Here is a 135,164-nt window from a genome sequence, read left to right as displayed (position 1 = left end):
CTGTCGGACGCCTGCGCAGTATGCTCTCTGTTCGGCGAAGATTGCCGAACGTACTGCGCATGCGCGAAAGTGCGGTGCCCGCAGTACGTTCGGCAATCTTCGTCGAACAGAGCGTACTGCGCAGGCGTCCGACAGTACGCTGAAGAAGCAAGGGGAGGATACCGAAGACCGGAGAGGCGGCGCTGCGGTGAGTTTTCGAGCTGCAATGGGGACGCCCCCATCGCTGCTCCTGCGATGGGGACGCCCCCATCGCTGCGAGAGAACTCATTAGCATACCGGTACAAACCGGTATTTTGAACGAACGGCGCGGCGGAGAGCACTTCCACAGGTAAGAGACGAATAGCCTTTTTAAAGGCTATTCCGACGTGGTAACTAGAAAAAAAAGTGTTTTAGTGGTACAATCCCTTTAAAATGGACATCAATAAAACTAAAGAAGAACTTAGTAAATATACAATGTCCCAAGAACAAGAAAATATGTATCAGAACATCAAAACTCGTATTAATAAATTGGAAGAAAATATAACATCCATAAAAAAGAAAAAGTTCCAGAGGGATAAATCAGATTATGAAGATAATAAGGTTTATAGATGGCAACCCAATTTATTCTCAACACCTAAATCTATTTTAAGAAAGGATCGTTCTTACAGAAACCTCAGAAGGAATGTGTCTTTCAGTTCAACGGACAGGGAGTCAGATGGATCGGAATTATGCACGTCTCCACCACAAAAAAGTTTTTTAGGAGAGGAAGTGGGTCACAAAAACAATCGGAATTTCAACCGCAAAGAGAAAGCTTCACATACCGCACGAATAAAAAAACCCGCAAATCTCACAGAGCGGGACGCAAACACAAACAGAAGAAAAACTCGGTATCAATCCGGGAGAAGCTAGTATCCACGGACGAACTATGCTCTATAAGTTCACAATCCTTTGCCCCTATCCCTTCTCAGTTGTCAGTTTGTAACAGCGAAAATACTTTTGGGGTATTGAATTTATCTTCATATCCACTGTCAGAATCATGTGTTAAATTATTGGCCAAAGGGTTGAATTTTGTTCCTTCAGAACATTTCAACTTATTTGATACATTATTAGATATCAATAAGTTCGTACGGCTGTTAACATTAAAACGACACTTTTTTTCAGAGGGAGATAAGAATGAATTAGGGGAGGAGGAGATGGTAAGATCTAACGAATTTAATGAGTTATTTTTCAAAGAGCAATGTTGTCTATTAGAATTACATGGTCTGAATGAAGGGGAACAACTTAGACTAACAGGTTGTGATCCTAAAATTAAGGTAAAAAATCCATTATACTACCCCACCAAATCTAGAGTAGCAGCATTGGAAGCATTTCACACCGCTGTAGAAAATGACATCATGGAGTTATATCAAACATATGGAGCAACATCTATCAGAGATAACTTAGATAGTGAGGAAAGAAAACAGCTAAAAGAGTTAAAAGAGAATGATAATTTGACTATAAAAACTGCGGATAAAGGTGGTAGTGTAGTTGTTCTCAATCGTAAAGACTATTTAGACTCAGCTTATGCCATACTAAACGATTTAGAAACCTACAGACCTCTAAATGGAGATCCAACTCCAATGTGTTCTATGAGAAACTTAATAGCCTATTTTTGGAAGGCTTGAATCAGGGGATATTTACTGAAAAAGAGTATAAGTATTTATTGGTGCAGCATCCTGTTACTCCTATTTTTTATGGGCTGCCCAAAGTGCATAAAGGGCTGATCCCCCCTCCACTGAGACCCATCATCTCTGGGGTTAACTCTTTAAATGAACATTTGTGCATATGGGTCGACCAACTTTTACAACCCTTGGTGTCTAGTGCACCAGGTTATCTCAGGGACACTAAAGATGTCCTAAAAACTTTTGATGGGTTCCAGTGGAGGGGGGATCTTTCATGGGTCAGCTGCGACGTAGTGGCCCTATATTCATCTATTCCCCATACAATTGCGCTTGATGCTGTAGCATATTTTTTGTATACTTATTCAGACTATAACCCCGATTTCAATGAGTATGTCATCAAGGTAGTAGAGTATTTACTCAGACATAATTATTTTATGTTCATGGGACAATATTATGTGCAGGTTAGAGGAGCGCCGATGGGGGCTCGCTTCTCCCCATCGCTTGCGAACATCACAATGGCGTGGTGGGAGGAGAAACACTTATATCATCATTGTAACCCTTATAGAGAGCGTATATACTGGTATGGCAGATATATAGACGATTGCTTGTTGATTTGGATTGGAGACACGAGTGATGTCCTAAAATTTATAGATTATATTAATAGCAATACATATAATCTAAAGTTTACTTATAATATAGCTAAAAATACGATAAATTTTTTGGACATCACATTGGAAGGAAATTGTGACAAGGGTAAGGTTATTTGCAGTAACTATAGAAAACCGCAAGCAGGCAATTCTCTCTTGCATGCCTGCAGTATGCATCCTAGCCATACAAAAAAAGCCTTACCAGTTGGCGAGTTTCTCAGGATGAGGAGGAATTGTACGACTCAGGATAAGTTCACACAAGAAGCAGAGATTGTTACAAAAAGATTAAAACAGAGACAATATCCTAGTTGGTCTATTAAGAGAGCGCATAAAATAGCCAGTAATACCAAAAGAGAGGAATTACTGTATAGTGATTGTGGTAATAGACAGGACAAAGGCAACCTACACTTTACCACCAGGTACAGTTTAGAATATGACCAGATAGTCAAAATTATAAAAAACAATCTATCAATTTTAAATCAGGATCCTATCCTGAGAAAAATAGTCAAAGAGGGCTGCAGTTTCGCCTCATCACGAGGCAGGACTATAGGAAATCAGATATCTCCCAGTCTTATGGTGGATAAACAGAAAGGTAAATCTAAAACATGGCTCCAACTTTTTGGATTCCACAGGTGTGGTTTCATTCGTTGTGGAGTCTGTCATTTGGTACACAAAACTTCGAAATTTATGAATTCTGATGAAACACGCTGTTACAACATTAAAAGTTTTATTAATTGCAATATTGACCATGTCATATACATGATTACTTGTACATTGTGTCAGCTACATTACATTGGTAGTACAATTAGGCCTTTAAAAACCAGAATTGCCGAACACTTGCAAGATATTACCAATGTAAATAGTACTAGAAACACGGGGGTATCCAGACACTTCAAAAGTGTACATGATGGTAACATCACGAGTTTCACCTTTAAAGGCATAGAAGTAGTAACTAAGCCCATCAGAGGAGGCAACTGGGAACATCAGTTAAGATTACGCGAAGTGTTTTGGATCTTTAATATAGACACTCGGTTCCTAGTAGGCCTAAATCAAAGAAACGATGTATCATATGTGTACCGTGTATAGTGTCCTATGCAATCCCTTTTGCTTCAGGAGAATCACGATATAGATTATTATACTATTCACAATCATATTCTGTAAATAACTTTAAATATATTTAAAACTATATATCAATTGATTATTTTCTTGTAAGAGCCTTTTTTATAGTGACATCTCACAAGGATACTTATTTCTTATGTGTCATTTTCTCTAATTTTCGTGTTTCTACTTACCTTTTGTAGTTCCATAAAGATTGCATTCATGTTCGTGTTCAACGTTCATACTGAATGGGTTGATGTCGCTGGTTCATTCATATATACAGCATGCAGCTCTAAAGGGAGAATCATTGCCGTTCGCTTCATAAACAGTTAATCATCTTACGTCCAATGATCGGCTCAAATTCGAGTCACGTGATCGGCTTTCTTCCTGAGCATGCGTAGTAGAGAATTCCGTCACAACTTCCTCCATCTTTGTTGAGGGCAGAGAGGATGTGAATCTCGTCTATCAAGAGTCTTTTCTGACATCATGTGATCAATTTATACAGTGACATTTTTATGAATGGATAATTTACTCATGGATTTATTATAAATGTTTAATAGGTGGTTATGTTCAGGATAATCAATATGCGACCATTTCTATTTCTGTCATGTATCATTATTAAATTTCATATATAGGGAAGTTTACAATTACCCTTGTAGTTTACTAATGCAGTAAGCTTTAATGTTTTGACAATGGAGTTAGGTACGGCGTACACAACATATTTTTCTGTATTGTGAAGAAGTCTTTTGTAGTTTGACATGTATGATAGCTCTTTACTTCCATAGTAACAAAATGCAATGTATTTATTGTCTGCCTCAATTTAGTAACTGTGTTGTTTGTTTTTTACTTGCCAGTGATGTCACTGAGGAAAGTTTGGACCTTAGGTGTTCACCTGTTAATAGTTTGCATAATTAGTCCATCGTATGCAGGTGGTTGTAGATATATAAGGACCTTCTTTCCTCAGTAGTGTACAGACTATGAGGAAGGATTAATAAATCCGAAACGCGTCAGTCTGACGCTTCCCCTCCCTTTTACCTGTGACTCGTGTGTATTGCTGACTTTTATTTAAGTTTTCTACAAATAAAGGAGAAGTTTTTTATTCAACATGCTCCATTGCCGCTGGATTTCTTTTACTTGGATTTCTTCAGTGTGGCTCTGAACCGAGAGAGTCTTTTTTCCGAGCGGGATCCTCCAAGGAGGCATTAAGGAAATAGAGAACATTTGGAATACGGACAGGCTGAGTATATACTTTTCCTTACCCCTTTTCCTACAAGATTTGAATGTCTGATAGATGCAGATCCCAGCTCTAGGATCAGCTCCTGTCTCTAACACGGGGTCCTTTACTCTGCTAGGTGAGGCTACCATTGTAAATAGACTCCTATAGAATCACTTCTATAGGAGTTCTGAAAATAGCTGATCAAGGTGTAAAAAGATAATGGGAAGTCAAAAAGCATATGATATGTTGTGTGAACACTGATTTACGTATGGGGACCCACTGGCCCCTTTTCTTTCCAAGTTTCATATTTAAAAAGCTCAGGCAAAGTCTGCTGCCATTCAAACTCATTAAGCTCACCCTCTAATGATTGAATGAGTTACTGTGCCAGATCATAAAGAGAACTATGCAGTTTTTACAGAATTTTCACTATCCTGCACTGCACTCATCTCTATAATCAGTATGGGGAGTAAACGGCAAAATGGGAAAATGTAAATCCCTCTGCAACAGGCCAATGAGCAGCCTATGTAATCAAAGGAGGGAACTGTAGGCAGTAGTGTGTGTGTGTGTGTAATATATATATATATATATATATATATATATATATATATATACATACTTTATACACACACACTTTATACACACACACACTACTTCCACAATAAGGTGCCCATGCTGAGATCACTCACCCCTCACTTCATAGCAAAAAAAAAAAAAAACAACTGCAATCTATAATGCAAGTGGGTATTGTGGGGTGATTACTCAACAATTGCATCACTTATTAGCTATAAATTGTTATATGCCACTAAAATTAGGGATCTGAGCATAATAGGGTCAGAAATTATATTTATTCTATGCTGCGGTAAAACTAAGCTAAATGATGTGGAAATTAAACAAATCAGCTGGTAATACCTATTTGATAAAGGGATCTATTAATAGTAAAGGTGATGTCACACAGCCATATACATGAGCCATAGCCATACATACTGATAGAAGTGCTGATACTTTCTTTTATAAAGTAAGTGAAACATCAATTAATTACAGCTCACAGTTATAGTCCTGGTTCTATGGAGATTAGAAGAATGGGGGTGGACAGCACCCAGCTCATTCGGCTGCAACAGTGTTAAAGGGGCTCTATCATTGGAAAAAGTTATTTTTAACTAATCACATCCTTGCATAGCCTGTAGAAAGGCTATTCCACACCTACCTTTTGTATGTAAATTGCCTCAGTAGTTTTTGATTAAGTCTGTTTTTATTCATATGTTAATGAGCCTTCTCTGTGCACCCGAAAGTCTCTTTGTGCACTGTCTTCTGTATATACAGCACAGGCTGCTGCTGCTGACTCATCCTCCCTGCTCTCCTACACAGCACACAGCAGGGAGAGGAGAGCTGGCTGACAACCTCATGTGCATGGAGAAGCTAATTAGCATATGAATAAAAATGTACTTACTCAAACATGCAAGTATGTAATTAGTTAAAAATGACTTTTGCCAATGATAAGTCCCTTTAACTAAGCACATTTTTTGCATACCCTTTAGAAAGACTATTCCACGCATACCTTTTGTATATAAAGTGCCTCAGTAGTTTTTGAATAAGCCTATTTTTTATTAATATGCTAATTAGCCTCCAGCAAGCACAGGGAGTTCTGTGAGTACACTTTAATGTGTGCTGTGTGTGAGAGCAGAGAGATGAGTGAGCAGCAGCATCCTGTGCTGTATACACACATAAGAGAGGATAGCAGAGGGTGGAGGCTAATTAGCATATGAATAAAAACAGGCTCATTCAAAAACTACTGAGGCGGTTTACATACAAAAGGTATGTGTGGAATAGCCTTTCTAAAGGCTATACAAGTATGTGCTTAGTTAAAAATGACTTCCCAATGATAGAGCCCCTTTAACTCTCAGTCGTGGCAACATTGCACAGGTTAATATGTTGGCTCAATGGTTAACAGCCTTGCAGTGCTAGAGTCCTGTGTTCAAGTGCTGCCAAGTATAACATCTGCAAGGACTTTGTATGGTCTCCTCATCTTACCGTGGGTTTCCTCCCACACTCCAAAGACATACTAATAGCATACCTCCCAACCGTCCCGATTTCCGCGGGACATTCACGATTTGGGTGACATGTCCCGCGGTCCCAGTTGGAGGGAGGTACAGTTAGGGCCAGAAATATTTGGACAGTGACACAAGTTTTGTTATTTTAGCTGTTTACTAAAACATGTTCAGAAATACAATTATATATATAATATGGGCTGAAAGTGCACACTCCCAGCTGCAGTATGAGAGTTTCCACATCCAAATCGGAGAAAGGGTTTAGGAATCATAGCTCTGTAATGCATAGCCTCCTCTTTTTCAAGGGACCAAAAGTAATTGGACAATGGACTCTAAGGGCTGCAATTAACTCTGAAGGCGTCTCCCTCGTAAACCTGTAATCAATGAAGTAGTTAAAAGGTCTGGGGTTGATTCCAGGTGTGTGGTTTTGCATTTGGAAGCTGTTGCTGTGACCAGACAACATGCGGTCAAAGGAACTCTCAATTGAGGTGAAGCAGAACATCCTGAGGCTGAAAAAAAAGAAAAAATCCATCAGAGAGATAGCAGACATACTTGGAGTAGCAAAATCAACAGTCGGGTACATTCTAAGAAAAAAGGAATTGACTGGTGAGCTTGGGAACTCAAAAAGGCCCGGGCGTCCACGAATGACAACAGTGGTGGATGATCGCCGCATACTTTCTTTGGTCAAGAAGAACCCGTTCACAACATCAACTGAAGTCCAGAACACTCTCAGTGAAGTAGGTGTATCTGTCTCTAAGTCAACAGTAAAGAGAAGACTCCATGAAAGTAAATACAAAGGGTTCACATCTAGATGCAAACCATTCATCAATTCCAAAAATAGACAGGCCAGAGTTAAATTTGCTGAAAAACACCTCAAGAAGCCAGCTCAGTTCTGGAAAAGTATTCTATGGACAGATGAGACAAAGATCAACCTGTACCAGAATGATGGGAAGAAAAAAGTTTGGAGAAGAAAGGGAACGGCACATGATCCAAGGCACACCACATCCTCTGTAAAACATGGTGGAGGCAACGTGATGGCATGGGCATGCATGGCTTTCAATGGCACTGGGTCACTTGTGTTTATTGATGACATAACAGCAGACAAGAGTAGCCGGATGAATTCTGAAGTGTACCGGGATATACTTTCAGCCCAGATTCAGCCAAATGCTGCCAAGTTGATCGGACGGCGCTTCATAGTACAGATGGACAATGACCCCAAGCATACAGCCAAAGCTACACAGGAGTTCATGAGTGCAAAAAAGTGGAACATTCTGCAATGGCCAAGTCAATCACCAGATCTTAACCCAATTGAGCATGCATTTCACTTGCTCAAATCCAGACTTAAGGCGGAAAGACCCACAAACAAGCAAGACCTGAAGGCTGCGGCTGTAAAGGCCTGGCAAAGCATTAAGAAGGAGGAAACCCAGCGTTTGGTGTTGTCCATGGGTTCCAGATTTAAGGCAGTGATTGCCTCCAAAGGATTCGCAACAAAATATTGAAAATAAAAATATTTTGTTTGGGTTATGTTTATTTGTCCAATTACTTTTGAGCTCCTAAAATGTGGAGTGTTTGTAAAATGTGAAATGTGTACAATTCCTACATTTTCTATCAGATATTTTTGTTCAACCCTTCAAATTAAACGTTACAATCTGCACTTGAATTCTGTTGTAGAGGTTTCATTTCAAAACCAATGTGGTGGCATGCAGAGCCCAACTCGCGAAAATTGTGTCACTGTCCAAATATTTCTGGCCCTAACTGTATGTCCCGACTTCAACTCAGATCTGCGTCCAGAGGATGCAGATATGAGTTGAACACATATGCGGCTGAAGCAAGGAGCTGACACAGGTCAGCTCCTCGCTTCGCCGCTCTCTGCGTGCCTCTCTCGCTGAAACATGCGGCTGAAGGAAGGAGCTGACACAGGTCAGCTCCTCGCTTCGCCGCTGCGTGTCTCTCTCACTGACACATATGCAGCTGAAGCGAGGAGCTGACCTGTGTCAGCTCCTCGCTTTGCCGCTGGCTTGTAGACGCGATGTGACACATCGATGTGACACATCGCGTCTACAAGCCAGGAGCCGGCGGCAGCGGCGAAGCGAGGAGCTGACACAGGTCAGCTCCTCGCTTCAGCCACATATGTGTCAGTGAGAGAGACGCAGCGGCGAAGCGAGGAGCTGAACTGTGTCAGCTCCTTCCTTCAGCCGCATGTGTCAGTGAGAGAGGCACGCAGAGAGCGGCAAGGGAGTGGAGGCGAAGGTAAGTTTAATGTGGAGGTGGAGCGTGAATCTGGGGGCAGATGAAGGAGAGGACGGCATGACACTGGGGGCAGAGATGGAGAGGATCGCATGACACTGGGGGCAGAGATGTGGGGACATGAATCTGGGGGCAGAGATGGAGAGGACATGAATCTGGGGGCAGAGATGGAGAGGACATGAATCTGGGGGCAGAGATGGGGGACATGAATCTGGGGGCAGAGATGGAGAGGACATGAATCTGGGGGCAGAGATGGGGGACATGAATCTGGGGGCAGAGATGGAGGGACATGAATCTCGGGGCAAAGATGGAGGGGACATGAATCTGGGGGCAGAGATGTGGGGACATGAATCTGGGGGCAGAGATGTGGAGACATGAATCTGGGGGCAGAGATGGGGGACATGAATCTGGAGGCAGAGATGGGGGACATGAATCTGGAGGCAGAGATGGGGGGACATGAATCTGAGGGCAGAGATGGGGGGACATGAATCTGGGGGCAGAGATGGGGGGACATGAATCTGGGGGCAGAGATGGAGAGGACATGAATCTGGGGGCAGAGATGTGGAGACATGAATCTAGAGGCAGAGATGGGGGACATGAATCTGGGGGAAGAGATGGAGAGGACATGAATCTCGGGGCAAAGATGGAGGGGACATGAATCTGGGGGCAGAGATGTGGAGACATGAATCTGGGGGCAGAGATGGGGGACATGAATCTGGAGGCAGAGATGGGGGGACATGAATCTGAGGGCAGAGATGGGGGACATGAATCTGGGGGCAGAGATGGAGGGGGGACATATGCGGAGTCAACACAAAAGTGGGCGGGGCTAAATTTGCCACGGCGTGCTACGCATATTTTGTCCCTCTTTCGGTTCTTCAAAAGTTGGGAGGTATGACTAATAGGACATATAGATTGTGAGCTGTATATGTAACCGTGACTGACGATGTCTGTAAAGCGCTGTGGAATATAATGGCACTATACAAGTATGCATAATAAATAAATAATAAAAAGGTTCGTAGAAAAGGTGGAAATTTATAAATGGATGTTTCGGTTACTGTATTTTTCAACAGATATCTAAGACATAAACAGACATGTTAAAAAGTTACCAACAGAACAACCACAACATAGAATTAAGTCAAAATATGCCATTTGTATATTACAAATAAAGTGTGAATAATACAGTAACAACCTACACAAACAATGTAAATAAACAAGAAGGAGCATCATTGCACATTACATATCATCATATATAATAGAATCTATCATTATAGTAAAAGGTAGTATATGAATATGTCCCAAAGCTATCGTCAAATACTCCAAAGGGGATACATGACCATAGAATACAAAGCAGTGTGACCCCTGTATTTTATTTTCCCCTGGGATACCCAATTTCCAATTGTAGCATCCACTGATTCCTTATTATCCCCCCTTGCTATTTACCTGATTAGAATTGTCACCCGTCATCTGGTACTCTGGTTTATATACATGCATAGAAATCAGAAGGGGATTCAGGCTACTGCCCATCTTTTCGGGAATAAGTCCAATTTATATTAGGATCAACATGGATTTTTGTTTAGAACTACTTCAATTAATATTGGAAAATACAGTAATTATTTTCTTATGTTCAGCAGTGGAACTGCCATGGGGTCATGTGTGGTTCTCCCCAAATCCAAATGCCTATATGGCAGCGTTTGAAGAGGATCATATTTACACAAATAGCTTGTTCTATTCTCACATTGTGAGGTGCTACCGCTACATCAATAATATTTTTTGCATAGCTGGTGTCCGAAACCTCCCTTGTGGATTTTTTTTTAGACTTCCTGAACATGGTCACTCCTAAGTTTTCTTTCACATTACAATTCATTGATATTCAAGTGAGTTTTTTGGACACACTCGTTAAATTGGATAGTGAGGGTCATATCGTTTTTAATTTATATCAGAAACCTACACACTATAATGGTCTTCTTCATTATTCCACGCCCTACAAAAAATTATTTTCCTAAATCACAGTTCCGCCAGGTCAAACAAATTGTCTCAGATCCAGATACTTTAGCTCTAAGAACTTTAGAGACCTTTCGGAAATTCAAATAACAAGGATATGCTCCACACATTCTGAAGAAAGAGATCACTTTATTGTTAGACCCTCTGACTCAGGACCCTTGACTGACTTGTATTAACACATATCTAGTTTTACCAAAGATTCACAATGTTTTAAGGAAACACTGATCATAGTTAGACCGTTCTTAACCGACTGTCCAGGAGTTTAAAAATCGTTTCTTGTTTTAAAAGGTGTCCAAATATTGCAGGTAAACTTGTTGATGCAGACGTTATAAGCTTTAGTAAGGTTCCCAGACAACAATTTTTACAAACTCCGTGTAATTTTACATTTCTTGCCTGCAATGTGGCTAATGCTCTAATATTATAGGAGACTCAGTTAGTTATAACCCAACATGTGCAAGACTGAATCTCTAAACACAAATCTAATAAGCAAGAATACCCCCCTCCTGGTAGCAGAATATTTTATTAGCATCACTGTTACGGAATTGCTAGATGAGCAATTTCCCAGTAACTGCTGCTGGAGCCTGGAAGGAATGGGAATGACAGAGACAGTGAGTCCTAATACTGAACCTACCCCAGTCCCTGCCTATTTGCGACAGTCCCTTCCTATGATGCGAGTGAAAACAGAATGCAGACAAGACAAACAACAACAAACGGGTGGTCAGGCTAGCCAAGGGGATCGGAACCAGTCAAGCTGTGAAGTGCAGAATCAGAATCCAAGAGAGTAGTCACAAGAAAAAGCCAAGGGTCAGCAATATAAATATGCATGGATTACAAGCCGATTTGGACAAACTGGGCATTAATTTGGTATACATGGTTCAACGTGGATAAATAAAGTTATGCATCTGGGTGTCTACTAATCTGTATACAACAAACTTTCTGAAAGCTGCACTCACATTTTGGTGAAATATTTGTTCGGGACCCCACCCTACCATACTCGTTCCAATTTGAAAAAAAAAAGTTAGCTATACTCAGCCTCTATTCTGCTTTCAGGTGTTTACTGCCCCTTATCTGCTTCTTTATCCATAAACACATACCTTTTACACACACAGCTCTCCTACCTCCATATTGTCCCATAAACACACAAAGACAGATCTGCTACATCCACTTCCCTACACACACAGCTCTGCTGTCTCCATTCTCTCCACACTCACAGTTTTGCTGCCTCCATGTTTTCCCTCTAAGCTCTCCCACAACACTACTACTCCTATCTATTCCTTCCTGTACACACAACTCTGCTACCACCATGCTCTCCACCTACAGCCAAAACAATGCTCTGCTACCTTTATGGCCCCCATGTATTCCTGGCCTTAGACAGAACTAATAAATCTGTCCCTAGGTTCTATACTGGGCCTTTGTTTTGCTGCTGTGCCAGTAAGATGTTCCCAAATTAAGAGATCATACGTTTAACGGTATCCAAGGCCCAATATAGGGGTGAACAATGTGCAATTTCAGACTACTTCACTCCTCTGAATCTAAGGGGCAGGTGTATACAGATATATTTTAGCTGTTATAACTGACGTGTCACTTTTTGTGTCAATAACTTTCAGATGCTTTAACACAGGGGTCCTCAAACTATGGCCCACGGGCCACATGCGGCCCGCCAAGCACACTTGTCCAGCCCACTGGCACTGTTGGCAGGCGGGCATTTATAATGAAGCTCTTAGGGGCTCGGGCCAGGCCACGGAGCGCGCTTCACTTTACATATTGGAGGGCACCGCTCCTGATGTCTGTGCGACCTGCTCTGCCTCCGGTGTCCGCTTGTGTCCTCCTGTCACATCACATGTATGTGATGTACGGAGGATACAGGAGGACACCGGAGGCAGATCAGGCCACGCAGACATCAGGAGCAGTGCCCTCTAATAAGTAAAGTGAAACGCGCTGTCTCCATGGCCTGGCCTGATATAGTCAATTGCACCCCTCCTCGTCACTTCGTCAGTCATATCACCACAGCAACGTGACCTGACGCAGCCCAAATTACAATGGGTAAAGCCACTGCTACAGTTTGCTGTGCTGCTCAGCAGTGGTCTCACTGGTTAGGTTTAGTGCCTGCTGCCTTCCCTGTGCCCCTGAAGTAAGCAGTATAATCTGTTACTGGAGTATAAATAACACCTCAGGGGGCGTTCACACTTGTGTCCGGTGTCTACATTCCGCCAGGTTTCTGTCTTCAGCTCAGACGAAACTGGAGAGGGGACGGAAACCTGGCGGTCAGCTTTAAGACCCATTCAATTGAATGGGTTTGTAAAGGTGACCGCTGGTGTCTACCTGTGGCCTGTCCGCAGGGAAACCGTTTTTTTAGCCGGACACAAAGCCAGCTAAAAAAAACCAAAATCTACAGTGCCGCCTCCATCTTCGTTAGGAACAGCCTCTCTGTGAATCTTCTTCCAGAGCTAGGTTCAAACTTCTAGACTTCAGGCACAGCAGACGGCGCATGCCCACGGCCATAAGAAAAATGCCCGCTTACATTGTAAGTAAACGGCCATTTTCTTGTGACCTGTGGGCATGTGCAGTCAGCTCTGTCCGAGGCCTAGAAGTTTGACCGCCCACGCCGGAAGAAGACGCATGAAGAGGCCGATGCTGAAGAAGATAGAGGCAGCACTGAAAATTTCACTCGAAGTGTTGGGGATGCCCCCAGTGCTGTTTGAGCGCTGAGGACGGCCACAGTGCTGTGAGAGAACTCATTTGCATACAAACAAAAACTGGGATTTCTACCGAATGGCGGCACGGAGAAGACATCTAAAGGTAGGAGAAGAATACCCTTTCTTAAGGCTATTCCTACGTTTTATCAAGAAAAAATTTGATTTTAATGGTAGAATCCCGTTAAAATATATTTCGGCCCTCCAGTGGTCCGAGGGACAGTGAACTGGCCCCCTGTATAAAAAGTTTGAGGACCCCTGCTTTAACATAATGAAGTGATTTTGAGATTATTTTTGGTGAGACATTGTACTTCATGCTAGTGGTAAACTTTGACCAATATTTTTTCCACTTCTTTATAAAAAAAAAAAAAAAACTGAAAATTTACACCCCTTACACCAACCCACAAGCACGACACCACAAATGCCACAACACACCACACAAACACCAGACCACTCTAGACAAAAACAACACAAACGCCACCCCATAAATACCACATGCACACCACACACATGCACGTAGGGACTACACACGCAAGCAAACACACTCAGATGGATGCACACTACGCACATGGACGAACAGAGCACATGCACTCACACACAACTACCGCACGCATGGACACTTGCACTGCACACGTACATGGATCACATGCACGCATACATATACATGGACCACACACGTGCATGCACACACGCATACATACGGATGACACACGTGCACACACACATACACGCACGCACTGACAAAACACCTCTGGTATCCTTAGTGGCTGCTTCCTCAATACAGTACTTTTCACGGGCCTCCAGGCCATGGACTTGGCAGTTCCATAGACTTCTTTGTCAGTGGTGATCCTAGCCTTTCTGCAGCCTGAGGCGGATGACAGAAAGCCCCCCCCCCCCCCGCCGGACTGAATACCAGGGGGGGGAGGGGAGGAGTTTGCTAGTGGTTACATTACAGTGAATACAGCGATACAGTGCTTAACATTTTGTGGTGACTTACTGGAGACGTCCCTGACTAATCGCTCACATTTCCCGTCTCTTCCCTCTGGATCGCCATGACCACTTCTTCCAGCTGTGATTTGTCTCTGTAAAGTTTGCAACACAGACATCTTTGACTCCTCACTTCTCCACGCACTTGACCCATATTGTCCTCACCTACACAAAGCCCCTTAAAGAGGACCTTTCATGAGTTGCGGCACATGCGGTTTTATGTAGTGCTCCTCCATGCCGCTGCCTCCTGATAATGCCGCCTGAGGTGCAGCCCTGTTCTTTGTGCACAAAGATGTGAATTTTGCAGGCTCCATAGAAGTCTATGGATTTGAATGATAGAATCCCTTTAACATATTTTTCGTGAGCGAAGCCGCGGGTATTCTACTAGTTATATATAAATGACGTTGTATGAGCCATTACCAGTCAGTGTCCTGTAATGTGCAGATGGTGCCTGGACATATAAAATTATAGTCCAATACAGCATCATATCCTGTGGGGTAATGTGGAATTAGGGGTTTACATTAGGAATTGTGATAAGCCTCTCTGAAAAGATGCGTCTTGAGTTGAATTTATTTTGGACATTAGAAGGCTTAAAAGTCTAACAACGATTTAACTCATTTACAAGAAAATTTCCCAAACCCATTTGTAGGGACCACTTCAAAGAGGGATTTTAAAATCCTATATATAATCATCCAATTTTCAAAAATGTTCCCCCAAATAATTCAAAACATCATTTGGGAACTTTTTTTTTTAACCATTTCGGCATCTCAAAGGTATTAAAGCAATATGGAGGTAAAATTTAGTTAATTAATTTTTTTTTTCCAAAATACTTTCATTTATCCCTAAAATGTATATATTAACAAGGGGTTAAAGAAGGAAATGCATTCCACAATTTGCTATGCAATTTTTCCCGAGCATGGAAATAATCCACATGTGTATGTAAACTGCTGTCTGAGGACACAGCAGCACCAAATGGAAGAACCGCCATGGATGTTTAAACTGTCATTTTGTAAAATATTCTGTATTACGGTGAAACTTGTGACCACATGTTGTGAGGCCTTATCATGATCGGAGGAGTCAGCTTGTTATGAAAACATGTAGAATTTAAAGGGGTATTCCCACCTCACATACTCACCAGTCTTTACTGCTGTAAACTCTTCTTTCTTCCTCTTTTCTTGCATCATTTGGTGGGCGGGGTTTCACATGCAACCTGCCATTTAGCTCCGCCCCCAAATTCATGTGTAGCCCCGCCCACCCATATTGGACTATGAAGTACAGGCAGCAGCAACTCCATTCTGTGTTACATATAGACACTGCCTGTCTCTGCCATAATGAACACAATTGAATTAGCTAGCCTGATAACTGGGAGAACAGAAGAAATGAAAGCAGCTCCTCTCCCCTATCTGATAGCAGGACCTAGGTCACGTGGTGTAGACACAGGAATAGCTAGAAACACAGGCTCTCTCCCTGCACTTAGCCCCTCCTCCCTCCCCCCTGAGAGCAGCAGACACATCACTTGACTCATGAGCAGCTAAGTCAGGGCTGTGGCCACAAAAAATTAAATAAAGTAATATAGTGGACAAACAAAGCAGTTTTGCTGAAGCAATGTATTTAGGAAAAGTCTTACATCCACATTAACAAGCAGTATAGATAGGGTCCTTGTGATGGGACAACCCCTTTAATTAATATCATGAAGGAAAACACAGGAACAGGGAAAATGTCCAAAATAACATAAATATCAGTCAATGTCTCAATAGCTTACATCTTCAGAGAAGTTAGATTTCTTCATCTGGATATCCTGTAGTTAAAGCTTGGTTCATGCTTGTCATCTGGTTGGTGAACTTGGGCTGGTCACGACGTCCTCCATGAATGACCACCTGCCAGGACCACCCACTCTGGTCTTCCCAAAGACCCCTGACATCTGTATTTCTTACTCATTTATATTCATGAGAGGGGGTGTTACCTTCCATATTGTTGCTATGTAAGGAGATTTCTAAAATGGTGTACTCTAACCGCACCCTTGTTCCCAAAATATAGAAGTGTGATGTCAGTAGAGTTTAATCCTTTCTATGCTGAAGAATATTGTAAATTTCATATTATTTAACACATTTTAGCACCAAATTTTATATTTTCACAAGGGGTTAAATGAGAAAAAGCACCCTAAAGTTTGTTTCACAATTTCTTTTGGACACAGCAGTACCCCATAGGTGTCCATAAACTACTATATGGGAACATGGCAGGGTTCAGAATGGAAAGAGAACTTTTTGGCTTTTGAAAGGCAGATTTTGCTGGAATAGTTTGTGGGTGCCATGTCGCATTTGCAGAGCCCCTAAAGGATGACTACAATGGAAGCCCCCAAAAAAGTGACCCCATTTTGGAAACTACACTCCTCACAGAATTTATCGAGTATTATAATGAGCATTTTGACCCAAGAGATAGTTTCCAACTTGAAATGTGCATTGGATGATGCAAAATGAAAATTGAAATGTTCCCAGATATTTCCTATTTCAGTACTCAACATATCATGCCCAGCTTGTGACACTGTGAAATGTCAGCTCTCCAGTTATTATGCTCTGTTTCCTCATTTTGGGAACAGCCTACATGTGGCCCTAATTTTCGCCTGGACAGGGCTCAGAAGTGAAAGAGCACCATATGCCTAATTTGGACATTTGTACTGCGTTGGCCAATGGCAGGCATTTGCAGAAGCCCCTGAGTTAATGTAAATAGTTCACCCCCAAACTATGACCTCATTTTAGAAACTACACCCCTCAAGGAATTTGTCAAGAGTTATTATTATCATCTTGAGCCCAAGACTGCTTCCCAAAAATTAATGTGCAAACTGAAAATAATTTTTCTAGAAATATGCCATTTCAGTCCCCAATGTGTTGTGCCTACGTTGTGTCAACAGACATGCTTTCCTAAATCTTTTAAGTATGTTATCCAAGGTACAAAAATGTATATGTGGGTGCAAACTGCTGGTTGGGCACATATCACAGCTCAAAGAGTGCTGTGCTTTTTAAGCTTTTGGAGTATAGATTTAGAAGGACTGGTTTTTGGACACCATATTGTTTTTGCAGAGGCCCAGAGGTGCTAGTAAAGTGGAATTTCCCAAGAAATGTCCCCATTTTGTTGGGGCCATTTTAGGCTCTTTGTAGGCTTCACATCTGCACCCTGCTATATGCCCAAACAACAGTTTAAGTCCACATGTAGGACACTATTGTACGAAGGATACTGCATGTAGCAGTGTCATATAGGTATGAACATCTGTTTGGGCATACAACTGGGCACAGAAGGGAAGAACTGTTTGGTTTTTGGAGCACAGTTTGGTTTTTGCAGAGCTCCTGAATTGCCTGTAGAGTGGAATCTGCAGATACGTGACTCCTTTTGAAAATTATACCCCTTAACCGATTTATAAAGTGGCACAGTGAATATTTTTAACTCTCGAGTATTGCATTAATTAATGTATCCAGTAATGAATGTGTAGTGGTAATTTACATTATTTACGCCATTTCAGTTATGTTACACCCAGCTTCTATTAGCAAAGACACAAACTACAAAAACTGTTCAGCAATTATACCAGGCACAACAGCTTTTTGAGTGTTCATCTTTGACAGAAGCTGGGAACAACATATTGCGCATTGAAATTTCGTATTTATGGAAAAATTGCAATGTTCACTCTGAATTCTCCTCATTAGACTGTCTCCCATCACCATCTCCACCAAGGCAAGCTGTTGCTTCCACTCCTCTACTCCTTTCGTATATGGGTGTAAGGTGAAGCACTGCCATGTGGTTTTATAATTACTGAGCCTGGATAAAAGGAGTCACCCTGGAGGAGCTGCTTCGCTTTTTCCTTCAGCAAGTATCCTACTGGATGGCTCCTCAACCACTTCAACTGGACAGCATTGCCAGCAACAATGGCACCAATATTGTTGTTGTGCTGCAGTTAGGACGAATAACACATTGTCCCTCTACAGCTCCTGTACTTAATCTGGAGGTTCACCATTTTATGAACTTGTACAGCAAGAGGTACTCCTCATGGACAGAAAAAAAAACTGAAATAAAACACCCTGCTCGATTTGCAGTAACAAAATGGTCTCCCTTTGCACTACCATATCTGCAATGTTCCAACTTGGTTGAACTCTATCTTAAAAACTATGTAATGTCTATTTGAACAGCAGAAGTCACAAGCAGAGGACCCACAAAACTGTGAACTTAAAGGGGTTGTCTGGGATATTTTGAAATCCCTACACTAATCTAAACACCCTCCCTCCCCCTTCTACTTTCTAAATAACATTATTAATAAAAAAAAAAAAATGTATATTCACCCATATTCCTGGGGCGGGCATATGACAGTCCCAGGGACATTTTCTGATAATCCGGTGACGATCCATTTCTGATAATAGATCGTCACTACAAGCGATGAGCGAACGGCATTCGATCGAATTGATATTGGATCGAATATCAGGCTGCTCGAGATATTCGATTCCAATCAAATACCACGAGGCAAACGCACTAAAAATTCGTATCCCCTCCCACCTTCCCTGCCACTTTTTTTGCACCAATAACTGTGCAGGGGAGGTGGGACAGGAACTACAACAATGGAGACATCGAAAAAAAATCGGAAAAAGTAATTGGCTGGCTAAATGAGGTGACTTCCACTTTATATGAATGGTCGATTTCAGATTCGGGTCATATGAGGGATAGATGTACAGGCAGGATTAGCTAGGGATTACCTTTATTTAGGTGGGAATGTTACTCACACAGCTCTTTGGGGCTCTATCTCGTTGGGATCCCTGTCAGCTTACGATATGCGGGAGCTGACTTTTTCTCATAGGAATGCATTGACCAACGTTGATTGGCCGAATGCAATGTACAGCATTCAGCCAATCAAGGCTGGTTCTGCTGGAGGAGGCGGAGTCGGTCCACAGCAGTCTCCATTGTAGTCCAATCTCAGATGTAGCAGAGCTGGCCGTGAACTGAGCTCTGCTACACTGGAGATGTAGCAGAGCTGGCCATGTGCTGAGCTCTGCTACGCCCGAGATGTAGCAGAGCTGGCCGTGTTAGGATACTTGCTGAAGGAAAAAGCGAAGCAGCTCCTCCAGGGTGACTCCTTTTATCCAGGCTCAGTAATTATAAAACCACATGGCAGTGCTTCACCTTACACCCATATACGAAAGGAGTAGAGGAGTGGAAGCAACAGCTTGCCTTGGTACATCTCGGGTGTAGCAGAGCTGTGCACTCAACACTGCTACATCTGAGATCGGACCACAATGGAGACTGCTGTGGACCGATCTTAGACTCCGCCTCCTCACAAACGAGCCTCCGGCAGAACCAGCGTTGATTGGCCGAATGCTGTACTCTGTATGGCATTCGGCTAATCAACGCTGGTCAATGCATTCCTATGGGAAAAAGTCAGCTCCCACATATCGCAAGCTGACAGGGATCCCAAAGTAATACAGTGACTTGGGCTTGTTAGATGCCCCAGGCATGGTTCCCCTGCTGTCCCAGTTGCATTCCAGGGTGTTGGCATCATTTCCTGGGGTGTCATAGTGGACTTGGTGACTCTCCTGAGTCGAAGAGTGGGTTCCCCTGAAATGAAGCATTTTTCCCCTGTGAGAGAGTGAAGGGTGTGGTCTGGGACGACAGGTATGTCCCAGCCAGGCAGCTAATGGGTGTTAGGGAGGTCAGCTGACTAATCAGGCCCTAATAACATTCTGTGTGTGAGGACTAGGAGTGTGGCACCACACTGACAGAGTTGAACTGTCCAGACCGGACCTCCAAAGCAGGTACTGTGCCACCCGTTGTTATTGCCAAGGTGGGAGACTGGTAGCCAGTCTCCTGTATAGTCAGGGAAAAGTTTCCTTACGTTTAAGTTAGTCTCTCAGCCGAGAAGAGTTTTGTTTTGTTTATCCTGTGGCTTTGCAAAAGCAGTGTATGCGTTACATGTGAATAAAGCCTGAACTTATGTGCAATCCAGTCTGTGTCCCTGTTTCCTGCACTGCTACAAGCATCTATCTGAGCGATTCCCCACACCCCATGGACTATAATGGTGTTCGATATTCGTTCAAATAGTCGAATATTGAGGGGCTATTCGAAACAAATATCGAATCTCGAATATTTCACTGTTCGCTCATCTCTAGTCACTACTACTCCCCCCATCCACTTCACTCATACTTACCCATCCACAGCTTCTTCCGGCGAGACGGGTCCTCCTCTTGTACTGGCAGGGTGCACATTCTTCTCCTAGCAGTGTGCGTGCACTGCTGCCGGTAAATCTTGTCTACGCATGCGCAGTAGAGGTGACGGTGGAGAAGGACATAGACATAGTACAGGAGTAGGAGGGGCCATCCCACAGGAAGAAGCCATGTAGGGTAAGTATGTAATAATGGGTCGGGGGTTGGGTTGAGTAGGTAGGGTAGGACATATAGGATAGTTAGGATAGGAAGGATAGCTAGAGGGGGGTCGGGGGTGTATGGGGGGAGTGAGGAAGGAGGGGGGAGAGAGAGGTGAGAGGGGTTAGGAAGATACAGTCATGGCCAAAAGTTTTGAGAATGACACAAATCTTATATTTTCACATGATCTGCTGCCCTCTGGTTTTTATGTGTGTTTGTCAGATGTTTTTATCACATACAGAAATATAATTGCAATCATATTATGAGTAACAAAAGCTTACATTGACAGTTAGAATGAGTTAATGCAGCAAGTCAATATTTGCAGTGTTGACCCTTCTTCTTCAGGACCTCTGCAATTCTCCCTGGCATGCTCTCAATCAACTTCTGGATCAAATCCTGACGGATAGCAGTCCATTCTTGCACAATCAATGCTTGCATTTTGTCAGAATATGTAGGTTTTTGTTTGTCCACCCGTCTCTTGATGATTGACCACAAGTTCTCAATGGAATTAAGATCTGGGGAGTTTCCAGGCCATGGACCCAAAATCTCTATGTTTTTTTCCCTGAGCCATTTAGTTATCACCTTTGCTTTATGGCAAGGTGCTCCATCATGCTGGAAAAGGCATTGTTGATCGCCAAACTGCTCTTGGACGGTTGGGAGAAGTTGATCTTGGAGGACATTCTGGTACCATTCTTTATTCCTGGCTGTGTTTTTAGGCAAGACTGTGAGAGAGCCGATTCCCTTGGCTGAGAAGCAACCCCACACATGAATGGTTTCAGGATGCTTTACAGTTGGCATGAGACAAGACTGGTGGTAGCGCTCACCTCGTCTTCTCCGAATAAGCTGTTTTCCAGATGTCCCAAACAATCGAAAAGGGGATTCATCAGAGAAAATGACTTTACCCCAGTCCTCAGCAGTCCACTCCCTGTACCTTTTGCAGAATATAAGTCTGTCCCTGATGTTTTTTCTGGAGAGAAGTGGCTTCTTTGCTGCCCTCCTTGAGACCAGGCCTTGCTCCAAGAGTCTCCGCCTCACAGTGCGTGCAGATGCACTCACACCTGCCTGCTGCCATTCCTGAGCAAGCTCTGCACTGCTGGGAGCCCGATCCCGCAGCTGAAACACTTTTAAGAGACAGTCCTGGCACTTGCTGGTCTTTCTTGGGCGCCCTGGAGCCTTTTTGCCAACAATGGAACCTCTCTCCTTGAAGTTCTTGATGATGCGATAGATTGTTGACTGAGGTGCAATCTTTTTAGCTGCGATACTCTTCCCTGTTAGGCCATTTTTGTGCAGTGCAATGATGACGGCATGTGTTTCTTTAGAGATAACCATGGTTAACAGAAGAGAAACAATGATGCCAAGCACCAGCCTCCTTTTAAAGTGTCCAGTGGTGTCATTCTTACTTAATCATGACAGATTCATCTCCAGCCCTGTCCTCATCAACACCCACACCTGTGTTAATGGAGCAATCACTGAAACAATGTTAGCTGGTCCTTTTAAGGCAGGGCTGCAATGATGTTGAAATGTGTTTTGGGAGATAAAGTTCATTTTCTAGGCAAATATTGACTTTGCAAGTAATTGCTGTTCAGCTGATCACTCTTTATAACATTCTGGAGTATATGCAAATTGCCATTAGAAAAACTGAAGCAGTAGACATTGTAAAAATTAATATTTGTATCATTCTCAAAACTTTTGGCCATGACTGTACATAGCAGGAAGCAGTAGGATGTAAATAAAAGTAGGAGACACTAAGAGCCCCCAGAGACACCCAGTCAAAACAGTATAAGGTATATAGGTACATTTATTTATTTATGTAGATTGTGAGCCCCACATAGAGCTCACAATGTACATTTTTCCCTATCAGTATGTCTTTGGAATATGGGATGGAAATCCATGCAAACACGGGGAGAACATACAAACTCCTTGCAGATGGTTTTTTGCCCTTGGTGGGATTTGAACACCAAGGCTCCAGCACTGCAAGGCTGCAGTGCTAACCACTGAGCCACTGTGTGGCCCAGTATATAGGTACGTTTATTAACCCATTCACAGCACTAATAGACTTTAAAAAAAAAAACAAAAAAAAACAAAACATTTTTTGCCTTGATAACCCCTTTAACTTTTAATATAAATTATTATGATAAATATTTAAGACAGTCAAAGAATATCACCAATTTAAGTGCACACAACAAATTGTGCTCTAGATAAAAGAGTAACAGTCTTACCCAGGCCTACTACGAGATACTGGGGACTCAACGGGATTTGCAGATGAACGGCTGGTGTAATTATACCCTATCTCTCACCTACCCACATGGACAAAATTGTCGGTACCCTTCATTTAATGAAAGAAAAACCCACATTGCTCACAGAAATAACTTGAATCTGAAAAAAGTAATAATAAATAAAAATTCTATGAAAATGAACCAATCAAAGTCAGACATTGCTTTTCGCTTCAACAGAAGTAAAAAAAAACAAAAAAAACAAAACTCATGAAACAGGCCTGGACAGAAATGATGGTTCCCTTAACTTAATATTTTGTTGCACAACCTTTTGAGGCAATCAAACGATTCCTGTAACTGTCAATGAGACTTCTGCACCTCTCAGCAGGTATTTTGGCCCACTCCTCATGAGCAAACTCCTCCAGTTATCTCGGGTTTGAAGGGTGCCTATTCCAGACGGAATGTTTCAGCTCCTTCCAAAGATGCTCAATAGGATTTAGGTCAGGGTTCATAGAAGGACACTTTAGAACAGTCCAATGTTTTCCTCTTAGCCATTCTTGGGTGTTTTTAGCTGTGTGTTTTGGGTCATTATCCTGTTGCAAGACCCATGACCTGCGACTGAGACCAAGCTTTCTGACACTGGGCAGCACCTTTCTCTCTAGAATCCCTTGATAGTCTTGAGATTTCATTGTACCCTGCACAGATTCAAGACACCCTGTGCCAGATGCAGCAAAGCCGCCCCAGAACATAACAGAGCCTCCTCCATGTTTCACAGTAGGGACAGTGTTCTTGTCAAAATATGTTTCATTTTTCCATCTGTGAACATAGAGCTGATGTGTCTTGCCAAAAAAGTTTGATTTTTGTTTCATCTGTCCATAGGACATTCTCCCAGAAGTTTTGTAGCTTGGCATGTAGTTTGGCAAATTCCAGTCTGGCTTTTTTTCCCATGAAGTCCATTTTGGCTCAAACAACGATGGATGGATCTGACACTGATGTTCCTTGAGCTTGAAGTTCACCTTCAATCTCTTTAGAAGTTTTTTTCAGGGCTCTTTTGCTACCATTCGTATTATCCATATCTTTGATTAGTCATCAATTTTCCTCCTGCGACCATGTCCAGGGAGGTTGGCTACAGTCCCATTAATCTTAAATTTCTGAATAATATGTGCAACTGTTGTCACAGAAACATCAAGCTGCTTGGAGATGGTCTTGTAACCTGTTCCTTTAACAGACTTGTCTATAATTTTCTTTCTAATCTCCTGACAACTCTTTCCTTCACTTCCTCTGGTCCATGTATCTGTAGCCCTATATACAGGCCCACTGACTGATTACAAGATTGTAGTCATAATATAATAGATTTTAATAGATTTTATTTATATAGCACCAACATATTCCGCAGCGCTGTACAATTTGTAGGGTTCAAATGCAGACAGATAGATACATTACAAAGAAAGTAATTTCACACAATGGGACTGAGGGCCCTGCTCGCAAGAGCTTACAATCTATGAGGTAGAGGGTGACACAAGAGGTAGTAGGGGCAGCATTGCTTATACAGGGGTCAGGCAATTTTGTAATAGAGGTTACTGTCATTACACAAACATAAAACTGTATGAGCCATCACTAGTGGTGTACTGTAACATGTGGATGGAGCTTGGACAGATAAAGTTAGCCTGAAATGGCATCATATCATGTGGGGTGATGTGGGAGCGGGGACAGAGGAGGGTTAGATTTGGGGGATTCTAATTGGGTAGCTGTGATCTACCGCCCACCTGGCTCACCCTACCAATTTTTAGACCACTTTGCTTCTTGGCTTCCCCACTTTTTATCCAGTGACATTCCTACCCTCATCATGGTTGACTTTAACATCCCTATTGACACCCCTCACTCCCCAGCTGCCTCACAGTTTCTCTCATTAACCACTTCTCTTGGTCTTTCACAATGTTCTTCTTCTGCCACACATGTAGGTGGAAACACGATTGATCTTGTCTTCCATCGACTCCTCACAGTTTCTAAATTTACTAACTCTGCTCTGCCCCTCTCTGATCATAACCTTCTGTCTCTCACCATCAGTGCCCTCTCCCCTTCACAAGATACACCTACCCAACACACATATAGGAACTTACGTACTATCAACACCCAGCACCTCTCAGATACTCTACAGTCCTCACTGTCCCCCATCTCCTCAATCTCCTGTCCCAATCTGGCCACCAGTCACTATAATGACACCTTTAAAAATGTATTGGATGAGGTGGCTCCCCCCTCCACTCGTAAAGTCCCACGTAGGAGGCAGCAGCCCTGGCACACGCCACAGACACGATTTCTTCAGCGGTGCTCTAGGTCTACCGAACGTCTCTGGAGAAAATCACACTCACCTGCAGATTTCCTCCACTTCAAATTTATGCTTAAAACATATAGTTCTGCCCTTTACTTCGCCAAGCAAGACTATTTCACCGCCCTCATCTCTTCTCTCTCCAGCAACTCTAAAAGGCTTTTTGAAACTTTTAACTCCTTACTCACACCCAAGGTGCAGACGCCATTCACAGACCTCAGTGCTGATGACCTGGCCACGTATTTCCATGATAAAATTGATAAGCTCCGTCAGGAAATTACTGCCCAAGCCCCAGGTGGCATTGATCCCACCACCTACCATAGCAATGATCCCCTCACCAACCGTACTACAGACTGTCCATTCTCATCTTTTGAACCTGTTACAGAAGAGGAAGTCTCCCAACTACTTTCCTCATCTCGTCCTACAACCTGCAGCAGTGACCCCTTCCCCTCACACCTTCTCCAATCTCTGTCGCCTGCTGTCACTACTTACCTTACTAAAATATTTAACCTCTCTCTATCTTCTGGAATCTTCCCATCCTCCTTCAAGCATGCTGTTATAACACCGCTATTGAAAAAACCCTCCCCGGACCCATCCTGTGCTGCTAACTATCGACCCGTCTCTAACCTCCCCTTCATCTCTAAACTTTTGGAATGCCTGGTCTATTCTCGTTTAATCCGCTATCTCTCTGCTAACTCTCTGCTTGACCCCTTACAATCTGGTTTCCGCGCTCTGCACTCTACTGAAACGCCTCTCACAAAAGTCTCCAATGATCTCCTGACGGCTAAATCCAATGGTGACTTCTCTCTTCTTATTCTTCTGGACCTCTCTGCAGCTTTTGACACTGTTGACCATCAACTTCTCCTCACTATGCTCCGCTCAGTTGGCCTCAACGACACTGTGCTCTCCTGGTTCTCCTCTTATCTCTCAGACCGCACTTTCAGTGTATCATTTGCGGGCTCTGTTTCCTCCCCTCTTTCCCTTGCTGTTGGGGTTCCTCAGGGCTCGGTCCTAAGCCCCCTCCTCTTTTCTCTCTACACAGCCCCCATTGGACAAACCATTTCCAGATTTGGCTTCAGGTACCATCTTTATGCTGATGACACCCAATTATACACATCTTCCCGTGACATCACCCCTGCACTCATACAGAACACCAGCAACTGTCTCTCTGCTGTCTCTAATATCATGTCCTCACTCTATCTGAAACTAAATCTCTCCAAGACTGAACTACTACTGTTTCCACCATCTAATAGATCTGTCCCTGATATATCCATTGCAGTCTTAGGCCTTACTATAACTCCTAGGCAGCAGACCCGCTGCCTCGGGGTCATGTTTAACGCAGACCTTTCCTTCACCCCTCATGTTGAATCACTCGCACGTTCATGTCACCTCCACCTCAAAAACATCTCCAGAATACGCCCTTTCCTTACCAGAGATACACTAAAGACACTTATTGTCTCTCTGATTCATTCTCGCCTTGACTACTGTAGCTCCTTACTAATCGGTCTTCCCCTCACTAAACTCTCCCCTCTACAATCTATTCTTAATGCAGCGGCCAGCGGTCATCTATCAGTCTAGACGCTACAGCGATGCTTCTGGTCTGTGCCAGTCTCTACATTGGCTGCTTATTCATTATAGAATAAAATATAAAGTTATCACTCTCATCCACAAGGCTCTCCATAATGCTGCACCTCCCTACATTTCCTCCCTCATCTCTGTCTACCGCCCAACCCGTGCTCTCCGTTCACGCAATGACCTAACACTTACATCCTCTATTATCAGAACCTCCCACGCTCGTATACAAGACTTCTCCCGAGCTGCACCACTTCTCTGGAATGCTCTACCCTAGACAATCAGATTAACTCCCAATTTCTACAGCTTCAAACGCAAACTAAAGACACATCTTTTCAGATAGGCCTATTACAATTTCTAACGTAAACCCTTAACCTTCCTCTGTCCCCGCTCCCACATTTCCCCACATGATACGATGTCATCTCAGGATAACTTTATCTGTCCAAGCTCCATCCACATGTTAAAGGACATGACTGTTGACGGCTCAAAGTTTTATGTTTGTGTAATGACAGTCACCTCTATTACAAAAGTGTCTGACCTCTGCATAAGCAATGCCGCCCCTGCTACCTCTTGTGTCACCCCCTCTACCTTATAGATTGTAAGCTCTTGCGAGCAGGGCCCTCAGTCCCATTGTGTGAAATGACTTTCTTTGTAATTTATCTTTCTGTCCGTATTTGAACCCTACAAATTGTACAGCGCTGTGGAATATGTTGGCGCTATAGAAATAAAATTTATTATTATTATTATTATTATAGTACGGAAGGGTTTACGTTAGAAATTGTGACAGGCTTGTCTGAATAGAGGTGTCTTTAGTTTGTGCTTGAAGCTGTAGAAATTGGGAGTTAATCTGATTGTCCGGCGTAGAGTATTCCAGAGAAGTGGTGCAGCTCGGGAGAAGTCTTGTATACGAGCGTGAGAGGTTCTGATATTAGAGGATGTAGGTCTTAGGTCATTGAGTGAGCGGAGAGCACGGGCTGGGCGGTAGACAGAGATGAGGGAGGAAACGTAGGGAGGTGCAGCATTATGGAGAGCCTTGTGGAGGAGGGGGATAGATAGATAGATAGAAAATAATAATAATAATTACAAGATTGTAGTCACCTGTGATGGTAATTAGTGGACACACCTTGATTTAAAGGGGCTCTATCATTGGAAAATATCATTTTTAACTAAGCACATACTTGCATAGCCTTTAGAAAGTCTATTCCACACATACCTTTTGTATATAAATTGCCTCAGTAGATTTTGAATAAGTCTGTTTTTATTCATATGCTAATTAGCTTCTCAGTGTACCCCGGAAGTCTCTTTGTGCACTGTCTTCTGTATATACAGCACAGGCTGCTGCTGCTGACTCCTCCTCCCTGCTCTCCTACATAGTACACAGTAGGGAGAGGAGAGCTGGCTGAGAACTCCCTGTGCACCGAGGAGGCTAATTAGCATATGAATAAAAACGGGCTCATTCAAAAACTGCTGAGGCAATTTACATACAAAAGGTAGGTGTGGAATAGCCTTTCTAAAGACTATGCAAGTATGTGCTTAGTTATGGTAGAGCCCCTTTAACATGTCCCTTTGGTCACATTATTTTCAGGGTTTCATCATTTATGTCCTGGCCCATTTCATGAGTTTTTTTTTTTTTAAATTCTGTTGAAGCATGGTTGAAAAGCAATCTCTTTATCTTTCATTTGTTCATTTTCATAGAATTTTTTTATTATTACTTTTGTCAGATTCAAGTTATTTCTGTGACCATTGTGGGTTTTTCTTTTATTAAACAAGGGATACCAACAATTTTGTCCATGTGCATGTCCCACAATGACTCTTGTCCTAACAAGTTCCTGTGGCTGTGCCACCTGCTAGGCCGAGCACTCTCAACTTGCACCCCAATCCTACTCCAGGGCCGGATACAGTCGAGGGGGTCCTGCAGCACTACTGGATGGTGGTAGTAGTAGTAGTATTTAGCATGGGGCACTTCCAATTGGAGAAGGGACGACTCAGGAGTCTAGGTGTGCAGTGAAAAACAGGTAACTGTTTATTAATTTCAGATAAACGACAAACCAGCAGCTTGCAGATAGCGGTAGTAGTACACAGTCCAATCCCACTGCGTTGCTTATAGGAGGCTGCCAAAAGGTGTTACAGGCTCGGTGATAAAAGTCCATGGCTACTTCTTCTCTCATGCCACTCCCTACCTGGGATGTTGGGGGTTGTATTGGAGCAAGGAGTCCTGACAGGGATCTGGTTACCTGGAGACTAGACCCGAATGAGTTTCTCCTGTCTGGATCCTTTTTTTGCTCCTCCTGGCACGGCTGACAAATGTTCCAATAGAGATGCATAGAATTTTAAAACCGCCAAACAGAGTGGTATACTGTATATTACAAAAATTACATTAGATATAGAGAAAAAAGCGCACATGTTCACAGACACCAACTTTTGATTTTTTTCTGTCATTCTATGTTTTAAAAAAAACCATATACATCACTATTACTTATTTTTGGAGAACAAAATTATGTCGTAGGCAACAATACAACATTTATAATACGTTTTTCTTACAATAGACATAGACTACACTAAATTGTTTAGCAAAAATGCATTTATTGACATACATGGAGTTTAAGGTCTGCAGTTTTGCTTTGTCTCATGGAACATAATGGGTACACTGATTAATGCGTTTGGATGAGTTTTTTGCCATTCAAATGTATATGCTCAATCTAGAGCAAAAATGTGACGTGGACCCAGCCTCTCGCTGCTGCCGCTTATCAGCCTGGAATCCTTTCTGTTGATCTCACAGACGGTTATCTAGCCTGGATACAATAGCAAGTGAGGGGAAGCTTGTTTCCCACCAGGCACAAAATTTCATATATATATGCCGCAGAATTAGTCGCCATTGCTAAGCGCTAAACCACCGTGTAGTTAAGGCAAGTACACTGATTTATTTTTTTGTCATGACACTTACATAGAAAAAGATCAGTGTGTCATTATCTGACATTATCTACACATAAATGGGAAATCTTTACCTGCGGCTACTTATATCAGTGTGATATTAGGATAATTGGCAAGCTACAAGGGGTTAATAAAGGTGCAGCCATTGTACTGTAAGCGAATGGAGGAGACAGAATGAGCTAGACAATCCACCAGCAGACCAAGCCCCTTGTTACTTGTCAGACTGGAAGACGAAAGGAGAAAGCAGGAAACTGAGGGAGAGACTAGAACACAGGCTCCACCTTCCTCCAGCAGCTCCTACATTCCCAGCAACACCCACAGCCTTACAGCAGCCAAGATGACGGATAATATTCCCCTGCAACCTGTCAGGCAGAAAAAGAGAATGGACGGCAAACACAAGCGAGGGTAAGTGGGCCCCACAATCCCGTACACCCCAGAAGCTGAGTGGCCCCCTCTCCATTTTCCAGGGCTCTGTCAAGCTGGGAGCAGACCTGGCCAATCTGCAGGTGTGGTGTCTAAGGCCACAATGACAGCAGGATCCAAATGAAAGCAAACTGAGATTGTATTTTAGTGTTCTGTTCAATTTGTCCTTTCCTTTTTGTTGTCCGTGACTGTCAGAGCTTTTGCTATTGTGTTCACCCTGTTTATGTAACAGAGGAAACACCTTGTGCTTTTATGTGGTAGGTGTCTATAATACTACACACCGTTCCTGCCGTCCGTCACTAAACATGCCTGTACACTACAGGTGAGGAAAATGGCCCGCCTTATCACAACTAACAGTGGGGAAAATGTAACAATTGTTATGGCCCACTATTGCCACAATGTCTGTACTTGGTTGTGTTTAGAATTTACATCCAACAATGAAATAGGAGATCTTCTGCTCTAATGGGGGGGGGTTCTTTCCTCTATGAACAATCATTCCCTAAAAGATTGGGCGTCCTTTATCCGGTATCATCTGCCAGTTTTTGTCCAATGTAGACTAAAATTTGTACATCGGCGTAATGATTATTCATTCAATGGTTATTCAGCCATCTACCTATTTCTATCGCATGCGTCTGTTTTGTACACATAGATGGAAACTAATTGTTATTATGTAATCTAATGTATAGATATAGAAGTAATTTCTAGGTAATGTTGGGTGTGACTCCCATTGTGTAAACAAACATTGCCATGTTGCTTTGTGACCCATTTACCAATGTAAATGAAAGTAGTCACATTGCAAGCCCAAGGTTGCTGGACTGTGTCAAGCAAGAGGCCCTCAGGGTCACAATGTGACTTCATTCACTTACATTAGCAGAGGAGTCGCAGGGTGACTCACCATGTAGCCCTAGACATAATCTGCAGAGCGAGAGGCCTATTGTGTCGCCATAAAGTTTATGATTATTTTGCTGCTCAACACAGAGATTTTCTTTGGATAGAACTAAGGCTGCAATGGAGTCTCCACTGGAGATCCCGTCACAGTGATCACCTCAAAATCGGCGAGGGAAAAAGTCCTGAACGGAAGTTTCAATTTTGAAATGACAGACCCCATGTGTTAACGCTGTTTTCTCATCTTACTCATCTGTTATGATCTTCCTACAAAATATCCTTCTTATTCCTTATAATACAGTTGTCTTTCAGATGTGGTTTATATGCTACTATCATTATGATTTATATAGTCCTATCATATGATTCATAACATTTTTATGTACAACAGAAGTCTGTTAGATCAATTCACCATTTAAGACCCTATTGAATTGTTTTTCAGGGTTCCAGATAGTAGCCCTGTCTAAGGCTCCACTCCCACGGAGTAACGCACTGCTCATTTAGACATGTAAACACGTGTCAGAACGAGTCAAAACAGATCCCATTGACTTCAATGGGTGCCGGCTTACACGCACTAAACATTGAAATCAATGGGTTATAAAGCATCCCATTGATTTCAATGTGTAGCGCGCATAAGCTGGCACCGATTGAAATCAATGGGATCTGTTTTGAAGCGCCTCACTCTGACACATGTTTACATGTCTAAATGAGCAGCGCGTTACTCTGTGGGAACGGAGCCTTATAGAGCTGCCAGCGTTTCCGTAGGTATAATTGACATGCTGAGCTTTCCAAGCGTGTCTGCAGCGTGTATTGTAACGTAGAGTGGGGATGAATTTCGATAGAATCCCATCCACTTTGCAGTGACTGTAAAACATTGCAGAGTTTCCGCTACATGGGCCCTGGCCTAAAAGACCAGTGATAGGGCTGTTCAATAGGATGTTTGCTCCTGATCATGGCCTGCTCTTCTGCATTTACATGTAGGGGTTCACCACTGCTTTATAGGGATAAACAAATAATTCATCCTCATACACTTTACAGTACATTGTCCTATGTCAAATCAAATCAAATCAAAAAATGCTTTATTGGCACGTCCAAATAGGTATTTGGCATTGCCAAAGCTAGTAAAGTGGGTGGGGGGGGGGAGTTGGGTTATAACAGTCCATGGAGTCTCATCTTCCTCTTCGTTGGTGACTGCTGTATGGGGGGGGGTTGGAGGTGGGGTGGGGCAGGGCGGTTGGTTTGGGGTATAACAGTCCGTGGAGTCTCATCTTCCTCTTCGTTGGTGGCTGCTATATGGGGAGGTGGGGGTGGGGGTGGGGGTGTGGGTGGGGCGGGTGTTTTGGGATAAATATAACAGTCCATGGAGTCTCATCTTCCTCTTGTTTGGTGACAGCTGGACACGTATTGGGCAGCGATCTCCACAGTGGCCTCTTCTTCTCCCAGTAGGATGTAGAGTTTCCTCTTCTCGTCTGCAGATATGAAGTCTGGGATGTGGGCAGAGAGTCTTTGGTAGTAGACGGCCCTCATAGCTGAGTATTTGGTGCAGTGTAGCAGGAAGTGGGTCTCGTCTTCTAGGGCCCCCTGGTCACAGTGCTGGCACAGTCTCTTCTCCCGTGGCTTGTACGTCTGCCTGTATCGCCCCGTCTCTATCTCTAGGTTGTGGGCGCTCAGTCTGTACCGGCTCAGGGTCTGTCTGTGCTTGGGGTGGCGTATTCTCTCCAGGTAGGTGGCCATGGTGTAGTCCCTTTGTAGGGATTGGTACACGGTGAGTTTCTTGGAGTTATTTATTTCATTTCTCCATTCTTCAATGTACCGCTCTCTGTTTGCCTCTGTGGTCGCCTTTATTTCGGCCTTGGTTATCATCTGTTGGTGTTTTTGGTTTGGTGGTTGGCTGCTGTTTGGTTGTTGAATGTCTGGTTTGCTCAGGTGGCTTAGCAAGGCTTGGTGGTTGTAGGAGTTAGGCTTGCTCACCTGGATGTGTGCCTGGAAAGCTAGCGCCCTCTTCTGTATGGTGAGCCATAGGGGGAGTCTGCCTAGCTCTGCCCTGCAGGCTATGTTGGTGGTGTTGCGATGGACATGGAGCAGGTATTTGCAGGTATTTTGCAGGTATTTGTACACAATGTGATATGCTGCCGATAATTTTTAGGATTTTTAAACTATGCAATCACTATTCCAGCAAGCATTTTACCCAATTGTTTACTCATTGACTTGCGGGTTCTGCTTAAGGCTTATGTTGGCCACTGAGTAATGTATTCTCAGTGGGTAATTTTGTGGTGCATTCAAATACATAGGAGACCTATACTGCAGTCAGACACCCTGAACACATAGCACATGGACCACTCACAAACACTGTGTACACAGCATGTGTACCACTTACACTTGCAGGGGTTTATTAAGAGTAGTATGGACTTTGGGCTATATTAAAAAAAAAAAAAAAAAAAAAAAAAAAATTGTGAGCCGTGGGATCAAATGAGTGTATTGGACACAAATACTTCCCAACTTTTGAAAAGTAGAAAGAGGGACAAAATGTGCAGTGCGCGCAGCGGCAAATCTGGCTCCGCCCACTTTTATGTTGACTCCGCCCATTCTCATTCATTTTTCATGTGCTCCCACACAGTATAATCCTCCTACAGTAACCCATAAATTATGTCCCCCCCCTCCATCTCTCCCCCAGTTTCATATACACCCTTCATCTGTCCCTAGTTTCATGTCCCCCCATCTCTGTCCCCCGTTTCATGTCCCCCCAGTTTCATGTCCCCCCCGTCTCTGCCTCAGTGTCTTGCCGTTCTTCCCCCCATCATCTGCCCGTGTCATGCCGTTCCTTCCCCCTTCATTTACCCCAGTGTCATGCCGTTCCCCCCCCGCCCTTCATCTACCCCAGTGTCATGCTGTTCTCCCCCCTTCATCTGCCTCAGTGTCATGCTGTTTTTTTCCCCCCCGCCCACAAACAAACACTTACACTCACCTTCTATCACCCCTCCCCCCCCCTCCCCCGCTGCTCTCTCCCTCATACACATAGTTGTAGGCGTGATGTGACGTCATCGCATCGCGGCTACAAATGCCGGAGCGCAGTGTTAAAGCAGGAGCAGCTCCTGCTTTAAAGAGGACCTTTCATGGTCCGGGGCACAGGCAGTTCTATATACTGCTGGAAAGCCGACAGTGCACTGAATTCAGCGCACTGTCGGCTTTCCCGATCTGTGCCCCATGTAAAGAGCTAGCGGTCCCGGTACTGTAGCTCTTTACAGTCAGAAGGGCGTTTCTGACAGTCTGTCAGGAACATCCTTCTCCACAGCAGCGCCTATCGTGCTGTGCTGTGTGAGCGGGGAGGAACGCCCCCTCCCCTCCTGATAGTACTAGTCTATGGGCGAGCACTGTGAGCAGTATATAGAACTGCCTGTGCCCCGGACCATGAAAGGTCCTCTTTGCCTATGCATTCAGCTCATCAGCGTCCGTAGGAGTTGAAATCGGTACATACCTCCCGCTGACCGGGACTGCGGGACAGGACACCGAAATCGTGAGTGTCCCGCGGAAATTGGGACGGTTGGAAGGTATGGACACTGGGTAAGGGAGATTTAACTGTAAAAGAGCTGCAAGCTGTGTCACTATGCTAGGAGTAGGCACATACTGCCAACACTGCTTACTTATGGGAAAACTAGTTGCAGCTCTGTATATTTACAGGTACTTGTAAAATTCTACTGCCAAAGCAACCACTTCTAAATGGCATACATTTGTTAAAGCTGGTGAGAGATTTGGGTGGACATAAACCCCCCTGGAGCCTCGAGCCCCGGCTGACCACCAATAAAGGCCATAATATAATCCACTACTGTCTGCTTCTATCAATGCCAATAGAGACAAAAACAACCAAACAAGAGTAAAACAGACACTCAGCATAAATGTCACTGATACTATGACACAAATTCAGTTTAAAATAGTAATATTTATTAATGAACAATAAGTAAAATCACATACAAAAGGGAAAAGGGGTCGGCACAGCAATTTTTTTTTTTCATAAACACTCTATTTTATTCACTTTATTTGTATTGTAAATTTTGGTATAGGGTATATGATAATCTTTTATATAGCAATACAATTTGTATAGGCCGGCGCTTACACCTGTGTCCTCTACTCTCCCTTTACCTGTGTATACTATTATGGGTAAGGCAGTACATCTTCTATATGGACTTTGATGATTTGTAGGACTTTATGTATACATGCATATGTACCCTTTGGCATGGTTATTGTGCTACTCTGCTAGTACAATTTCTATGTATACGTATATTTCGTGTTGTTTATGGACCATAGTATGGTACCACATGTATACTACTTTACTAAGAGTTGAATCCCCATGCTATATACCTATGAGATTGTTATAGGGAGTTATGTGGACACGGCTGTGCCGACTCCATTATCGTGTATGAGTACTGCATCCTCCTTTCCCTTTTGTATGAACTTATTGTTCATTAATAAATATTACTATTTTAAACTGAATTTGTGTCATAGTATCAGTGACATTTATGCTGAGTGTCTGTTGTACTCTTGATTGGTTGTTTTTGTCTCTATAGTGCTTTGAGTACAGACACCCCTTCCCCTTTTGAGGACCGAATATTGATGTGGGATTTCACTATGTAGTTATTATTTCTATATCCCTCTGTTGCTATGTTGTTTGTATTGTTTTCTATCAATGCCAAGTAGGACCACTTATACAGCTGTTTAACTGTACTTTCAATCCAATCATTGGTGGCTAGTACTAGAGGGGCTCTTATGATTTGCACCATAGATTGGGGAAGGAACAATCATTGGGTTGATCATTCTTCTCCATGTTCTTTGCATTGGCCTGTGTAATTGGCAGATGCAATCAATTGCCAGTTAATGAGTTAACTTGTATCTTTATTTATTTTGCTTACTTGTATAGCACCAACATATTCCGTAGTGCTTTAACAGACACTGTTAATTACAGCTCATAATCTAAGTTCCCAATCAATACGTCTTTGGAGTGTGGGAAGAAATCCATGCAAACAAGGAGAAAACATACAAACTCCTTGCAGATGTTGTTCTTGGCTGGATTTGAACCTAGGACTCCAGCGCTGCAAGACTACATTGCTAACAACTGAGCTACCATGCTGCCCATCATCAATCGGCATTAACAGCCTGGCAGTCAGTCCATGTAAACAGGATCTGAAAATTTACGTACAGTCATTCAATAGGTGTTGGGTGATACATGGCTAACCCTAAACCCTCTGTGATACATGCCCACTACTGCCTTCATTGTTGTGGTTACATTGAGGGTATGTATACAGTATGTTGAAATACCACTGTCATTGAGTGGAGTTCCCTATATCCATAATAATAATATTAATAATAATACATTTTATTTATATAGCGCCGACATGTTCCACAGCACTGTACAATTTGTAGGGTTCAAATACAGACAGAAAGTTAGCCTGAAATGGCATCATATCATGTGGGGTAATGTGGGAGCGGGGACAGAGGAGGGTTAAATTTTGGGGATTCTAATTATAGTACGGAAGGGTTTACATTAGAAAATGTGATCGGCCTGTCTGAAAAATGCGTCTTTAGTTTGCGTTTGAAGCTGTAGAAATTGGGAGTTAATCTGATTGTCTGGGGTAGAGCATTCCAGAGAAGTGGAGCAACTCGGGAGAAGTCTTGTATACGAGCGTGGGAGGTTCTGATAATAGAGGATGTAAGTGTAAGATCATTGAGTGAACGGAGATTACAGGTTGGACGGTAGACAGAGATGAGGGAGAATATGTAGGGAGGTGCTGCATTGTGGAGAGCCTTGTGGATGAGAGTGATAACTTTATATTTTATTCTATAATGAATAGGCAGCCAATGTAGCGACTGGCACAAACCCGAGGCATCGCTGTAGCGTCTAGCCTGATAGATGAGCCTGGACACTGCATTCAGAATAGATTGTAGAGGGGAGACTTTAGTGAGGGGAAGACCGATTAATAAGGAGTTACAATAGTCAAGGCGAGAATGAATCAGAGAGACAATAAGTGTCTTTAGTGTATCTCTGGTAAAGGGCGTATTCCTGAGATGTTTTTGAGGTGAAGGGGACATGAGCGTGCGAGTGATTCAATATGAGGGGTGAAGGAAAGGTCTGAGTCAAACATAACCCCAAGGCAACGGGCATGCTGCTAAGGAGTTATAGTAAGGCCTGAGACTGCAATGGATATATGAGGGACAGATCTATTAGTTGGTGGAAACAGTAGTAGTTCAGTCTTAGAGAGATTTAGTTTCAGATAGAGTGAGGACATGATATTTGAGACAGCAGAGAGACAGTTGCTTGTATTCTGTATGAGTGCAGGGGTGATGTCATGGGAAGATGTATATAATTAGGTGTCAACAGCATAAAGATGGTACCGGAAGCCAAATCTGGTGATGGTTTTTCCAATGGGGGCTGTGTAGAGAGAGAAGAGCAGGGGGCCTAGGATTGAGCCCTGAGGAACCCTAACAGCAAGGGAAAGAGGGGAGGAAACAGAGCCCACAAATGATACACTGAAAGTGCGGTCTGAGAGATAAGAGGAGAACCAGGAGACCACAGTGTCGTTGAGGCCGACTGAGCGGAGCATAGTGAGGAGAAGTTGATGGTCAACAGTGTCAAAAGCTGCAGAGAGGTCCAGAAGAATAAGGAGAGAGAAGTCACCATTATATTTAACTATTAGGAGATCATTGGAGACTTTTGTGAGGGCTGTATACCCTATCAGGGTATACTGAGTTAACAGGAAAGGGTCCCCTGTTTAGATCCCCCTTTTATCATCAAAGCAAAGGGTCTCTGACAATTCTCACTGTCAATTTCAGGCGGAGTATATCAATAGCCAGTCCACTTCATGATAACGTATGCCATTAACATTGAGGGAGATTTATTTTGCTGTTTTAGAGCACAGTATAATTTTGTTCAGCAATTGTTTGAATATTTTTTTTTTATTTAAGCCTAAATAAAGGAAACTTTTTTTATTTCTTATTTGTATCTGCTTCTGATTTTTACATAAAAATGGATGCAAAATAATGAAGGGATCTGCATACCTTCCAACTGTCCTGGTTTGAGTGGGACAATCCCAGATTCCAGGTCCTGTCCTGCAGTCCCAGTCGGCAGGAGGTATGTCCCGGATTCAACTAATTTGCGTCTGGATGGGAGCATTAAACTGTGAGTGCACGAGGAGATAGACTTTATACTGTGGGGTCAATTTGAGGAGAACATTATCATTTGGGGGCAAGTAATATTAGGGTGACAGTAGGAGCATTGTACTGTGTGTGGAGCACAAAGAGAAATGGATGGGATTGGTCAGAGTCCATTGAGAAGTGGGTGGAGTTAAATATGATGCATTGGGCTACGCACGTCACACATTTTTTCCCTCTTTCTGTCCTTTGAAAGTTGGTAGGTATGGATCTGCACTCTGTCTAGAAGGACTTTTACAAAAGACAGGACTACATGGATTAAGGTGCAGCTTTCTCTGAGCATAGCTATATTACATGAGCAGTATGTGTTGTACATTTGACCTACATGGGTGCTGTGAAGGACATTTCTGTACTGTTGAGGTACTGTGGACACTCGTATGGATGGTTGCATAAAATGGAAACTGGTATGGCTTCGTTTGTTATATAGTGTCAGGGTCTGCCCGGCTAGGCTCTAACTAAACATAGAATAGGTTACCTCACCTAGAATAACATAAATCAAATAGCCAGTAGAATCATTCAGGACACAGCTCCAAAAATATGACCTCTCTGTTGGTTCTCCAGCCAAGCTCTGCCCCCAGTCTGCTGCTGGAGCTGACTTCTTAAGCCTCCCTTGATGAGCAGACTATCTGTAGCTGAGTCGCTGCCGGAACATCTCCAAAGTGTGGACTGGAGGGGAGTGGAATGACAGGTCCCAATACCAACCTACCTGCCATACCTAAAAATCCAGCCCAGTAACCGGAACTGTGAAATAACCCTCAGCAGACAATAGTTATCTGCTGAGAAATGTTCTTTCTGGAGTTTTCTCCTTTCACCCACCTTAGTAGTCTGGGTGAGATGTACACCCCATCCATTACCTGACCAGCCATCGGCTTACAATAGTTACCTCAATATTGTGGTTTTTTTTTTTCTTAAAGGGTTTACTATTGTTGGCCTATTCATTGCATAGTTTATCAATAGAAGTTGGAGGGGGCTGATTCCCATTACTGTCAGAAAACAGCTTGGGTCTCTTGCATCGGAACCTAGTGTGAATGTAAGAGAAGCTGAGATAACAGAGCATATGGCACTGTGATTACCTAAATCTCTTGTTCTCAGTTGTGTATATATATAAAGCAAATGGATCTACGCGTACTCAAAAGTATTTTGATCGCGTTTCTTTGTAACAGAAATTTCAACAAAGAACAAGCACTGATACAACTAAAACATAACATTTAATGAATATACCTTAAAATCATGCTATAGACATGAAATAAATATAAAAAAGATCACAATATCCTATGTAGGTATACCGTGAACAGCACCAAACCCTTATCCAGGGCATACATAAGCTGTCTAGTACCAATGTATTATACTTCCACTATGCCTAGCAAAAGACAAACAATTTTGCCCAGCACAAAACAAGTAGTATAGATAAAAGGTAAACAAGAACGGTCTTACCAAACTTGAAGGGTGGGAGACATTCATCTGGTGCAGGGTGTACCACAGGAGGATAGCTTATCCCTGGTCTTAACCTGCCGATACAACCTCACACCCGTAAGACTCCCGCCCTAACAAGGGCAGTCCCAAGCTAACCCTCGGATGGCCCTAAGTATCCCTACGCGTTTCCTGGTACAGTTATGCACCATTCATCAGGGGACCTTAACTACAACTGACTATTGACTTATAGATAGACCGTATTCCATCCACTTTGAGTGTGCCCACAGTGGTTGAGCACCATCTAGATGGAGTGACCTACTCCTCTTGCTGACTACAGGTAGTGACACCTGTAGTGACACCTTGTTAGGGCGGGAGTCTTACGGGTGTAAGGTTGTATCGGCAGGTTAAGACCAGGGATAAGCTATCCTCCTGTGGTACACCCTGCACCAGATGAATGTCTCCCACCCTTCAAGTTTGGTAAGACCGTTCTTGTTTACCTTTTATCTATACTACTTGTTTTGTGCTGGGCAAAATTGTTTGTCTTTTGCTAGGCATAGTGGAAGTATAATACATTGGTACTAGACAGCTTATGTATGCCCTGGATAAGGGTTTGGTGCTGTTCACGGTATACCTACATAGGATATTGTGATCTTTTTTATATTTATTTCATGTCTATAGCATGATTTTAAGGTATATTCATTAAATGTTATGTTTTAGTTGTATCAGTGCTTGTTCTTTGTTCTCAGTTGTCCTATCGTTAATGATAACTGTGAATTTATAGTGAAGAGCAGTTGAAGAGCTGTATAAAAACAGTGGACACCTGATGGACCCCATTATAGTCTACGGGGTCCACCGATATCCACAGGTAACAGCTTTCCGGAGAGCTGTACGCAGGTGTGAATCTAGCATTAGTGTGTATCCTGATGAGAAACATTTAAGGTAGTGAAGATCAGATATGTTGGATTCCAACATGCTGTATTGTTTTATTCTGGCAGGAGATGAGCAGTTACCAGAGGAATCTGCATATGGGTTGTCTCCTCCATAAAACATGCCTACTTTGTCGGCATTTTTGGGACCATTTTAAATTTCAGGAAATGGGCTCTACCATTGCATACTCTCTAGTATATACTTTTTTTTTTTTTTTTATTTCATGTCATCAGCTGTTGTTTGTTTAAGGCGTCCTTACATCGTGTCGCTTACTTAATAACAAAGGTGTGTCTATAGCCAACTCTGCAGGTACGGAAACTTCCTCAGTGCTTTATTGTATCCTACATTTCCACGTATCACCACTTATAACTGACAGCCGGGATCCTGCTACAACAGAGAGGGACAGTGATAAAATGCACCTGGCTGTTTAACCCCTGCGATGCTATGGTCAATAGCGACTATGGTACATTGCAGTGCAGTGTGTCTTGCACTATGAGTTTTGAGCATATAACATTTCAATTACTACTGCATTTTCAACCTAACCGCACAGGAAACCACCAATGAAACCTGCAGCGCAAGCCACGCTTTTTCAGCTGGTCTTTTGTTGTGGGCAAACCCCCTAAGACCATGGAAAAAACAGCCATTGCACAGCCTTTATCATAACAATGCAAGGGCTATTCACATGTCCTGTTAATGTCTGTTCTCATGGATTCCGCAATAGACTCAAGTCTATCCAGTGGGTTAATTACTGCAGGATACAGTGGAAGAGCTGCTCCGCTGTTTCCCTACTCTTGATTAAGGCTCATTAACTGTAAAACCACATAGCATTCCTTCACCTTACACCCTTTATACGAGGGGTGAGGAAGAAAAGTGGCAACAATGCCATGCTCTGGTCAAGATAGGGCCAGGAAAATTTCCTGGCCCTATCTTGAGAAAGCAGATGGGCCTTGCATGGAGTTGGAATGGGCCTAAAAAAACTGGGTGGAATTGGCACCTGAATTTTTGCGTTTCAGGACTGTGGCCACTGCCATTCAAAACATTGACTCAGTGGGTTGTGAGTTATTTATGGTCTTTGTCCATAATTGCTTGTCCATTTTTCCCTACCTGGGATCTCCATATCAAGGCTATGGATAAATCTGCAACTCCACATGTTTCTACAGGCTCTGGACTTACCCCCGATGCAACTTACTGGCTGGAAGACCCTCTTCAGAGATTCATCTCAAGTTGGCCACCAGTTGCCTTTGTGGGAAGTGGATAACTGCACAAAGGCAATGAACAGAGCAATAGACCGCCTCATACTCCAAGTAGACACTGGGAATGTTGAGGACTTATTCAGGGGGTGGGTTAATCTAAGCTTATACCACAAGTCTGACCTAATAATATCATCCTCCTTAGCCAACCATAAAAGAGGTACCAAATCTTTAAGCCCACAAATGCTAAATACTTCTGCTTCGATTATAAGAGACACATTTTTAGACTGGTCATATTCCGACTTTCAAAAGCTGTTATTAGTTCCAGTAATAAGAAGGTATATTATTCCATGCCATACTGCTACTCAAGTTGCCATTCTGAGCAACTTGAGTAGCAGTATGGCATGGAATAATATGACAGATCAGGCTAAAGGACCCCGGCTGAGGGTACTTGCAATGCCACCAAATTCAGAAGTAGTGTTGCCACCTACATTCTTGTTGTTAAAAGTTACGCAAGAGTTTCCGCCTCCCTTTCGTTTTGCCTTTTCCCCGTCTCGACATATTCATTTTACTACACACTGCTTAAATTTAATAGTGGTTGAAAATGATTTTGACAATTTGTGTAATTGTGTTTGCTTGTCTTCGCTTTTGTAATAAAAAAATTCAAGTTGCAAAACTGGCTTAGAAAAAAAGATTGGCAATGAAATGGTTAACTGTCCGTTGTTTGCCTTACTGCAGCAGTCTGGCTTGCACAGCACAGATATTCTTCTTGACTCCTATCTATAATATCTATCACTAATCTGCCTGGAATTGATTAAATCTGACTAAACTGTATTCTAATTCTCCTACTCCTAACCTAAGATTCTCTGGCTGTATTGCTAGCTTTACTGCACTCCATGCTCTGTATCATGCAGTGATGAATAACTCCTCCATCACCATCATGCCTCATGTTCCAGCCCACTGTACCTAATATACTGTAAATGGCATCAGCCTTGTAAGGTGCCCACCTACCACTGACTACTGGCTGAGATGCTCTCAGGTGATGTCAGTGTCTCTCAAACTCCTGTGTTCACAACTTAAAAAGAGGCAAACTTCAGACTGCATACCCTACTAACAAGATTTGACACTTTTAAGATTCAATACAAATATCACTGTTCCGAGAATTGACACTCAAAATGAATTTCACCTCTTAATTGAGCAAAAACATCAGTATGGCCTAGTTCTAGAACCATTTTGCTCTAGGCACAACTTTTGGCAAACAGACTGTACAAACTCTGTAGGAAGCTCATCCTCCTGGATCAAATGGAATTAGACCAACTTTGATTTACTTGGGACAACAACCTTGTCTGGACACTGTTACCATGGGCGGTGACAGCAGATACCAATTATGTTACTCTCCTTGCATGCAGAGAAAGCTTTTGACCAGGTGGATGGGATTTTTCAGATTGGGTTGGATTATGCAACGCTTGCCCAGATTAGAATTAGCTACACTGTTTCAGACCATGTCATTTGTCAGACAAGCCAGGGCTGCTATTCTGCTATCCATTTAAAAAGACCCAAGTATTCCTTGGTTCCAGTTGGCAAACTTCTTAAATGTTTTGCCTTTGCCAGGGACATCCTTTTACACATCACACAGTCACTTACTACTTTTTTTTTAATGTCAACAATGAACACATAGCTATTTCGGCAGATGCAGATTGGCTATGTATATCACTGGGACAATTCCCGGTGGGCCAACTAGAACATGTAACCCCAAGTGGACCCGAAGTACAGAAACCCGAATGCTAGTGTCAATCTAGCATAACAAAAATGTCTGCTGTACATTGAGTGAGAGCCAGAATGGGCATGGAGGGGAGGATGCTACTAAGTATCAGTGCATTTATTTATTTTATAACCCTCCCCTGTTGGTTTCAGCCAGATTTCAGATCTGGGACAACCTCTTAAGCTTTTGCTTGCAGTTTAATAGAGGAGCGTTTTGGTAGTTTATTCAACCATCCAGTAAACCATTGTTCTCACTCATTTTATTGCATTTTTGTCTTGCATTTTTAATGTGCTTTTAAGGCCTAAGTGCTTCCGCTCCCTGCACCTTATGTGCTTATTAGAAGTAAAAATGCTTTCATTTATTATTGTACGCATATCTTTGGTGTAGTGCAGTTTATCTCCACTCATTCAACTGCATTTGGGAAACTGCATAAAACAGAATACAATGTTAAATGGAAACTAAGAGTAAGCTTACTGCACCGGAGTCTCCATTGGAGGCTCTATCACAATGTCCACCAAAAATCGGTGGATGAAAAAGTCCTGCACAGAGGACTTTTTTCTTTACCAGTTTCAGTTTTAAAATGACGAACACCCGACAGACCCCATTATAGTCCATGGTGTCTTCTGGGCTCAGTTTGTAACCACTATTCACTATGCAGTGGCTGTGCCTTGACGTGAATGGAAGTTGAGCTGCAATAACTCCCCTCTGCCACTGCACAATGTATGGAGATGCCTTCTTCCAGCTTTGTACACAGTGCCAAAAAGAGCTGATCAGTGCCAAGTGTTAGACTCCTAACAATCCAATATTAATATCAATACTGGGAGAACTTCTTTTGGCTTAGGCCCCATGTTGTAGAAAAAGCTGCTTTTTGGGGGTTTTTGCAGATTTTGCTGTGTGTTCTGTAGAACAAAAATGGGAGTAGATTTAGAAGAAAAGAGAAGTATAAGTGCTTCCTATATACTTCCCAATCCTCATGGCTATGGATAAAAATAAAATGCAGCAAAATGTACCACGAAAAAACAGCTTTTTGGTAATGTAGGACCTAAAGCCTTATACAGGTTTTCCAGTCTGAAGTTGATTTTTCATACTGATGACCTATCCACAGGATAGGTTATCTGTTTGTGATCTTATGGGGTTTGACACCTAGACCCCACACAGATCAGATGTTCTAGCGGCCTCTGGGTGCCACAGAAGACCTATCCACTGTAAAACAGTGGTTCCAGGGAATTGCAGCACCACTATTACCACTTCACTAGCGAAGGTATTGAATGTGCTCCCCTGTCTACTGGCAACTTTTGGCACCCAGGGCCTTCTAGATCAGCTCATTTGTGTGGGGTTCGGGTATCGGACTCCAACAGATAATATACTGATGGATAGTTCATCAGTATGAAAAATCAATTTGGCAATGGAAAATCCAATTTAACTGTGTTCATGTTTAACTCTTTGCATTTTACTGTATTTGAATATATAAAGCAGCGTAGAGTATAAGCTAAAAATACAGATTTTATTTACATAGTGATATACTTCCTCATATGAGGATCTCAAAGACAGAGTCTCTTTCATCCAGCTTCTGGCTGGTTAATGTTCACTACACTGTGACGTCACCTCAGTGCAGTGAATACTACTGAGAAGGTTGCTTAGAGATCCCTCCATCAACTTAAAATTTACTTGATTGGGAGTAAGGTTGGTATTCAGCTCACAACAAGGTACATAGGAACAAACAAAGCTGTCGCCCTACTGACTGAACCACGAGCTCCATTGGTTTAAATAGGAGGATGGTTTCATTTAACTCTTCTTTTATTTCTTCCCCTAAAATAATGTATTGGTATATCGAGAAATATCTCAATATGCCAGTACATTTATTTGTTTAAAAAAAATATACAATGTAGAAATTTCTCTATATTGCAATACGAAGGAAAAAGAGAAGAGGTAAGAGAAAATATACTTTCATTCTAGCTAATGGAGCTTGTGGCTCAGTCAGTAGGGAAACAGCTTTGTGTGTACTGAGTTGTGGTTCTAAGCCCTGCCTTAAATTTAAAGATTTCAGTAATTTATTGCTGAAAACGTTAGTATTTTTTTTAAAAAAAGGGCCTCTATCACTGGGAAAAGTCATGGGGAGGGGGTGTTTTGGTTGTCTGTCTGCCCCTTTCCTGAGCTTGAGGACTGGGGTTTTTCACCCCCACTTGGAATTCAGCCTGGCTGAATATAGGGTATCTGCAGAGCTCCTATTAACCCCTTCCCGATGGAATAGAAGCACTGCAGATCCCCTATATTCAGTAGACCGGGCACTTTCAGACACAGGGATACCTAATGTGTATGTGTTTCACAGTAATTTTCTAGTTTGCAGGCAGGTTCACACCAGCGCCCGATCTCCGTTATGCAGGTTTCCGTTTCCTGCCCAAGAAACTGGGCAGGAAACTGAAACCGGCAGGCAGTTTTCAAACCCATTCATGGGTTTGAAAAGTGTCCGCCGGTGAGCATCTTCTGCTCTCCGCAGCGAAATCGGGTTTTTTTTTAGTCGGACATGCAGGACTTTGTGTCCGGTAAAAAAAAAAAAAAAAAAAAAAAGGGTTTCGCCATGGACAGCAGAAGACGGACAACCGACAGACACTGAATGTCGGTTTCCATCTTCTGCTGACAGAAAACAGAAACCTGCATAACTGAGATCGGGTGCTGTGAACCCGCCCTTATATGTATTCTAGGGAAAGGAGTGATTTAGAACTTTTATTTATTTTATTATTATTATTTTTTTTTTTGTGCTATTTTTTTTGCCCCCCTTAGCGGAGATGCCAAAGCTAATGCCTGCAATCACAGAGGTAGGGGGGTCTACTATCCTGGCCTGCTAGCAGAAAATTACTGTATTGACTCTAGTATAAGCCGAGGAGCACTTTTTCAGCACAAAAACTGTGCTAAAAAAACTCGGCTTATTCTCGAGTATGTACGGTAATCACATCCTTGCATAGCCTTTAGAAAGGCTATTTCACACCTACCTTTAGTATGTAAATTGCCTCAGTGGTTTCTGAATAAGTCTGTTTTATTCACATGCTAATGAGCTTCCAGCCAGCACAGGAAATTCCCAGCAGCACTTGTCCCTGCTATTATCTCCTATGTGTGGGTGTGCAAACAGGAAGCTGAGTCATCAGCAGCAGCAACAGCCTGTTGTCTACAGTCTAATTAGCATATGAATAAAAACAGACTTATTCAGAAACCACTGAGGCAATTTACATACTAAAGGTAGGTGTGAAATAGCCTTTCTAAAGGCTATGCAAGGATGTGATTAGTTAAAAATGACTTTTCCCAATGATAAAGCCCCTTTAAATAACGTGTGTATAATGTTTAAAATTACATTAATAATATACAATGTGTATATGTATTTTATTAAGTGATAAATAATAATAGACCTATTAGGTATTACAATAATTGTTACGAACCACACAATGAAATTAACACAATATTTTACATGGTGACTAAATGACTTGAATAAAAATTGGCCTAAATGTTTTTTATTTAACTAGCAACCATCTGGGATCTATTATTATTATTATTATTATTATATGGGCTCCTCCCACTTTTACCACTAACTTACAGCTCCTGTGTACCTGTGCGCAAAATCTGCAACATAGCCCCACCTATAATGTGTCTTTTATAATAGTGGTGTCTTTTTAAATAGGACAAGAGTCCAGGTGTGACTGCTACCTGTGTACCTCTTAGATCTACACCCCTGATCAAAATTACATCTCAGTGTCAGACAGGGATGTCAGTGTCAGTGGAATTGATTCCAGGGGTCCACCCTACTTCTACAAGAGTACTTTGGTCCCATCACATTTATCATTTTATAATCTTTTTTTTTTTTTTTTTACTGATCCGCTAGACTTCATTAGGCAAAGTCTTCAGTGAAAAACCATCAAAAACAAACTGTATAAAACATTTCTTTAGGCTAGGTTCACATCTGCACTGGAGTCTACTGTTGGATATTCAGCTGCAGAAACCACTGAAAATTGTCAGAGAAATGTCCTGCACGGAGGACTTTTTCTACACCAGTTTCAGTATAAATATGGCGGAAACCCGATGAACACTTACAATCAATCGTGTCCACACCGAACCCGAATGACTGATAGCCCAGCGCAGGTATTAACCTATCCTAAAAGGAACAATACATGCAAGGTCAGAGTCCCCACCCAGACTTTACTTATGGTTTTTTTTTTTTTTGCAAGGAATACTGAAGCTCTTCTACTCTCACTCGTACTTGCCTTACCTAGTATCCCCAGGACCTTCCAATCCTAAGCATAAATGTACTTGCAGTGAACATCTAGGCATGTTCTAGAGATATGACACTCATGTACTTTGGCATTGTGCAGTAGTCTTAATAACTAGCCCTTCTTGTATATAATATAGACAACATTGTAATATTGTCCCTTGTGCTGTAGTTTTATCCTTAATAATAATAATAATAATAATAATAATAATAATAATAATAATACATTTTATTTATATAGCGCCAACATATTCCGCTGCACTGTACAATTTGTAGGGTTCAAGTACAGACATAAAGATACATTAGAAAGAAATAGTCACTATACACAATGGGACTGAGGGACTTGCTCACAAGAACTTACAATCTATGAGGTAGAGGGGGTGACAGAAGAGGTAGCAGGGGCGGCATCGGAGGTAGCATTACTTATACAGTGGTCAGACAATTTTGTAATAGAGGTGACTGTCATTACACAAACATAAAACTGTATGAACCGTCACCAGTCATGTCTTTTAACATGCAGATGGTGCCTGGACATATAATGTTAGTCTGAAACGGCATCATAACATGTGGGGAAATGTGGGAGCTGGAACAGAGAAGGGTTTATTTTAGGGATTCTAATTACGGTACGGAAGAGTTTACATTAGGAATTGTGATAGGCCTGTCTGAAAAGTTGTGTCTTTAGTTTGCTCTTAAAGCTGTAGAAATTGGGAGTTAATCTGTGATGTCTGGGATAAAACATTCCAGAGAAGTGGTGCAACCCAGGATAAGTCTTGTATACGAGTGTGGGAGGTTCTGATAACAGAGAATGTAAGTCTTAGGCTGTATTCACACAGAGTAACGCCAGGCGGTTTTTGTGTGTTTTTTGCACATAGCGTCGCGTTAACGCCGCGCTATTTTGCGGTGGCGTTGCCCGGCGTTAACGCGGCGTATACGCGGCGTTAACGCGGCGCTATGTGCAAAAAGCACACAAAAAACGCCTGGCGTTACTCTGTGTGAATACAGCCTAAGGTCCTTCTTTTCTCACTATTCTTGGTATAATTTTGGTCTTGTATTCAGTCTTAAGTCATCTTCAGGCCTGTTCTCAGTTGTGAGAGAACTGCTACTGCCCTTGCTGGCTTTGACAGGCGGCCAGGTAGGACCAGCCATTGTGAGCGAGGTTCATATTCACAGTCCCTGAGGAGCTTCTGTTCATTTCATTTCATTTATCTGATAGCGTAATTCAGCTATTTTCCCAGCCTGGCTGAATCTGAGGGATGACATCTGAACTTTTATTATGAGGATTATAGCTGATGTCAGAAAATAAGCATTGGAAAAAGCTGAAGCAAGAAAAAATAAGATCATTAGCTATCTATTGGAACAATGACTATATGGTACAGTAAATTATTATTTTTTTTTTTTAATGTAGATTGTGAGCCCCACATAGAGCTCACAATGTACTTTTTTTTTTTCCCTATCAGTATGTCTTTGGAATATGGGATAGAAATCTACGCAAACACGGGGAGAACATACAAACTCCTTGCAGATGTTTTTTTTGCCCTTGGTGGGATTTGAACACCAGGACTCCAGCGCTGCAAGGCTGCAGTGCTAACTACTGAGCCACTGTGTGGCCCCCAGTAAATTAACATTTTTTATGGTACAGTAAATAAAAAATTTTTTTTTATTGTATTTCTTTATTTTTGCTTATATGTATGGGGTCATCATATTCCACAGTGCTTTACAGATATTGTATATATTCTAGCATTTAACAGATTTTTCCACTATATACACTTATTCTCTACCCAAGGGATGATATTAAGTATCTGTTTGCTCCAGTTCTGATCCCTGTGACTCTCAGTAGTCCGGACAATATGTGCTCCAAGGGAATGAAGTCTGGCTGAACTGTAGCGGTGAACTGAGTTTTCACTGCTCCCTACTCTCCCTCTATTCACATAAAGCACTCATGGAAACATGTGGTTCCCTGCTCTCGAGATCCTGTGGATAAGAGATAGACGTTTTAGTGGGACAACCCATTTAAGGGCCCGTTCACATGGAGAAAATGCGCGTGTATTTTGGCAAAATACACATGTAAAAATAAGACTCCCATTGACTTCAATGACAAATGTCATTGAAGTCAGTGGGAGTCTTATTTTTACACGTGTATTTTTTACACATGTATTTTGCCAAAATACACACGCATTTACTCCGTGTGAACGGGCCCTAAAGGGTCTGCCAAGTTGTGTGTAAGTCCAGCTTTGTCAACATATAAAGAAAAGTTCTACAACTATCTTAAAGATGTTTGTTTGCCCTATTCACCATTTTACCAATGAATGGACACTTAATATAAACAACTAAGTGTGAGAGCAGCTAAAATACTTCAGTAATACATATAGAAGAAAAAAAGAGCAGAAAACTGGTTAAAGAATCGTATCCAGAGAGTTGTGGTCAATGACTGCAGCTCAGACTGGTCTTCTATTATAAGTGTACCCCAGGGTTCAGTGCTGGGTCCGTTGCTATAAGTGATGTACTCCAGGGTTCAGAGCGGGGTTTGCTATTATTTAACTTATTTATTAATGATATAGAAGATGGGATTAATAAAACCATCTACATTTTTGCAGATGACACCAAGCTATGTAGTACAGTACAGTGTATGGAGGATGTACGTAGGTTAAAAGCTGACATAGACAGACAGTGTATGGGCATCCGCTTGGCCAGTGAGGTTCAATGCGGATAAATGTAAAGCTGGGTGAAAATAATTTACATGCAATTGTTAGAGAAGGGTCTGGGGTGCAATCAGCTTGTTCTAAATCCTCTAGGTTATTGTCATTTATTGAAAGGGGTATGAATTTGTAGGACCAGGATGTAATATTACCACTTTATAAAACATTGGTGCGGCCTCATCTGAAATATGCAGTTCAGTTCTTGATACCAGTTCATAGAGTGGATGTCCTAGAGTTGGAAAAGGTACAAGGGAGGGTTGCAAAGCTTATAAAGGGCAGAGAGGAATTAAATTTGTTTAGTCTAGAAAAGAGGCATTTAAGGGGAGATATCATAAACCTGTATAAATATATAAATGGCCATACAAGAAATATGGGGAAAAGCTGTTCCATGTAAAATCCCCTTAAATGACAAGAAGGCAAACTCTCTGCCTGGAGAAAAGAAATGGGTTTCATCTCCAGAGGCAACAAAGCTACTTCACTGAAAGGCTATACCATAGATTCACAGTCCTATCTCAACAACAGCTGAAGCTTCAAAAACGACTTTTCAAGAAAATATAATTGATGCTTATGGAAACTTATAGAATGCTTATTTCCTTTACTCATCCTTTACTCATGCCCTTTACCATCCTTTGGTTGAACTTGATGTCCATGTGACTTTTTACCAGCCGTACTAGTTATGTATGTTATGTTCACACTGGAAATACGTAGATGCAAACTAAAAAACAAAACCGCACAGTGAGAAACACAAATTCAACCTCCCGTACTAACACACTTCATTTTCACATCTTAAAATGTGGAAGTGCCAATTTTTTACAGTGTTCTGCTTGGCATAATTTTTCCTGACAGGTTAGACAAGAATGACTGGTTTGTAACGATTCATTGTAATAAAACTTGATTTGTAACATTCAGAACTGCAGTATGGCTAAAGCCACAGAAACGCCTGTGTCACAAGAATTCCAGAATAGGACATAGCTCACTAAAGTCTATATGGGAGCAGATCCCTTTGAAAAAAGAAAATAACTAAAAAGATTCGCTCGCTAGAAGTGTTCATTCCCATTGATTTATTACAAATTGTGCTATCTGCATTCAAAATACAGGGACAATATCTGAAAAGGCAGGTGGTGCCCTAAAGTCACTAGCATTTACTACATGAGCGCCTGCAAAGGGGGTACTCACTGTATGGGGGCCAATAATGAGGTAGTATACTGTGTGAGGTCAATAAAGGAGGGAGAAAATTATATGGGGGCAATATATAGTGTGTGTGTGGGGGGGAGTAATGGGGCTTTATATCATGAGGGGGCTAATTAAGGGAATGTTTACCATGTGGATGTCAGGAAAGGGGCTGTGCTATGCTGTGAGGGGGCCAAGGGTCCATGTCAAAAGTTTGCTATGGCACCCAGTCTTTGCTAGTTTGCAGAGATGGGTGAAACTCTCAAGATTAGTTTGGCTCAAAACATAGTGAAAAGCATTGGGGCAACACGATGGCTTAGCGGTTAGCACTGCAGCCTTGCAGCGCTGGAGTCCTGGGTTCAAATCCCACCAGGATCATCTGCAAGGAGTTTGTATGTTCTCCCCATGTTTGTGTGAATTTCCTCCCATTCTACAAAGACATACTGATTGGAAAGAAAAAAAAATGTGCATTGGGGCTCAAAATCTACATAAGAAAAAAAAAACACTCTTAGACAGAGGAGAACCTGCCCCTTTTGCCGCCCGAGGCGAACTACAGAAAGCCCCCCCCCCTACCCGGAGAAGGGGGCAGGGCAAAGCAAATGGGCGGGGCTTAGCGGCGTTCGCAGGCAGAGAGCAGGCAGGGAGATGAGCTGCTCTCTGCCTGAGCGTGAGGGGAGGCTGCTAGAGCAGCGCTGCTTCAACGGCCTCCCCAATCCACCGCTCAGTGCCAAGCCAGTCCAGGACAGCTTGTCCTGGACTGGCTTAGGTAATCAAAAATGCCGCCCTCCCTGGGGCCCTGAAATAGCGCCGCACCTCATAGGAGGTGCGTCGCTGCTCTTAGAGCTCCTAGAAATCTATTCATTCAATATTCCACACGAACCATCGCCACCCCACGAAAAAAAGAAAAAAAAAAAAGAAATCTATGTATTCAATTTCTAGTAAATTCAAATAGCAAAATCTAAGGCAAATACAGCTGAAGTTATGTCAAAATGAAAATGACCTATTATTAGAGATGAGCGAACAGTGTTCTATCGAACTCATGTTCGATCGGATATTAGGCTGTTCGGCATGTTCGAATCGAATCGAACACCGCGTGGTAAAGTGCGCCATTACTCGATTCCCCTCCCACCTTCCCTGGCGCCTTTTTTGCTCCAATAACAGCGCAGGGTAGGTGGGACAGGAACTACGACACCGGTGACGTTGAAAAAAGTAGGAAAAACCCATTGGCTGCCGAAAACATGTGACCTCTAATTTAAAAGAACAGCGCCGCCCAGGTTCGCGTCATTCTGAGCTTGCAATTCACCTGGGACGAAGGCTTCAGTCCACTTAGCTAGGGATCAGATTCTGGGTAGGCAGGGACAGGCTAGGATAGGAAGGAGAAGACAACCAACAGCTCTTATAAGAGCTAAATTCCAAGCTTGTCAGTGTAACGTGGCACTGACGGGCTCAATCGCCGCAACCCAGCTTTCCCCGGATCCTGAATGGAATACACTGACAGTGTATTCCCGTATACCCTATATTTACACCCCCGATCCCCGTTCCAACGGTGTGCCCCCCCCACCTTCACCCCAGAAATACCCTGCAAGTCCCCTAGCAATAGAATTGGGGCTATATACACCCACTATTTTTGCTACTGCCATATAGTGCCATTGTCTGACTGGGAATTCCAAGAATATATTGGGGTTACAAATACCCTCATTTCTTGCTACTGCCATATAGTGCCAGTTTCTGACTGGGAATTCAAAGAATATATTGGGGTTACAAATACCCTCATTTCTTGCTACTGCCATATAGTGCCATTGTCTGACTGGGAATTCCAAGAATATATTGGGGTTACAAATACCCTAATTTCTTGCTACTGCCATATAGTGCCAGTTTCTGACTGGGAATTCAAAGACTATATTGGGGTTACAAATACCCTCATTTCTTGCTACTGCCATATAGTGCCATTGTCTGACTGGGAATTCAAAGAATATATTGAGGTTACAAATACCCTCATTTCTTGCTACTGCTATATAGTGCCAGTTTCTGACTGGGAATTCAAAGAATATATTGGGGTTACAAATACCCTCATTTCTTGCTACTGCCATATAGTGCCATTGTCTGACTGGGAATTCCAAAAATATATTGGGGTTACAAATACCTTCAAGTCCTGCCACTGCCATATAGTGCCAGTTTCTGACTGGGAATTCAAAGAATATATTGGGGTTACAAATACCTTCAAGTCCTGCCACTGCCATATAGTGCCAGTTTCTGACTGGGAATTCCAAGAATATATTGGGGTTACAAATACCCTCATTTCCTGCCACTGACATATAGTGCCAGTTTCTGACTGGGAATTCAAAGAATATATTGGGGTTACAAATACCTTCAAGTCCTGCCACTGCCATATAGTGCCAGTTTCTGACTAGGAATTCCAAGAATATATTGGGGTTACAAATACCTTCAAGTCCTGCCACTGCCATATAGTGCCAGTTTCTGACTGGGAATTCCAAGAATATATTGGGGTTACAAATACCCTCATTTCTTGCTACTGCCATATAGTGCCAGTTTCTGACTGGGAATTCAAAGAATATATTGGGGTTACAAATACCCTCATTTCTTGCTACTGCCATATAGTGCCAGTTTCTGACTGGGAATTCAAAGAATATATTGGGGTTACAAATACCTTCAAGTTCTGCCACTGACATATAGTGCCAGTTTCTGACTGGGAATTCAAAGAATATATTGGGGTTACAAATACCCTCATTTCTTGCTACTGCCATATAGTGCCATTGTCTGACTGGGAATTCCAATAATATATTGGGGTTACAAATACCTTCAAGTCCTGCCACTGACATATAGTGCCAGTTTCTGACTGGGAATTCAAAGAATATATTGAGGTTACAAATACCCTCATTTCTTGCTACTGCCATATAGTGCCATTGTCTGACTGGGAATTCCAAGAATATATTGGGGTTACAAATACCCTCATTTCTTGCTACTGCCATATAGTGCCATTGTCTGACTGGGAATTCCAAGAATATATTGGGGTTACAAATACCCTCATTTCTTGCTACTGCCATATAGTGCCATTGTCTGACTGGGAATTCAAAGAATATATTGGGGTTACAAATACCCTCATTTCTTGCTACTGCTATATAGTGCCAGTTTCTGACTGGGAATTCAAAGAATATATTGGGGTTACAAATACCCTCATTTCTTGCTACTGCCATATAGTGCCATTGTCTGACTGGGAATTCCAAGAATATATTGGGGTTACAAATACCTTCAAGTCCTGTCACTGCCATATAGTGCCAGTTTCTGACTGGGAATTCCAAGAATATATTGGGGTTACAAATACCCTCATTTCCTGCCACTGACATATAGTGCCAGTTTCTGACTGGGAATTCAAAGAATATATTGGGGTTACAAATACCTTCAAGTCCTGCCACTGCCATATAGTGCCAGTTTCTGACTAGGAATTCCAAGAATATATTGGGGTTACAAATACCTTCAAGTCCTGCCACTGCCATATAGTGCCAGTTTCTGACTGGGAATTCAAAGAATATATTGGGGTTACAAATACCCTCATTTCTTGCTACTGCCATATAGTGCCAGTTTCTGACTGGGAATTCCAAGAATATATTGGGGTTACAAATACCCTCATTTCTTGCTACTGCCATATAGTGCCAGTTTCTGACTGGGAATTCAAAGAATATATTGGGGTTACAAATACCTTCAAGTTCTGCCACTGACATATAGTGCCAGTTTCTGACTGGGAATTCAAAGAATATATTGGGGTTACAAATACCCTCATTTCTTGCTACTGCCATATAGTGCCATTGTCTGACTGGGAATTCCAATAATATATTGGGGTTACAAATACCTTCAAGTCCTGCCACTGACATATAGTGCCAGTTTCTGACTGGGAATTCAAAGAATATATTGGGGTTACAAATACCCTCATTTCTTGCTACTGCCATATAGTGCCATTGTCTGACTGGGAATTCCAAGAATATATTGGGGTTACAAATACCCTCATTTCTTGCTACTGCCATATAGTGCCATTGTCTGACTGGGAATTCCAAGAATATATTGGGGTTACAAATACCCTCATTTCTTGCTACTGCCATATAGTGCCAGTTTCTGACTGGGAATTCAAAATGCGCAAGGCTCCCGGAAAGGGACGAGGCCGTGGGCGAGGTCGGGGGAATGGTTCTGGGGAGCAGGGGAGCAGTGAAGCCACAGGGCGTCCCGTGCCTACTCCTGTGGGGCAGCAAGCATTGCGCCACTCCACAGTGCCAGGGTTGCTTGCCACATTAACTAAACTGCAGGGTACAAACCTTAGTAGGCCCGAGAACCAGGAACAGGTCTTGCAATGGCTGTCGGATAACGCTTACAGCACATTGTCCAGCAGCCAGTCAGGCTCTGCCTCCTCTCCTCCTATTATCCAACAGTCTTGTCCTCCTTCCTCCCAAAATTCCCAAGCTTCACAGAACAATAACCCCAACTGTCCCTGCTCCCCAGAGCTGTTCTCCGCTCCTTTCATTGTCCCTCAACCTGCCCCTCCATGTCGCAATTCCATGGACCTAACAGAGGAGCATCTGTGTCCAGATGCTCAAACACTAGAGTCTCCTCCATCTCCGTTCGATTTGGTGGTGGATGACCAGCAACCCACCCTCATCGACGACGATGTGACGCAGTTGCCGTCAGGGCATCCAGTTGACCTGCGCATTGTGCGGGAGGAGGAGATGAGACAGGAGTTGGAAGAGGAAGTGGTGGATGATGAGGACACTGACCCGACCTGGACAGGGGGGATGTCAAGTGGGGAAAGTAGTGTGGATGTTGAGGCAGGTGCAGCACCAAAAAGGGTAGCTAGAGGCAGAGGTCAGCAGCTTAGGCGAAGCCAGGCCACACCCGGAATCTCCCAAGATGTTCCAGTTCGTACCCAGCCCCGAAAAACTCCCACCTCGAGGGCACGTTTCTCGAAGGTGTGGAGTTTTTTCAAGGAATGCGTCGAGGACAGATATAGTGTTACGAGAACAATAAAATGTAGCCAGCTGATCCAGATGTATGAAAAGTCCGCGATAAATAAAATCTAACTTTTATTTTAAATAAAATAAAACAAGTTACATAGTAACTTTGGTGTCATATCTCTGTACAAAAAAGCTACGCGTTTCGGGACGCTAGTCCCTTCCTCATGGCTCCATGGCTCATGGCTCATTGGAGCCATGAGGAAGGGACTAGCGTCCCGAAACGCGTAGCTTTTTTGTACAGAGATATGACACCAAAGTTACTATGTAACTTGTTTTATTTTATTTAAAATAAAAGTTATATTTTATTTATCGCGGACTTTTCATACATCTGGATCAGCTGGCTACATTTTATTGTTCTCGTACTTGTATCCAAACGGGTTGGGTCCTCCCGTGTGCCGTGCTTCCAGGACTATATCTGAGGGGAAAGAACTTTTATATGGTGAGCCAAACTATTTTTGCATTTTTTTCGTTACAGATATAGTGTTGTCTGCACAATTTGCCTCTCGAAATTGATTAGGGGCTCTGAGAAGAGCAACCTGTCCACCACTTCAATGCGCCGTCATTTGGAATCCAAGCACTGGAATCAGTGGCAGGCAGCAACGGCAGGACAAAGGCCGCCTGCCGTTCACGCCACTGCCTCTGCCTCTGCCACTGCCACTGCTGACTGTGCTGGCGATGCACTCCAGAGGACGAGCCAGGACACCACTTCATCTGCCTCCGCCACTTTGTTGACTTCTTCCTCATCCTCCCCTGTTCCTGTCTTATCTCCTTCTCCTGCACCATCAAAGGCACCATCAGGCGCTTCTTTACAACAACCCACCATCTCTCAGACATTGGAGCGGCGGCAGAAATACACCGCTAACGACCCACACGCGCAAGCCTTGAACGCCAACATCGCTAAACTGCTGGCCCAGGAGATGTTGGCGTTCCGGCTTGTTGAAACTCCCGCCTTCCTGGACCTGATGGCAACTGCGGCACCTCGCTATGCCGTCCCTAGCCGTCACTACTTCTCCCGGTGTGCCGTCCCCGCCTTGCACCAGCACGTGTCACTCAACATCAGGCGGGCCCTTAGTTCCGCGCTTTGCACAAAGGTCCACTTGACCACCGACGCGTGGACAAGTGCATGCGGACAGGGACGCTACATTTCACTGACGGCACACTGGGTGAATGTAGTTGAGGCTGGGACTGCTTCCCAAACTGGCCCGGTGTACCTCGTCTCCCCGCCTAACATTCCTGGCAGGGACACGAGAAGAACACCCCCCTCCTCCTCCTCCTCCTCCTCCTCCTCCGCCTCCTCCTCCGCTGTTAGATTGACTCCAGCTACGAGTTGGAAACGTTGCAGCACTGGCGTTGGTAGACGTCAGCAGGCCGTGCTGAAGCTGATCAGCTTGGGGGACAGACAGCACATTGCCTCCGAGGTGAGGGATGCCCTCCTCGATGAGACGGCAATATGGTTTGAGCCACTGCACCTGGGCCCAGGCATGGTCGTTTGTGATAACGGCCGGAACCTGGTAGCAGCTCTGGAGCTTGCCGGACTCCAACATGTTCCATGCCTGGCCCACGTCTTCAACCTAGTGGTGCAACGTTTCCTAAAGAGTTACCCCAATGTTCCAGAGCTACTGGTGAAAGTGCGGCGCATGTGCGCCCACTTTCGCAAGTCGACAGTAGCCGCTGCTAGCTTAAAATCTCTCCAGCAACGCCTGCATGTGCCACAACACCGGCTTTTGTGCGACATCCCCACACACTGGAACTCAACGTTTCAGATGTTGAATAGAGTGGTTGAGCAGCAGAGACCTTTGATGGAATACCAGCTACAAAACCCTAGGGTGCCACAAAGTCAGCTGCCTCAGTTTCTCATCCATGGGTGGCCATGGATGAGAGACCTTTGTGACATCCTACAGGTGTTTGAGGAGTCCACAAGGAGGGTGAGCTCTGAGGATGCGATGGTGAGCCTTACAATCCCGCTCTTGTGTGTTCTGAGAGAATCCCTGATTGACATCAGGGATAACTCAGATCACACAGAGGAGTCAGGGATAGCATCCGATCCGTCACAGCTGGAGAGTAGGTCCACACATCTGTCCGCTTCATCGCGTTTAATGGAGGAGGAGGAGGAAGAAGAGTTGTCCGATGATGTGATGTTGATACAGAAGGCTTCCGGGCAACTTCGAATCGTCCCATTGTTGCAGCGCGGATGGGTAGACATGGACGATGAGGAGGAAATGGAGATTGAACTTTCCGGTGGGGCCAGAGGAGTCATGCCAACTAACACTGTGGCAGACATGGCTGAGTTCATATTGGGGTGCTTTACAACCGACAAGCGTATTGTCAAAATCATGGAGGACAACCAGTACTGGATCTTTGCTATCCTTGACCCCCGGTATAAAAACAATGTCACGGAGCAAAGGTATACGTCTTCCTCCGGATGGTATTTAGAATCAACACGGACGCAAGAGGTCGGGAGACAACAGCAATTTATTGTAATCCACAAAGTTAGTAGCCGGCGGCGGTCACATCAACCGTAACAACAATAAGTCCACAGAAGTCACAATCCAATGATAGCTTTGGCTCCTTGGTCCTGTAACTAAATCCTGGCTCTCTGCAGAGCTGTGCACAGGCCGGCTAACACATACTAACTGCTAGCTACAACTATATACTAAGACTGTTACACCTATATCTGTGGGTGGGAAGGGCTGAGTCACAGATCCTTCCCCCCCTCACCTATACCAAGGAGAGCAGACTCCCTGTCTACTATGGACAATGCACCATCCAACATCTTCTTGGAGACACTGATCAGATTATCTCCACCCATTGTCCTCACTAGTTAGAGGTATTTGCATACAATGTGCTAACACACTAGACCCTAATCAGCCAACTACACATTGATGTATATAACAGGTTAGAGAATACATTCCACATGAAATATATATTACACATTGCCTATAGTATAGACTCTAACCATCCTGTGACAACCAACATCTCCTCTTTTATTCCGGTAGAGGGGAGGGCCAATCGCATCAATGCTTGCCACAAGCAATTGGTGTAGAATATGATGGAGATGTTTCCAGCATGTGACGTTGGCGGCAGGGAGGGCAGTTCCTCCAGTAGGCGACCAAGTTCTCACCGGTCCACACAAACGAGGGGCACACTGTCTAAGGTCTGGGACACCTTGATGGCACCCCCTCGCCAAAGTGCCGCCACGGAGGGTCCTAGTGTCACCAGGCGTGAGAAGTATAGGCGCATGTTGCGGGAATACCTTTCCGAACACAGCCCTGTCCTCTCTGACCCCTCTGCGCCCTACACGTATTGGGTGTCGAAGTTGGACCTGTGGCTTGAACTTGCCCTATATGCCTTGGAGGTGCTGTCCTGTCCTGCCGCCAGCGTCCTATCTGAGAGGGTGTTCAGTGCAGCCGGTGGCATCATCACTGACAAGCGCACCCGTCTGTCAGCTGAGAGTGCCGACCGGCTCACTTTGATAAAAATGAACCACCACTGGATAGAGCCTTCATTTTCGTGCCCACCTGTGTAAAGCACCCCAACATGAAACTCCATGTCTGTGCTCAACCTCTCCAATTCCTCCGCATCCTCATACTCATCCACCATAAGCGTTGCACAATTCTGCTAATACTAGGCTCCCTCCACCCTGATTTCCCCCAACTCTGCTGGTTAGAGGCTCCCTCCACCCTGATTTCCCACAACTCTGCTGGTTAGAGGCTCCCTCCACCCTGATTTCCCACAACTCTGCTGGTTAGAGGCTCCCTCCACCATGAATTGGTCCAAACTGGGGTTTTTAGAGGCTCTCTCCACCATGAATTTCCCAAAACTTGGCTGTTTAGAGGCTCCCTCCACCATGCATTTCCCAAAACTTGGCTGTTTAGAGGCTCCCTCCACCATGAATTGGTCCAAACTGGGCTGGTTAGAGGCTCCCTCCACCATGAACTTCCCATAGCTTGGCTGTTTAGAGGCTCCCTCCACCATGAATTGGTCCAAACTGGGCTGGTTAGAGGCTCCCTCCACCATGAATTGGTCCAAACTGGGCTGGTTAGAGGCTCCCTCCACCATGAATTTCCCAAAACTTGGCTGTTTAGAGGCTCCCTCCACCATGAATTGGTCCAAACTGGGGTTTTTAGAGGCTCCCTCCACCATGAATTGGTCCAAACTGGGCTGGTTAGAGGCTCCCTCCACCATGAATTGGTCCAAACTGGGCTGGTTAGAGGCTCCCTCCATCATGAACTTCCCATAGCTTGGCTGTTTAGAGGCTCCCTCCACCATGAATTGGTCCAAACTGGGGTTTTTAGAGGCTCCCTCCACCATGAATTTCCCAAAACTTGGCTGTTTAGAGGCTCCCTCCACCATGAATTGGTCCAAACTGGGGTTTTTAGAGGCTCCCTCCACCATGAATTGGTCCAAACTGGGGTTTTTAGAGGCTCCCTCCACCATGAACTTCCCATAGCTTGGCTGTTTAGAGGCTCCCTCCACCATGAATTTCCCAAGACTTGGCTGTTTAGAGGCTCCCTCCACCATGAATTGGTCCAAACTGGGCTGTTTAGAGGCTCCTTCCACCATGAATTGGTCCAAACTCTGCTGGTTAGAGGCTCAATCCACCCTGATTTTCAAAACAAATGTTGGTGCCAACCTCAACTTACTACAAGGGCCAAATTCACTGCTGGTGACAAGCTCTCCTCACTGCAAGTGCCAAATACACATGTTTCAAGGTGTTTTCCTACTGTCAGAGAGGTGGTATTGAGTGTGTAAAGTGTGTAGTTGTTAGGCTGTGATGTTGGGGTAATAGAGGGTCTTTGGTGTGTTAGATGCCCCCAGACATGCTTCCCCTGCTGTCCCAGTGTCATTCCAGAGGTGTTGGCATCATTTCCTGGGGTGTCATAGTGGACTTGGTGACCCTCCAGACACGGATTTGGGTTTCCCCCTTAACGAGTATATGTTCCCCATAGACTATAATGGGGTTCGAAACCCGTTCGAACACACGAACAGTGAGCGGCTGTTCGAATCGAATTTCGAACCTCGAACATTTTAGTGTTCGCCCATCTCTACCTATTATATGTGTCTGTGGAAGAACAAATGGTAAGCAGTGGATACAAACTCCGACTTAAACAATACACTGCTCTGATGTACACTTTTACGCATTTTAACATTTAAAACTCCAAAAATTACCCTTTTATTGAGGATAGGTGCTTGTCTGTAGTTTTTTTTATTTATTTTTTTAAGACTTATTTATTTATTTATTTTGAAGGCTTATAAGTGCTAGAGGCGTGTTATTATTTGGGAGACAAATTTGCAGCTGTGTGCCACTTGAACAGGATGAAGAATTGTCTTTGTCAATAAAAAAAATATATATATATATATATTATTTACACACACATATATCTTTTTTTTTTTTTTTTTTTTTTTCCCCTTCCTCCTAATGAATACCGTATATACTCGAGTATAAGCTGAATTTTTCAGCCCAGTTTTTGTGCTGAAAAAGCCCCCCTCGGCTTATACTCGAGTCAGCAAAAAAAAAAAAAAAAAAAAATATTTTTATTTTTTTTAGGAGGGTGAGGGGGTTTATGACCAGCCACAATGTCAATGTATAGAATCTCCCATAAAATAGTGCAAAATTTTAAAAAAAATAAATAAATAAAAGTTCTTAATCCCTCCTTTCCCTAGAATACATACAAAAGTAGAAAATGACTGTGAAACACATACACATTAGGTATCCCTGTGTCTGACAGTGCCCTGTCTACTGAATATAGGGTATCTGCAGTGCTCCTGTTCCATCAGGAAGGGGTTAATAGGAGCACTGCAGATCCCCTATATTCAGCCAGGCTGAATTCCAAGTGGGGGAAAAAAAACAGTCCTCAAGCTCAGGGAAGGGGCAGACAGACAGACAACCAAAACACCCCCTCCCCTTCCCCAGCAACTGCTGCACCCAAAAACTACGACCATTTTAATTTTTGAAATTTTCCAGTAGCTGCTGCATTTCCCACTCGGCTTATACTCGAGTCAATAAGTTTTCCCAGTTTTTTGTGGTAAAATTAGGGGGGTCGGCTTATACTCGAGTATATACGGTAAATAAAATTTTAGCCTGGACAACCCATTTAAATAAGGAGACCTGGCAGCAGAAATCCTCACTGCTTCTAACTGAGTATGAGGAAGTACAGGTGTGATACAGAGACTATAGGGCTGGGGAGGGGGACACTTCAAACACTTTTTTTTTTCCCTTCAAACAGGCAATATAATAATATGGAACCATGGATCTGGTGTCATATTAAAGATGGGATTTAAAAATTTTGTTTCTTGTATGATGCCAAAACAATGGTTCTACTTGTAAAGTGCCTGAGATATACATGTTTGAAATGCTCCCCCATTTCAAGCCGAAGGAAGGAGAGGTGATTCTTTGGTTTGGAGCCTCACAAAAGAGGTGAAAGGAATGACCAGATGGATTATAAATGACTGCTGAGTAAGCCCCTTAAAGCATAATACCCACTAGTTAGTGTCTGTTAGGCTTAAACAGTCTGTGAGACATAATTATACAACTGGGTGGATTTGAAAATTAGAATTTTGAAAAATCTAGATGATGACGCTTATAGTAGTTTTAATGTCTATTATGTTAGTTGGTTGGTTCATCCATATGTCCCAGTAGTCATTTGACATGGCGGAGTTTTTGTTTCCTGGTTGCAGTTGATCCTGGAACAAATTTTCTAATGTGGGCTGAAGGTACTATCACTTGAAACTATAGCATGACGTGTGTTGTTTCAATTGTCTTGAGCCGTGACTGCCAGCTCACTGAATCAACATCCCAGGACACTTTCTGGCAAGCGTTGCACTGCTTGTAGCTGCTCCATTCTTCTGGTAGAGCCCAACATGAAAAGTAAACTTCTGTACCATCTGGTTGGTAAAATGTAAAAAAAAAAAAAAAAAAAAATTCTATATGACAGGCTGGGTTCACCACTTGAACTCTGTTTGGGGTTTCTATCCCCAAACCTGCTTAAAAAATGCGGAATGAAAAGATTTGCAAGCAGGACTTTCTTCCCGCATTTTCAGGCGGAAACCTGGTGGACCCCATTATAGTCTTCTTTTTTTTTTTTTTTTTAGGCTGAGGCCCCACGTTACGGAAACACTGCTTTTTTTTGTTGCTGATTTTGCTGTGTTTTTTTGTTTTTTTTATGCAACCAAAGCCAAGAATGGATACAAAAGGAATGGGAATTATATAGGAAGTTTTTATGCTTTCCCCTTCTACTTAAACCGCTCCTGGCTTTGGCTCAACAAAACGCAGTAAAATCTGCAACCAAAGAAGCTGCATTTCCGCAATGTGGGGCGTTAACCTTAAACGGGTTTCAGTTTTTTGGGTCTCCAAGCTAGTGTGAACCTAACATCACTATTATGTGCTCATCCGTCCTGTGAACCAAAGATGTAAATGAAAATCCTTTCCTCTGGCATCCATAGGATTTCTGAGGTTCTAAATTAGAAAATGTTTTAGATTATGAAATGTTTATATGAAAGTCAATGTTTATGGCAGCCAAAAAACATCATAAGGACGCTGTCCCATTTTTCAAAATGGAAATTTTTCATTATATGTTATAATAACACTGAAATGCTTTAACTTACCAAAGTGATTGTGAAAAAATCGGTAGTTTAGTGAAAATTTGGAAAGATTTGCTATTTTTAAAATGTGAATGCTCTGATTTTCAGATAAATAGCCATGCCACCCAAATTAGTCAATATTATCCACCACATCTCTGCATAATCTTTTAATCATCATTAAATTATTCTGGAGATTAGAAGGATTACTAGTCTTACAACAGCAATTTTTCAAATTTACAACTAAATATTCCAAATCCAATTTTTAGGGACTATTTTAGTTCTGAAGGGGATTTTAAAGGCCTAAATATTAAAAACCCCATAAAGCACAACTTTTTCAAAACTTCACCCTTCAAATAATTCATACCCACAATTTGCAAGTTTTTTTTAACCCTTTAATCTTTCCACATGAATTTAAAGAGTATGTAGGTGAAATTTAGACTTTGTTTCTTTTTTTTTTCAATAATATGTTAATTTATATCTAAATTGTACACATTTATGAGGGGTTAAAGAAGAAAGTTAGTCACACAATTTGATATGTGATTTCTCCCAAATATGGAGAAGCCCATGTTTGGTTGTAAACTACTGTTTGGGCACACGGCAGTACGCCAAAGGGAAGAAGCGTCACTAGGCCTCTGAACAACAAATTTTTTTTTTTTTTTTATGTAGATTGTGAGCTCCACATAGAGCTCACAATGTACATTTTTCCCTATCAGTATGTCTTTTGGAATATGGGATGGAAATCCATGCAAACACGGGGAGAACATACAAACTCCTTGCAGATGGTTTTATGCCCTTGGCGGGATTTGAACACCAGGACTCCAGCGCTGCAAAGGTGCAGTGCTAGCACTGTGTGGCCCTGAACAACAAATTTTGTCTGAATAGTTTCTGGTGGCATGTCTCTCTTGCAGAGTCTCTAAATTTCCAGTGCAATTGAAACCCCTCAAAAAGTGACCCAATTTTAGAAAGCAAATACCCCTCCAGGAATTTATGAAAGGGTATTGGGATCATTTTAACTCCACAGTTGTTTCACAGATTTTATTAACATTGGGATGAGATGGAAGGTTTTTGTTCCAAAATCTATTCACAGAAAAGTGATCTAGTCACTATAGTAAATTACTACTGACCCTAAAATCTAGCTCATGTGGCCTTTTACTATAGAATGTGAAATAAAGTAACCGGCAAGCTACTGATAAAAAGCTCATACTGTGTACTCACATTGATGAACACTAAATGTCCTGAATATGCAACACAGGCTGTATCTTTGTATGTATTATAGTAATAGGGCTCTCTCTTTGTTCTAATTTTTAAGGTGCTGTGATTGTTTGGGGTGTTGCGGTCGTCGGGAACTAAGGCCACGGACTGTCTGGCTTGGACACCCTGAAAAAAGAGAACAACGGTATCCAAGAAATGTTATCAACAATCAGAAATACAACTTCTTCACATTTCTTCCAGGGGTAAGACACTCCTTTTCCCAGAAACATTTACATTTAGTACACTATATGCCATTACTTCAACAAGCTGCTGTATTTTATCTTTGAGCAACTATCTTTAATGTTTAGGATTTCACCAGCCTCCAGGTCAGAAACCACACAGAGTGCCCAATAAATCAGACAATACATATTAAGTCGTGTATGGCATATCCACAGGTGGGGATATCCACATGTGGGACTTGCAGCTATGTTAAAAATAGGGACAGAGGCATAACTAGCAAAAACTGGGCCCCAATGTTTGGGGCCCCCACACAGTATATTGCCCCCTTTCCTGGCACCGACATGGTAAAAGGCCCTCTATGTAGTAAAACACTATCTTTACAGGCCCCCTCATGGTATAACTCCTCATTTACCTCTTCACCAACTACAGGGCTGGCGTCAGCACACGGCAAAGTCGGGTAAGTGCCGGGGCCCACAGAGCCTCTGGGGGCCCCCCCCGGCACTTGCCCGCCCCAGCACTTGCCTGTCCCAGCACTTGCCTGTCCCATTTTCAGCTCATCGGTGTCCGTCGGACGCCGATGAGCTGAATACATAGGCAATTAAAGCAGGAGCTGTCAGCTCAGCTCCTGCTTTAATGCTGCGGTTCGGCTTCTGCATTTGTAGGCGTGATGTGATGACGTCACATCGGGCCTACAACTATGTGAGTGGAGTGAGAGTGGAGAAATCAGCGGGGGAGCGTTGGAAGGTGAGTGTGTTTGTTTTGTGTTAAGCATTAAGGTGGAACATAATGAAGGGGCCCATGAAACTGGGGGCAAATGAAGGGGGGGAGAACGGCATGACACTGGGGCAGATGAAGGGGGGGATAACTGCATGACACTGGGGCAGATGAAGGGGGGAGAACGGCATGACACTAGGGCAGATGAAGGGGGGGAGGGAATGGCATGACACTGGGGGGTAGAACGGCATAAGACTGGGGCAGATGAAGGGGGGGACATGAAACTAGGGGCAGAGGAAGGGTGTATATGAAACTGGGGGAGAGATGGAGGGGGGGGGCATATAATTTACGGCTGACTGTAGGAGGATTATACTGTGTGGGAGCACATGAAAAATGAATGAGAACGGGCGGAGTCAACATAAAAGCGGGCGGAGTTAAATTTGTCACACATTTTGTCCCTCTTTCTACTCTTCAAAAGTTGGGAGGTATGCCGTAGGTGACGCCGTGCTCCTGCGTGACATCACTCGCTTCATCCGACTGCAGCGGCGCGCAGTGTCCCGCCTCCTCCACAAGGGGGCCCTCTGAGGCTCTGTCATCCTAGGGCCCATAAAAACCTGGAGTCGGCCCTGACCAAGTATATTGTCACCGCCAGCGTGGGTCTTTGGGCCTGTTTAATCATGTCACAGACCATTGAGGTCTGTAATTGGGCCTCCCTGGTCACAGAAGTCACCCTGCTGTGACGATAATACCCCAAAGTACCATTTGTGACATCATTGAAGAGGCCCAGAGCCCAGTAGAGGTGAGTAGCACTGTTTTTTTTATTTATTTGTAATTTTTTTGTTTGTTTTCTTTTTTTATGTTTGATCACCTCTTCTGGGCCTCCGGTCATTATACTCTGGGGTCTGAAAAAATAGCAGGGGGCCCACCGTCCCCCATAAGGTTGTGGGTCCTATAGTGGCAACTATGGAGGTAGTTCCGCCACTAACTAGTGATCCCTTCACGTGCCTTGCGATGTGGCTTCTGGCTGCCTCACCTGTGAATATGATCTAAAAGTCAGATATTAGAATAAACCTTTTAAGGTCCACGAGCACGGCATTATCCAGCACACCATATAAGGCAACACAATGGTTTCACACTTTGTGCTCTGCCTCTGCGAAGCATAATATACACATAAGATAATTAATGGCTACATGTCCATGTTCATAAAAACAATCCCACCAGCAACACCAGTGACAAGATGGGCCAACCAGGTTTTCAGTTTAAAAATGAAAATTAACTCTGATTTGTAAAGTGCTGCGGAATATGTTGGCGCTATATAAATAACGTTATTATTTCTCCCTGGGGCTGGGCAAACTGGTAAATGATAGACTAAGTATATACTGAATAGTACTTAATATGTATTAGGGATATTTTTCTTTAACTCTACAAGATGAACAACATAGTGATCAACTGTTTAGCAATAACCACAGACCCTACACGCTTCATAGCTGAACTCTGACCTCACAGCAGGCTCTTGTGTGATATAATTGCCCCCCCAGGGGTAGAGAGCCCATCTGTGGCTGCAGTAGTATATATTATCCTGTAGGTCTACAAATGGCTGTATGAGTTCTGACACTTTCTTGCATTTCTTTGTCTGTAGATACATCAGCCACTTTATTTCAAAGGAAAACATATAGTTTGCTTGATGTAAATAACATCCTGCTGTTTCCCCAATCATGGCAAGAAGCTGAGCCGTCTCCTGGGGGCAGATTGGCCTTAATTAACACCTTGCTGGGGGAAGGGAAGTGTTGACAGCTGTTGGTACAATTGACCATTTTTACACTCTTAGCTTTTATACTTCCAGCTGTATAAGAAGGAGCCATCTATAAGAATGGACATATACAGTGGGAGGAAATTGTCAGATACATGACTGTAGTGTTATATGAATAACCACGTGTAAAAACCATCTGCAATGAGGGTATATATACGGATGTTGTTTTTGAGAAAATTTTTTAAATTGGGACAAAAATGTAACAAGAGCAACTAATGTAAGTGCACCCTTATATAGCATCCCATCAGCTGCAGATAGACTGTTTGCAACTAGCTACTAAGAATTCAGTGGGGTAGATTATTGGTGGTTGAGCGTCACCACTTGGACAAGGGTCCCTTCACGCTGGCAGATTTCCTGCTCAATAACAAGTGGCATTTAATTAATTATATGCAGGGTGAACCTAGGCCCCAAAAAATGCCCAAGCCAGTTATCTTTGGCTACGTGATAGGGCCCTCCTAATTAAAATGGTAGGACGCACATTTGCAGATCAAAAAATCCCCCACATAGCAAAATGCTTTTTTTTTTTCTTTTTTTTTTTTTTTTGTTTGCCTCAACTCAATATAAACCCCCCTTTTTTGCCCTACCAACAGTATATGATCCCCCTTTATGTCCCCTCCCCTTTTATTTTCTTGGTTGCCACACAGAGATATGTTAGGCTTCTGCCTATTGTATTAGTGCAATAGGTTGCAGCCAATAATTTACTCCCCCATCCATGCTCCTGTCCAGAGAATCCTCTGCTGCCACCTCCAGGGCATTCTGTACCTGACGCTGAAGAGCACCAAGACACTATGTCCAGCATCCTGGCATGCTTCAGCATTGTGACGTAAGTGCACCGCTGCCTAAAAGCAGCAACAGAGGCCGGCCTGGACAGGAATGTAAATAGGTGAGTAATTTATTGGCTGCTGCCTATTGCAATAATACAATAAATAGTGGCTGATTAAAAAAAGAATGTCTCCCCCCTGTTTATGCCATGAGATACCAGCTAAGGTCATCGCCTCTGGTCGCTTCATGGAAGATGCGCCACTGATTATATGGACATGGTGTCTTGGCGTTTTTCAGTGTCAGGTACATGACCTAGAGGTGACAGCAGAGGCCACACTGGACAGGAGTGTGGATGAGTAAATTATGGCCTGCTACTTATTGCAATAAGTAGTAGCCAATTTAAAAAAAAAAAAAAGAATATCTTCCCCCCTGTTTATTCCATGAGATACCACCTGAGCCCATCATCTCTGGTCGCTTCATGGAAGATGTGCCCCTAATTATATGGCATCTGTCATTTGTCCCCATGGAGTGTATTTGTTGTCATCATCCTATCGCCTATTTACACAGAGAGATGCCCTGCCATGTTTTCCCTCCATAAAGCATGCGCTCAGCCAGCAGACATGCATTTGCCTGCCTGTTTATTAGCTGATCATTGATTTAACAGTTTCCTTCAAGCTGTCTTCTGAATGTTAAGACCAAATTGGCCTAAATATAAAAATGTCACATGCAAGAATTTGTTCTTCATCTTTACGGTTTTGCATTCATGACTTCTTTTTGGTTACGTGATCCCTTCTGTTTTTTTCTTTTAGATCCTTTTTAACCAGTTCAAATATTTCTTCAACTTATATTTCCTGCTTTTGGCCTGTTCACAATTTGTGCCTGAGATGCGCCTGGGACCTCTGTACACATTCTGGGTTCCTCTGGTACGTAGATGAAGGACTTTAGGTTTTCGAGTCATATCTTCATTTTACAGTATCCTATATCTTAATGTATAATATACTGATTCATGTACGGTATTATAATTCAGAGTTATCACTATTCTGCTGCTTATTAATGGAGCAGTGTGCAAACCTGCAGTCAGCTTAGATGAGCAAGCCTGTGTGGGCTCAAGTAATGCCTGGGGGGGGGGATGACCGATGGCTTGTATAAAGACAGCACTTCCCATCTTAGTAAGTGTTATATGCAGTACATTAGGAGATATACTAAGAAATACCTATGTCTGATGCTTATCTGCTATTTTTACTCTACAGCGCTGGCTACATTTTAGATCTGTTCTATTAGTGCTTAGCTATGAGCGGGAACTCCAGTTTATGTACTATTGGGGGAAGTTATTAAAACTGACAGTCTGTGCTTCAGTCTTTATCAAGTTCCCATCTGGCTCCGACCTCTTAATAACACTTGTACACTTCTGTATCTCAGACTGACACAGTAGTCTGACTGACATGAGAGCATAACATTACATGCACCGGTGAGATTTTCTTCATTTCAGAACCTGCATAGCTTCTGAATTTCATCTGTGGAGCACTGAGACTTTAATAAATTAAAATATTTACCTCTACAGGGATTCGTCCTAGCTGTCACCATCATCCGTGAGGCTGTGGAAGAAATTCGATGTTTTATGCGGGATAAAGAAGTTAACTCCCAGATTTACAGCAAGCTCACTAACAGAGGTCAGATTTCAGAGCACTTATATTGGAGTATTTATAGGGACAGTGTATAGTAATATTTACCATCATCTAAGACAGACTGATGGACTATGTGGATAACGTATGAATTAGTTACCTATATATTCCATTCCCTGACAATTATCAGTGTTGTGTATAAGTTATGGGTTTACTATATGAGCCGCTCTTACAATCTGAACTTTATTACTATAAAATTGCAACTGTATTGCAAACTGTGGGAGATTCACTAAATAGCTATGGTGGCCGATCACAGACCAACCTCAATGGCTATAATGCAATGATAAGTGTGGAAACCTTCAGTAGGCTTTCAGAAGAACAGGTTGGCTCCCGTAATCTAGCCACATGGGAGCCCGCCTGTAACGATAAAGGTATGGAGCCATTTTTTTTTCTTGGGTGGGTGTCATGGACTGCGATGCTTGCAATCAGCAATAGCAGCCGAGCTACAGCAGAGTGGCTTCCATCTTTAAAGACACGATATCTACTATAATATAATAATACAGCGGATGTTGGGAAGGGGTTAGAGGGGTTGGCCACTTTCAAACCAATATTGAGCCTTTAATATTGTTGTTTGTATAATTAAAAACGTACAATTTTCCATTGTATTTTCTGTATCTTTCTCATGGTTTTGAAGATCTTTGCTTGTTGTCTTTCATTCCAATTAATTTGTATGGTTAAGGTCGTGTGATGAGCACACAGGAGCACAGCTTGTTATAGCCTCAGCACAGTAATCCGACATCTGCCTGGTACCAAGCTGTGGGCCTGTGTGTCCATCACATGACCATGGAAAATACATATGTCAATTGACCATGGATTATACCAGAGAATTGAAAAAGAAATTCAGTTTTCAAAATCTTTCCCAGTCTCAGTAAAGCTAAAGTGCTGAATAAGACTAGGTTCACACCTGCACCCTGTCTCCACTCGAGAATTCAGTTTCCCCTTTTTGGGGTGGGAACTCAGCAGACCCCATTATAGTCTGTTGGGTCTGTGAATAAATAAGGTGTCCCTTCCATTTCCTCCTGCGGAATTTGTGAGTTCTAGCGTGTTATGTTGCATATAGTCACTATGAGCTTAATCCTTTGCATGCTGATTTTGTTGAGCATGAAATCCATGCTGTCATGGATTTCACCTGGCAAACGTGGATTTTATCACAAATACAACAGTAAATTGTCATTGGATATTGTTACATATTATTTCCCACGTGGACATATCTTTATGGTATTCAACTTTTCAAATATTTGTGTATGTTCTGAATAATTTGCCTGTAACACATGGGACAGACTGACAATTTTAGTTGCCTTGTTCTTTACCACAGGCACTGTAAAAGTCCGCAGCTCGAGCATACAAGTTGGAGATCTCATTATTGTAGAAAAGGTAGGTTTTTTGACTGTATGTAAGTATGCATGTATTTATTTCTTATTTCTATGGCTTTCTTCTGCCATCATATTCCACAGCACTTTATAGACATTGTCAGTCACTATCCCATATACGGCTCACAATATACATTCCTTATCAGAATGTCTTTGGAGTGTGGGAGGAAACCCACACAAACACGGGGAGAACATACAAACTCCTTATAGATGTTGTCTTTAGATTTGCAGCGCTGGAGTCCAAGGTTCACTCCAACCTGCAAGGCTGCAGTGCTAACCACTGAGCCACCGAACATTTACAATATTTTGCATCACCATAAATAAATTTTTGATAGCAGAATCTTTCTAAGAGCACTTTCCAGCTTGTATTAAAAAGATACCTGCACTGAGCAATGACAATATGCAAATTGTTTACAAAACCAAAAATGTAATGTAAACATGTAACAAAACCTCTTTTTTTCCCTTTTTTTAAAAAAATGCAGAATCAAAGAATTCCTGCCGACATGATATTTCTAAGGACGTCAGAAAAAAACGGTAACCCATTATACCTGTGCTATTTTTTTCATGACACAAAAAGGTTTGTAGTTATTTTTATAAATCGTAGTAGTAGCAGCAGCAGCTGCAGCCGTAGCCTTCATAAAATCACAGGGGTGGAGTACAAGACAAGCAGTATTTTATCTAGGAGTTCTTGTATTCACGAGCAGTATGCTCTCCCTTCCCTAATATCATTGATTAACCACTTTTTTTCCCCATCACTCTACTTAAAGGGGTATTCCCATGTACATAATCATATCTATATTTGTAGATAAATAAAAGTTAATCATTTTTGCAAATATAAGTACAGATAGTCCTCGGGTTACGGCGTTTCATGGTTACGACTAGAGATGAGCGAGTAGGTCCTTGCTAGTCAGGAGAGCTGGCAGCCTGCATTTATGCGGGAGCTGACTTTTTCTCATAGGAATGCGTTGATTGGCCAGTGTACAGCATTCCTTGTAAGTCAAGGACTACCTGTAATTAAAAATTCTGCAAAGTTTTAAAGATTTTCTCTAACTTTCTTAGTGATGACAGTATGTTGTCTTGATCGGTTGCCAATGGTTACGACCACTAATGCAGAAACATTCTGTGGTCTGGGACTTGTCAGGAACCCAGCCATGATTTTCTTATTCTAACTGGTTATCATGCAGGGACATTACATGTATGAGAAGATATCCCGGCCACAATAAGGAAATCATGGCTGATTTTCTGACCTTAGAAAGTTCCTGCATTAGTGGTCGTATCCACTGGCAACCGATAAAGACAACAAGACTGTGACCACAAGATATTTAGAGAAAATCTTTAAATTTCTGCAAAATGTTAAATTACTTATGTTTGAAAAAATGTTTAACTTTTAAATATCTACAAATTTAAAAATAATTGTATACATGGGAATACCCCTTTAAGTAGAAGACTATCAGTGACACGTAGGTCAGGGAATCCTGCAGCTCATGTCACACAGTGTGGTTACAGTGGTTAAAACTAGCATGTATGTCACGTGTTTATCAAATATAGAAAAAATAAAAATATGACTGCATGTAAATTATTGTTAAATGTGGCACAGGCAGGAGCTATCTATTCTCCCAAGAGTAACTAATATACTCTAAAATTTCATTTTATTTATTTAAAATTTCTTTTATTGATATACAAAATAAAAAAGTGCAACACATACATCACAAAGGGTTAAAAATACAGCGATCAGTTACTGGACCTCTGCTTGTAGGCAACTAGATGATTGTTAAATGTTATTGTGTTTTACAAATGTTTGGATGTAGTTTTGTCCTGATTTTTTTTTTTGTCCTATGGAATAGATCAGGGTATGTACTGTACATCAAAATTCTTTGTATTGCTGTAGCTTAACTGAGAATAAGGTTGCCCATGATTTATCTTACATAGGAGCAGAATGTATGTTAAAGTAATTTCATCCAAATTTGTAAATAACTTCTGTCTTTTTTCCTCAGGATCTTGCTTTCTGCGTACTGATCAGTTGGATGGTGAGACTGATTGGAAGCTGCGGCTACCTGTATCCTGCACACACAGACTGCCCACAGCAGCTGTAAGTGATCCATGTACTCACTGTATGGTCTTACTGTACGTTACCCAGGTACTTATTTCAGGGTGTTGTGGATCCTCTGCCCTCTGCCACAGCACCATGATAGCGGTCGGAAAAAGACTGATTTCATGACCGCAATCTCCACTGTACATCTCAGGAAGCAGAGATTGGCACTCATTTCTGCTGCTTGTGGACAGCACGGTAATGGAAAGGAGCCTGGCCTCATGTGAAGTATGCACATGCCGTTGGGCCCCGTTCCAATAGAAGCCTACCCAGGGCAATGAGTAAAAAAAAAAAAAACGCCTGTACTCATCTTTCCTGAGCCTCCAGCGATTCCCGGCTTTTTTCTGGCCTCTTCCGGCCTGTGATTGGGTCTCGGTGGTCACGTGAGGTATGCAGCCATCATGACATCATCACGCCTCATGTGAGCACTAAGGTGCAATCACAGGCCTCAAAGGTGACCTCTGCATTGCTTCATCTGTTTGTGGCCACACTGATATGTTTCTGCTCCTATTAACCGCTTCCCGACATCCACCATATTAATATGGTGAATGTCTGGTATTTGAATATTTCAGTTGATCAGGAGCTAAGCAGCCACTATAATCGCCAGGCATTTGTTGTATTATACAACAAAGATCCTACACTGATTGCGTGCATTAAGGCTCACGGCACCTTATTCAAGGCTGACCAAGGTGCCATTTTGGGGAGGATCGCTAGTGCGCCCCAGGCAGGCTTGTCTGGTATATACTCTATTACAGGCTGCTCTATGCAGTCTGTAAAAGTGTCAGTATTTTGCAATGCATTGCATTTGTTATTAGACCCCCAGTGTGGGCACTGATTGTGGGCGTTAAAGCGCAACGTGCTTTGGTCAGCTTTGACCATTTTTGAGAGGATCCCCACCACCCATAATGAGAAGAACAATTTGTTCCGCAAACATTAAGACCTCATATGGCACGGTAAATGGAAAAATAAACTTATGGAGTTTGGAAAACAGGGAGTCAAAAATGATAATTGAAAAATGACTGTGGTGGGAAGGGAATAAAGACCCCTACACCACACTAATATTGGTCTAGGGGGCATTTTGAACATGACACTCGCCATTTAAGGAGACTGCCTTTGTAGGACACCATTCAGTATGCAGAATGCAGAACCTCACAGACCATGCATGCTCTGTTACGAACTCTAGGGAAACAATATGCAAAGAAGTTCTCCTTCAAGCAAAAGGGAACATTTGTCTCTGGTATAACCTCATAATAGCCCATGTGCATACTTCTCCAATAAGACCAGCAGAATACTGGTCACTCCACCAGTAGACTAGTGAGGCCCGCTATGGTGTGTAATGCAGCCTGTAACTCAGAATCTATATAATACAAGAGGGTAAGGGATTTCCATAGTGACATGGCTGTTTATGCAGATTTGTTTTGTATGTAACTACTAAAGTAGTGACCAGGAATAAACATGTATTATTATTTGCAGCTGTTTTCTGTGCCTTTAATGATAAGTGATCGATGCTTAGGATTGTTGTTTACATTAAACATCCCCTGATTTATTTAGTCATGAAATAACCCATTGATTGCATATTATGGTATCCAAGGCTGCAGCAGTTGTCCACTTCATCTGACAGTCATCAATCCATGTCCTTAGGGCATCCAGATGTTTCACCTATACAGCTTTACTTTAGGCACATAGACCGAAAAATCCATCAATACATTGTCTATGGACAGCATTGCGGCTCAGTGATTAGTACTGCTGTGTGGCATGGGGGTCCGTCCATGGAGTTTGTATGTTCTTCCCTTGTCTACTTGGGCTTTCTCCCAGATGCCAAAGATAGATCTGGAAAATTGTCATCACTTACTGTCCCAAGTAGGGTGCACAATATGTTGGCGCTGTATAAGTAAGAGAAATGGATATGTAGAACATCTACAGTTGTGACCAAAAGTTTTGAAATTGGTACAAATTTTGGTTTTCACAAAGTTTTCTGTTTTCATTGTTTTTAGAACTTTTAGTCAGAAGTTTCTATTATATCTTGAAGTACAATTATACAGAGAATTGTCTCCCCTGTGTTCCTTCAATAAGGTGTTCCATTATGTAGTTGTGTTTGCACCATGTCTATATTTTCTGGAATTTCTTTGTAGCATTTTATAAGTTTTTAAACATTTATGAACAAATGCACAATATGGCCAGTGTCGATGCTTATTTTTCAAGATTTCTGCAATTTGCCTGGTATGTTTAGATATCAACTTCTAGGACAAATCCTGAATGGGAACCCATTCTAATCCGTGCTTGGAGTTAAATCACAATTTCTGTATTTTTATTATCTTCCCACTTTTTGGGGATTGACCTCAAGTGGCTTTGAGATATGTTTCTTGGCCATCGACTCAAAATGTCAATGGTTTGTTCACAGAGCCACTTAGTCCGATGACTCCCCATGTCAAAAGGCAAAAGTGATAACTAAGTGGTTCAGTGAACAAAACATTGAAAGTTTGGTTTCCTGGCCAAGAAACTTCCCAGATCTCAATCCCATTGAGAACCTGTTGTGAATCCTCAAAAGCAGAATTGTTGATAAACTCCAAACACAGATCAGGCAAGAATAGGTTGTCCTCAGTCAGGATTTGGCCCAAAGCTGAAATCCAGCAAGTTAGGCAAGTTGCAGAAGTCTAGAAAATAAATGGTCAACACTGGAAATATTGAATCTTTGCATAATCTTGATGTCTTTGTCAATGACGTTGTAAAATCTTATGAATTGCTTATAATAGTATTTCAACATATAATAGAAATATTTGACTAAAATATTTAAAAATGCTGAAAAAGCAAACTTTGTCTCAGTCTCAAACTCTCGGCTATGACTGTTAACATCCATTATACACTCACCGGCCACTTTATTAGGTACACCATGCTAGTAACGGGTTGGACCCCCTTTTGCCTTCAGAACTGCCTCAATTCTTCGTGGCATAGATTCAACAAGGTGCTGGAAGCATTCCTCAGAGATTTTGGTCCATATTGACATGATGGCATCACACAGTTGCCGCAGATTTGTCGGCTGCACATCCATGATGCGAATCTCCCATTCCACCACATCCCAAAGATGCTCTATTGGATTGAGATCTGGTGACTGTGGAGGCCATTGGAGTACAGTGAACTCATTGTCATGTTCAAGAAACCAGTCTGAGATGATTCCAGCTTTATGACATGGCGCATTATCCTGCTGAAAGTAGCCATCAGATGTTGGGTACATTGTGGTCATAAAGGGATGGACATGGTCAGCAACAATACTCAGGTAGGCTTTGGCGTTGCAACGATGCTCAATTGGTACCAAGGGGCCCAAAGAGTGCCAAGAAAATATTCCCCACACCATGACACCACCACCACCAGCCTGAACCGTTGATACAAGGCAGGATGGATCCATGCTTTCATGTTGTTGACGCCAAATTCTGACCCTACCATCCGAATGTCGCAGCAGAAATCGAGACTCATCAGACCAGGCAACGTTTTTCCAATCTTCAATTGTCCAATTTCGATGAGCTTGTGCAAATTGTAGCCTCAGTTTCCTGTTCTTAGCTGAAAGGAGTGGCATCCGGTGTGGTCTTCTGCTGCTGTAGCCCATCTGCCTCAAAGTTCGACGTACTGTGCGTTCAGAGATGCTCTTCTGGTTACCTTGGTTGTAACGGGTGGCTATTTGAGTCACTGTTGCCTTTCTATCAGCTCGAACCAGTCTGGCCATTCTCCTCTGACCTCTGGCATCAACAACGCATTTCCGCCCACAGAACTGCCGCTCACTGGATGTTTTTTCTTTTTCGGACCATTCTCTGTAAACCCTAGAGATGGTTGTGCATGAAAATACCAATAGATCAGCAGTTTCTGAAATACTCAGACCAGCCCTTCTGGCACCAACAACCATGCCACGTTCAAAGGCATTCAAATCACCTTTCTTCCCCATACTGATGCTCGGTTTGAACTGCAGGAGATTGTCCTGACCATGTCTACATGCCTAAATGCACTGAGTTGCCGCCATGTGATTGGCTGATTAGAAAATAAGTGTTAACGAGCAGTTGGACAGGTGTACCTAATAAAGTGGCCGGTGAGTGTATATCCTCACTTTATTCTGATCCTGCATCATCTCTATACAACTTACCATCATATATATATATATATATATATATATATATACTCAAAATCTGTAGTAGACTGCTTTATATAAATCCACAGTTCTCGCCCGATTTGGGTGAAATTTGTCACGCCCCCCTAGCCACCCACAGGAGCAGAATACTGCGCACGTTACATCTCACTAGCGTTTCCCCCCCCAGACCCCCCCCCGTCATGAGATTGGGGCCCCTGAAGTTAGGCCCTATACATATAATGGGGAAAAGTGAAAGCGCTGAGGGGAAAACAACAGTTGTGACTGACAGGGATGGATTATAGCAATGGCACCAAAGAGTCACTACTAGAGATGAGCGAGTAGTAGTCGATTGAATACTACGGTATTCGAAATACTCATACTCGATCGAATACCGCTCGCTATTCGCAGTAAAAATTTGTAAAAATGCCCGCTTACAGTCAAAGCGGCCATTTTCTTGTAGCGCGGGCATGCGCAGTCGGCTCTGCCCAGGCCCGATGCCTGGCAGAGTGGGAAGACGCCGCAGGGAAGCTGCACGGAGAAGACTTCTAAAGGTAGGAAAAGAACCAGCATTGATTGGCCGACTGTATAGCATTCGGCCAATCAATGCTGGTTCTGCATCGAACTTTTCTATTTGAATAGCGAGTGGTACTCGATCGAGTACGAGTATTTTGAATACCGTAGTATTCGATCGAATACCTACTCGATCAAATACTACTTGCTCATCTCTATTATTTAACTGTAAACCAATTTTACTCTTTTGTCCGTGAACTACTTATAGAGTACACTGGAGAGAAGGGTTGCAAAGGCGAAACTGTTTTTTTTTAACCGGACACAAAGACTTGCATGTCCGACTTTGTGTCCGGTTAAAAAAAACAGTTTTGCCGCAGAGAGGCAGAAGACGCTTATGGGCGGTCACTTTGCAAACCCATTCAAGTGAAGGGATTTATAAACTGACCGGGTTTCTATCTCCTGTCCAGTTTCTCTCAGCAGAAGACGGAAACCTGAAAACGGAGACTGCGCGCAGGTGTGAACCCACCCTAATATGTATGGAATATGTAAAATCAATAAAAATGTTGAAATTTAAAAAAAATTGTTGTTCACATCAATGTTACGATAAATTAGTAAAATGCCAAAATAATAAAAATTTAAAGTGAGAAAAAAAGTTACTGTAGCACTCTGAAAATGTCAATTTCAGTGTGACACTGAAAATTTTACTTTAGCATAACCAACAATGTAACATATTTTCCGCAAGCGAAGCCACAGGTATTCTACTAGTAAAGAATATTTCTCACCCGAGCCTTAAAAATGGCTACAGATGAGTAAATAAGACAGAGTTCATTATTAAATGCTTTTATTTAGTTACTGAAGTATTGTCAGATTTACTTTCATTTTGGGTTGGCCTCCATATTGGTTGTTATTGCAGCAACCAGTAGAGAACGGCTTCATTGTTAGTAACAGTACAATTTTTTTTTTCTTACCATCTCTTAGGACTTGCTTCAGATTAGAGCTTATGTATATGCAGAGGAACCAAATATCGATATCCATAATTTTGCAGGAACTTTTACCCGGGTAAGTGATGGCTAATCATGGTATTTCTCTTCAGTCCTCAGCAGATAATACACCATATGAATGAACATGTATATGTGTGTGTATGTTTGTAGTTAATATGTATGTGTGTGTGTAAATATCCCCAAAATACTATATCTAATTTTTTGGTGTGTGTGTACATATATGCCATGTGAACTGTGCCCAATAAATGTGTATTGAACCGCTATTTATGCCAATATGTGCCTGTATTGTTGGAGACCAGACTAACCAGAAGGTCCCATATTTACATATGGTAGAGAATGTGGGCATAAACCATTGCTAGGGACAACAGTGTGCATGATGTAAAGCTTCTAAGTGGTGACGGCTGCTACAACAATAAGAAAAGACACTCGTCCATGGACGAGCTGGTTAAACAGTTGGTAGAGACCAATTTGCCACAGTCAAGAGACAAATCACTTACTAATGGAGCAAATAGCAGTGCTTAGAGGAGTGATGACAATGCAGCAAGTTGTGCCTGTAACTACTCCAAGCTTGGAGAGTGATGTCCGGAAAAAAATACAGACTGCGCTACAGATAAAAATGGTAACATAAACTGCCCTTAGTTCCAGATACACAAAAAATAGTTGAAGGTTTGGTGCAGTCCTAGTTTGTCCTCTAGTTAGCTTTTGTGTCCCTGTGGCCTCTAGAGGCTTAGCAGCTCGTGGTGTTGTACCAGCACATACCTCTCTCTGGGTGTTTCCACTCTTAATAAAGGCTGTGCACACCTGGGGGTATCAGGAGACCAGGACTGGAGTACAGGAGTGGACCTGTAGTAACTCTGAAGTCCCAGATCCATAATCCAGCCACTTACCTCACCGAGACTAGCAAGCTCAGGAAGGAAGGAAACTCCTAAATTCAATGTGTCCCAATTTATTTTTCTGTGTGTGTTATAAACATACATTGACCATTCCAATGGGGTATGACTGCTTCATGCCAAGGGCATCTGTGTCCTAAGTTGCTGAGATGATAGGTGTGTTAGTCTTATTATCTCTGTGATGACCTCTCAGTATGCAAAGGCCAAAAACAAATCTGCAGACAGATGAAGATATGGTAGAAAGTGAAAGCTTTACTTTTACTTGGGTATCACAGCAGTGCCCCTCTAGTTGCTGTAGAGATAAATGAAAGTCTAAGGGCACAATGTCAAGTATACAATCCACAAACTAAAGTCAAGTTTTGACTTTTAACCACAAATATTTCTGTCTTTTGTTCCATTTGACCATGTAAAAAGTCCTTGTTGTACAATCTCCGTGAGGAGAAGTTGGCACAGTGGGTAGTCAATAATGTGGCTGACTGAAGCAGCCTAGTTCTCTAGAGTGTGAATGTGCCCTGATGAATAACATTGTACTCAGGACCAAAGTGATCAGAGGGATCCCAGCAGTGAGGTCTCCCGTGATCTCACATTTATGGCCTACCCTGTGGATAAGTGATAAATGTCATTTCTGGTAAGTCTCTATAAAGGAAACACTAGCATTTTCCTATGACATTCATTGTTCTAATGCGGCTGGCAGGCTTGGTCAGCTACTCATCTAAAAGTGAAAGTCAGCCATTCATTGCAGTATCCCACTGGGGGAAATGAATTAATACTACCCCTCAGGCCCCCAGTCTCTTCTCTAGTATTACTGGACACCCTGATGAAGGCTATGGCACTGTCTTGGACCTGGCAATGTTTTCAAACTCTCTTCCATTGACGTTTTTCCTACTTTTCTTTTTCTAATACATGAGCTCAACTTTATTATTATTAACGTTGAATCTCCACCCACATGACACATTTGCATATGTCATAAAGTCATTCAGGGATTTTACAAATATAACAATTCAAAAGACTGGCATAAATATAAATACATTGATAAATTCCCCGGTATACTCACTATTTTTTCTTTGCTTTGTCACACAGGAGGACAGTGACCCCCCAATAAACGAAAGTTTAAGTATCGAGAACACGTTGTGGGCCAGCACAGTCATTGCTTCTGGTAAAGATAAACATTCTCGACTTCAGAAATGCATGTTAACAATTTAATCCCTCATTAATTTGTCTGTAATTGATAATAATTGAGTCTGTCATTGAGAAAATTACTCCTCAAATTAGTCATTTTTGGTATTTTTCTCTTCCGTTTGTGACACCACAAGAGCAGAACTGACATGCAGTCACCCCGGGGCGTTGTATAAATGATGCTAATGTCATCTGTGACATGGAGACACTTCATTTTTCATGTGCCAGGAAACAAAGCTTAGGACATCAGACAATTCTAATGACTCTTTCTGTGCGTGTGCCAGGGAAGTCGCACAGTATAACTCAAGCGCTGGAGCTCAGTGTAGGAAAACAGTTTGGGGTATCTTAAATAGCAGACTCATTGGGGCACATTTATCAATACTGTTGAATTGTCGATTCTCACTCGTAGTTTTAGACATATTTATGAAGTTGATGTACTGACCTTCATAAATATGTTGTGTTTCTAGAAGCTACAAAATTCCAACTCGCCATGAGACAAATATTTGGCGCAAAACATATAGACAAAATCTGTAGACAAAAATCTTTTAACTTGCAGGCTGTAAGGGACAAATATTTGGCGCACTCATCAAAGACCCTACAATTCTTGGCATAACTTAAGCAGACTCAAATAATCTCTTGCTTTTTGAGAGGACAAATATGTGGCGCACGACTGGAATTTATGGCGCAAGTAAATAGTCATTCATTACACCATTTTTAACCTTAGTCTATTTTGCACAGGAAATCTGCGTCATATTCGTTCTTTTCTGTTTCATAAGGGCTAGTTCACATGGGGCCAAAGGGGTGGATTTTGACAGCGGAATCCACGTCATGATCCGCCCCTTTACAATGGTGGTCTATGGAGACCACTAGCGTTCTTTTTTCCGCTATCGGCAAGTGCCGATAGCGGGAAAAAAAGAAGCGAGCTGCCCCTTCTTCAGGCAGATTCTGCGGCTCGCTAAGCCACGGCTTCCGCCTGGCAGCCGCGACCTCCGGCGTCGGCCCATTCATTTGAGTCGACCCCGGGTTGGGGGAAGCCGCGACCGCGACATCTTGGCAGGCAGGTTTTGACCATATTTTGACTTGGCTCCCCAAGTCAATATATGGTCAAAATCCGCCCCCCCCCACTTGTGAACGAGCCCTAAACATGTCGTAAATTATTTTATTTTCTTTCTGGTGCACAATTTTTACAAGTATCTAGCTTGTTGTATTTTTACTTTCTTTCTGGTGCGCACTGTTCAGAAATATGCCATAAATACTGTGCACTATGAATTTTGGCTCAAATGTAGAAAGAAAAGTGTCGAACTTGGATTGATAAATGTACCGCAATTTTCTTTCTACGTTAATTTCTTTCTACAACTCTGCTTGCTATTTCTTCTTGCTTTATATTAAGAGTCTGGAAACCCCTCCTAATAGATTTCTTTTCACATAACTGAACTATGGGAAGAATATGCAAATCTGCCTTCCATGATGTAATTAGGAAGACAGTTTGCTGCCTCAGTATTGCAAACCAATAGAGGGCACTCACTGGAATGTGCAAGCTTGTCTTATGACAGGATTCCAGTGAAATAACCCAATAATGGCTGCTCCCTTTAGCATCATGCCCGACCTTGCAAGAGGCCTTGGAAGTTAATGTCTATCAATGTCTATCAATGTAGGCAAGCTTCTGTGTGTTTACAAATGTGATCAGTGTCACTGTGATAGACATATTTAACAGCTTGCACACTGACCTTGTATGTCCTAAGGCCCCATACACACGTCCATGTTTTACCATGGATCCATGTAGGGGGCCAGGAGCAGCAAAAATTCTTTCCATGCAGGTAGCCAAGCTCTTGCCTACACTGAGACACTGTAACAAGTCATCTGCTGTTTTCCAGCAAAAAACCTGTCCTATATTGCTCACAGCTTCAAGGTGTGTTATCCCGACTCTTAATAAAGCAAGTGCATACATGTGCGCTAGAATGAAATTTATGGCAGTCAGGGAGTGGCATATGTTTCCTGTATAACTCGCGACAGAAAACTGGTGTGAGTTATAATAAATATGTCGGGCCAAGGTATCCCCTTCCCACTCTGCCCATATTCGCAGAAAATGGCAATCGATGAACAGGGGAATGTGGCACATCTTTGACAAAAGAGAAGCCCTTGCACCAAAAATGCAACACATCAGCACACATTAACGCCATAAAAAAGTTTCTTCCTTTTTTTTCTGCTTTGTCCTGCTTTGTAAATGCTTTGTCCTCTGCTCCAGGTACGGTGGTCGGAGTGGTTATTTATACTGGTCGGGAACAGCGCAGTGTGATGAATGCCTCAAATCCACGTAGTAAGGTACAGATTTAGGGGGAAAAAATAAAGTAAAGAGGTTATTTATTAATATGAAATATATTGTGTTTGGGCTCTGTGTGTTCATGGGAAATTTGTAGGTGTAGTCAGCAGTTGCATTGTGCTCTCACCATTAAATCACTTTTCTTGCTTATTTCACTGGGGACACAGCATTGTGGGTGTAGATCCAACCACTAGGAGAATAGAAAGATGTTTGCTCTGCCTCTGGTCTATAACTCTCACAGACACTGTGCTTATTCAGTTTTAACCTAGTATCCACAGGAGGCAGACACGACCTGACTCAGGTCTTTCTGTTTTACATAGTTTTTATTTTTCTTTTCCTTCAGGTACAGGGTAGTCTTCAGTATGTACGCCACACTAGCAGCACCCCCTGTGGGCACAATGCTCTGCTCCCCACTCACTGTATAGGCGGACAGATTGCTAGTGACCTCACACCAATGTGTGAGGTCCATAGTGTGGGTAACCCTGTGCACCTGAAGATGCCAGACAGGTGAGCATGAAGCTCCTGCAGGCGGTGGTGGCTTCCTTGAAGACCAGTGTCTTATTCCCCATCATCAACTTGCACAATGCTCACTTCCCCAAGTTTTTTTTCAGGTGATGGCATCTCTTCTGGCCATCCTTTGTTCCAGAGGATTGCCATGATTTTATACTTGGATATCTTCTGGGTGCAAGCTCCCTGCAGGATGTACATTCTGACCAGCTTGAGAATCACCTTAGAACCCTTCACTGATTTCACTGGCTTATTAGCTAATAAAAGCCCTGCCTTGTGCTTTTTAGGCACATAGAAATCCTGGGCATGATCCTTTATATGTACCAGGTCAAATCTTTTCTCCTGGAATCTGAGATTCTGGCCCCCCTACCTGAACAACAAGGTCCCCTGCTATGTGATCGGGTCCCTGACCCTTGAATCATCACTGCTGACGCTCTTGTGATTCCCTTGTTGGCCTTCTGCCTTTTGTACCTGTTCCCTCATCTTCCTCTTCTCCCTCAGTTTCTCAAGAAGCTCTAGACCAAGGGGTCCCAGCCATCCTGGTGGCTCCAGATTGGATCCACCAGGCCTGGTATGCGGCTTTCATGTTTCTGCTGGCGGACACTCCTTGGCTTCTTCTTCTGCAGGTTGACCTTCTGTCTCAAGGAACGTTGTTCCACCCCACATTACTTAAGCTGCGCTTATCAGTGTGTTATTGAAGCAGAGGTTCTGAGGTGTTGTGGGTTTTTGGAGCCTGTTATCTAGATGATGCTGAAGGTCCGGAAACTCCAGTCAGCCGAGATCTACCATTGCACATGGTAGATCCTCTTCCCAGGCTCATCCTGGCTTTTCTCCAGTTCGCTCTGGATCAAGGTCTTAGTCTTTCTTCTCTTAAAGGACAGGTCTCTGCCCTCCCTTCTTTTTCAGAAGGCCCTGGACTGGCCTCAGGTGTAGACTTTCCTAAGGGGAGTGGCACACTGTGCTACCCCCTACTGTGGAACCATGGGATCTTAACTTTTTTCCTTGTGGTACTTTAGGCTCACCCTTGGAGCCTTTGCGGAATATCCCTCTTCGCCTTCTGTCCTGGAAGGTCGCCATCCTGATGGCCATTGCCTCCATTCGCATGGTCTCTGAGTTGGCTGCCCTGTCCCAGCAGCCTCTCTGGTTCTCCACCAGGAAAAGGTCGTCCTTCATCCACCACCATCCTTTCTGCTTATGGTACTTGCCCTCTTACTGACCAGACCCCCTAGCAATCCAGTGTTCTCTTCACTGTCTGCATGTCGTCCGGGTGCTTTGGGTCTATTTGTCTCACACTGACCCTTTCCATCCTTTTAGATGCTTTATTCGTCTTCCCAGAGGGCCCTCACAAGCACCTGCCTGCTTCCAAGGCTTCTATCTCCTGAGGGCTCAGGCCTGCAATCAAGGAGGCCTATCGGCTTAAGTGTAGGGCTCTGCCCTTCTGCATGACTGCTCACTGCACGAGAGCTGTCGGAGCCTCCTGTGCTGTTCGGCATCAGACTTCTGCTGCCCAGGTCTGCTAGGCTATCACCTGGGCCTCTATCCACACTTTCTCTAAGCTTTATTAGATCCATTGTGTGGCCTCTGCCGTTGCCAGGTTGAGTCGTAAGGTTCTGTGAGCAGCTGTGAACTAGGTTGTTCGCATGGCCATGTAATTCCCATCCTGTTGGACTACTTTAGGACATCCATGGCGGGACATATAGTGCTGTGTCCCCCTCCCCAGTGAAATAAGTGAGAAAATGGGATTTTTGTACTCTGTAAAATACTTTTTCTCATTTTATTCACTGGGGGACATAGATATCACACTTGTTTTTACTGTTGTTCCTGCCCGAGCTGTTTTCATTCTTTTTCAGCTTCAGGACATGTTGGTGATTGTTGGTTCCGTGTTCTTTTTTTGTTTTTTATTCTCTCTCCTACTGCTGCAGTACAAACTGACTAAGCACAGTGTCATAGTGTGAGAGGGTATAGCGCAGAATCAGAGTCGGCAGCTTTTCATTCTCTTACTGTCAGCCTCCTACTGTTTTCCTGTCATTGAAATGAAGAACTAATAATAATAATAATAATAATAATCCAGCCATAATAAAATTGTGACTGTGTTTCTGACAAGTGCCAGACCAAAGAAAGTTCCTTTTTCCTGTGCCCCTGTATCTTTTGGCAATCAATAAAAACAAAAACAGCTATCACTAATATGGATAGAAAAAAAATCTTTGAAATCTGAAAATATTCATATTTGCAAAAATGTTCAGAATGTTTATTTACCTTTCTAAAATTGATGGCCTATTATTAGAGTAGATGAACAAAATAGGGAAAGGGGAAAAGAAGAGGAAAGAGCAGCAGTTTGTATAATGTGGTAACTTAAAACTTCGCTTTCACTGTACAATTAATTTCTGTCCCACTGGTAGTCTATGAGCTCCTGCTGCAGTACCTAAACCAGCCACTACACTCTAAATGTATGGCCTATCGGGTGAATTCCCTGTAGGGCATCTGCAGCAGATGGGCCCCCAGCTCACCCTGGCATGACTTAGTACACTATTATATTGCATCTCAAACATACAAGGATTCAGTATAATATATTGGGCAGATAATCTAAAAAAATTACTCAGTTTATTTTTATATACTGTAGACACACTGGGTGGTTGAGATGACTTCAAAGTAAAAAGTAACACTAGGTTCACAGTAAGAGAGGCAGACCACTAAATCAGCTGGTATACACTGGGCCCTGTGGACCCCATTTTTTAAATTGAAACCGATGGAGTCTCTGACTCCATCCTCAGTTTTTTAGTCAAACTGCAGAGGACCCAATCATCTTGTAGAATTTTTCTGCTGCTGTTTGGACTCACAGAGATAAGAGGGCCCTAGTTCAAGGCAAAAGTCAGCTAGTGGACTACTGACAGGACCCTAGAAAAAAAACAGTCAGAGGAAGCACTAGACTGCAAGATACTACTGAAAAATACATTTCTACTGGTGACTTTTTAGGAATTTGCAAATGAGTGTCAATTAATATTTGCATGTAGCTGTATAGTGTGCACCATTATTAGGAATGGCTGGGCCCTAAGGTGAACATTTGACATGGGGGGACCCCCCTTGTCCCTGACTGACCCATCCTCCTCTCCCCACCCCAGAGTATAATGATCGGAGACCCAGGGCAGGATACATACATAAACACAAATGTTACTTACCTCTCCTGGGCTTCGGCACACTCTCCACTGATTTTGGCCATGTTCAATGATGGATAAGACATCACATGAGCCTGGCCTGTGTTGCGACGCATAATGACGCAGGCCCGGTCCACATGATGTCTGGCACATCATCAAATAGGCCTGAAGCCTGCCAGAGCGCAGGACAGGTAAATAACAGTGTCTTTTATGTTACTTCACATTCCCTGGGCTTCCAATCATTATACTTTGGTATAATGATAGCAGTATCTCACTTACCGATCCCTGCTCCTGATCACAGCCGCCTCCACTTCCTGTGAGCAGGAGAGGTGATTGGTAAGTAAATAGGGCCCGTTACCTGCTGGGGTTACTCCAGCAGGTAGCAACCTGTTTAAAAAAACAAAAACAAACAAAAAAAACATAGGGGGCCCGCCAAGCCCCACTAATGTCCTGGGCCTTGTGACCGCAGCTATCCTGGTAGTTATATCACTGGGTACCATAATGAATTCTATCGGTGGGCCATACGCATTCCAGTCCAATACTATGGATAACTCTTTGAACTTTTAGTTGTTCACAGAATCAAATATGGTTGTTACAGTCTTTCCATTCTGTCCTGCAGATTGGCCTCTTTGACCTGGAAGTGAACTGTCTGACAAAGATCTTATTCAGTGCCCTGGTGGTTGTTTCTCTGGTCATGGTGACTCTACAGCATTTTGCTGGTCGCTGGTATCTGCAGATCCTCCGCTTTCTGCTCCTCTTTTCTAATATCATTCCCATAAGGTAAGTGGTTACAGTTATGAAGAATGTCATTTGCTGTCCTCTTATATTTTACAACACATGTGAAATGCTCAAAATACACAGAACAGTATACACAGTAAAGAGTTATCTCATTGTGATGTACTTTTTAGACTAATGTCGTCCTGACATTAATTAGCTGTCCAATGGCTTTTTGGGGTATATATAATGTTGCAATTACTTAAAGTAAGCCCCTACCCCAACCGTACATCTGTTTGATAATTTAGGCCTAAATGACCGAAAACATTCCAACCACATTTAATTCCCCTATCAGTTTATTCCTGTATATATGGCGGTATTTCTACAGGCAAATAGTCCAGCAAGATTCAGTCACTGACAGCAAGCAACGATCTTGATCTTTTGTGTGAAATTAGAAAGCTAAATATATTCGAAAGCTGACGAACTAGCAATATGCTGTGATTCAGCTAGACCTACATACAACTAGAAAAAGCCTATAATTTATCGGTGTGTCCATATCTGTGTTGGAACCTTCATTAACAGTGTCCATCATAGATCTGGCCAAAAATGCTTGGCCCCATAAAAAAAGCCCAATGGACCACTTTATAGTCTATTTGGGCACCATTGGTGTTTAGCAATAGGTGATGTATGGTATCTTGCACTTCTATGATTCATTGGCACAAATGTGAACAGAACCTAAAGGATCATTTTAGGGTAGCAGGGTATTAGGTTATTGAATGATATAGGAAATGCCAAAGTGAAATGAGGTTCCTTATCGAAACAGTGGTCTTTGCCATGCAACTGCTAAAACAAGATGTTGTAGTTCTGTAACTGCTAGAAAGCCACAGGTTGAAGAGCACTGATACAGAGACTGCAGTGTCCATTAACTCTTCAAATTCTCCATCATGCAGCTTGCGGGTGAATCTGGACATGGGGAAAATTGTATACAGTTGGATGATCCGCAGAGACCCCAAGATCCCAGGAACAGTAGTCCGATCTAGTACAATCCCGGAGCAGCTTGGACGAATCTCCTACTTATTGACTGATAAAACGGGTGAGAGCCAGTATCATCGGGGAGATTTCTACAAATGGGTGGAGAAAGAGAAATGTAAGCTAGACTGTAAATGAAAGTATTACTGTACTACAGGTAACAGAGGGCAGTAATGGTGCAGGAGAGAAGCGAGAGATGTTATATTTTACTTAGAATTCCCTGTCTAGCCTATGAACCGTGATATTATTGTAATGCTGTATTTTGTAGGGACCCTGACCCAGAATGAGATGGTCTTTAAACGTCTTCACCTGGGTACTGTGGCCTATGGAGTGGATTCAATGGATGAAGTGCAGAGTCACATATTCAGTGTATACACACAGGTATGTCGTATTGAAGAATGTCATTATAATATACAGCAATGTAGACCTGAGCCAGCTTTGTACCCACTGCTTGCGTTGCCTGGTGTAAGAATTCAGGTTATCAACACATGAGATTGTGTTACGAATTGGGAGCTCTTGTGGTCTGAAAGCTTGTGGTGTGTGCACACCATAAATGTGAGAAGCTTTGTGTCAAGTGCTGCGATATGACTTTTCTGTGTTATATATGGTTTCAATGGCGTCAGCACATGAGCCGCAGTTAAGCCGTGTGGCCTGCCTGTGAGTGCACTGTATGATAAATGCTGTAATCGTTCACATGAAAGGTAGTGGATAACAGGACACAAAGAGAATGAGATTTATGAGTAACCTGGGAGAGAAGTGCTGCTTATTACACATGCGCCATCTTGGACCCCCCAATTTTGTTCAGCTGTTGACAAGTGAATTAAGAGGCTGATTCTGTTATGTGTAATGAGAAGCATTTCCTTCCACTGTAGATCTGATTCATAGCTTCCATTACTATTTCCATTCAGTCACCTTTTGACCTGGAAGTGAAACTTTTTTGTGCTCCTCCTGACACCAGAGGTTAACAGATCAGGAAGCACAGCCCTGTGTCCGCTGCATGACCAGCCTAATTAAGTAATTGTCTAATTACTCCAGGAGTTTGGAGGCAAAAACTAAAAATAGTCAAACATATCTCACAGAAACGCGTTGGATAGTTCAACATTCAACATCTGCTTTACATTTCCATTAATCATATCCATAAAGGGCTGCTTGGCTCCTGACTGGAGGGTCACTCGCTCACACAATGTGTTTCTAATGCAGCGTATAACCTGACAGCTTTATTATGAACATTTGATCCAGCTCCTGCCGCCACAGAGTCATTTCTTTCATAGTCATGTGAATTTGTGTTTTATTCCTGAATATCAACCAAACAATTTACAAACCATTGGTTAATAGCGGCACATGTATCAACAGTGTCAAAGACGTTGTTTGCAAGTCTGTATACTGTAGCAAATTCTACGTAATTTACTATAAAACACTAATTTTAGTATTTTTATTTTATGATACAATAAATAAAAGGCAAGAAACCATATAGATTGGTGCAGATATCTTTGTATTGTTTGGCCCTTTAACAACCAGTGTTGTGAGAAAAATGTTTGGTTCAGGGATTAATCTGTATAGGAGGCCAGTCTAAAGGGAGAAATCAGATACCCACTTGCTGTTGTGGGTATCATCAAATCAGTTACTGATAATATTAGGGAGGTGCCACACCGAATACCGAACGCAGATATATCATGTACAGTCACTACTAATAAGTGAGACAGTGAATAATTCCAGGTTATTTTTCATTACTAATGGGGTTTATCAATACTGAGAGAGTGACACATTATGTACCTGGGTGTAGTTATAAGGGTGGTGACAATATTTAGAACTTTTGACTTTCAGACCCCATATCTCACCATTCACTACAGCTTGGAACGTGAGACTACCATCATTTTATAGACAATCATCTTGGCTATCTCATACATAAATTTGACTTGTAACTATTTAGCTTAGGATTAGTTATGAAGATTCTTTTCATGTAACTGCATTGTAAGGCTGGGTTCACGCTACCGTGTGCGTTTACAATTTCCATAAATTTAAATGGGATATTATGTTGTTATATTATGTTATGCTGCATGTAGGATTTTTCTGTCCACTTGAAAAATCAGACATTGTTGTAAACGGACACTTAAGGACACACACGGACACTAAAGAACACAACATAATATCCCATTTAAATTAATGGAAATTGTAAACGGACACAGCTAGTGTCCATTGCTAAAATCTTGCGTGGACATTAGCTACAGACATTCGCTGTTGGACACCTACGGTAGAGTGAACCCACCCTTACTGTTTTGCTCCTGATACTGGAAAAATCTTTTTCTTCTTGTATATTACAAATTACAACCTGTTCTCATATTCCTTAATAGTTCAGTATGTTATTAGGTTGGTTCCCAAGTTAAAGATCACTGGTTCATATTGAGGATCAGCCATGAAAAAGATTTCCAAAGAAAAGAGTAACAGCATCAACGAGCTCATCCATAGCGGTCTTTCTGCTTAGAAAATTTCCAAACTGCATCATGTGAGTGCCAAGACAGTTGGAAGAATACAAAATGGAGACTGTGCATCCATTCGAAAGCCAAGAGGTGGATGTCCAGGCAAAATATCAGAGTCAACAAGTTGACTCCTCACAAGGTCTATACGTTCTGAAGGGACAAACAAGGCAGTGGAGGTGGATTGTATGCCTCATAATAGTGAATGGGGATAATGTCACTACCTAAGGAGAGACCACCTTCTCAGGCGTGTGGAGTCTTACAAAAAACTATTTTAGTTACACTGTGGAGATTATGAGAAAAATATGCAAATCTGTTTCCCAAGATGTGTATAGGGAGGCAGTGCCTCTGTTTGCTGCCCTTTAGGGGTAGCTCCCTTGAACATCATGCCCGACTTTCCAACAAGCCTTTACTGCAATGATGCGGGATTTTGCCAAGTCATTATCCCAGCTGTGGACAGCGCTGTTTTGATCTGGTTAGATCTCTTCAGCACAGTGTAGGGAAAACTGACTTGGAAGAGGTGAGAGACTTCTAGACCAGGTTATGGGGATAATGTCACTCCCTAAGGAGAGACCACCCTCTCAGGCTTGTGGAGTCTTACAAAAAGCCATTTTAGCTCCACTGGGGGGGGGGGGATTATGGGAAAATTATGCAAATCTGTTTCCCAAGATGTAAATAGGGAAACAGTGCCTCTGTCTGCTGACCTCTAAGCCTTTCTTGTTGGAAAGTCGGGCATGATGTTAAAGGGAGCTACCCCTAGAGGGCAGCAAACAGAGTCACTGTTTCCCTATTTACATTTTGGGAAACAGATTTGCACATTTTTCTCATAATAGTGAAATCACTGATGTCCATGCAAGCACCATGCATGCACGTTACACAAGTCTGGAATGGTTGCCTGAAAATAGGTGAAGAAGCCTCGACTTCAATGTCAATTGCTCGACTTTGCAAAAAGTACGAAAAATTAACAGTAGAAGATTGGACACGGGTTATTTGGAGTGATGAGATGAAAGACAATAAGCTGGGCTCTGATGTGTTCAAATGATTCTGGAAGAAACAAGGGAAAGGGGGCTAACGTATTGAAAAGCTGAAGGAACTGTCACGTTCGGTCGAGGAAACCTGATAACATGGGGTTGTTTCACAGCCAAACATTAGATACTTAACGAGGAACAATAGTGGTCTCAGTGCTGAGCTATATGCAAGTATCCTACAAGATGAGTTATTTCATACATTCGAATACTATGGGTATGAAAAGGATGACCTAGTTTTCCAGCAGGACACGACGCATACATCGAGATTAGCAAAGAAATGGTTCAATGACAATAAAGTAGAGGTGCTACCTAGACCTCAAGCCAATCGAACACTTGTGGGTAGAGTTAAAGAAAAAGCTCTATTCATACTCAGGTGAGTCGACCAGTATGCACCAACTTTGGGAACGTGTAGAAGAGACCTGGCCTTAGATTTTGGTCGAAACATGCTTGAATATGATCGAGACCATTCCCAGAAGGATTCAGGCAGTGTTGAAAGCCGAAAATGAATTTATAAAATGCTAACAAAATGATAAAAAATAAAATTTAGATTTTTAGGAGCAAAACAGTAAGAATATATGACAAGAATCTGCATAACTAATCATATGCTAAATAGTTACAAGTAAAATTTATGTATGAGATAGCCAAGATGATCGTCTATAAAATGATGGTAGTCTCATGTAGTGTATGTAACTATGTAGCTGTAGTGGATGGTGAGATATGGAGCCTGAGAGTCAAAAGTTCAAAACATTGTTACCCTTTTTCTAATCATGGCATGTACTTTGGAGTAGTCACAGTCATGGCTGTATTTGTTCCCTTGAAATTTTTCCAGAAAATGAAGTATTTTTCCCCAGAGAATTATTCCAATTATACATATTTTGTTATACACATGTTTAATTTTTGTGTGTATTGGAACAACACAAAAAAAAAAAAAATAAAAATAAAAATGGGACATAACTTCACACAAAATTATTTCCAGGCTATTAAAATTCTTTCCAGGCTATTTCTCATTACTGGCCATGTTACCAGCAAAATTTTGTACTCTAGCACTGCAGGGCATCTTTATATTAAAGGCTTTTCAAAAGCGGATTGACTTTTTTCAAGCTTTCTTTTTTTCTTTTTAACTAGGCAGTTACCTGCCGGCAGGGGTGAACCTACCCCTTTCGCCGCCCGAGGCGAACTACAGAAAGCCGCGCCCCCCCACCCCGGTGGAGGGGGCGGAGCAAAGGGGGCGTGGCGGATCGAGGGGCGGGGCTTAGCGCCATTCGCAGGCAGAGAGCAGGCACAGAGAAGACCTGCTCTCTGCCTGAGCGTGAGGGGAGGCTGCTGGAGGAGCGCTGCTCCAGTGGGCTCCCCAAACCACCGCTCGGTGCTAATCCAGTCCAGGACAGCTTGTCCTGGACTGGCTTAGATAATCAAAAATGCCGCCCTCCCTGGGGTCCTGACATAGCGCCGCCTGAAGCGCTCGCTTCAGGTCGCCTCATGGGAGGTGCGGCGCTGGCTACATGTTATTGTAGAGTAATTTTGTGGCACTCATGGCTTTCTGAATTGCTGGTTAATTTTAGGTGTGTATCCTTTATACTGGCCTACCCTGTCATAACTGTTTTTATATTGACCTCTCTTCAGCCATCTCAGGATCCTCCACCGCAGAAAGGCACCACTACAAAAGTAAGGAAGACAATGAGCAGCCGTGTTTATGAAGCTGTGAAAGGGATTGCCCTTTGCCATAATGTCACCCCCTCCTATGAGTCTAATGGTGTGACAGACCAGGCCGAGGCAGAGCGGCAATTCGAAGATTCCTGTCGGGTTTACCAGGCGTCCAGCCCTGATGAGGTAAAGTCTCTTTTCTGTTTCAATGATTTTTATTAAAGTATTTAAAGAAAGACAGAACAGACTATTGTATTGTAGACAAGACACACAATAAGCATCTGCGTTGTTACCCAAAAGCTGTATAACATCTCAGATGGGAAAGTCATTTTTCATAATTGTGAAGAACCTTTGATCAGTGGTCCTGAACTTCACCTTCAGTCTAATCCTGCATCTGCCATTTGTTATTAGCTATAGATAAATATACCCATAAAAAGGTGGAATGTCTTTTAAAAATTTGACAGATTACTTGCCTGAATTTGTTACCTTTGCAGATTTTGAAACCTGGCTTTAAAGATGACTTATCACGTTGCCTGAGATGTCTATTTTGGTAAAATTTGTATTCCTCATGAAGTACATTTCTATAGCACCTTTTTTAAGGCTACATTCACATTTGTGGTGGAGACGCTGTTGCAATGCCTAGCTGAAATGGGTAGACGAAAAAAGTTGTGCATGCATGACTTTTTAAGCCACCCTTATAGTCAGTGGTGTCTTTTGGGTTATGTAATCACTATTTTAGTGGTCCAGTTCTCTGGTCCTGTGATGGACCAGAACAACGGACAGGTTACACTAGTATAAGCCTAGCGTTAGAGTTTTGTGGAACATCTTTTTTCCTTAAAGCTCTGTGCTGTGCCATTTCTTTGTTATTTGTGCTGGAAATGTATGGATCAGTTGTAAACTGGGTGTTACTATTTGTCTTGTTAAAGGGGTATGTCCCTGCAGTTTAACACTTTTAGCTTTTATTGGACCGTGTCAGACTATGTATCACCCAGCTGTCACTGGAATATATTTCTTGAAGCAATAACAGAGGGATAACATAATGAAGTGTTATAAAATAAGATGAAACTGAGTTGTTATACTATGAAGTATTTACTAAAATATATATGTATTCAGTGGAAGGGGGGTGATAGGTGGTCTTCCAAGGAAAACCTATTAAAAGCGGTAACATTCGGGCCCAGGACCCCGAGGGGGCCCCAAAGGTTCCTCTGCCACATAAAATTCATCATTATTTTAAATGGCGCAAGGTAGGTAGGGGCCCATTTACAGATTTTGCACTGGGGTCCATGAGTTGTAAGATAGACCTCCGCACCTGTAGCTTTCATTGTTTCCTACGCGGACTGTTTATGTTCTGCATTATAAATTCTCCTGGAAGTCGCCTTGTAGCATTACTTATCTGTAAGTATCTGTCTGAAGTCTGCCACTGCTTGTCTATTACCATATCCAGGAAGGTGAGATTCTGAATTAAGTACAAAATTGTTTATTCTGTATCTCCTTACCCTCAAATTTTTACCAGTTGGCATAAAATTCATTTCCTGAGACAGAAGGCAGGATTTCCTAAATTTGTTTCCTCTGAGAAGCCCCTGTCCTGGGCTATCTGTTACAGCCCCCTGGGCAGAGCAGTCGCTGCTACAGTAAACGGATACAAATAGATGGAAGATAAGGAACTCAAGTACTCAGTTAACCAGCTGCTGTGTTATTCCACCCAAGGAATCTCATTTACTCTGGGATTTCATCTTAGCCCTTCTTATGGACATTGCTTGTCTCTGGCAGGAAGAGAATTATCAAACTTCATTATTAATAACCCTCTGTTTATATATTAATGACATATTCAGAAAGTTTCTGTGGGTTTCCTGTAAATTAAAGTAAAAGGGAATCCATGGGTGGATTAGTGTCCTAAAACTGCTTACAGCCAGGTCTGTTCACCCAGGGGTTCCTAAAAAATAAAGTAAAATGAAATTAAAATCAGACCTCAAAGGGTTAACTATATTTAAATTTGTTGACCATTAAAGTTCTTGCAGAAATAATTACAAGTTTAGGAGCGTTTTAAAAATTTTCTCTAACCATCTTAGGGTCTTGATTTGTTGCCAGTGGATACAACCATCAACGCAGGCACTTTCTACGGTCTGGTGTTTGTCATTTCCTTTTTGTGGCCGGGTTGTGAGGCATCAATACTACATACATGAGAAGATAACCTGTGCTCAATAAGAAAGTCAGGACTGAGTCCCTGACCGTATAAATATTTCTGCATCCATGGATATATCTAATGACAAGCCAATCGAGACAAAAGATTATCACCTCTGAGATGGCCAGGAAAAATCTTTAAAACTCTGCAAAATTCTTTATACTTGCAAAAATATTTAACTTTAGATTATCTACAAATTTAAATCTGGTTCTATTCACAGGAAACCCCCTGGACAGCTGGTCACACACATTAGATTTTAGACTGCTGTAGTGTCTGATATTGGACTGTCTGCTAATGGTTGGTTGTACATAAACCTACAAAGCTTCATCCCACACAGCCAACTATCAACTAACTAAATCTGTTGTGTTGGACTTTTTTCAGCTGTGATCTGTTGTGTATGGACTAGACTGACAGACCTGTATTCTTGTATTGTGGGCATGTATCTGTTCTATAATACATACCCACAAACTCCACACCATTTCGTGTTTTCAGCTTTTTATTAACATCGACTTACTGTCATCTATGAATTTTCAGTGTCTGGGGTGGTCGAAGGTTTCTTGAAAGGTTCACAATTGTTTGTTTTTGGTCAGTCGGCTGTACGTACGACTAACCAACCAACCACAGTTCATTTCAGATGAGGGATGGGAGTCTAATCTAATGAGCATCACCAGCTTTAGGGTGGGCTCACATGTTCAGGTTTTCACCTACAATTTTTGAAGCCAAAACCAGGAGCAGAGTGAAAGAAAGAGGAAAGGAAGCATCAAATGTCAACCATGTCAACCTATCCTAAATTTGTACTCCTTTTATGATCCTCACTTGGTTCAGGTTTCAGAAATTGCATCTGAAAACTTGAGCACAGCCTCGGCTCTCATTGCCCTCCCCTCTGGTGCCCCTGGGCATGTGTAGTACGTTTCGTTAGTGAAATGAAGGTCAGTACAATATGGCTGTGCAGGTGCTCATGTCGGGCAGGTTGGTTTAAGATGCTAAAACACTGATGCATAAGCTTGTGTTGACAAGATCCCGTTCATGGTTGTTGTAATTGTATATTTGTGTGCTAATGTCCAGAACTATATTTTAGCACACATAATATATCTTTTATATTTGTGGCTATAGCTATATCTGCTTCATATCCTTATCAACAGCCATATTCTAATATGATTATACATGTTCATGTTATGTTATTTGATTAGTGTATGATCTTGACAGCCACAGAATTACAAGCCATCTTTAATATTCTCATTACAAAGACATTTAAACAGTGATAGACTTATGTGTGAGCCCCCTCTAGTGGCAGTTCTGTGTATCTGCAGCAGGTATACTCTCCAAAGGTTAAATGTCAACCATCATTAAATTAAACACAGGTTATCAGTTTAGTGGAACAAAATAGAAGTTTTGGACTCTGGCCTCCCTACAGTTCACAATATAAAGATATGGCTTCAATCATAAGGCAAATGATTAATCAAATATTATTCCCCACATTTGTGACTTGGGGGAGCGTGCAATAAGAATGAGGTGAGAAATTTATTGGGACATGTGAAGCGTTTCCTGGATTTCTCAGAATGTATTTACTTGAAACATGTGGCATTAATTGCCTTTCTCTATCCTGTATACACATCTGCATTGTTTTCAGGCTCAGGAAGGAAGTGGAGAATATAAACTATTCTTTAATTGAACTCCATCCTTTTAATCTAAAGGAATTATGTTGAGATGGCATTAAACAAATGGAGGGTGTAATAAATTGTTAGGACACTAAAGGAGGAATAAAATAATAGGTTACAAATAACTATGTAACGGGTGGAGGATCATAAATAGATTTGGGATTGTCATTATTACAGTTTTCACAAATGGTAGTTTTATCGTTTTACATGAATAAGCTGTAAACATTGCCAAGTGCTATTAAATATTGACATTGGGAAGCAAGAATTATAAGCCAGAGCCACTTAAACAAGGGGTCTCACTATGACCCAGTTGAAGGTGTAATACATGGCAGACCCTCCATATAATGTTACATTTTCCTTGCAGCCGCTGATCACTGTAGCCAGATCCATGGTGATCTGCTTCAAGTTAAGTTAAAGAGGTTGTCTTCACGAAACCTTTCCAATAGATTTTCTTATGAGATCATGTATTTCACTAGGAGGACATTGAAGAAAAAGCTAATTATTCTTCCTGTGAAATTAGCCTCATTATGTGGATACAAAGTTATATGTAGCTTGTATGAAATCTGGTGCAAAAAAATGTTACCATGTGTAGATAGCAGCTGCTTATCAACAAGAACAGTCAGTCATTGTTGTGGTCATAAAGCTGCATTGTCTCTTGCTGTGTATCACCTTGCTGACTCCATAGTTTTGACCTTTCACCTTTCCTGCTCATAGGTGGCCCTGGTACAATGGACTGAGAGTGTTGGGCTGACACTGGTTGGAAGAGATCAGTCTTCAATGCAGCTGAGGACACCTGGTGGCCAAATCATGAACTTCACCATTCTGCAAATCTTCCCATTTACCTATGAAAGCAAAAGAATGGGCATCATTGTACGGGTGGGTACTCTGTTATGGAGGGACTGTACTTCACTACAGTATATACAGTTTATTTATAGGAGATCTTCTGTAAATATGGGTTGATAATTGCAGGAAGAATGATTTGCAACGCCCTTACATAATTTTGTTCTGTTTCTTTAACTTTTTTCCAATCTTTGTTTTCTGTTTGCTGTTAGCAAATAGGAACATTGTGCAGATTTCTAAGCAAAATGCATCAAACTTCCTGTGTAATTCGTTCTGAAACAGTCTAATGCCTTGCACCACATTTATCACGTTTATTTAAGCGCTTTTTACAACTTGTATAAATTAAAAGGTATGGTCAACGCCTCAACACTATGTACCAAACATGCCTATCAGTTTGTCTGCCCCATTGTTTAGAGGCTGAAAAAAAGTACTAAATTTATTATATTCACAGTTAAGGATTTTATATTTGTTTCCAGTCTAATTCCCTGTATCATTGCTTTCAGTGGTAACCTGTGCCATGGATTTCACAAACCAGTTAAGGAGAAAGTTAAACCCGTTAAGGACAGAGAGCACAGATCATCCCCAGAAAGCTGTGGCTCACCCTTTACTGTCTGTTATTGTCTGTTTGAAGTTACCCTTAGGATTGGTTATAGGCAGCACCAAAGCAAACCCGCGGATAACCACATTTACTGAGCAAATGTTTGTGTGACCGTTTGTTCCTGATGGTTGCCCCAGGGAAACATGAATATTACTGCAGGAAGTTCCTGTGTATTAGACACAAATCACTGACATATAAATATATTATTATAATAATAATTATAATATATTAGCAGGTGGACCCGGCTTCGTACGGGTATATTTAATTTTTTATTTGTGTAGTGGTCCCATATGAATTGTCCAGTTTTGCAATGGTGTATTTTGTATATCGTTTGTATGTTTCCATAAGCATCTCAATTCGGATATCAGTGAAAAACCTGCGATCGGTTGTTGGAGACCTGGAGTAAAGCTGTGTGTATGTGACCTTGTGTAACAGTGTCATCCACAGCGCCCTGCCCCTTTAAAGCTGACATAAGGCAGTGAAGAAAAATGGCTGGGTTGCTATGGAAACCTGGAGTAAAACTCTAATATGTGTTACTCTGTGCAGAGCTGTGTATCTAATCCTCTGGCGTGTAGTATTGTGTGCAGTGGTGCGTATCTAACCCTCTGGCGTGTGGAATTGTGTAAAAACGCGTGTATCTAATCTTTGGGCGTGTGCTATTGTGTGCAGTGACGCGTATCCTCCATCGTGTGGTATTGTGTAAAGACATACGTATCTAATCCCTCGGTATGTGGAAGTGTGTACAGACGTACATATCTAATCCTTTGGCATGTGTAACTGTGTATAGACGCACGTATCTAATTCTGCAACATGTGGTATTGTGTAAAGACGTGTGTATCTAATCCTGTGACTTGTGTAACTGTGTATAGATGCACGTATCTAATCCTCTGGCGTGTAAAACTGTGTGAAGAAGCGCATAGCTAATCCTCCGTCATGTGGAATTGTGTGTAGATACACGTATCTAATCCTGTGGCATGTGTAAATGTGTGCATTGGTGCGTACCCAATCCTCCAGCATGTGGTATTGTGTGCACTTGTGCATAGCTAATCCTGTGGCATGTGGAACTGTGTGCAGTGGTGCGTATCTAATCCTCTAGCATGTGGTACTGTGTGCAGATGTACATATCTAATCCCTCGAACGGCGTGCGGTATTGTGTGAAAACGCAAAATCTATTCCTCTGGCGTGTGATACTGTGTGCAGATGCTCGTATTTAATCCTTTGGCATGTGGAACTGTGGGCAGATGCATGTATCTAATCCTCCGGCATGTGGAACTGTGTGCAGACGCACATATCTAATCTTACAGCATGTGTTACTGTGTGCTGACTTGTGTATATAATCCTCCAGCGTGTGTACTATGTAAAGATGCGCGTATCTAATCCTCCCACATGGGGTACTGTGTCCTGACATGCGTATTTAATCCTCTGGCATGTGGTACTGTGTGCAGACGCGTATATGTAACCCTCCCCGTGTGGTATTGTGTGCAGACGTGCGTATTTAATCTTCCATTGTGTGCAGATGCACGTATCTAATCCTCCAGCATGTGGTATTGTGTGTAGTGGCGTGTATCTAATCCTCCGGCGTGTGATATTGTGTGCAGTGGCGCGTATCCATTCATCTGGCATGTGATATTTGTGCGAAGGCATGCATATCTAATCCTTCGGCTTGTGGTACTGTGTGCATATGCACATATCTAATCCTCCAGCCAGCATGTGGTACTGTGTGAAGATGCGCGTATCTATATCTAATCCTCTGGCATGTAGAACTGTGTGCAGATGTGCGTATCTAATCCTCCAGCGTATGGTACTTTGTGCAGATGCATGTATCTAATCCTCTGGCATGTGAAACTTTGTGCAGACGCGCATATCTAATCTGTTGGCGTGTGTTACTTTGTGCAAACGCACACATCTATTCCTCTAGTGTGTAGAACTGTGTGCAGACACGTGTATCTAATCCTCTGGCATGTGGAACTGTGTGCAGACGCGCGTATCTAATCCTTTGCCTTTTGGAAATGTGTGCAGACGCGCGTATCTAATCTTTCGGCTTGGATATCAGTGTTGGATTGTACATGTGGAGTGACCGTGTGTATGGCAGTTGAAATATGAGTGAAATACCGGTACTTGCAGGTTTGTTTTGGCTAATGTGGGGTCAGGGTTTTGGGAAAGCTGTATCTCTGGAACAGTACATTCGAGTGAGTTGGGTTCTCGTCTTAAACCTTCCGGGACACCTGAAGTATCTGTGTGCCAAATTTGTTAAAGATTGGTCCAGTCGTTTGGTCGCGCATAAAGAACAGACAGACAGACAGAAATTCATTTCTATAAGATAGAGATATATATAAAGACATTCCAAATAATAAAATCTTTAATATGCATCAAAGTACACTATAGCATCCAAAATAAAATACATCTAGCAGTTCTGAGACCAATCGCCATGACTCGTCACAGAAACAGACAAATATCAGCAGAGAAAAATCCTGAATTAAGGACTTTTCTCCCCACTGCTTTCAGTTTGAGATAGGCAAACAACCAACAAACCCCATTATAGTCAAACGACAGAGAGACAAGCGCAACAAGTTTTTTGGTCCCCCTCCCCCCCCCCCCGCTGCCCTGAGTACCTTGCCTAAGCTACACGACAGTCTGTGTAATGTAATGAGGGGAATACCTTGTCCTCTTCCTAAGGCTGACTGACACAGTCCTGGAGGTCAAATGCCCTCCAATAGATGATATTTTTGCTCAAAGTTGTGATACTGAATATCGGTCTTATATGTCTGAACAACGTTGTTTCTAATCTATTTGCTGCCTGCAAATAGATTGCTGCACACCCGACTCAAATAGAGTTATAGAACAATCCATCAACAGCGAACATTGCACAGCAGTTACATAGGAATATTCCAGAGCCATAGTAGCCGATAACACCCACTATTTACTGTAATGACAACTATGGTTATTATTATTGTCATTCTTTGTATGCATGTAAATTTGTTAGTGCAGGGAAAATTACATGGTTGTAGAAAAAATATATTTATCCCCAGTAAATGGAAGTGTGAACAGACCCTTGTTTTTATTTTGGCAAAAGTCAAGGCATGTGAAGGTCGTGGACTGCACTAGTAGAGGTTGTGAAAGATGGTAGATGTTCTGCAACTTTGCCGTCAATGGATAAAAATATTGTTTTCAGAAAACCCAGTGGACCTGAAGAACAGAAACCTGAACGGAGGTTTCTACCTAGTGTGAGCAAAAAGTGCCAGACATTGGCACACTTGTCCTACACCACATTTATGGGTTTAGACACTTTTTGCACCATACATGAAAGGGAGGCATGGCTTAGCAGGAAAAAGATGGAACTTAAAATGTGCCAATATGCACCATAATTTGTGTGCAAAATAAACCAACCAATAAGTGGTTACTGTGGTCAGTCTGTCACCTCTTTAGGTGTCTAGATAATGGACAAGACTAGTAAGTATGGCACGCTGGCCCACAAGGGAGCAGGTGAATCCACCAGCTGTCCATTATACCTATTGGCTGGCCTACATGATGTTTAGGCACAGAGGCAGGCTGGCTACTATCTCTCATCTTATTACTGTCAGTGTGGGACCCCCAGTACCAATTATCTTTCTCCCACAGTTAAGGAAGTAAGAATGAGTCAACAAGCTACTGGGAGGTCCACAGGATAGAAACTGCCCAAGGTGAAGGTTACATATCAGGCTAATATTGAGGATAATGTATGGCAGTTTGTCAATGGGAGGCAGATAATATCTTCATTCAGCTGTAGTGGGCCCCAGGAATGAATTCTACTGGTGGATACCCTAGTCCAACACTTTACAAGATCCAAGTTTGGACCTCTCCCCAGGAGACATGGCTGGTTTAGAAGCAGTCCTCCCAACAACTTAGTGACTGCCATCCAATGCTGTGATCCATTGTAAACATGAGAAAGTTCTAACCTCCCTCTGAACCTCTGCAGAGGAAGTGACTCACATGAGGGTCCGCTGACATACTATTTATGTTGGAGCAACTAGTAAGGCTTTCTACGGCAGCATTAGTGCGCAGGAAGCCGGACTCCACACCATTTCCTACATATATGTCATTAAACACCTTCAATAATAACAGCTTCTCTATGGCTGACTACACCAGCTCTAACCTTTTGTCACCTTTTATCGCTTGTTTAGTGCTCGGCGCAGCCACAAGTACAACACTGTTTATATGCAGCCTGTACAATGTGCTCAGGAATTGTCCTGTATTTAGAATAGAAAGTGCCAGGGTGGTCCTGGTGTATATGAAGACACAAGCACCCTGAAGAATATTTCCTTCTAAAGTATAATCTCTCTCTTTTGTGGCTGTTATGTCCATGTATGTCTCACAGAACAGATAGTTCAAGGTTTCATGAGCTAGGTGACTCAGGTACTTGTAAGACGCTTTCAGTGATATTGTTGGGGGGAGCATTTGTGGTGGGTTATATTTACCATCTTATGATTGTTGGTTGGAAATAACGTGGCATCTGTGACTGTAGTCCTCTACCAGATGTGAACTAAGGTTAGTTTTATATTTGGGCTGATCTACTATAGAATGAGGCCATCAAGTGACATCACTGCCCGGTAAATATGGTTTCCAGCAGTGACCTTAAGCTATATGCAGCTATACAGGAGTATGTCACAACTACGTAGTATATGGAAGATATTTCATGAGCTGCTGTTTGTACATTATAACTGTGGTGTATTATGTTGGTACCAGGTATTCTTGCTCACATTTTTAACCCTTTCTGTACAGGAGGACTCTACCGGAGAGATCACTTTCTACATGAAGGGAGCAGACGTTGTGATGGCGGGTATTGTGCAATATAATGACTGGCTAGAGGAGGAGGTATGTGTCCTGGTGAAGGTGATGTATTTTAAGGCCTCATTCCTGTATTTTAGTCTTGTGAGTGACTCTGTACATGACATTATGTAACACATTACGGGAGTCCCCTTATTCTTAGAACTGAAGTTTCTTTTCAGCAAGTGTGAAAATTTCCTTGAGGCTTCTTAGGTCTCATTCACACAACTTAAATAATGGACAGGAGTCAATGGGTACATACACATGTCTGTTTTTTAATGGACTGTTAAAAAATAGGACAGGACATGTTCTATATTTGTGTTTTCACTGATGGACTCATCTTCAAGTATTAGTGTGTGGCGCAGCAGCCCCATCCACTGTATGTTAGTAATTTTGGGGAACTGCAACTCCACTCATATTAGTTGAATAGGAACAGAGCTGCACATGCTTCCAGTCCACTTACTGATGACTTATACTGTGGATGGACAGCCAGCCAGAAAACATCTGAAAAATAAGTGACACACTAATGGAAAATTACCATTACAAACTGATGGTTTCATCCGTTTTAATGTCTTAATATTTCTAGTTGTAAATCAGTAAATTTTACTTTCTGAATAATGAAGAATTCAGTAAATTTTTAGTATTGTAATATTATCTATTATATTAAAAATACTGCTATATTACGTGTTTCAGTTCTGCCCCACTTTCTGCTTGCTAATAGAAACATTGCAAGTAGAAGCCACACCAAATATGCCAACACATTCAGTAGGCACTGCCCAAATGATTCCAGAGTTCCCACCATTCCTGAGTTATCGCAGTCATTGGTTTCAGCACAGTTATGCTCTCTATTGTTAGGTGGGTGCTCTCAGACTATCTGCTCAAGGACTGCCCACTTGACAGTATAGAGATGAAATAGTGTCCTAAGAGCTGAAATTAACAGAAATGATAGTTCAGGAATGCTGTGGGCCAGAGAAAAAATTCCAGCTGTACCAGAATCAGAGGAGCAGCGCCTATTGAAGGATGATAAGGATTGGAGTCGGTGGAGATAGTAAAAACTATACTGTAAAGAAAAGTGATCAACTGTTGGTCAAAGTACATTCAGGACGTTGTACACCACTTTGAATTATCATTTGTTCCATCAGAAGAATCCCTTTCCTACTGCAGCCCCTTTATTAATAAAATGATCATGGCCAGACTCTTAGGGTGCATTCACACGGAGTAAAATGGAGCGTATTTTGGAGTGCAATTTTACACGTGTAAAAAATTTACGCGCGTATTTTGGAGCGTCTTTTTTTTATACGTGGTGTTTCAGTAGCATTTACAGAGCGGTTTTTGGAGCGTTTACGCGTAAACGCTACTGAAACGCCACGTGTAAAATTACACTGCAAAATACACTCCATTTTACTCCGTGTGAATGCACCCTTAATGTCCTCAGTGACAAGAAATTATCATCAGACAAAGCCGGTGGTTCACCGATTGTCCACATCTGTAGCATTTGCCACTGGTTAAAAAAAAAAATGAAAATTAGAATATCCATGTAATATTTCATTGCAGTATTTCTCCGCCATAGAGGGAGAGTTCTAGTACTGCGCTCTATGATGTTCCCTTGCCCTAATAGTACTTTACTGTGAAGATTGGGACCCCAATAATCCGTTTCCTGCATCTTCAGCAGACTGTAAAATACCCTTTATAGTGATCAGACGAGTAAATTTCTCTTTGTTCTACTGGGAAGCTTTTTTTGGAGGCGGATTCCTGACCAAAAAACTCTGTGTGAACTCAGCCTTAAGGTGTTCATACTGCTCTGACTGGACATTTCTTTTTTCCCAGTGTGGTAATATGGCAAGAGAGGGGCTTAGGGTTCTGGTAGTGGCAAAGAAATCTCTGACAGAGGAACAGTATCAGGATTTTGAGGTAAGACGTCATCCTTTTTTTTTTTTTTTTTTTCATTTTAAAGAAGCTTCTATGAAAATGTTTTCTAATTGTATTTTATGTGCACAGTGCGGCTAATAATTTTAGTGTAGCATTGAATTACAGGGTACTTATAGGTAGCATTACAGAGCCAGCTTTCCTGCTTTTCCATGGAAAAGCTGAAGGGGGCTATTACATGTGGTGTTTTCACTCACATTAATGCACATGGTGTTTTCATGAAAATGACTAACATTGATCAAAAATACATGAATTACTGTGTATAAAAAAACCACATATGCAGTCGCACTCTAGAGTAAATGATCTGTTTTATTATCTGGTTCTGTTCCATTAATAAATCTGATTCAAGTAATCTATTATCTGCTCTTGTCAACCTAATGTTTTAATGGTGTCTTGATCAGGCACGGTACGTACAAGCAAAGCTCAGTGTCCATGACCGCTCATTGAAAGTAGCCACAGTGATCGAAAGTCTGGAAATGGAGATGGAACTGCTGTGTTTGACTGGAGTTGAAGATCAGCTGCAAGTAGATGTCCGACCCACCTTGGAGACTTTGAGAAATGCTGGCATGAAGGTAAGATATTGTAGTTGCAGCTAAAGTTTCTGATTATTCACTTAGATGCTACTTTGTTATGGTATGTTCACATATATCAGTTGCATCAGTATATGTTTTGTTTTGTTTTTTTGTTCCTTTGCGAAAATTCATCAGTTGTCAATAGGTTTTTTTAACAATTTTTTTGCTCAAATTTTTTTAAGTTACCATCAGTTATTACCATGATGGTCCATGAGGCTTGATGGGCTGTGTGGGGTGGCCAACATGGCATTATACTGTGCAGGGCCACTAACGTGGCATTATACTGTGCAGGGCCACTAATGTGGCATTATACTGTGCAGGGCCACTAATGTGGCATTATACTGTGCTGGAGGCACTAATGTGGCATTATACTGTGCAGGGGAACTAATGTGGCATTATACTGTGCTGGGGACACTAAGGTGGCATTTCACGGTGTTGGGGACAACTAATGTGGGATTATGCTGTGCAGGGGCACCTAACATGGCATTATATTGTACAGGGGGTGATAACTTTGCATTGTACTGTATGGGCACTAAGTAGCATTATACTGTGGGGGGTACTAATGGGACATTAGTGCTCCAACACAGTATAATACACCATTATTGTGCCTTCTCAGTATGTTCCTTAGTATTTTTCCCCACCCACAGTATAATTCTCCATTGGTGCCCCCATACATAATTTACATTAACAGTGGCTGGGAGAAACATTCACTTCCTGCCCTCTGTCCCTAAATCCTAATCCCTTACACTAAATGACAGAAGGGATCAGCAATCATCGCTGCTGCCTGTGTAACGCCAGGAGGTTTGGCTGCAATGTTAGAACATGGTGATTTGCTGCTATCATCCCAATCCAGCAGAGGGAACCAGTTCCCAACTACAGATAATAGAGTTACCTGGGAAAGAAAAAGCTGGGGACACAGGAAGTCTGGGACACACAGGTCTTCCATAAGGAGAAGATTACAGTGCTGGAGATCAGAAGCAGTGTCTGCTAACAGATCTCAAGGGTGGTGTCATATAGTGACCAAAGCCAAGCAGAACAGCCCAGCCAGGTAAAGAAGTGCTGTAGTAAGCAGAGCACATGGCTGCACTGAAGGAGGAGAGCAACACAGACCAGTGCAAGTAAGAGAAGTGAAAAGCACATGGGATACAAGTGCAACAAGGAAGGGGCAACATGGTGGCTCAGTGGTTACCACTGCAGCCTTACAGCGCTGGAGTCCTGGGTTCGAATCCCGCCACGAACCACATCTGCAAGGAGTTTGTATGTTTAGACATACTGATAGGAAAAAAAAATGTACATTGTGAACCTTGTATGGGGCTCACTATCTACTTAAAAAAAGAAGTGCAACAAGGACACAGGAGTGTTCAGCCAGCTTCTCCACTGCAATAAGGAGGAAGGCACTGCCTTGGAGAGATAGAGCATGAGCCGCAGGGGAGTCCAGTTGCCCTCCAGCAGGATCAGTAAGAGACTGTAATAAGTGACACAGTGCCACTAAAGCTGTAGCTATACCCCTATTACTTACCCAAGTTTTTATAGAGACAATATCCCTACTGTACATGAACTACTTGTTGCAATAGTTCAAGAGTCTGTTGCCGTGTTCCAGAATCATAATCAGCCGTTTACTCAGTTGTCTGAGTTGTCGACATATTTATAACTCGGTCCTGGTGTGACTTATGAAACAAACATGGTAAAAGGGAATATCACAACATAGTTACCAACAGTTGAGTCCCTAACCTGTAGGTCCAAAATAGAAGGTAAGCCCCAAAATTCACAGAAAATATATTACTGGAAACCAAAAAAGAGTGACAGGAGCACAATAATATGTTCAAAATACAAAAAAATCTTTATTAATCCATAATGTTAAAAATACACAAGGGAGGACAGAGTGCTATCAGACTGGAGGAACCGGCTGTAGTAGGCATCACAAAATATACAAGGGTAAGTATGCAGGTAGGTACATAAAGGTATATATGTTTCAAAAAGGCACACCATATATAGCAATAAATGTATAAGCAATATGTCAAAACTAAGCCAAGTGGCTATAAAAATAGTTTGTCAATATACAAAAACGTGTGCAATACATAAAATATGGTAAAGAGTGGTATATGCCAAAGAGAACAAAGCACAGCACTATGTATAGTGTGCAGTATGTCAATTATTATAGGCCAAATAAACCATAAGATAGTAGTATGTAAGGATAGCCAAATGTAAAGGATGTTAATGCAATAATATGTACCAACTAGGGGAAGTGCAGAGGTCAAATACTACATAAGATTAGTACAATCAAGCAGACATACCCATGATGGCGACGTTGCACACAAAGGATAACAGGGCCAGATCTCCAGGAACCCCTACCCAGTTTTGGCGCTAGTCTTCTTCGGGGGGGAGGGGGGGTGACTTAGTAGGTTGGGGTGAATCATCACAGGGAGCCAACAGTCTACACTTCTGTGTCATCACTAATATTAAAGTTTGAAGCTTTTATTTCACTATGAGGTGCCATACAATGTACAATTTATTGATGGAGAAAAAAATTCCTTTTTACCTTGAAACCAGTTTAGATCGGTTTCATTATTGAACCTTCTGATATTAAATGGAGCAAAGTCTTCAACAATTAACATTTTTGCAAACAGGTCTGGATGCTTACTGGGGACAAACTGGAGACTGCAACCTGCACTGCCAAAAATGCTCACTTGGTAACCAGAAACCAGGACATTCACATCTTCCGTCCTGTAAGTAACGTCTGAGAGAGACATATTACATATTCATACATATTCTTATAAACACTTCTTCTATCATACCCCATTTCTTTTCATTACAGGTAACTAATCGTGGTGAAGCCCATCTAGAGCTGAATGCGTTTAGAAGGAAGCATGACTGCGCCCTGGTTATATCAGGGGACTCCTTAGAGGTACTTACAGATGGTGTACAGTATAATCAGTCCGATCATTGCTCATTCACCCTTTAGTGCACAAGAAGTTTTCTTAGCTGTTTCTTTCTTGAGGTCTCTGTATTTTAAATGCCTGTATTTACTTTGCTTTGTGGTCCCATAGAATAAGGTTGCATGGCATAATTCCAAACATGATGGAATTGCATGTGATACAAGGCACACCTTTTAACAGATTTGCATCCTGTTTGGAACATGTTTATGTTATATGGGTATGTTCACATAGGGCAGATTTTCTTGGCATAAAATCTGTTTTGTTCATCTGAATTGGGTTGTTTCTGCTGCAGGTGCACATATCCTATCAAACTTGGATGTGTAAAAATTGCAGAGACAAATCTTCCCCAGGAGCACACCCTAATGGTACATATGCATATTGCTGTCTCAATTTCATGAACACTGTCCTGCGTGGTGGACTTTTCTCTCCACTGGTTTCAGTTGTGAAACAACACCCGGCAGACTCCATTATAGGCAATAAAAAAGATTTTTATATGCAGATTTGATGTCGAAACCAGGGTGATGGCAGATTTTGCTGCAATCTAAAGTCAAAAGTGTTGTTTTATAGCGAATGGTAAACATAATGGACGCCTCTATAAACCTATCCTCTTCTAAATTCACTCCTGGTTTTGGCTTAAATGAAAACACTCCAAAATTGCAACAATAGAACTGCAGCTTTTCTGCAGAGCTAAGAGCAGGTTAAAAACACAGAACAAGTGCAAATCTTTACATGACTAAACCAGCAGTGTTGACTGCACAGAGCTATAACGTAATCACTGATGCAGAATACTGACATGCGAATAAGGTTTTAGGTCTCATACACATGACCAAGTGTGCAGGCTAGGAAGGGGTCCAATTTTTAACTGGAATGTACTCGGATGACATGTGAACATCATCAGAGTGCCCTCCATCCCCATTGATTTAAATAGGGGGTTCCAGTTGACCTGGTCTATTATCAGTGCGGAGCATTGGAGGAGCCTGCATGCTTGGTCGTGGCTAAGGTCTTACATAGTGAAACACCGTTAAAAAATTTTTTTTTACAAAATCGCTGCTTACTCACAATGTGGGACCCTGACCTAAAGGTGGCTTCTTTTTGGCATTATTAAATAAGTGGTGGTGGGGGTTTTGTTTGTTTTTTTCACAATGAAAATTTGGCTGTTACTGGATATTCATAACAGAATTTTGAATGAATGACTTTACATACATGCCTTTTTTCCTCTGGTGTTTTCTATACATTTTAATCTTTTTTTCAGAAAGTCTATGTGAAGTTAGGCTTAATCTGTCATGAGATACAAATGACAATATGAATGCTGCTCCTTTCTCAAGAACAACAAAACTCAGAACCTGTACTTTTTTTTCAGATCAATCTGCAAGCCACTCCATGCCTGCTGTTCACTCTTGTTGTTTTATTGTTTTTCTTTTTCTCTTGTATCAGGTTTGTCTGAAATATTATGAGTATGAATTCATGGAGCTGGCCTGTCAATGTCCGGCTGTCGTTTGCTGTCGCTGTGCCCCTACTCAAAAAGCTCAGATCGTACGCCTCCTGCAAGAGAGGACGGGAAAACTCACCTGCGCTGTTGGTAGGAGAATGACCTCAAATTATAGTATCTTGCATTTTACCCTGTGCATTCCAATAGGGTTAAATTCCTGTTCATTCTCAGCATTACATCTTCCACCTTCTTACATTTGTTTGTTTCTTAAAATTAAAATAATACAGCAAATCAGAAAACTTCATTTGTATTATCTGGACACCCACTAGTAAACTGTTTGGATGTCTGCAGCACTTGTGTGCCCACCCTGATCTCTTCACTGTTTACAATGCACGCTATTTGTTCTGTAGCAGTGCAATGTAATTACAATCTCCCATAGAAATGAATGGAATGAGCCTGTAATTATGTCGCACAGCCGCTATGAAATAAAATGGAGTGCTCTGTAAACAGTGAAGGGGTCACAGTGCTCTCACGAGCACCATGGTCCCTTTAAACTGTTGATCAATGGAGTTCCTGGGTATGTATATCGTATGATCAGTCCCATAAAGGCATTTTGAAAATGAAGTAAAAAGGACACCAACTGAATTGCTGTATTGATCATGAGCACTCGCTATGGTCAGAAATTTACCCATGGAAAAAGACATTTAGAAAGCTGTACACCTTTTCATTATAGGACCATTATAGGATTAAAACTACTTATAAGACTTCATTGGTAAAAGAGAGGAGTTCACTCTTTTGCTATTGGAAGGTAGCTACCCATATATTAAGACCTGGTTTTCAAAGAAACCTATTGGAATAATCTGGGAATCATAGTCAAGCCAGTATTACTCCTCCAGAAGGAAGATGATCCCATCTGCAGACAGTTTTTTCAAGGTTTTTACCTTACTGTGCAGACTAGGGTCCTGGCTGGCTGGGTGAAACTATTTCATACAGGGGGTGTATCCGGAGGGGTTGCAGAGGGTGCAGTCGTATCAAGGCCAAGGAGCCTTAGGAGGCCCATAAGCACTGGCATCAGTATTGAGATTGCAGCTTCCATCTGGCCCATAAACCAAGGAGACCCACAGATTCCCCTAACCTCACTAAGGTTGATTAAACTCCTTAGTACTCGTAACCAGAATTTGCTGTAGGGATGAGGTACGGGGTCCCGGACAAAAGATTGCACCAAGGCCCACAAAACTTTAGTTATGCCACTGATTTCAAAGGTTTTACAAAAAAACAGTTACTGAACTCTATACACACCATAGCCTTAGTATTTCCATCCTAGACACTTTACAGGAGCGTTATATTGTCCATCATACAGACAGAACATACAGTGTAATGAATGCCCTAGATCTGCTACATTCTAAATCCTGCACTGTCCTGTAGTTACTTGAGCTTCATGGTTTGTCTTCCAGGTGATGGTGGGAATGATGTCAGCATGATCCAGGAAGCCGATTGTGGAGTTGGAGTTGAAGGAAAGGTAAAAATACCATTAATCTCAATAAGACTGTGCGTGGATGGGTGCAGTTAAAATCTTGTCTAAAGAAAAAAAAAAAAGTGCATTTACTGCACAATCTGAATATATCCTAGTATTCTTTGTACTCCTTTGCCCTCCATCATAATTGCTGAACTGCTTAACCTTACAGTGCATGATATATTGAGTTGTTATTCAATTGTACTGAATAAAGGAGAATTCTACTTAAACTCCTCTCTTGACAATGAGGAAATAGGCTAGGGATACAGCTGACTTTGGCTGTGACTCATGCTGGTCATGTGACCATAGATCGCCATGTTGCCGTGAAACACCTTAATAATGTAATGAATGGAGTTGCATTGTAACCCTGAGGGTGCTCCAACTGCGACTTATACAGTCCTATGAAAAAGTTTGGGCACCCCTATTAATCTTAATCATTTTTTGTTCTAAATATTTTGGTGTTTGCAACAGCCATTTCAGTTTGATATATCTAATAACTGATGGACACAGTAATATTTCAGGATTGAAATGAGGTTTATTGTACTAACAGAAAATGTGCAATATGCATTAAACCAAAATTTGACCGGTGCAAAAGTATGGGCACCCTTATCATTTTATTGATTTGAATTCCCCTAACTACTTTTTACTGACTTACTGAAGCACAAAATTGGTTTTGTAACCTCAGTGAGCTTTGAACTTCATAGCCAGATGTATCCAATCATAAGAAAAGGTATTTAAGGTGGCCAATTGCAAGTTGATCTCCTATTTGAATCTCCTCTGAAGAGTGGCATCATGGGCTACTCAAAACAACTCTCAAATGATCTGAAAACAAAGATTGTTCAACATAGTTGTTCAGGGGAAGGATACAAAAAGTTGTCTCAGAGATTTAACCTGTCAGTTTCCACTGTGAGGAACATAGTAAGGAAATGGAAGACCACAGGGACAGTTCTTGTTAAGCCCAGAAGTGGCAGGCCAAGAAAAATATCAGAAAGGCAGAGAAGAAGAATGGTGAGAACAGTCAAGGACAATCCACAGACCACCTCCAAAGAGCTGCAGCATCATCTTGCTGCAGATGGTGTCACTGTGCATCGGTCAACTATACAGCGCACTTTGCACAAATAGAAGCTGTATGGGAGAGTGATGAGAAAGAAGCCGTTTCTGCACGTACGCCACAAATAGAGTTGCCTGAGGTATGAAAAAGCACATTTGGACAAGGCAGCTTCATTTTGGAAACAAAAATTGAGTTGTTTGGTTATAAAAAAAAAAAAGGCGTTATGCATGGCGTCCAAAAAGAAACAGCATTCCAAGAAAAACACATGCTACCCACTGTAAAATTTGGTGGAGGTTCCATCATGCTTTGGGGCTGTGTGGCCAATGCCGGCATCGGGAATCTTGTTAAAGTTGAGAGTCGCATGGATTCCACTCAGTATCAGCAGATTCTTGAGAATAATGTTCAAGAATCAGTGACGAAGTTGAAGTTACGCCGGGGATGGATATTTCAGCAAGACAATGATCCAAAACACCGCTCCAAATCCTCAGGCATTCATGCAGAGGAACAATTACAATGTTCTGGAATGGCCATCCCAGTCCCCAGACCTGAATATCATTGAACATCTGTGGGATGATTTGAAGCGGGCTGTCCATGCTCGGCAACCATCTAACTTAACTGAACTTGAATTGTTTGTCCAAAATACCTTTATCCAGGATCCAGGAACTGATTAAAAGCTACAGGAAGCGACTAGAGGCGGTTATCTTTGCAAAAGGAGGATCTACTAAATATTAATGTCACTTTTCTGTTGAGGTGCCCATACTTTTGCACCGGTCAAATTTTGGTTTAATGCATATTGCACATTTTCTGTTAGTACAATAAACCTCATTTCAATCCTGAAATATTACTGTGTCCATCAGTTATTAGATATATCAAACTGAAATGGCTGTTATAAACACCAAAATATTTAGAACTAAAAATGATTAAGTTTAATAGGGGTGCCCAAACTTTTTCATAGGACTGTAGTTTCCAAAAAAATCCAGTAGTTTTTTAAAACTTTTTGAGATTAGAAGGCACAGTCACAGCACCCTCAGGATTGCAACGCACATCCATTCACTTACATTGTTGAAGGTTTCGCAGGGCGATCTCTGGAAGTCTGAAGCTAGTACATCCACTGAATGAACTGTGGCACTTCTCAGACATTTTCAATAGGACAATCAGTGCATTGTAAGGGCTAGTTCACACGTGAGTATAAGGGGAGGTTTTTGACAGCGGATTTCGCGTCCAAAACCTCCCCTTATAATGGTGGTCTATGGAGACCGCCGGGCTTCTGTTCTCCGCTAGCGGCGAGCTGCTGCTAGCGGAGAAAAGAAAGGACATGTCCTTTCTTCAGGCGGAAGCCACGCAGGCTCAGCCGCGCGGCTTCCGCCCCCGGCAGCTCCCTCCTATATCGGCTCATTCATTTGAGCCGACAGCAGAGGGTTAAGCCGCGACAGCGATGGTCGCGGCGGGCGGGGTTTGACAAGAGAGAGACGCGGCTCGCCGCGTCTCTCTCTGTGTCAAAACCCGCGCGGGCAGTTCACGTGTGAACTAGCCCTTAATCGTGGTAGAGATGAATAGCAAGCAAAAATCATAATGAAGGCATATATGAACATGTTCTTAAAGTTGCCATTTAAAAGTGTTTTCCCACAAAAAGCAAGTTATTCCCTATTCATAGGATATGGGATAACTTGCCGATCAGTGTTGGTCTGGCCATTCAGAGCTCTCATGAATAGGGGACTTCCCATTCTGAATGGAGAGATGGTCGGGCAGTGCATCCACTGCTCCATTCATTTCAAAGGGTGTGCCAGAGATAGCCAAACATATTTCCTCGACCATCTCTGGTGCTCCCATTGAAATTAATGAAGTTGTGTGTGCTTGCCTAACCACTGCTTCATTCAGAATAGAGAAAAAATGTCTCTACTTTTTCCGTCTTTGAATGTACCCAAAAGTGAATTAAAATGTGACATGCTATTTTTTTGCCATAGCCAATCCGCCATACTGATAGCATTTTCTCAGGCTTATGAAGTTCAGTGCGCAGTTGTTTGGCTTTGTTAGCTGTTCCAACATGAATAACCATTCTAAAAATAAAGGGGTAAAATATGTGTTAGATTAAATCTCGGCAAATAGACACAATTCTATCTATCATTCAGACAAGATGCTGAACAGATGTTACAGATGCTCTGCCTGTATTTCTTAACATAAACTTTTTAGCAACACAAGCACAATAAACCTTAAAGGAGTAATCCAGCTTCCAAATACTATCAGCAAATACATCCACAGCAATGCCAAATACTCACTGTTTCCTCTTGCAGCCGTTTCTTGGCTTTATTTTATTTATTTACATGCAGTGAATCTGTGAAGAAACTACATTTACCATAAGGAAGGAAGGGAGTTTGAACATTTCTGACAGACTAGATATACTAATAAATAAGCACCAGAATTCTGGCATAATTTGTTCCAAAAAAGTTGGTGTAAATGCTTTACACCTAATTTCCTATGTATTTTAGACACTTTCTACAAGTTTGTGCACCTGGTACTACTTGTGGGTGGAGTTTTGGGGAAATAGGGTGTGGCTTAAATGCTAACTGTGAGCCAGAAATTGTGCCAAAATTTCAGCCACTGTGCCAAATTATTCACCAAAATTTTGTCATAAACTAAACCAATTAATATGTATTGCACAGTAAGACTAGACCATCTAACTTGAAAAATCTGGTGCAGTTTAAGGCTAGGTTTACACTAGCGCTTGGTCTCCATTGGGGGTTTCCATCCCCCATTCCGCTTGAAAAATGCAAGCAAGACTTTTCTCTCCACATTTTTTGGGCGGAAACCCGGTGGAACCCATTACAGTCTATGGAGTCTGTGGATTTCCACAGGTAACAGCTTTTAAAGCGGTTAGGTTTCCGTTCCTCGGGTCCCTAGTGTAAGACTGTCTACTCTAACTGTGCACTGTCTAAAATTTAGACTGTTTAGTTTGCCCCACTGTGTTTTAGGATGGGGCGACACTGTCACAGTGAGGCTGTGGACTCTAACAAATACAATGCAATATATGATTGCTGTCAAAGCAACAATTAGAAAGTAAATTTGGGTAACCCATCCCTCTCTCCCTTTACAATTGGATACGCTATTGGTCATCTGAATGTAGGCTTTCAGAATGGGCATCAGTGAAAACGGCAGTGATAAAAGGCCATTTTACTTCTCTTACTCCCTTTTTCCCAATCCATAGCTTTCTATTGGCAGGAGCTGTAGCCCTCAATGAGCTGTGAAACTGTCTTTACTGAAGATTTTTAACAATGAATTGAAAGTTAGTGATCAGCAGGAGGAGAGGAGTCCGATAAGTGGAGAAAAGGCATTTTTCTTTACTAAGATTTAATTTTCTTGCCTTTACTTATATTGTTGATTTATTGAGAAAATGGAAATAAGAGTACCCCTTAAACCTTTCTGTATAATATAACTCTTTAGTTTTAGGCATCATATTACTTCATTTTAGTTAACGATTGTATTTTATTGCTTGGGTTAGGCTGATAACATTAAAGGGGCTCTATCATTGGGATAAATCATTTTTAGATAAGCACATCCTTGCACAGCCTTTAGAAAGGCTATTTCACACCTACCATTAGTATGTAAATTGCCTTAGTAGATTTTGAATAAGTCTGTTTTTATTCATATGCTAATGAGCATCGTGCACTGGAAAAGTCTGTTTGCACTGTCTGCTCTATGTGTATGCACAGCAGAGATGAGTCATCAGCACAGCAGTCTCTGCTATACATACACAGAGCAGACCGTGCACAGAGACACTTCCGCTGCACAGTCTAAGCTCATTAGTATATGAATAAAAACAGACTTATTCAAAATCTACTGAGGCAATTTACATACTAAAGGTAGGTGTGGAATAGCCTCTCTAAAGGCCATGCAAGGATGTGCTTATCTAAAAATGACATTTCCCAATGATAGAGCCCCTTTAATGATACCCCACCACCAGTTTGCTGTGATAACTGTAAAGCACAAAACACATTTTGTCATATGGAGACTTAATGTAAATCACTTTGGCTTGGTTTTCAGGAAGGTAAACAAGCTTCACTAGCGGCAGATTTCTCTGTAACGCAATTTAAGCACCTGGGGCGCCTCCTGATGGTTCATGGACGCAACAGCTACAAAAGATCTGCAGGCCTGAGCCAATTTGTCATCCATCGGAGTCTATGCATTAGTACAATGCAGGTATGTAATAAAGCTATGACCTATACATCTGTGACTAGTCAATGTATATTGTAAATACTGCTGCAGTGCCATATAAGCACCGTCTCTGGACACCACTCTACAAGACAATCATTTATAAACAATATACATACATTTTTAAACGACTACAAATGCATAACATTATTTTCTTTCTTTTTTGGTTACGCATCAATTGACTGTACAGTGACTGGACACTAAAGGGGTTATCCTTTATAAAAAATAAAAAAAAAATTATCTTTGATAAATGCATGTCCCAAATGAATCTCCCCAGCTCTGTCCCCCAGCTCTTACATAACTATGACCTCACTGACAATGTAGTCCTTGATCCTTGGCTTTACGGGAACAGTGTAGATATGCCGTTTCAATAACTCCCATAGAAGTGAATGGGAATTTTGGAAACAATGTAGAACAGCGAACAATATTGTTGCCGTAACTCTCATTCATCTATATGACCTATGCTATTTCTGTAGTAGCCTGTTCATTGAGGGCTACACTGTCAGTGAGGTCATCGTCCGGTAAGAATTGGGGGGTGCAAATTGTGTGTGTGTGTGTGTGGGGGGGTCATATTAGATATGGGTGTGGATCTATCTCTGGGACCCACATTGATTATCTATTTATGCCATAAATGTCTTTTGTAGGGCAACCCCTTTTAAACAATTGGGGAATGGTGGATTTTAGCCTTGAGGCCTCTAGAATAGCAAATACACCAATAGAGTGGTTTGGGATACAAGTCCGGATTAGTATTGAATAAGTAATGTAATGTATTATATACAGTAACTCTAATCAAAAGCTGAATGTATTAGTGTGCTGGTAGAGTACCAGATGTAACTCAGGATAAGTACAGAATATAATCTGTATACACATTGGGGGTGATTCATGAAGAATGCGTATTGAACCCCAGCCTTTACATCACTAACACTGGGGAGAATGTGTGTTTATAATTGTTGAGTTGAGATATATTTCAGGATACCATTTATGCCATTAAACTGCCCTCCCTACACCCCCATTAGGAAAGTGGTGAGGGCAGCGTAAAATAGTAATCGATGACTTACACAAAAAATTTGACTTTTAATATCATGTATGTCAGAAAACTGGCTTACAAGGCAGAATAAATCTGCCCCTTGCGACTAAATCAGTAGAAAAGGGAGTTAAGCTCTGGAATGTAATACAGGTTGTAACTTAGAGTCAGTACAGCATAAGGACTTTAATGTATGTATACCAGCGGGAATAGTAGGTTCAGCTCAGGAATATAATACCAGCTGTAATGCAGAATGACTACAGAATAAATAAGGCAATCTATATACACATTACTCCATCAATCGAACAGCGAGTTCAGCTTTGAAATGTAATTCAGTCTTTAACTCAGAAATGGTACAGGATAAATAATGTATGTACACAGCAGGGCATGCCACTAATAGAGGAAGACCATGCAGCTGACATTGGGCTTGCATGTCAGGGTGGGAATTGGGGCCAAAGGGCCAAGCTCTCTTCCTCATCATCAATTACTTGCCTCAGATGCCTTGCTGTCTTTCTGTCACTACAGCCTGTCCGTCAGTGTTGTGGCAATAATTGTCACAAGAGTCAGCGGGCCGGTACGCAGAGAGAGGCTTTGCTTACATCCTAGCTGGATCTTCTGACAATTCCTGCCCACACTGCCAGTGCCACATCTCTTATGATATGTAGGTTTCATCTCTGCTCCAGTCAAGTCGCTGTGTCTTTTTGCAGAACTGCTATAGGAGAGACTCTTTAAGCGAAGGTGGACAATACATCGAGTGACTTTATATAGTTAGTCACTGTGCTGCTGACCATGATTCTTGTCTACACCCTGGGTACACATTCTTATGTATCGTGCTCACAGTACTCGATCATTCAGAACTTAATGGTACATACATGTAAATGTTCACTTTGCCAGACCAACAAGTATCACATTAATCGCTGAGTACATTTATATACAATGATGACAATCTGCTTGTAAAAGTGGTAACTGGCACAGGTCTGTTTCTGGGAGTTAGCGGAGGTCCTCCACAAATAGCCGATTTGTAAACAGAAGGAAACGGTACAATTGAGGTGGTGACAGAGGACATGGTGCGATGACTAATACAGTTTAATAGAAGGAAATTCTTGTTTCAAACAATGTTCTCCTAAATAAACAAACAGGCGCTGATTTGGATGTGAGTGCATGACAAGCCGGGCAGCTTTTATATGGGATCGCCTTCATGTACCTAGAACTAAATGCCTTCTGTTATTTCTGTTCTGTGACCTTGCTGCTTCTCTGATTATGATCGTGTTTAGGGTATATGTTTCTGGGTGTTGTATATTGTTCCACTGTCTATAGACATACACCGCCTATAAAAAGTATTAGACTTGTTATGACCTTATTGTATAACCTTACATTTTAGTGAAGTCCCCACCGTCGCACAAACCTTGCAGGATCTGATGTAGAAAAGCGTCTGTCATTCTTACTCCTCCATAATTTTTATTTTATGGCCTTATAGCTTCCTTTCAGTCTAGTTTCTTTGATTTCAATTTCTCCCATTTTTAGCAATTAACCATGACTTTTCCTTTTTTTAGTTTATCTTCTTTTTGTTGAGCTATGTCTGCTACACTGACAATTTAATGTTTTTACTATAGAGAAATGTGAGGAATGTTTGCCACTAGACCGTTTCTACCTTCTGGTATAAAGCTATTTTACATACTTTTTCCTAGTCCTAAAGTCTCCCTACCAGCTGGATTTCAGGAAGAAAAATCTGTTACTTCTGAAATCCAATCCTTTTTTTCATGAGCAAATTATTTTACAACAACTTATCTGAAGTGACCTTGTTTTATATTTTTATAAAATAGCCACTAGTTCTGGAGTTTTTGTTCATTTGTGCCTTTATTCATATGTGCAGCTTCCATTTCATTACTACACCAGTTTCCACATAGTTGTCAATTGGGATTTCTTCTGACCCCAATGATATAAATAATGAAGCTGATCTGATTTTATTATGCAGGGGTCCATGGCAATTGGAGCTGATGAGCAAAATTGGGATGGTATGATGCTTGCCATATTAATATTTGTGTGTTCAGGCCTTGTGCTGTCCATACATCCACAATAGCTGTTGGCTGAATCTTTGGCTGACAGCTGATCTTGACTCTCAGCAGAGACATTCAAACACAGATTGACTAAGAGTCCCTGTGTTCTGAATGGGGAATGGAATGGGGAGTAATCCCATATCTCATATGAAAACAAAGCAGCAGGCATGTTCAAAGTCAGGTTGCTCCTATAAACATTAGATGGCCAGTCTTGTCTTATTTGCCAGGTTTCACAACCTTAATATAATGGGTATGGCTGCCTTAAAAGTACCAGAAGCAATGATCAGCCATCACAGTTCACTGGATTAACAAAACCCTTCATGGTAACCTTTCTGTCATCAGTCTTATCGACACTATCAGGTGCTGGAGTGAATGCATTCTGTACAACAATGCAGCAAAGTAAAGAACCAGCTCCACAGGATTGTAGTAACTGCACAATACACCTTACACTTTCACCCTATACTTCCTCTCCAGAGAGAGTGTAATACAGCACATGGTCATTGTTCAGCTTCCTCATTCACACTGACCTCAGTTAAACCCAACCAAGTCTGTTGAATGTCCTGCACTGATAATATGGCTTTACATCACAGCTTGACCTTTAGCAAAGGTATGAAAATAATACAGATTTCATAACATGTCTTTAAAGGCTATGTACAGCTTTGCAGCCAATTTTATATAGTTCCATTGCATTTGAAATAATATAAAATAAAATATATGATAAAATATTTCCTGTTATTTTCTTCCTGCAGACTTATGCATCTCCATGATAAATTTACATTACAGAGGACCTTCCATGTCCACATAAAAGTGCGGTTTAATATACCACTAGACAGCTCACAGTGCACTGAATTCAATACACTGACAACTTTCCCGATATGTGCCCCGGTGGTGGAGATATTGATGTCATTAGATATCTCCCGACTTCAGAAGGGCGCTCGTCACCACTCAGCGTCATCACTAGGTGATAAGGAACGCCCCTTCTGACAGTACAAAGCTATCTTAGAGTACTGTCAGGGGGTGTGCTCCTTAAAGCCCAGCGATGATACTGAGCTATGAGGAACGCCCTTCTGACAGTGGCAAGATATTGGTGACGCTAGGTTCACACTAGCGTTCGGTCTCCGTTCTCAGCTTTCCGTCTTCTGCCGGCAGAAGAAGGAAAGCTGTCAGAGCGGGTCCGGCCGTGAGCGGTGGTGAGCATTTTATGCTCTCCGCCGCGAAACCAGTTTTTTAAAACCAGACACAGAGTACTGCATGTCCGACTCTGTGTCCGATTTTAAAAAACCGGTTTCGCAGCGGAGAGCATAAAACGCTCACCGCCGCTCATGGCCGGACATCTTTCAAACCCATTCAAATGAGCCCATTCGAGCCCTGAAGAAACTAACAGCACTGATATCTCCAGCATGAGGGCTCCTACTTGGAAAGCTGACAGTGGGCTGAATTCAGTGGTATATAAAACCGCACTTTCATGAGGACATGAAAGGTCTTCTTTAAGCAACTTCAGGCTGAGGCTCCACGTTGCAGAACAGCTGCTTTTTTGGTTGCAGATTTTGCTGTGATTTTTGGAGACAAAGCCAAGAGTGGCTTCAACAGGAATGAGAAATGTATAGGAAGCTCTTGTACTTTTAACAACATACAACAGAATTTGCCCCAAGTGAAACTATCCTATTGACTACGAATCTCCACATAGAACAAAGTAGACCACACAAAAGGAAAATTGTGGAGAAAAACTAATAAATCACATATTAAATCATCAGAACCGAAAGGATGAACTATCCTCGATAATATAAAAATATATGAAATTTATTTAATAAATATAACAAGACATATTATATGTCTTGTTATATTTATTAAATAAATTTCATATATTTTTATATTATCGAGGATTGTTCATCCTTTCGGTTCTGATGATTTAATATGTGATTTATTAGTTTTTCTCCACAATTTTCCTTTTGTGAGCTCTTGTACTTTTCCCTGCTGTTCAATTCACTCATGATTTTGGCGCAAAATTTGTAACAAAAAAGAACCTTTTCCACAAAGTTTAACCTTAGACTATGTTGACATATGCATTGGGGGTCTGTCACCGAACCCCTAAGGAAGTCTAAAAATAAAAAGTTTCAAATGACACTCCTTTCTCTAGATCTCAAATTAAAATAAATAAGCACATTAGCAAACATGTTATTTTGGCTGCTCAGTGAAGGCTCTAAAATCAAAACCCTAAGAAAATGTCTCAAAAGTATTTTTTTTCTCTAAATCCATCCCCCTTCTCAATCTTTTTGCAGTTCCCCAGTCCCCATTATGAAGTACAGTCTGCCCCACAAAAAAAAAAAAAAGCCCTCGTACAGATCTGTGAATGGAAAAATAAGAGTTATGACGGAAAGAGTTAGGAAGGAGGGGATTTAAAAAATAAAAAATGGCAGCGGTAGGGGGCAATTAATTGCAAAGTTGCTTCATGTTTTAATTGCTGAAATTCAGAACCAGATATTTTATGTCCAGCTTCACAGATGCCCAATTCCTTGATGATCCATCCATAAAAATTATGCTTGCTGCCATTTACAGAAAACAATCATACTGTACATCCATTTTCCTCACTTGATTTTTGTTTGTATAATGGATGACCCCCGTTTACAGATAAGGCTAAGTTCCATCCCTGAATCTGCTAAAAAATGCGGGCAGAATCTCAGCGGACCCAATTATAGTCTATGGGGTCTGCAGGTAACTGTATTTTAAGCAGATTAGGTTTCCGTTCTTCAAGTCCCCAAGCTGTCCTGAAGAACAGAAACCATGTGCAGATGTGAATCTAGCGTAAGGGTGAAGTAGGTGGATTTACAATCGCTCACTTTCCATACAACATACACCATCAGGCTACTTTCAGCTGATACATTGGCAAGATTTTTGTAAATGCTGACCATCGTATGGGTGGCGTACCAGTCTCAAGATGGAAAGTTGACAAATTTGCACATGCTGGACAAGTGCCACAGCATCTTCAAAAATGTAATGCCCCCCCAATGCAATACATTGTATTTATAGTTCTTAACTAATTAAAATACACTGCTAAATCTGCCCCATTGGTGTAATTCTTGAGCTGGGAGAAGGCCAAAAAGTAATGAATGTACAAACAACATGTCCAAAGAGGTACTGTGTCACCTTATGGAGGCTGCCTCTGCAGGTGTATGGAGACTTAAAGGACAGCCATATATGCTCCACTAGGAATTCTGGGGAAGGATATACAAATATATTTTCCTTCATGGAAAAAGGAAAGCTGTTCTTCTTTGCCAACTTTTGGAAGGAAGCTCCCCATCGGTCAATGTCTAACTTTCAAGAAGCCTTGTGATATGTCTTGGGATATAAGCCAAACCAGAAAATCCCTTCCTAAAGAAAGAGACACCCATCTGCGGGTAGGCCAGTGAACTCTCACCTAGCCATCCATACCCTGCTCTGTACTGACTACGGTCAACAACCCTGAAACAGCTGTCTGCAGATGGAAAGGATTTTGTAGCTTGGCTTATATAAAAGTTATTTCATAAGGATTCTTGAAATTTGGGCATTCATTTTAGGGCAAAACATGGCACTATAGGAACAATTTTTCATTTTCCATCAACAAAAACTTTCACATGAAATACTCCAGATAACACTATTACTAAAAATAAGAATGATGGTAAAAAAAAAAAAACACAGTATCAAATTCTGTGTCCAGTTGTGTGCCTTCATTAGAATATACAGCTGGCATCCCTGTATATGGTATATATTTGGTTGTGCAGCGCCATTGACTGAAATCTTGCTTCAGAGTTAATTTAGTAACTGTGTATCCGTTATCTTTGCAGGCAGTCTTCTCCTCTGTGTTTTACTTTGCCTCCGTTCCTCTCTACCAAGGATTCCTCATTATTGGGTATGTAACTTATGTAACTATAACTAATAAAACTGTTAATAATGGTTGATAGCATTAGATACATTCTGTGCTTTGCTTGACAAAAGGTAGGGCTTCAAATTCAACATTTTGGACAGTCTTGATGAAGGATCCCACCATAAACAACTAAACTGACTGATCAGGGAGCATAGTGAGTGTATGATAGGCTAATCATGGCCAAATACTGATATTTTCAGCTGAACTATTTGTTTGTAGACTAAAATCAGTAAACAAATTTTTGTGGTACTTTTATGGCCAGTCATCGGCCATTTCGGACAACAAAATCTAATGTGCATGGCCAACTTAAGTAAATGATGTCTTACTGTTAGACAGCGTTATTAAATCAGTCGCTGTGAGGACTATAGACTCAAGGAGTCGGGGAGCCAAACAATAAGAACATATACATCTAGGTTTGAGTAGCATTGGCTATCTGTCTTCTGAGATTCCTTCAGTCTTGCTTATGAGTGCTGTGATGACGTGGATTATATTAGCCCTCTTATAAATAATATAATATCCCCTTTAACAATACTCTCCTTATAAATTTTCCCACTTCTAAATAAAAGCGACCACGTTATAATAACCACCTCCATATATATATATGATGTCCACCCCTTATTATAGGCCTATTACAGTTATTCCCTTATAAATAATAACCTGCCTTATGTTTTCCCCTTATAATAGCCCACCTTATTTATATATATATATGTGTATATATATATATATATATATGTGTATATATATATATATATATATATATATATATATATATATATTATACATATTCCTCCCTTACACATTATAGCCACCTTATATATAACAGTCTCCCCTTATAACAATCCACCTTATATATACTGTATATACTCGAGTATAAGCCGACCCGAATATAAGCCGACCCCCCTAATTTTACCACAAAAAACTGTGGAAACTTATTGACTCGAGTATAAGCCTAGGGGGGAAATGCAGCAGCTACTGGAAAATTACAAAAATTAAAATGGCTGGAGTTTTTGGGTGCAGTAGGTGCTGGGGAAGGGGAGGGGGTGTTTTGGTTGTCTGTCTGCCCCTTCCCTGAGCTTGAGGACTGGGTTTTTCCCCCCACTTGGAATTCAGTCTGGCTGAATGTAGGGTATCTGCAGTGCTCCTATTAACCCCTTCCAGACGGAACAGGAGCACTGCAGATACCCTATATTCAGTAGACAGGGCACTCTCAGACACAGGGATACCTAATGTGTATGTGTTTCACAGGCATTTTCTACTTTTATATGTATTCTAGGGAAAGGAGTGATTTAGAACTTTTATTTTTTTATTATATTTTTTTTAAAGCTTCTTTTTTTTTCACTATTCTATGGGAGATTTTATATATTACTATTGCGGCTGGTCATAGACCCCACCACCACCACCACCAAAAAAAAAAAAAAAAACTGACTTGAGTATAAGCCGAGGGGGACTTTTTTAGCACAAAAACTGCGCTGAAAAACTCGGCTTATAGTCAAGTATATACAGTAATAGTTCATCTCCTATAATATTATATAATTCTGACTCCTCCTTATATATAATAGTTCCTCCCTTAGACATAATAGCCCCTTATACAAGTGCATCTCTATGGGGTTAAGGTCAGGTGAGTTTCCTGGCCAATCAAGCACAGTGATACTGTGGTTATTAAACCAGGTATTGGTACTTTTGGCAGTGTGGACAGGTGCCATCATGTTGGAAAATGAAAATTTCATCTCCAAAAAGCTTGTCAGCAGAGGGAAGCATGAAGTGCTCTAGAATTTCCTGGTAGACGGCTGCACTGACTTTGGTCTTGATAGAACACAGTGGACCTACACCAGCAGAGACATGGCTCCACAAACCATCACTGATGGTGGAAACTTCACACTAGACCTCCAGCAGCTTGGATTGTGTACAGCAGCGTCTCCACTCTTCCTCCAGACTCTGGAACCTTGATTTCCAAATGAAATGACTTAGTATTAGTAAGTCTTATACAGTTGTAGGTCACGCCCAATAAACCACTTCCATTTTTTACATATTTTGTGTTTGCACTATACTATAGTGTTTGCACAGTTTTTGTGCATGTCATAATATGCTACATCTTTTGCCACAATGTTTCCTTTAACTTCAAGCTAAGCTCATTCTGGTAAAACGCTTACTGCTGAATTCACAGATAAATTAGGAATTTCAGATTGGTGAGAAATGTGTGAATACAAAAAATCCCAGCAACATCTCAGGGAAGTGTGTGGATTAAAACTGATAGATTTTTTTTTTTTTTTTGTGTAAATAAAATAATTTTTTTAATGGCCAGTATCTTGCGGCAGAGAAGTCTGAAGGCCGTAAAAGGATTAATGGCTTACTATTTTCAATTCTCTTTATTCCGCCCTTCCTGACCGGCCTTGTACAGTATCACGGTTCGCGGGGAGGCTACTCCACCCTGCCCACTTGTTTCAAGAGCACAGCTCTTTGAATTTTTTGGCCCCTTGGGTCCTGTGTGATGTAATCAGGATGAAGAATGGGTGATGGCCAAACCCTCCCAAGCTTGCGCATATTGTGCTGTGGGATTTCTATCAGGAAAAGCCAGAGTCATGAGTCAGAAAGGACTAAGAAAACAGTTTTCTCAATCAATTTTTTTTTTTTTTTTTATAAAGGGATTTTGCAAACAATTATACAGTAAGAATCAACAGCGTCCTTGTATATGGTGTGAGCAAGGGAGGTTTAGAGGACAAAATGTAGTGCAAATAAAGTATATTATGTCCTGTTTCTGTAATGTTTTACCAAATCCGTAGAATGTTGTGGATCTGTGGGGTTAGATTTACAATAGGAAATCCCCCATTTAAGTGCCCATCTGCTCTGTGTAACTTTACTTTGCTATGTATTGTTTCTGCAGATATTCCACAATCTATACTATGTTCCCTGTCTTCTCCCTGGTGCTTGATAAAGATGTCAAGTCTGAAGTGGCAATGTTGTATCCAGAGCTGTACAAGGATCTTCTAAAGGTACTTTTCCCCACATTAGTCCATTTGAGTATTCACACTATGTGAAAGGCATGATGCGTTTTTTTTTTCTAAACAAACTATAATATTTATTAAAAGTATATATAATACAGATAAATAGAGCATGTCACCAGAACCCAGCATATCAATCCAGCCCTGCAGATAGGTCATGGTCACCTGAATTCTATGGTGGTTTCCCCTTGTTAATCAGTTCCTTTGTTGTGGACTTATCGTTGTTTTTGTCAATATGCAAAAAAAAAGCTCTTCAGAGCAATGAGAGCATTGTCACTTGTCTCTGTAATGTTAATGCATTTGTTGTTCCAAGAAGCTAATTTGCATATTGGGTTCTGGTGACAAACTTTAAGTGGAACTCTAAAAATACATTACCTTGCACATTCAGAATTATAACCTGTATTGGCAGCACAGTGTACCTGTATGTAGCCTTGTTGCACTGGAGTCCTGGGTTCGAATTCTGCCAAGGACAACATATCAAGGAGTTTGTATGTTCTCCTCAAGTTTGTGTGGATTTCCTACCACATTCCAAAGACCTACTGATAGGGGGAACTTATAGAACATAGAAAAAAAGAATTATAACCTGTATTATATAGTCTGTAACTGTACTAATAGTACCGCTTATTGCTATCAGTCAGCTACCCTTTGAATAGCTGTGGGGACAGTTTTTTCCTACATCAGATGACTGTACAGTACCTGGTATAACTCTAGGTATGCATGAAACAAGTAATATATATCATTATATCTTATAATGTCGTTTATTTAAATATGAAAAGCTGCATTTATAGTTGAACAGGTGCTTTAAGGGCAAGGGACAATTCTGGTGAAAGTCTCAGCACATTCTTGAATAACATTCCTTCTGTTTTCCAGGGACGGCCACTGTCATATAAAACATTCCTTATTTGGGTATTGATCAGCATTTATCAAGGTACATAGTGTGTTTAATGTGTATACATAATGTGAAACTCCCAATTTTTGGATAATGTAATGTAATTTGCAGTATATTATGGCATTCAATGTAATACAATATTTAAAAAATGAAACAAATTATATGTTGGGAGCAGTGGGTGCCATAGGGCATACACACACGATGAACAGGCTCCAGATGGCCCAGACAGATCACAAGTAGAGAGAATTGTTTGATGTGTTGACAAGCAGGCGAATCTCTCACAGTTCCCTTATCCACCATCCAGACACAGGTGGCACCTTCCTTACACACCTCTATCACTAAACAGACCATTTCCAGGTGCTTAACAAAAGAAAATTTGGTTGTCCTGCCATTAACAGCCATCCACTTTCACCTTAGTTTGTAGTGGAGTTGTGAATGAGAAGCCTGGACTGCTGCAGACTGGGTCTATATTGTCTTTAGTGACAAATCCAGGTTCTGTTTTGGATCCGGTGATGGTTGGGTTTGGGTATGACAGTCAGATATGACAACCCTAACAATGATATGAGGGACAGTAACAGCTCAGCGATATGTGCAATATACCCTATGGCCACACTTGTTGCCTCCAAGGCTTCCAATAGGCATTGTTCAGCAGGATAATGCTTGCCCATACATAGCAAGGGTTTCCCAGAAATGTCTCTGCCAGAATACAACACTTCCTTTGCCTGCCTAGTTGTTAGATTTATAACCAACCAAGCATTTATGGGACTAGCTGGGATGTCGGCTTCCACAACCTATGAGTGTGCAGGGTCTACAGGCCCAGGTACAAAATCTGTGGGAGAATGTGCCACAGGATACAATGCAGAACCTGTATGCCTTTAAAGGATAATTTCCCCTTTAGTGGCCCTCAACACAGTATAATCCCTCCTCAGTCTACTCCCCCAACACAGTATATAAAGAATCTTTCTAGTTCCCTGCCTCCATCTGTAATGCAGTGCAGCCCTCAGGTCTCTTCCAGCCAGTATTCCACCTGTGACAGCCATCCGCTCTATTATAGGCTACAGATCTAAAGTAGTCTATATTAGAGATGAGTGAGTACTATTAGAAACAGCCGTTTTGAATAGCACGCACCAATAGGAAATAAATGGAAGCGGCCGGCACGCGGACTTTGCCAGCGGCCGGCCTCTTAACCCCCTGCACGCCGGCTGTGTCCATTCGTTCCTATGGGTGCGTGCTATTCGAAACAGGAGTTTTGAAAAGTACTCACTCGTCTCTAGTCTGTATGTCATAGATTCCCACGCCGCACTTCAATCTGTACTGTAATCAACTGATTGTGAAAATGGGCGACGTTTGGAGCACTAGGAAAAAAGATCCAAGACTTAGGCTCCTGATGATGCCCCTGCCATTGGTAAGTATCTACTGTAGTAAGGTAGGGGAGATCCTTCTGACCTCTGATGGCTTGCTAACACCACCCCTAGGGAGGTGACATCATAGTAAGAAGATTGATTCCTAACATCACTGCAAATAAATCCGACTCACAACAATCTGGTACGGATGACATCCTAAGGACAGGTCATCAGTATAAGTCACACATATTATACCTGTGCCCAATCAGTCAATAGTAACATGCTGTCAATTTTCAGGATACATAAGGAGATTTTATTTCTCATGCAGAGATACTGGATTTTACTTTTGTCATAACCATTGTTTCTCAACAACAGTCAATCTTCTCTTTTATAAATGCTGGTATTTATAAGAACACTAGTAACCATCACCATTTTCACCCTTTTTCCAGGGAGCATTATTATGTATGGAGCACTGCTGCTGTTTGAGTCCGAGTTTGTCCATATTGTGGCAATTTCCTTCACCTCCCTGATTCTCACAGAACTGCTAATGGTGGCACTGACTATTCAGACGTGGCATTGGCTGATGATTGTAGCTGAGCTCCTCAGTCTATCCTGTTATATCGCCTCCCTTGTTTTCTTACATGAGTTTATAGGTAAGGACTAATCAAACCTATAAGAAAGAGTGAATATGTCTGTGTAAGCATTTATTTACTCGTTCATCAAACTGTGGCCAACGCTAAACCACATTTGGCATGGAAATAAACTTAGGGAGAAACTGTTCAATAGACCAAAAATGGTTCCCTTTTAAGAACGCACTGTGATTCACATGGAAAACATTCACAAAAGAAAACTATCTTTGATGCTAATATTAAAGTGGTTGGCCATATTTTGACTATTGTACGTATAGGAATATATTCTACCACGTATGTGGCGCTCTGGACCCATCAATTTACTTTTGTAATGCAAGATAAAGTTCTGCATGTACAACTTTATCTTCTGTTACAAAGGCAAACAAACATGACAGAAGATGGCTTCCTCCATGTTGTTTACAATAGTGTCGATGGGAACGGACACAGAATCAGTCTGTGACAGTTTAATGTCCGTTGCTGTCATCCTATGACGGAAGACCGCAATCGACATTAGTAATGGTAGTGTGAACTAACTGGTGTTATATCTGAAAAGTTTTGCTGCTTAAATATTTTGTTGTGTTGAATTGTTAACCATGTAAAGGAAATAAACCATCAATAGGAAAATTTTCTTAGAGTAAGGATAAAAATAGGGATTAGGGTTATCTAGGAGTTTCTGCAGCATTGAATATGATCTGATATAAGGACAGGAACCATAGATTGACTGACTGAACAAGAAAGAGGAGCACCACTGATTCCAAAAAGATTGCATTTTGTACTAGTTTGTCTGTAATCCTTGTAGTGTGAACAGGACACAGCAGCTTTAAGCTTTTTGCAACTTCTATCCTGTGCCTGATGCATGCTTGTAGATATGTATAGCACAGTACAGAAGCCATCCATTCTCTATCATTTATACAATAACACACTCATTTGCAGCCATTTTACTGTTCTTATTACCTGTTTCTATTCTTGTGTTTCAGATGTTTACTTCATTACCACGGTGTCCTTCCTGTGGAAAGTGACTGTCATTACGTTGGTCAGCTGTCTCCCCCTCTATGTCCTCAAATACCTGAGGCGGAAATTCTCTCCTCCCAGCTATTCCAAACTAACATCCTAGAATCCCAGTGAATGTGGTCACCACCAATGCTGCTTTATGGACTAGGGCTGAAGACGTTTACTGAAAATGATCAATGGTTAATGATCATTCCTCTGTGGGAACAAATCATACAGGGTTTATCTCATCTCAAGTACTAAGAAATGTTACAGGGCGATATGCCGAAAAAAAAAGAACAATAAACCAGTCAGAAGATCTCTATAACCCCTTCAAAATCTGCATGGCAGGAAATCCCTTCTACTGGACTTGCACCCCTGTGATGGGCATCCATGGGCTGTCTTCCAGGGCTGGACTGTGGAAGCTGTCGCTTGCAGTTACCTCCGTTGATTTTTTTTTTTTTTTTTTTTGGTCCCTGTAACAGCAACTGTTATGTTCTCATGGAAGAAATTGGTGGTCTATGTGATTTTACAGATAATAGGCATTCTACAAAGACATTGTAAGTCTATTAAAGTAACCTGAGATCAGAAGTCTTGGCAGTAATATGGCACTTTCACAAGTTGGCATGGCAATCACCTGGCATGTCAGCATGTATGTTTCAAATATCATTTTCCTGTACAGTTGTATCCTTTATTATGTCCCGTGTTTCTCTGATGGATAAACTACATATACTGTAAAGTAGGAGCCACTTACTGATAGTACAGGTAATAGCCCTGCAGCAACTTCTACAGGAGAGCATGGCCCCAGCAATCCACTCTAGCATATCTTACCCACTTAGAAATGGCTTTCTCCCATTGTCATTCTCTCTTGACCAGTGCCAAAATGAATGCATACCCTGCCAACGTCATAGATAGTGTCCGTAGTGAACATTGCACTGGAGAAGCTTCAGTTCTGCATGTTACACTCTCTTACCCCACACTACATGCTGTACATCACCCGCACACATTCTTATAGACATAGTACAAGGCGTAATCCCCCATAGTCCTTCTGTATATTTGTGTGACTAAAGTCTGATTAAACTGGAAGAAATATGGTAGATAGAGATGGGAACCAGAATCAGATATTGGAATCTTTTTGGGACAGGTAAATCAATGTCATTTCTCTCTTCACCATATTCTATAAAAAGCCCCAATGTGTCCACGAGCTGTTTAGCTCAAGCCTATGGGTAGTTGCTGCGATCCTTAGCATTGTCGCATATGTTCATTGGGGATATGCAAAAGCCAATAGCAAAGATCCATATTCCTGGATCTGTGTGTGGCCCATGAGGATTGCAGTTTTTTGGCAGAAACTACAAGACCTAAACCATATGGATTAGACTGTGGCCACACACTGACTTTCTGTAGCAGGATAGCAGTAATTCACAGGAATACAGTAAGTTTCATCGCATATACAAGGAATAGTTGTCTGATAGCTGAGTAATAAAAATAAGGGTGTGAAAAATGTTGCAAATGTACCATTAAAGTCTATGGGCCACTCAGTCATCTTACAGTAGATAGGCATAGAACCACTACCTGCATCCAGGCTCACCTATCATATAAGAGCGTGGTTATGTTCACAATTAAGCAAAAGGGAGTAAGTTATTGGAAAGGCGAAGATGAAATATATTTCATGACCAGATTACATGGCTGCTGTACTGTATGATTACCTGTTACTATAAAGGGAAGAGTGCTCCGAGCAATAATTCATTTTATTGTTCAGTCACAGCCGGTAAGATTGGGGTTTTTCTTTTATTTAAAGGGGTTGTACAGCAATTATGGATCTCTGCCAGGAGGTGGGGGAAGGTGAAAAATAATAAAAAATAAAAGCACCATACTCTCCTGTCCTCACTGGTGTGCCCTTTTTATTTGGCGCTCGGGGTTTTTTTCTGGGGCTTCTCCTTGCCGCACGTTGCCTGTGACAGCAGCGGTCATAAGAAAGGACATGGGACGTCGATCACATACGTCACTGGTGACATCCCAGGTTCTTTCCTGTGATTACTGAGGCCACTGATTGGCTTCAATGGTCACGTGTGGCGAGGATTTCCACGGGAGATCAAACAGCAGTGGACACCGGAGCAACAGGGACAGGTGGGTGTGTTATTTTCCACCTTCCCCAGCCTCCTGACAGAGATCTGTATTCCCTGGACAACCTCTTTAATGTTTGTACCTTCTGTAGGTAAATTTGTCCAATTGATGTACTGCTGATTGCTCTGAGTATTGTGATGATGATGATGATTTTATTACCTAATGTACAGAATTCTAATGTATTTAATGACCTTCTTATTTATTATTCCGTGGACTAAATAGAACTTTCGGCTGAAGTGAAAAGGGACCCATAAAGGAATAAAACAAATTTCTGCAAAATCTGCTTTTGTGTTCACATGACTGCTAATAGATGTTTGCTGAATATTTTGCTGTGACCATTAGGTGGCGATGTAGAACCTTAACTTCTATAGCAAATGACTGATACTAGAACCAGTGAGCCCCAGAGTTCCTGACTATCCCAAGAATAGTTCTCATGGTTACAGATGCTGCTAGCTGGATTACCAATGTTTAGTCTGGGTAGAACTGCAACTATAACTATAGGTAACTAACCACTATCATCAACTTGTTTCCACACCTATAATGAATAGAGATGAG

The 135,164-nt window shown here is 41.9% G+C and overlaps 1 protein-coding gene across 1 annotated transcript; it reads left to right on the top strand.

Moving 5' to 3' along the window:
- The first annotated feature begins 30,246 nt into the window (after nt 1-30,246).
- ATP9A (ATPase phospholipid transporting 9A (putative)) lies at nt 30,247-134,888 on the top strand. The gene is made up of 28 exons (XM_075276838.1): nt 30,247-30,413; nt 65,835-65,979; nt 70,052-70,165; nt 70,804-70,912; nt 72,240-72,298; nt 72,777-72,828; nt 74,289-74,383; nt 79,986-80,066; nt 81,979-82,054; nt 84,320-84,396; nt 88,673-88,833; nt 89,718-89,860; nt 90,065-90,177; nt 94,922-95,128; nt 99,497-99,658; nt 104,979-105,071; nt 106,851-106,934; nt 107,351-107,521; nt 110,149-110,247; nt 110,337-110,426; nt 111,892-112,036; nt 113,341-113,405; nt 118,489-118,644; nt 125,559-125,623; nt 128,520-128,628; nt 129,508-129,565; nt 131,319-131,522; nt 132,476-134,888. The coding sequence occupies exons 1-28, from the start codon at nt 30,346-30,348 to the stop codon at nt 132,610-132,612; spliced, it is 3,138 nt and encodes a 1,045-aa protein (XP_075132939.1). The 5' UTR covers nt 30,247-30,345; the 3' UTR covers nt 132,613-134,888.
- The last annotated feature ends 276 nt before the right edge of the window (nt 134,889-135,164 follow it).

This window comes from Leptodactylus fuscus, chromosome 6 (assembly GCF_031893055.1).
Source record: "Leptodactylus fuscus isolate aLepFus1 chromosome 6, aLepFus1.hap2, whole genome shotgun sequence".
NCBI classification, from domain to species: Eukaryota; Metazoa; Chordata; class Amphibia; order Anura; family Leptodactylidae; genus Leptodactylus; species Leptodactylus fuscus.
Note: the sequence above shows the minus strand (reverse complement) of the source record. Positions and strands in the feature narration are given on the sequence as shown.

Coding starts and splice junctions, on each gene's coding strand:
- ATP9A (XM_075276838.1), top strand. CDS start 30,346: ATGACGGATAATATTCCCCTGCAACCTGTCAGGCAGAAAAAGAGAATG. Junction 65,980..70,051: donor TCTTCACATTTCTTCCAGGG/GTAAGACACTCC, acceptor TTTTTCTTTTAG/ATCCTTTTTAACCAGTTCAA. Junction 72,829..74,288: donor AAGGACGTCAGAAAAAAACG/GTAACCCATTAT, acceptor TTTTTTCCTCAG/GATCTTGCTTTCTGCGTACT.